General features: G+C 49.3%; 6 protein-coding genes, 1 long non-coding RNA gene and 2 other non-coding genes across 12 annotated transcripts; 5 read left to right on the top strand and 4 right to left on the bottom strand.

Moving 5' to 3' along the window:
- The first annotated feature begins 2,725 nt into the window (after positions 1-2,725).
- On the top strand, positions 2,726-16,269 carry Atn1 (atrophin 1). Of its 4 annotated transcripts, none has more exons than XM_036180624.1 (11): positions 2,726-2,913; positions 3,552-3,623; positions 9,106-9,281; positions 9,401-9,538; positions 9,662-9,775; positions 10,729-12,701; positions 12,878-13,100; positions 13,350-14,046; positions 14,952-15,095; positions 15,400-15,580; positions 15,706-16,194. In XM_036180624.1, the coding sequence occupies exons 3-11, from the start codon at positions 9,255-9,257 to the stop codon at positions 15,737-15,739; spliced, it is 3,531 nt and encodes a 1,176-aa protein (XP_036036517.1). In that variant the 5' UTR covers positions 2,726-2,913; positions 3,552-3,623; positions 9,106-9,254; the 3' UTR covers positions 15,740-16,194. The 4 variants fall into 4 exon arrangements, with proteins under 4 accessions (XP_036036517.1, XP_036036514.1, XP_036036515.1 ...); XM_036180621.1 differs by having other exon boundaries at positions 10,726-12,701; XM_036180622.1 differs by lacking the exon at positions 3,552-3,623 and having other exon boundaries at positions 10,726-12,701; positions 15,706-16,269.
- LOC118579401 lies at positions 7,560-10,227 on the bottom strand. Its single transcript, XR_004944469.1, has 2 exons — positions 9,133-10,227; positions 7,560-8,925 (listed from the first exon to the last, which is right to left on the bottom strand). It is a non-coding gene; the product is annotated as an uncharacterized LOC118579401 (long non-coding RNA).
- An 863-nt stretch (positions 16,270-17,132) lies between the features above and the next one.
- Positions 17,133-19,083, top strand: C3H12orf57 (chromosome 3 C12orf57 homolog). Its single transcript, XM_036181563.1, has 3 exons — positions 17,133-17,641; positions 17,849-18,025; positions 18,853-19,083. Exons 1-3 carry the CDS (start codon positions 17,590-17,592, stop codon positions 19,002-19,004), a joined length of 381 nt encoding a protein of 126 aa, XP_036037456.1. The 5' UTR covers positions 17,133-17,589; the 3' UTR covers positions 19,005-19,083.
- LOC118580957 lies at positions 17,327-17,388 on the top strand. The gene has a single exon (XR_004944607.1). It is a non-coding gene; the product is annotated as a U7 small nuclear RNA (small nuclear RNA).
- A 5,517-nt stretch (positions 19,084-24,600) lies between the features above and the next one.
- Ptpn6 (protein tyrosine phosphatase non-receptor type 6) lies at positions 24,601-37,344 on the top strand. The gene is made up of 16 exons (XM_036182930.1): positions 24,601-24,970; positions 25,057-25,179; positions 25,415-25,609; positions 28,652-28,841; positions 28,987-29,103; positions 29,197-29,310; positions 29,436-29,532; positions 29,859-29,938; positions 30,128-30,277; positions 32,102-32,233; positions 32,355-32,509; positions 35,978-36,045; positions 36,150-36,301; positions 36,397-36,488; positions 36,842-36,984; positions 37,158-37,344. The coding sequence occupies exons 1-15, from the start codon at positions 24,963-24,965 to the stop codon at positions 36,954-36,956; spliced, it is 1,788 nt and encodes a 595-aa protein (XP_036038823.1). The 5' UTR covers positions 24,601-24,962; the 3' UTR covers positions 36,957-36,984; positions 37,158-37,344.
- A 3,806-nt stretch (positions 37,345-41,150) lies between these two features.
- Phb2 (prohibitin 2) lies at positions 41,151-45,947 on the bottom strand. The gene is made up of 10 exons (XM_036180566.1): positions 45,644-45,947; positions 45,408-45,492; positions 45,039-45,118; positions 44,012-44,196; positions 43,225-43,354; positions 43,041-43,144; positions 42,551-42,628; positions 42,105-42,181; positions 41,666-41,671; positions 41,151-41,492 (listed from the first exon to the last, which is right to left on the bottom strand). The coding sequence occupies exons 1-10, from the start codon at positions 45,768-45,770 to the stop codon at positions 41,465-41,467; spliced, it is 900 nt and encodes a 299-aa protein (XP_036036459.1). The 5' UTR covers positions 45,771-45,947; the 3' UTR covers positions 41,151-41,464.
- LOC118580981 lies at positions 42,719-42,974 on the bottom strand. Its single transcript, XR_004944629.1, has one exon. It is a non-coding gene; the product is annotated as a small nucleolar RNA U89 (small nucleolar RNA).
- A 51-nt stretch (positions 45,948-45,998) lies between the features above and the next one.
- Positions 45,999-54,996, top strand: Emg1 (EMG1 N1-specific pseudouridine methyltransferase). The gene is made up of 6 exons (XM_036180567.1): positions 45,999-46,329; positions 51,949-52,050; positions 52,145-52,286; positions 52,608-52,666; positions 52,740-52,889; positions 53,221-54,996. The coding sequence occupies exons 1-6, from the start codon at positions 46,162-46,164 to the stop codon at positions 53,332-53,334; spliced, it is 735 nt and encodes a 244-aa protein (XP_036036460.1). The 5' UTR covers positions 45,999-46,161; the 3' UTR covers positions 53,335-54,996.
- Positions 51,971-71,742, bottom strand: Lpcat3 (lysophosphatidylcholine acyltransferase 3). Its single transcript, XM_036181953.1, has 13 exons — positions 71,704-71,742; positions 60,928-61,072; positions 58,932-59,038; positions 58,096-58,189; positions 57,846-57,883; positions 57,243-57,421; positions 56,447-56,555; positions 55,530-55,616; positions 55,264-55,430; positions 54,706-54,853; positions 54,474-54,632; positions 54,250-54,378; positions 51,971-54,074 (listed from the first exon to the last, which is right to left on the bottom strand). Exons 1-12 carry the CDS (start codon positions 71,740-71,742, stop codon positions 54,262-54,264), a joined length of 1,389 nt encoding a protein of 462 aa, XP_036037846.1. The 3' UTR covers positions 51,971-54,074; positions 54,250-54,261.
- Positions 71,743-126,051: the final 54,309 nt, after the last annotated feature.

Below are 126,051 nucleotides of genomic sequence, written 5' to 3'. Positions count from 1 at the left end.
TCTTTCTGCCCAGCTATTTTCAGTTCAAAGAACTTCTTGCCCTCTCTCCCTCCCTGTACCTCTTAATTTCTAGGTAACCATCTCAGCTTTCCCTTCTCCCCTAGCACCCCTTCATGTCTCCCACGGGGCGCACTTTTCTCTGTGATTGCTTTCTCAGAAACTCCCAGGCTGGCCGGGGCTATTGGAGCTGAAGCCACCTTGCCTAACTGTGTCTTCTCTTCCCCCACCCCAGCGAATTGTCTTTCTCTGACAGCACCCCCACCCCCTCCAGGTACTAGGTTGGATTGGGTTACAGCTAGCTCTGCTTCGGCCTCCAAGGCCCCTCTCTACTTTCCTTTTGTGCCGTTGCCTGGAGACCAGCGGATTGTGGGGGGCTGGGGCCAGAGAAGGAGCTGGGGTGAAGGATGGGGGTGGAGTGTATGCGTGATGCTCCCAGCAGCTAATCTATGAGCCTGGCCTTGGGTACCAGAGGAACTAGAATGGGTGGTGCTGGCTTCTTTTCCTAGTCTCACTCCTTGTTCTTACCTAGGCCTGTTTTTTTTTTTTTTTCTTTTAGATAAGTTACCATGTTAGTGTTTGCCTTAGTGGTTAAACAAGGAGGACCGCTCAGTCTAGAAGTGATTTGGAGAGGGCCTGGGCCAGGCCCAGTGGGAACTAAAGGAGAGAGAGGAAATGCTGGGAGAGAGGGAGGGAGGAGTCTCAGCAAAACTAGTCGGTGGACGAAGGAGCAGAGGGCACCCTGGAGCACAGAGAAGAAGCAACAGGGTATAAGAGGACAGGGAGCCGACCCGGGCTCTGGGAGGCCCTGCAAGGGGCCAGAAGATGGGCATGGGGGAAATGTGAGTCCCTGCAGAGGCAAGGGGTTTCAGGGTCGGGTGATGGTGGGGAGGATTCTTGCTCTGTTTCCCTAGTGCTTTGGAATCTTTAGAGCTTTTGGGCAAGTTCAAGAACTTGGCTGAATCTGGCCTAAGGAATGAGATCTTCTCCTTCCTTCCTTCCCTAAAGGCAGTCTGTCCATTCAGTGCCCCTACTCCACGCACCTGGTTTGCAGCTAGAGTGCCCCACAAATGCCCTACCACCACTCCAAATCTGGAGAACTACTAAGGGCTCCCAATCCAGACTCCAGCTCCAGCTCTTCCCATTTCCCAGCCCGCCTCCCTCCCTTTCTCTAGCCTTCCCAATTTCAGCTGCCAAAAATCACCCTGTCTCTAGTGTCCTTTGTCCTGAGAGATGTTGCTGCTTGGTGTGGGGCCAGACAGGGAGCCCAGAAGAAGGCACTGGTGGATTGATGGGGGTGCTGACTTCATGGCTGTAGCCTGGACATGACTGACACATTGACAGGAGGAGAGTTAGGGAGATCATGCTAGGGTCTGCCTCCATATTCCAATAATCATTGTAGGGAACCAGGGCACCTAGGGATGTGTCTAGGTCCTTTCCACTTGATCCCCTCCGTGACTCTGGCTGAAGATGCTGGTAGTGTGACTTCAAACAGACTTGAGAAAGAAAACGATTCCATTAGAAAATGAAGGGCCAACTGTGAAGTGCCGGTCCTCAGTCACCTCAATGCCAGGGCCTGCCGCCCCCGTTCCGTCACTTCTCCGCAGTGTTCTCCATCTTTAGCTCCCTCTTTTCCCATCACTGACCCTCTTGCCATGATGCCACAAAGACTAATTCATTCTCCTCCAATTTATTTGCCAAAGGAAACAGTTCTTAGTTCGACTGAAAGTCCCCACCCTCTGGTTTTATCAACCCACTCCAAACCCCAGTCTCCCTCTGGAATGGGCATCTGGTCCCACCTTGTAAAATCTCCTCTGAGACCTCTCCTGCCTTCGCCCCCACAAAGGTATCTCTGGACTTCCCTGCAGCTTCCCTCCATCACTCCCAAATTCTTGTGGTTTGCATTCTTTTCAACACCAACCACCCCTTAAACTCTTATCTCTTCCAGAAACACCATTCTCTTAGTAGGTCTTCATCTTTCCATCCTTTTCCGCCCAGGTCTCCAAACTTCCATCGTATTCTCTCCGAAACAGCCCCTAAACAACCTCCAGTCTAAGGCTCTGGTCCTTCCTCTCCATCTTTCCAATATAGCCCCATTATCCCAATCTCTACTTCAGGATCCCCCAAACTCCTCCCACTTCACCCCTGCCACAGCCCCTCGTCCCCAAACTTCTCCAGCCTCCCGGTGTCTGCCTTCACAGCCCCTCCCACCCAGCCCTCTCGCGCGGGGGCCCGCGAGCTCCCCACGCTCTGCGCCGCCAGGCCCTCTCCCTCGGCGCCCCGGCCGGCTTCGGCCGAACTCGCCCGGCGCCTCCCCTTCCCCGATCCTCCGCCCCCCGACTGCCGCGCGCTCCCTCCCTCGCGTCTCCTCCGGGCCCCTCTCTCCTCCGTTCCTCCGCGCTCCCTCCTTCTCCCTCTTCCTCCCTGCTCCCATCCCCCTCTCCCGAGCGCCCTCCCTCCGCCGTCCGCTTTCCTGTGCGAGTCGCCGGACGCGCCGCCCAGCCCGTCCGCCTGCCCGTCCGCAGCCCGGCGCCGGGCCGGGGCCTCGGGCCAGGACGCGTTTCTGGGCGGCTGGCCTCGGGGCGGGCTAGGGGCGCGCGGCACGAGCGGCGGGAGGGCCGGGGGCCGCGGGCCTCGCCGGGGCCGCGAGTGCGGGCGGAGGCGGGCGGCGCGGCGGGGGCGGGCGGCGCGTTCCGGGCGGGCGGGCGGGCGGGGAGCGCGAGAAGCCGATCGGGGCTGCGCGGGGAGCGAGGCATGGGGGCCGCCCTCCGGGGGGGCCGGGGCCGCCGCCGCCGCCGCCGAGGCGGCGACTGAAGCCGCGCAGCGAGGAGGGGCGGGAGTGGCCGCCGCCGTCCCCGGGAGGCGCCGGAGCCCGACTGCACTCGCAGCCAGCCAGCCGTCCCGAGCCGCTCGCAGGTAAGGTCCGCTGCCGCCCGCCCGGGCCGCCCCGTTTCGGGCCTCGGCTCCCCGCCCCCACCCCTCCCGGTCCCCCTCCCGCCGCCGCCTCCATTTGTTATTTTCCCGGTCGCGTTCCCTCACTGCGGGCACGGCCGGGCCCGAGGCTGGGGGTTCAGGGGGTGGGGCCGCCCGGAGGAGGGACGCGGGCCCGGGAGTCGCGAGCTCGGGAGGTGGGGGAGGAGGGTGTAGGGAGGAGGGCTGACGGGGCCGAGCTTCGCCAGGACCAGAGCCTAAAGGGGAGGAACGCCGAGGTGGAGACTTGGCGGAGGTAAAACGGGGGATGCCGTGCGGGTGGTTCGCGGAGAAGGCAGGACGGATTGGAGAGATGGCAGCGAGGTGGGGCGTGAAGGCTCCAGAAGCCCCGCAGGCCCAGAACCCGGGTTCCAGAACCCAGGGTTGCGGGTATTAGGAACAGAAGGGAATTGGGAACCTGGAAAGGGGTGTGGTAGATGGTAAGCACAGGATTGTAGCTGCAGAGAGGGGGATTGAACCTGGGGGAATGGGGAAGGACCAAGAGAGGCCCGTCTTTGAGAAGCCTGGGGTGGAAATGGGAAGGCCGCATCTTTTGTGACTCAGTTTTCTTTTCCCCACTCCAGGTCACCTCTGACCCTGTTTTCCTAATCCCAGACCTAGTTACTTCGTTGAAGGGGGCACTGAGGCTCGGCAGTGTGAGTCCTAACACTAAAAAGAAAGGCAGGATTAGATGGGAGGATTAGAAAGGTTGGGAGGTTGGGAAAGAAGACAGAATTGGGCAATCTTGTAGGCATTCCAGGGAATTGTGACCTCCACACTCATCCCCAGAGCTCTGGCTGCCCCACAGCTGGGCTCTATCTGGGAAGCCGTCAGTGATGCTCTGATCCCCGGGGTCTCCCTTTGTGCCTGGGGCAGGTTACCCTAAAGCTCCTTCCCTGAGGGTACTACTGTAAGAAGGTCGGAGTTGCTTTGGCAACTGAGGTGGAAATAGTGGCTGCCAGATGGACCCCTGGGATGGTCTCTTGGGGGGCACTTTTTTTCACCCATTTTGTTGCCATGGCTGTGATCCAGTGGGAAGTCCTTCCTATAGGTGGGGGTTCAGTATGTAGATTGGGCCTCAGCCTACAGCTATGTCCTAGGGACTCTTGGGAGGGGTTCTGGGGTATGTTTCTAGTGTTGCCCCAAGTAGGGGTTTCCTAAGGAGGTGCACCCCTTCTCTCCCAGCAGTCTGTTGGAACAGGTAGCCCTGTTGCTTGCAGCTCATTCTTGCAAGCCTCCTCCTGGGTATGGTGGGAAGATGAAAATACTGTTGTTCAACTATCTGGTCCTGGGCTGGGGCTAGCTCAGTGGTAATGTTATTTCCTAGTATGCATACATAGGCTCTGGGTTTGAGCTCCAGAGACAAAAATAAAAACCCAAGTTACCTCATCCTGGTCATTTCCGGCCTCTGCCACCCTTACGCCTTGTAAGTGGCTGATTCTTTGCACTACTTCATTTTCTTGGAGTCCTCTTTGGATTTCTCTTCTCTCTGTCAGTTCTCAGGGTGACCCCTTCATTCGACTGATCTTTGGCCTTACTTCCCTGAACTTAACAGAAATGGCATGGCTCTTCATGCCTGTCTCAGGTGTGGGTGGCCCAGGGGAGAGGGCTATGAAACAGCCTTGGGCAGAACAGGATGCTCTGGAACGGGAGCCGGGAGGCCAGGGTGTACTCTGGCTGTACCTCTGTGACCTTGGGCAAGTCACTTCTCGTCTTTGAGCTTCACCTTCGTTGTGTGATGAAATGGCCTCTGTGGCTCCTTCAACAGTCCTGGGTTCTAGCAAGACTTAGGCTACTGCATTGTTCTCTGCTGGTCTGGGCTGCATGGATAGTCAGTCATTTTCAGCTGGTGGTTAGGCAGGCAGGCTGATCTGGAATGGTGGAGACTCGTCAGTGATCCTGAAGTAAATGTACTCTGTCAGCTCTTCCCAGGGCATGTGACATGGCCATCTTCTGACACTGTCGTATTTGTTCCTTCATTTCTTCCTTGGGGAAAAGAATGACATGTATTTTTGTGTGTGCCCTGGTGCCCATGTGGAGGGCAGAGGGTAACTGGGTGTCTGTTCTCTTCTTCCACCATGTGGGTCCCATGCTTTGACTCAGGTCATTGGTTTGGTATTAATCTTTGTTTTTATTTTTTGAGATGGTCTTCCATAGCCCACGCTGGCTTGGCTGGAACTCACTACACAAGATGACCTTGAACTTGTGTTCTCCTTGCCTCTACCTCTGAAGTCCTGAGATTGCAGGCATGCGCCACACCCTGTTTTATGTGGTGTTGGAATCTAACCCAGGGCTTCATGCCTGCTAGATCAGTGCTTCTAACCACTGATCTGCATCTTTAACCCCTCGTAACTCCCTTTCCTCTGCTTACTTTGGGACTCTTTTCTGAGTTCCTGTTTCCCTGCCTTCTGAGTTTGTTCTTACTTGCTTTCCTTTTACAATAAGGCAGTGGGGGCAAATGGGTGCTCTTGTACACGGTAGATGCTCTGTGTTAGTTCGCAACAGCCTTCTAGGCAAGATGGCGTACCACTTGGTCGTTGGTATTAGAGTACCACTCAAGTTCAGACTTCGTGTATGACCCGACCTCAGTCTCCAGCTCTACCCCTTCCTCTGCCACACCTTATCCCAGGAATTATGCCCCGGTGATGCTGTCTTTCTCTTCCAAAGCTACTCATGGCAAATTTTTATCAGATTTCAGCTGATTAAAAAGGGTAAGAAAGGCACACAGTAATCGCTGTGTTCTTCAAGGAACGCCAGTATATTTTTGACCTTTTGGATCCTTTAAGAATCAAACTGACCTGGTAACAAGTTCTGTGATGAGAGGAGATGGGCGCCCTGTTCTAGGAGGGCTGATGGATGCCAGCCCCAGGTACTGTTCTTTGTTGTCATTGTTGTTCACATTTTTTTTCTCCTTTTCTTCTGTTCGGTGCTGTTCTTTGGACATTGGTTTATTCCCTTTCCTCTTTTTCACTTGTAGTTTTATTTTTTTGAGACATGATTTCATGGAACTGCCTGGCTTTGAACTTGCTATTTGCCGAGGGTGGTTGGTCCTCCTTCTTTCACCTTCCAAGTGATGGAATTACAGATGTGTGTCACCATGCCTGCTGGTAATGCATAGTATTTTAAAACCAATCCACAAAACAACTTAAAAAATGTGGTTATAGCTGTAGTTGAAGTAAACTGGCTCACTGGGCAAAGCATCAGTCAAAAGTTTAGACTTGGGGCTTTGTCTCATTTATTTTGTGCCCCTTAAGTATAAGTTACTGAGTTTCCTGGAAATGTTAGACTCACTCATTCCTTACTGCCTGCCTCAGTATGGTTCAGTGGGGTTGGGCAAAAGAGATTACTCTGTATTACTTGGAGAAAATACATGTAAACATGTCATTTACCTGCACCTCCCAACTTAGAATGGGTGGGTGAATTTAGTCTATTCTCACCGGGCTAACATCAGTTAACTCAAAGGACCTACCGAACCTGGGGTGTGCCTGTAATTCCAGCTCTTCAGACCTGACCTCAAAACAATAACCAAATGGAACTACTGACAGTCAGTTGGTTTAAAGGTCATTGACAACAGTACCCTTAGCTGGGTGAGGTGCTCGCTTACAAACCCAGTGCCGGGAACCTGAAACGGAAGGTTCCTGGGCTTAGTTTAAGGCTGGTGCAAGGTGCATCGTGTGACTCTGTCTCAAATAAGGACACAACAAACCCCATGTGTGTGTACATGACATCAGTAGAAAATATAAAAAGGAAAACTGTGACAGTAGCTTTTTTGCACTTAAAATGTTATAGGCTGGGCATAATGGCACACACTTTTAGTCCCAGCACTCAGGTGGCAGAGGCAAGCCGATCTCTGTGAGTTCAAGGATAGCCTAGTCTACAGTGAGACCCTGTCTCAGAGAAAAACACCGAAAGACAGAGAGATAGAGAGACAGACAAGAGAAACTGTCTGAAGAGATGGCTCAGGGGTTTAGAGCACTTGTGGCTCATGCCGAGGACTGAGGTTTTATTCTCAGCACCCACATAACAGGTCACACCCGCACTAACTCTAGTTCCAGGGTATCTGTTGTCCTTCTCTGACCTCCCCAGGGACCAGACACACACATGATCCGCATACCTACATTCAGGCAAAACGTTCACACATAGAAAATTAAATTTAAAAATTTTATGAGTAGTATTATGGAGTGGTTTGACTCTTAGCAAGAAACATAAATGAGGACAGGGACTAGAAATACGTACAGTCCAGTGTACTCTCCTGGCATGCCTGAGGCCCTGGGGTCAGTGTGCAGCACCAAGGAAGCCTGTGATCCCAGCCCCGGGGAGTGAAGGCTGGAGGACCAGGAGTTGAAGCACAGATGAAAATGTGTGGCTGTGGATGCACGGGTAGATGCCTACGTCCCTGTTTGTACTGCTAGATACAGGTGGGCAGGCTGCTCATGCCAAGTACAAGAACAGGCTTAAGAGTACTGGCTGCTCTTCCAGAGGACCTGGGTTCAATTCCCAGCACCCACATGGAAGCTCACAGCTGTCTGGAATTACAGCTCCAGGGTATCTGACACCCTCACACAGACATGAATACAGACAAAACACCAATGTACCTTAAAATAAAATTTAAAAAGTTTTGAGTTGGGCTGGTGAGATGCTCACTGAGCAGTGAGCCACAAAGCCTGACACCTGGGTTTGATCCCCAGGTTCCACATGGTGACAGGGAAGGCCGACTCAAGCTGTGCCCCCTGACCCCCCATCGTAGCATCTGCATACCCTCCCTCAGTCAGCCCAGCAGTGCATTCTTAGTCTGGTTCCTGTGAAAGCTTTGACTTTTAAGCACAGGAAACACCAATACAGCCTTCCCTTGATATCTGGGGGATTTTTTCCAGTACACTCCACAGACACCAAAATTAACACATACTCAAGTCCCTTGTTTGGAATGATGCTGTGTCTTTGTACCTGCACACACTCCTCCATATTTTTAAAATCACCTGTGGATCATGTATAGTAACCAGTTCCATGTAAATGTTTGATAAAGTCCACCTGTTCAAAGCCGAGGTTACGTGCCATGCGAAGGTGAGCAATGGTTGAACCAAAGCTGGAGAGGGACCTAGGTCTTGTGAAAGGTGCAACATTACAGCAGCTTGTGTCCACATAGCATGCTTGTAGATTGAGCCGGGGGTGTCAATGAAACAGATTCAAACTTCCTTTGGAACTTTCTGTAATTTTTCCTCCCAAACATTGTCAGTTCAGGTTGGCTGACTCTCTGGACAAAAGCCCTGTAAGTGGAAAAGGTCAACCACTAGAGGATGGATCCTTATGAGGCTGTCTAGAGTGTCTGAGTTTCGAAGATGCCTCCATTTGGGGTTGACTGGTGAGCCTGTGCTGCTCAGTACTGTAGAATGGGACAGTCTTCTACATTGTCTGATGTGAAACAAGATTGTTATCTGTTTGACTGATCTAGGCTTCTCAGAATTCTCTCCAACTTGTGAGGAGAGTTTAAAGGGCGAGCGTGTGAGTGTGGCCTTTGAAGTCAGGTTGCAGAGGGTTTGGTTCTGGCTTCGTCATTGGTTCTTCCCTGTGGAAGGTGGGGCAGCTCGCAGTCAGTCTTTGAGCCTCAGTTTCCTTACTTACTAATCCACTGTAGAGTGTGTTGATGTGCCAGGAAATTCTATGTAGAGGGCTTGACACGAAGATGCCCAGTAAACTAACACATCAGCCTTGTTTCTTTGTGAGGCTCTCGAATGAATGAATGAGCATACTTTTTTTTTTTTTTTTTTCCCGACAGGATTTTGTTGTCTAGTTCAGGCTATCCTTGAACATGTGATGCCCAAGCTATAGCTTTCTGAATGCTGGCACTATAGGCATCCACCACCATACCAGGCCACAGATACTCTTTAGGGCTTGTGAAGGGTAAAGTCCTGCTAAGTGTTAGGTTGGGGTTCGTAGGTTCATCTGAATTTTCTGCCTTCCCTGGAGATGAGAGAGAATATACTGTGAGGGTCTCCATCACTTAGCTGATGCAGCCTACGGCGTGAGCTGCAGTCTCTTGTGGTGTCTGTGCCCCTTGACTCTTAGGACCAGGCTTCTTACTCAGACAGACCCCTGCTGCTTCTGCTGCAATGTGAAAAGGCTGATGGTTTTTCCTAACAGATTTCTCTGAAAACACCCTGTGAGTACCTGGTGCCTACAGCTGCTTCCAGCTTCCCAGACCACGGCTGTGGGGAGCTTGGGGTGCAGCAAACAAGGTTCTGTATTCAGCTGCCCAGGCAGAGGAGAATGGGGTCCCCACAGCCTGAAGAATGAAGACACGACAGAATAAAGATTCGGTGAGTAGAAGCTTTAGCAAGCAGTACGGCGGGGCAGGGGCAGGGAAGCTGGGAGGAAGGGCCTACAGCGGAGAACAGAAACAGTGTAACCTAAAGTGCCACCTCCATCCTGCTCTCAGATGTCAATGAGGAGTGGACGGAAGAAAGAGGCCCCCGGGCCCCGGGAAGAGCTGAGATCAAGGGGCCGGGCCTCCCCTGGAGGGGTCAGCACATCCAGCAGTGATGGCAAAGCTGAGAAGTCCAGGCAAACAGCCAAGGTATTCCTCCTCTGGTCCCCACAGGGTGCACTGCAGCTGAAGGGGGTTTCGGGGGTGGAGGGCTTCAAGTTTGGCAGGGGCTTAGGAGACAGAAGACAAGCATGTTCTCTTTCTCTCTAACAGAAGGCCCGAGTAGAGGAAACCTCTACCCCAAAGGCCAACAAACAGGGCCGCAGTGAGGAGATCTCAGAGAGTGAAAGTGAGGAGACCAGTGCACCCAAAAAGACCAAAACTGAGGTGAGAGACCTTGTGACGACCGTGACCTTTCTGACTATGCTCTCTCAACTCCTCCTGTGCACCATTCCTGCTGTGATCTCCGCTGAGATCTAAAAGTCCTGGTTGGTGCTTGTGTGGAGTGGTCTCGTCTGTAATATGGTAGTCAGCTCCTGAGGCTTCAGTTAGAACAGCAAGTGACAAAGCAGGGCCACAGGGGACTGGAAGGGTAGGGAGGGTGTTATAGCCTATAGCCTCCGTTGTGGAAGGGACAAGGAAGTCTTAAGGAGGATGCAGGAATGGGACTGGCAGTGTAGCTCACTTGGTAGAGTGCTTGCCTAGTACAGAGTGCTAGCACTTAATAAAATCTAAAAACTGGGCACGATGGTGCACATCTCTCATCCTAGCATTCAGACAAGACAGGAGGATTAAAAAAATTCAAGGTCAGCCAGGTGGTGGTGGTGCTCACTTTTAAACCCAGCACTTGGGATGCAGAAGCAGGCAGATCTCTGAGTTCCAGGACAGCCAGGCAGGGCTACACAGAGAAACCCTGTCTCAAAAAAACAAGAAACAAAAAATTCAAGGTCATCCTGTGCTATGTGGTGAGTTGGAGGTTAGCCTGGGCTATATGAAACTGTTGTTAGAAAAGCAAGGAAGAAAGACAAGGAAACCAGGCATTTGGGGACAGCTAAAGGGACCAGAGATGAGAGTTGGACATGAGATGGCAAGAAGGGTCTGCAGTCGATTGTAAAGGGTCAGTGTTTGACATGGACACTTGAGAAGGACCAGGGTTTGACAAGGAAGGAAATAAGCTATTAGAAAGCAGCTGAGATGTGGGGGAGAGAGAAGCTAGATGACGGAAGCATCCCCAACACATTGTAGCACCCCAGTGCTGTGAGGAGCAAAGGGAGATAAGTTTGAATCCTGGGAAAACGGGAAGGAAAAGAGGAAAATTGAGCCCTCTTCCCTGACAGCAGGAACTCCCTCGACCACAGTCTCCCTCGGATCTGGACAGCTTGGATGGGCGCAGCATTAATGATGACGGCAGCAGTGACCCTAGGGATATAGATCAGGATAACAGAAGCACATCCCCCAGCATCTACAGCCCTGGGAGTGTGGAGAATGACTCCGATTCATCTTCTGGCCTGTCCCAGGGCTCAGCCCGCCCCTACCACCCACCTCCACTCTCTCCTCCTTCCCTGCCACCACCAGACAGCACTCCCCGACAGCCAGAGCCTGGCTTTGAACCCCATCCTTCTGTGACACCTGCTGGATATCATGCTCCAATGGAGCCACCCACATCTCGGTTATTCCAGGGCCCGCCTCCTGGAGCTCCTCCCCCACACCCACAGCTCTACCCTGGGAATGCTGGTGGAGGTGTTTTATCTGGACCCCCCATGGGTCCCAAAGGGGGAGCAGCTGCCTCTTCAGTGAGTGCCCCTAGTGGAGGCAAGCAGCATCCCCCACCCACTACCCCAATCCCAATCCCAAGCTCTGGGGCCACTGGTGCCCCTCCAACAAAGCCTCCCAATACTCCAGTGGGTGGTGGGAACTTACCTTCTGCTCCACCACCAGCCACTTTTCCCCATGTGACACCAAACCTGCCTCCTCCACCTGCCCTGAGACCCCTCAACAATGCCTCAGCCTCTCCTCCTGGAATGGGGGCTCAGCCAATCCCTGGGCATCTGCCCTCTCCCCATGCCATGGGTCAGGGCATGAGTGGACTTCCTCCTGGCCCAGAGAAGGGGCCAACTCTGGCTCCCTCACCCCACCCTTTGCCCCCAGCTTCTTCCTCCTCTGCCCCTGGGCCCCCAATGCGGTACCCATATTCATCCTCCAGTAGCTCTGGAGCAGCTTCTTCTAGCTCCTCCTCCTCCGCCCCTCAGTACCCAGCTTCCCAGGCTCTGCCCAGTTACCCTCATTCCTTCCCTCCACCAACAAGTATGTCTGTTGCTAATCAGCCACCCAAGTATACCCAGCCTTCTCTCCCATCCCAGGCCGTGTGGAGCCAGGGTCCTCCACCTCCTCCTCCCTATGGCCGCCTCTTGGCCAACAACACCCATCCAGGCCCTTACCCTCCTACTGGGGGCCAATCCGCAGCCCACCCACCTGCCCCTACACATCACCATCACCAGCAACAGCAGCAGCAGCAGCAACAACATCATCACGGAAACTCTGGGCCCCCTCCACCTGGAGCATATTCTCACCCCCTAGAGAGCAGTGGCTCCCATCATGCACACCCTTACAACATGTCACCCTCCCTGGGGTCTTTGAGGCCCTACCCATCAGGGCCAGCACACCTGCCTCCACCTCATGGCCAGGTGTCCTATAGCCAAGCAGGTCCCAATGGCCCCCCAGTTTCCTCTTCTTCCAACTCCTCCGGCTCTTCCTCTCAAGCCTCCTACTCATGCTCACACCCTTCCTCATCCCAGGGTCCCCAAGGGGCACCCTACCCCTTCCCACCAGTTCCTCCAGTCACCACCTCCTCAGCTACTCTCTCCACCGTCATTGCCACCGTGGCTTCCTCGCCAGCAGGCTACAAGACGGCCTCACCACCCGGGCCCCCCCAGTACGGCAAGAGAGCCCCGTCCCCGGGGTCCTACAAGACCGCCACCCCGCCTGGGTACAAGCCGGGGTCACCACCCTCCTTCAGAACAGGGACCCCGCCCGGCTTTCGAGGCGCCTCTCCGCCAGCGGGTCCAGGGACCTTCAAGCCGGGGTCGCCCACCGTGGGACCAGGGCCCCTGCCGCCGGCGGGGCCTTCCAGCCTGTCGTCTCTGCCTCCGCCACCCGCGGCCGCAGCTCCAGGGCCGCCCCTGGCTGCCGCGCAGATCAAACAGGAGCCGGCCGAAGAGTACGAGACCCCCGAGAGCCCGGTGCCCCCGGCCCGAAGCCCTTCGCCCCCTCCCAAGGTGGTGGACGTGCCCAGCCACGCCAGCCAGTCGGCCAGGTGAGCGGCCGCGGGCGGGGCGGGGGCGGGAGCCGGGGGCGGGAGCCGGGGGCGGGAGCCGGGGGGCGGCAGGGGCCTTGCGTCCACGGGCGCCGCGCCTTTCGGGTCGGGGGACACGAGCTGGGCGGCGCTGCTCTGGCCCTGGGGGCTCGAGCTCACGGCGCCGTGCCCGGCAGGTTCAACAAGCACCTGGACCGCGGCTTCAACTCGTGCGCGCGCAGCGACCTGTACTTCGTGCCGCTGGAGGGCTCCAAGCTGGCCAAGAAGCGCGCCGACCTGGTGGAGAAAGTGCGGCGCGAGGCCGAGCAGCGCGCGCGCGAAGAGAAGGAGCGCGAGCGCGAGCGGGAACGCGAGAAGGAGCGCGAGCGCGAGAAAGAGCGCGAGCTGGAGCGCAGTGTGGTGAGTGCGTCACAAGGTGCGCCGCGCGCCTCTCCCGCTCCCGGGCGTCGCCACTCCGGTCGCTTCGCCACCTGGCGGAGGGGAGGAGCCGCTGCAGCCCAGAGAGCGCAGGCTTCCAGGCAGGAGGAAAAGAAAGCTGGGAGTGGGGTGAGGCATTTTGGCTTTCCACCGCTCAGACAGTCGGGCAGCCCGGGGCCGGCAGCTTCCCGTAGCTGCAGTGCTGACCCCGCTGCTTTCTGTGTTCTGCAGAAGTTGGCCCAGGAGGGCCGTGCTCCGGTGGAGTGCCCGTCTCTGGGTCCAGTGCCCCATCGGCCTCCCTTTGAGCCTGGCAGCGCTGTGGCTACGGTGCCCCCTTACCTGGGTCCCGACACTCCAGCCCTGCGCACCCTCAGTGAATACGCCCGACCTCACGTCATGTCTCCTGGCAATCGCAACCACCCATTCTATGTGCCCTTGGGGGCCGTGGACCCGGGGCTTCTGGGTTACAATGTCCCAGCCCTGTACAGCAGCGACCCAGCTGCCCGAGAAAGGGAGCGGGAAGCCCGTGAACGTGACCTCCGTGACCGGCTCAAACCTGGCTTTGAGGTGAAGCCCAGTGAGCTGGAACCCCTACATGGGGTCCCCGGGCCAGGCCTGGATCCCTTCCCCCGACACGGGGGCCTGGCTCTACAGCCTGGGCCGCCTGGCCTGCATCCTTTCCCTTTTCATCCGAGCCTGGGGCCCCTGGAGCGAGAACGGCTAGCGCTGGCAGCTGGGCCAGCCCTGCGTCCTGATATGTCTTACGCCGAGCGGCTGGCAGCTGAAAGGCAACATGCAGAAAGGGTGGCGGCCCTGGGCAATGACCCGCTGGCCCGGCTGCAGATGCTCAACGTGACTCCCCATCATCACCAGCACTCCCACATCCACTCCCACCTTCACCTGCACCAGCAGGATGCCATCCATGCAGGTAAGTCGCCCCGTGTGCTTGCTTTGGACGGCGGCTCTGCCCTATCCCACAGCGCTCTTGCGCTCCCCTGTACAGAACTCCCTTTGGTCCGGCATCAGCCGACCTCTCATGAGATTGCTGTTGTCATCTTTGCTTCCTTGACTCTCCTTCCACACTGTCTACACCCTCTTCGTAGTCCAGCCTTCCACCCTTGATAACACACCGAGCTGGAGCCTTGTGAAGGATCGCCACTCCGTCTTCATCTTCTCTAAGCTCCTCACATGGCAGTGTTCTCGCTCCAAACCTCGTCTGTTGCATCTCCTTCCTTTATATCCAGGGGTCTTCTGTGTTTCTGCCCAGCTGTAGATTTAGAACCTTTTGCAAAAGTCCGTCTAAGTTTGGTTTGGGTGCCGTAGGCCATGAGCTTCCCTCACTGTTTCAATGTCGTGCTTGTCGCCCAGAACATGGCCTGATTGGCCGTAGACTCAGTCATTTGGAGTTGCTCGTTTCTTCTAGCCCTCCCCCTCCCCCTGGTTAGAGCTTGTATTTATTTGATTATTTATTAAGTGTACAAAACAACAGGCTTTGGGCATTTTCATCTGTTCATATTCATTCCGCCTCTTACATTTTTCCCTGTCTCATTTCTCAAACTTAAAAACTCAGTAGTTTTCTAAACTTCTTCTTCTCTTCAGAGTAATCTGTCCTTTCCCTTCCTCCTCAGCCCTCTCTGCTAGCTGTAGTCTATCTTCAGTCAAGCGTGTCTCTTCTCCAGCAGTTTCTTCTTCCATCTCTCTAGCTCTTTCCTCCTGGCTTCATTAAGCTTTGGATCCCTTGGGTCTGTCTTCACAGGCTAAATCCCTCCACCCCAATGCATGGTTGTCCCTGACCCTGCCTCCTGGTGACACCTTCCTTTCTCTGCCCTCCAGCCTCCGCCTCGGTGCACCCTCTCATTGACCCCCTGGCCTCAGGGTCTCACCTTACCCGGATCCCCTACCCAGCTGGGACCCTCCCTAACCCCCTTCTTCCTCACCCTCTGCACGAGAACGAAGTTCTTCGTCACCAGCTCTTTGGTAAGGATGGAGGATGGGTTGGAGAAGCCTAAGTGAGGGAAGGCCAGAGCAGAGGAAGTAGGGTGGTCGAGTGGGCCTAGAGGAGTTTGGAGAGAGGTGAGGAGCTGAGATGATGGAAACAGGCAGGCTGAGGTCCTTCTAAAAGAGACTCGAGCTCTAGGGCCAAGCCAAGAACTTGGACTCCTGGTCCCATTCCACCGTGGCAGGTGGTGTGACTCTACATCGTAGCCTTAGTTTCCACTGTCTGTGAAGTGGCTGAGTGCCCTAGCCGTCAGTCACCTGCTCCTGTCCTTTCTTGTCCTAGCTGCCCCTTACCGGGACCTGCCAGCCTCCCTTTCTGCTCCGATGTCTGCAGCTCATCAGCTGCAGGCCATGCATGCACAGTCCGCTGAGCTGCAGCGCTTGGCTCTGGAACAGCAACAGTGGCTGCATGCCCATCACCCACTGCACAGCGTGCCACTACCTGCCCAGGAAGACTACTACAGGTACGGCAGGTCGCCCCCAGGGCACAGGGGGAGGTGGGATGTGGGTCCCATACAACAGGATACCGGGCTTTTTGGGGGGACGCCCCTTTCTCAGTCTCATCTCTGACGCCTTGCCTCTTGTCTAGTCACCTGAAGAAGGAAAGTGACAAGCCGCTGTAGAACCTGCCATCCAGAGAGCATCCACTGCTCCTTCATCCAGACCTTGGAGGACTTCCCCAACCTTTTGACAACCCCCCCATCCCCACCCCCGAGCCGAGGAAAGGGTGCTGCCCACTTGCAGAGCTTCTGCAGCTGGGCGGAGGGAGGGAGGGAAGAAGGGACAGACAAGGTCAAGGCCCGGGGTTGTGTGCAGAGGTGGGGGTGGCAAGGGTGGGGACGGAAAGTGCACAGGATCTTGGACCAGGTCCCTCTTCCTCATCCCCTGCTTTTCTTCTCTAGACCCAATCCTTGGTGGCCACTGCTCCTCCCCTAAACCCGTTGGTGTGATTATCTCATCTGTTAGATGTGGCTGTTTTGCGTAGCATCGTGTGCTGCCCTGCCCCATCCCCACGTGTGCACCCCCTCGGCGATGTGTGCCCCTTGCCCGTCCCACATTAATAATTTATATATATAAATATCTATATGATGCTCTTTAAAAACATCCTGACCAAAACCAACCAAACAAAAACATCCTCACAGTTCCCCAGGAATATGTCTGTGACTTGTTTTTGGGGGGCTGTGGGTCTGGTGGGGTGGGTAGGGAGGGAGGTCTGATTGTCTTAGGGGAAGTGGGAAGGGGTGGGGTTGGGCAGGGCATTTCTTGATCGTGGATCCTCAGCTATGCTTATGGGGGTGCCTCGTGCCAGTCCTCTGGTCTCTCCCGGGATTGGGAAGGTAAGGCCTTCGAGAGCAAGGACAGGCCCCCAGTGAGCATGACCAACTCTAGGAAACTCCTCAGACCTTGCACCTCTGGCTCATCTAATGTGCCACCAGAAAGCTCCAAAAACAGTTCTGGAGCTCCGACTCTTCCGTAGCATAGTTTGATCGATGGTTTTGAAACAGTAGGCTAATAAGATTAGTATTGCTGATTTTTATTAAGATTTATTTTTATTATGTGTATGGGTTCCTGTCCGTGCCCATGAATGCGAGGGCCCGACAGAGGCCAGGGAGGGTGTTGGACCCCTGTAGCTTGAGTTACAGGCAGTTGAGAATTGCCAAGCAGGGTGAGCCTGGCACCCCTCTATATTTTAAATGAGCCATGGTCATGGAAACCCAGGCTGGCCTTGAACTTGTGGCCCTCCTACCTCTCAGCTTTTGTGCTAGTATCACAGAAGTGCAGTTCTATACCCTGGGACGTTCTGGATTACCCTTGCAGATTAAGGTGGGGATGGGTGACAAGAGCCTGTAGTAAGAATACAAGGCATCAGGCCACATCGCCTACCACTACACAAGGCCAATTACATCTGCTTTCGCACCAAGCTTTTATTATTGCGAAGCTTTTTTTGTTGTTCATAACAACTGAGCTGTGATTGGCTGTTTCCAGCCAATCAGCATTGAGTCATTTGCATAGCCCTCTCTCGAACGGCCACAAATTCAAGAAACGACTGATTTTAGTAGTCCTCTAGGATATTATTTACCGAATCGAGCAATGAAGCCGTGATTTGTTATGCGCATATTCATATGTGGGGAGGGAAAGGGCATGCTGATCTCACCCTCACCGAAAGTGGAGTTCGCGTCCTTCCCGGGCTCGCTGCAAAGGCGGCTCGGCAGTGTTACAGCTCTTTTAGAATTTGTCTAGCAGGTTTTCCGGCTTCCGTCGGAAAACCCCTCCCACTCCCCTCGGTTTCCAAGAACAGCTTCTGCCCGGGCCTGGCGGGCGGTGGGGCTTGTTCCCGCTGGGGTCCTCGCTCAGGCACTTCCGCCTCGTGCCCAGTAGCTTCCTTCCCTCCTCCTCTGGCCCGGCGGCTGCGGCAGGAGGCGGCTGGGGATCTCTCCAGGCTTTGCACTAGTCAAGTAGCGACAGGCCTTCCATGGCGTCCGCCGCGGCCCAGCCCGCCGCCCTGAGCGCGGAGCAGGCCAAGGGTGAGGAGCGCGGGCTGGGCCGGGCCGGGCCGGGCCGGGCCGGGCCGCCTTTACGGGGAGGGTGCTGTACCCGTTCCGGGGAGGGGAGGACGAGCTTATCGGGTTACGGGCCGCCTCGGTCCACTAACTCCCTGCCTCTTCCTTCCTCCGGGCCTGGCCGCCGTGCTCGTGCTCCGCGGACCTCTCTGGGATGCCTCGGGTTTGCAGTGGTCTTGGCGGAAGTGATCCAAGCGTTCTCGGCCCCAGAGAACGCCGTGCGCATGGACGAGGCTAGAGACAATGCCTGCAACGATATGGGCAAGATGCTGCAGTTCGTGCTGCCAGTAGCCACACAGATCCAGCAGGAGGTTATTAAAGCCTATGGCTTCAGTTGCGACGGGGAAGGTGGGTCCCACGCGGAAAGGCGGTGGGATGCGGTGGGGGTGGGGCTCGTGATCAGTGGCCCCCGAGTCGATCTGTTTCTCGCCACAGGGCGGCAGTCACATCAAACATTGGCACTCAGAGCCCAGGGCCTAGCTGAGCTCGCCCCCACCCCACCCCCACCCCACCCCCACCCCACCCCCGTTGAACCCAAGGCCTTAGTTAGGCAAGCTCTCCACCACTGAGCTCTCTTTGAGTCAGGGTCTCACTGAGGTGCCCAGGCTGGCCTTGAACCAAATTTGCCAGCCTTCTGAGTAGATGGTATTGAGTAGGCTTGAGTCACCAGGCCTAGCTCTAATCTGAACAGCGGCCTTCTGCACTTCCTGCTAGGCGTTTTGGTTAATAGGTTTGGTGCTGGGGATTGAGCTCTTTCTTCCCAAGGACATGTGTTCATGCCTAGCTAGGCCAACTCAATGAACAGCTAGCATGGTTCACCTGGCAGTGAAAACCGTCCTGCTTTAGGACTTTTTTTTTCTCTTTTGAGACAGTTTCTCTGTGTAGCCCTGGCTGTCCTGGAACTCACTCTGTAGCCCAGGTTGGCCTCGAACTCAGAGATCCACCTGCCTCTGCCTTTCAAGTGCTGGGATTATAGGTGTGTGCCACCATGCCTGGGTGCTTTAAGGACTCTTGAATATTGGATCCAGTTGTGCCTAGGGAAAGCTGGGTGGGGGTTGATTGAAGCCATGCAGGACAGCAGTGTGAATTATCTCTCAGCTTGTGTCTGTAAGGACCCCTCCCCTGCCTCCAGAGGCACACTGGCCTCCAGCAGGCGTCCTTGCTCCCTCTTTCAGGCGTCCTTAAGTTTGCCCGCCTAGTCAAGTCTTACGAAGCCCAGGATCCTGAGATTGCCAGCCTGTCCGGCAAGCTCAAGGCACTGTTCCTGCCGCCTATGACGCTGCCGCCCCATGCGCCAGCTTCCGGAAGCAGTGTGGCTGCCTCCTGAGATTTGTTCTTGTCTGTGTGCCACAGCTAGGGAAGAAGACCTCGTGTTCCAGGGAATAATAAATGCGCTTGTGACTAAACCTTGGTGTCATCCATTTGTAGTCCTGGCTACCCCCACTTGTTGCTACCCGACTGCCCCAGGCCTTCCTCTTCCTAGGTCCTTCCTGTCCTCCTTGCGGGGACCAACCCTGCTCTCAAGAGTCCCTTGCTTCTCAGAGTGTGGGAGGCCAGATGGGCCTCTTGGCATCCTGGGAGGTTTGTTCACAAAGGCCGAACTTCCTATGAGCAGAGGGTTCAAGGCTATTCTTTGGGCCCTCTGCTTTGCAGTGTCTGAGAGGTAGTCTGCTGGGGGCGGTTCCTTGGCCGGGGTTACTTCCTGGTCTTTGCCCCTGCCCGCCCTCCTGCTGCTCCGGCAGTGTGAGCCTCAGGTGAAGCCGAGGTGGCTCCTCCCCTTCCCAGAGAAGTAGGCCCTGGCAGGCCTCAAGCCTCTGGGGAATTGGATTTGGTGGGCGGTCTCGGCCAGCCCCGCCCCACCTGTCCTTCCCTCGGAGACTTGTAGGCCAGGGCCTTGGCCTCAGTGCCATAGGTTTGACAGACTGGAGAGGAGGAAGCGGCTGAGAAGCAGAATACTCCTCCTGAAGGTCCGGGTCTGGATCCCTGAACAGCTGTGCCACTCGGTTGGCCCCGCCCCCGTCGCCCTTTGCCGGTGACCCCCCCCCCTCCCGGGAGATGCTGTCCCGCGGGTAAGTACCCTGTGCCACCCGTGCCCTCGACTCCCGTTAGTCTGGGCGGACAGGCACCGTTCACTCTTCAACAAGCATGCCGCCATAAATAGTCTGTCACACCCACCATCACCCCCTGCCCAGGGTCAGCTTCCTGTCCCTGTGAACTCTCTCCTTCCCACAAGATTCAGGACTCTCAGGCTCCTTCGTATCCATCTGCCTCCTTTTCCTCCGCCCCAACCCCAGATGTTTATCTTTCCTCATTTTTGACCTCTGGCCTGTAGTCCTCTGCTTCTGCCTCCTGTCTGGGACCTGTCCCCACTGGGTAGTTCACATTACCTCAGACATGACAGTCTGAAGGCACATTGGAGAAAACTCTCCCACTCCTAGGCAGGCTCCCCTTACTTCTGGACCTTGGTTCTGTTGTGTCCCCACTGCTCCCCAAAGAGAGCAAACTTGGATGAATGGGGAGCATCCACAGTGGGCAGGAGCTGCTTCAGATGGTGGTAGATGAGCCTGTATGTGGCAGACGTGATCTCTGTTGAGAGAGCTGGCATTCCAGCCAGAGATGACAGAGTGAATAAAAGGTAATAATAAAAACAACCAGGACTGCTTCAGATAGTTGAAGTGTTAACACCCAGGAAAAGAAACAGTGTAAGGTGCTAGCAGGTGATGTATCCTGGGGACATACCTAGCTGAAGGCATCAGGGAGGGCTTCCTGATGAAGTGACATTTGATGAGAAATAGCAAGTGCAGAGCCAGAATAGGAAGTGTCCCCTCCTGAGGGGACCTGTGGGCAGCCTAGACTTTGGTGGGATTTGGATAGTGCAGGTGAAAACCCACGTGGAGAGTGCTGGTGACCTTGTGGGTGGGTTGTGCGACTTGCTTTTCATGCTCGTGTGAGCCTTTCTGTCTGCGCTCTCCCCCAGTGTAAGCCTTGTCCCTGTCAGCCCTGAGGGTGGCACTGACTCTGCCCACCTGGCTTGGCAAGGCATCTCCCAGTACAGAGCTTTTTCTTGATCCTTCAGCCTGGACTTGCAAGACCTCTGCCGCTGGGGTCCAGCCCCCTGAATATTTCAGCTCAGCTGCACTGATTGGCTTCCACTGAGCAACCCAAGTGCACGTCAGGCATGCCACTTCTGAGTCCTGGTCCATCTGCTGTGGGGATTGTGCCCCTTCCATCTCCCAGCATGCTTCACTGGACCAGTTGTCTGCTTTAAGGTTGCCGTAGCGGTGCGGTGGCAGACACCTCTCTGGCCACAGACAGCTTTGGACTTTTTCACCTTCCCACTCATCACTCACTTAAAGCTTGTGACTCTGGGCAAGTTACTTTAATTGTCTGAGTTTTTGTTTTTTGTTTCTAAAATTGGGATAGTAACAAGCAAACAGTGTTGTCGTGAAAATTGACCATAATACAATGTCTCAGCCGGGTATAGTGGTGTATGACCACACCAGGAGCTGAGGTAGGAGGAGCTCCAGTTTGAGGCTAGCCTGAACCACAGAGTAAGGTCCTGTCCAATAAAGAAATACTAAAATCAGAGAGTAGGGTTATGGTCAGTGGTGGAGTTTGAACCCTTTCACGGTAAGTAAATAAATGAATAAAATAGAGTGGAATAGAATAAAATAGTCACCTGCCAGTGTCCATAGGGGACTGATTCCAGGGCGACCAGAAGAAACCAAACTGTAAGATGCATTTGCATGTAAACTATACATGTACTAATGCATATTTTAAATCCTCTCCGAGTATTTACCTAATACAATGTAAATGCTATGCAAATCATTATACTGTATTATTGAGGAAATTATGGCAAGGAAAAAAGGTGTGTGCCTGTCCAGTAGAAGCATACTTTTTTGTCTATAGTTGGCTGACTCCACAGATGCAAAATCGGAAGACAGAATCCATTGTAAAATGTTAATGCTGATGATGAGGGCATGAAACCGGTCCACTTAGCAGTGAGTTACATAGGTCAGGATCACCACCAGGGGGCTGGCATGTGCCTTCACCCTTGGCCTTTTGTCCCAGGCTTTAGCCTCCTGAATGCTGGGGTTCTAGGCATGAGCCACCCCACCTGGTTGCTTTATTCACTTTTTAGGTCTCAATTTAGGAAATCTTGTTCAGCTCGTTCATTAGGTCAGAATACCAAGGCTCAGAGATGTCCAGTAGCTATATAAGATCTTGCCGCGTCTTGTCTTCAGTACCCAGGGCCTGTCTTCTTGAATCACCATTGATCGTGATGTCTTCTTTCATCCCTTGCTTCCCAGAGGAAGTTCTTTCTCTTCTAGATACCAGGCACTTGTGTTTAGGACTGTCAGCCTCCTTGAGCCTACTTAAAACAAAGACAAGATCCCTGCATCCTAGGTGGTCAAGGGCTCAAATGGGATGATTGTGTATGTTGTCCTAATGTTCTTCCAACTCCAGGGCCCTGGGCCTTGCTTCTTGGGGGATTGCCATTATTTATTTTCCTGCCAGAGGATAGCAGGGGTGACCCATAGTATTGGAGTGTCTTGTTTTCTGGCTTAACATTCTCTAGATAAACTTAAAGGGTCAGGAATATTAGGTGCCTAGTAAGCTCCTTCACACCAAGTGGGCTTAACTCTGGAATGAAGAGTCCTAGACCTGGTACAGCTGGTGTGGCGCTAAGCAGGTACCTGGAACTTCCTGTGTCCTTGTTGTGTTGGGGATCTGCCCCCAGCAAGGTATGTATGTGGATGGACACAGAGGATGGGGTACATGTAAGCTGTGTTTCTATACAAGGTCTGCCTGCATATATCTGTGTAATGCTTACTCGTCTGCATGCAGGGCAGGCCAGGAAGCATACACGGACCATGTCTGTGCACATGTATTCATGAGTTTTCTCACTAGATACTTCTCTGGGTTGGACTCTGATGGTTAGGATGGGATGGTTCCCCGTGCTGGAACCAACTTTGCATGTGGTCTTCCTGACTCTGGGGGTGAGCTGAGTCCATGGTGGTTCCAGATCTTTCATAGTGTAAATTCCCATGCTATTAGCAAGAAGAGAAAGGGAAGGGAGAGGTTGGCTAGGAGATACTTCATGTTCCCACAAATGATAAAATACTTGCCATAGAGGATTAATTTTGTTTTCTAAACAGGGTCTTGCTATGTAGCCCTGGCTGGCCTCAAGTCTTTATGAAGCCCAGGCTGGCTTCAAACTTGTACTTTCCTCTTGCCTCTGTCTCCCAAGTGCTGGAATTACAGGCGTGTGCCACTGCACCTAGCAAGACTGTGAAACCCAGGGCTTCCTGCATGCTAAGCAAGCGATTTACCCAGAGCTGTACTCTAGCCCTTGTTGGTTTTCATACTCTTTGATTTTTCCTGTTTTTTGAGATATAACATATATCCTACGAATAAATATTAAGCATACAACTAACTATACACTTACTCGTGACTTTACTGGGTCTGGGGCAGAAATGGATCCCAGGGCCTTATGGGTGCTACCACTGAGCTCCACCTCAAGCATCATATAGTTTTGGAAAAAGTGTAAGGGAGCCAGATGTGGTGGTGATGCCGATACTCCCCGCTCCTCGAGAGGCTGAGGCAGGAGGATTGCAAATTCAAGGCTATAGAGTGAGTTCCAGATTATCCTGGGCAACTTAGTGATACCCGGTCTCAAAATAAAAAATAAAAAGAGAACCGGGGATGTAGCTCAGTGATAGAGCATTTGCCTAGCATGTTTGAGGTCCTAGGACTGCAAAAATGTAAAAATGAATCAATGAATAAGAAGACATGGGGTGCAGGATTTGCCTCAGGGATTGGTTCTTCTTCTTCTTTTTTTTTTTTTTTAAAAAAATAGGGTCTTACTATATAGCACTGGCTGCCCTGGAACTCACTCTGTAGACCAGGCTGGTCTCAAACTCACAGAGATCCATCTGCCTCTGCCTCCCAAGTACTAAGATTAAAGGCGTGTGCCACCATGCATGGCTAGGGCCTGGGTTCTAATTCCAGTGTGGCAAAAATATCAAAACTAACCACTCACAACACCACAAACAACCCCCTTAAAGGATATAAGGGCCTCTGTCCCAGTCTGTTCTCCAGCAGCCTGAGTCCCACTTGAAGGAAAACACCAGCAGGAGTTACTTGAATCTTTTGTTGGGTGGATTGTTTTTCCTCTAGTCTTGGCTTCCTAGTGTTTGTACTTAAAAAAAAAAAAATTATATCGAGAATCACACACACAGGGCATCATAAGCCTTTGGGCTGAGAGTTCCTAAAAGCAACTATCCCTGTGAGCATCTGCCATTGTTGGGAGCTTGGCCACCAACCCTGGCCTCCGGGAGACGTGCACACACACACACACACACATACACACACACACACACACACACACACACACACACACACCTGCTCAGAGTCTACACAACTGATAATGCTGCAAGAGGAGGTTTTGTAGGAACCCCGCAGGGACAGTATCTCTTCTGGACTAGGAGTCTATTGGCTACTGTTCTTTGGGTCCTGAAGGCTGGCAGGCAGTATTTAGAAATCATTGGTTTTGAAATTAAACTATTTAGGTCTGAGTGATGCAATTTACTAAGTGTAAGGCCTAGGGCAATTCCTCAAACTTCTTGGCCTCAGTTTCCTCGTCTGTAAAGTGGGTTTAAAGATAGTGCCTGTGTAATGAGGCCGTGGTGAGGTGGTGAGGTGGTGAGGTGTAGCCCACAGGAGGCATGTAAATGACATTGTAGCAATGAGTCTGGCATGTGGCAACACTCCATTAAATGACAGTGTCAGTGTGCACCATCATTATTAGATTGTGCCAAAGAATACTGAGTAGAAGCATCTGGTGGAGGAGGAAGAGCCGACCTAGTGACCATGAGCATTCACACGTGTCAATTTTGGCCTGGAGGGGCGGAGGGGCGCACACACGTGTCCTTATCTCTTGAGTCATGAATGTTCAGGGCCATACATACTCGTTGCCTTTGATGGCAGACTGTGGGAAGTGGGCCCTCCCCCACCCTGCCACCCTTCTGCTTCTCTTCCCTTGCTCTGAAAAGAGAAGTACAAGTGAGTTCCCCCAAGGGGTCGGCCGCGCCCCTTCCTGTCTCCGCCCTACTGGCTGCCCCAGGCCAGTAGAGAGGTGGCCCCGTAGCAGGACAGCAGGTTGGAGTTGTAGGAGGCTTGGGCTCTGAGAGCCTTGCTTGAGGCTCAGCCCGAGAGTTTTCCACCTGTCCAGACAGGCTGTTCCCTCCACATTCTCAGCAGCCAATTCAGCAACAGCCCCAGGATGGTGAGGTAAGGGGCCTGGGACCCATGGGAGGTAGGAAGGAAGGGTGGCCTGGTGCCCAGGGGACATTACTTTACCACCCTGTGTACCTCAGGTGGTTTCATCGGGACCTTAGTGGGCCTGATGCGGAGATCCTGCTCAAGGGCCGGGGAGTCCCTGGAAGCTTCCTGGCTCGGCCCAGTCGCAAGAACCAGGGTGACTTCTCACTCTCAGTCAGGTAGGTGGCTGTCCCGCGATTTGGCAGCTCACAGTGTGGGTCCCCTGGCTTATGCTGCCGCCGCCTCATGCTGTATTGCTCCCCTCGTGTCCCTGCCTGTAGCCCGAGTGTGTCCGCATAACTATCCGTGTCCACCCCATTCCTGTATGCTTTTGCATTCGGCCCCTCAGCCTGCCCCCTTGCCCACTCTACTTCTGCTCCTGTCCCTGGGGCCTCACTCCCTGGTGCCTTGCAGGGTGGATGACCAGGTGACCCACATTCGGATCCAGAATTCGGGGGACTTCTATGATCTGTATGGAGGGGAAAAGTTTGCGACACTGACGGAGCTGGTAGAGTATTATACTCAGCAGCAGGGCATCCTTCAGGACCGAGACGGCACCATCATCCACCTCAAGTACCCCCTGAACTGCTCGGACCCCACAAGCGAGAGGTGAGGGGCATTGCAGGCTGGCCTTCTCCCTTGAGATAAGTGTAAAGGAGGTGAGCACCCAGTCCAGGTGACCTGCTCACAGTCCGTTTCTCATCCCTGATCTTCCACCCCTGTTCTAGCTCAGTGCTCTGAGCCCCTTCCCTCTATACCTGGTGACTCCCATGACTAACCCATCCCCTGTCCCCCCCAGGAGGCAAGAGAAGGGCTCTCCTTGCCTTTCTGCAGGGTTCCTGCTGCCTAGCAACCTAGTTCTGAGAGTGACAGTGAGGCCACTCCTTGTGGCTGGTGTTTCCCATCAGGTTGGCCCCATTGCTAGAAAGCTCTTCCTTCTATGGAACTCTGTTGCCTTCCCCCAGCTCAACACAGTCTGGGCCTCTTAGGTCCCCGTGTTAGTAAGGTCTTGGAGATCCACGGTTATGGCGATGATCAGGGCTTTATCTCAGCAACACAGTGAGGACGGGGCTGCAGAGCTTGGATGAAGCAAGGTCACTGATGTGGTCACAGGTAGAGGGGATAGAGGGCCCAGGCTTACCTGGCTCCAGTGTCCAGGATATCCCCCACTAGTGCTGCAAAGACATAGTCCCCATAACTGGGCTGGCTGTTCTCATGTGGTCTCCCCAAAGCATGTGCAAGGAGAAGGCACATAGATAGATGTCCCTCATTACACTTACATAACTTCTTAGTTGCACAGCACAGTGACTGACCACTCCTATAAAAGGGCAGTGGGATAACACTAGGGTGTTCTCGTGGACTTTTGGGGTCACACCAGCCTGTTCTGTGTTTATGTATTTACTGTGGAAATGATTCTGAACCTTGTACTCCCTGCGCCCCCGACTCCAGACTCTTTGCTGGGGCTTGAACCCAGGACCTTGTGCATGCTGAGCCAGTGCTTTGTCACTGAGCTACTTCCCAGCAGATTTTAGTCTTTTTTGAGATTCGTGCCTACAAATTTAGCTCAATATTTTTGTTCAAGTCACTGATTAAAACTTAGAACTGGAGGCCTAAGGTCTGTGGTCAGTTGGTAGAGTGCTTGCCTAGCATGCATTAAGCCTTGGGTTTGAACCCCTGCATTGCATAAACCTGGTGTGGTGGCATATGCCTGCAATCCCAGGCAGAGGCAGGAAGACCAGAAGTTCCAGTTCATCCTCAACTACATAGTAATTTTGAGGCCAGCCTGGGCTACATGAAACCCTGACTTAAAACACTAAAACATGCCGGGTGGTGGTGGCGCATGCCTGTAATCCCAGCACTCGGGAGGCAGAGGCAGGTGGATCTCTGTGAATTCGAGGCCAGCCTGGTCTACAGAGCGAGATCCAGGACAGGCAGAGCTACACAGAGAAACCCTGTCTCGGAAAAAAAAAAAAGAAAGAAAGAAAGAAAGAAGGAAGGAAAGAAAGAAAACACTAAAACAAACAAACAAACAAACAAACAAAAAAAGTAGAACTTGAAAGATTGGGGTAAGAGCCCCTGTGGTCCACCTCGGAGATCCCTTTCCAGCCGACATGAAGAGGCTGGTCTACATGCCCTTGAAGGCTTCCCTCTTCTGATGGGGTCAGAAAGAGAGGGACGCCTCATGCTGTCTCTCCTTCCCCTCCTACCTGCAGTGCTCAGGGTGGTTTGGCCTCTCACATCCTTTTGCCCTATCTTCCCTTGTTGCTGTCCCAAGCCAGGACCTGCTTTCTAGAGGAGACGGACTATGGAAGTGTAGCAGAGTTGTAGCTGGTGTCTTCACTGTGATAGGGGAGGATGGGTGTCCGGGGAACAGGCCAGGCCAGAGTGGGGAGAGCTGGTGTGCAGGGAAGCATGCCACACCACTGAGAGGGGGCTGTGGGTGACTCCAAGAGCGCAGGTTCATCCCTGCCCCCAGGGTGTGTGGAAGCCATGGCCCAATACTCCTTGTGTCTTTCTTTGCCCTGCCTCTTCTGGGAAATTTGCATTTGCCCCCTCAATGGTGAACTCTCTGCCTGTGGTCGGTTCACATTTGCATGGAGACTTCCTCATCCTGTCCCTGAGGGAAGGAGCTGAGCCCCTCACTGCTTGGGGGCCCTGGCTTATCCCTGAGGTAGGATGGGGTGGCCCAGGAGGCCTGAGTTGGGGTAGGAGCCTCTGAAGGGCCCTGAGCTATGGTGTCCCCTGGGCAGAGTTGAGAAGGGTCAGGGCTGAGCCCCGCTCCCCTTCCCGCCCCATCCTTGCGGTTGGAAAATGCTGCCCCCCCCCTCTGTCCCTGAGCTGAGGAAACCTCACAACCTCACTTCTCACTCTCTCCCCAGAAGGAGTTTTGTGTTTTTTCCATCACGTGGTTTCCTGTGAGGCTAGGCATTGTGGGGCTACAGTTTCCTCCTGGGAAGGGGTGCTTCACGGAAAGGTCCCTAGTTCTGCTTTCTGCCTCGGAGACCCCCGGAGTCCCCTTGTACCCTGCTACCCATTCCGTCACTTCGTCCTGGCTCTCTGGAGCCCTGAGACTACTCTTCTCTGTGGAGTGTGCGCCCCACACCCCTGAGGAGTTTTCCGTGGGTCCTGCCTGACTTGCGTCTCTTCTGGCACCCACTGCCTTCTGTGTCCATCAGCAGTTACTGCCCCCCCGCCCCAGTCCGAGTCTGTACTTCATGGGGCACTTCCTTTTGCCCATCCAAATATTCTGCTTGCCTGTTAATTGTAAACCATCGGAAGAGGCTCTGGGTTTTTGTTAGAACCCCTCCCCCCCCCAATCCTCCTTTCCTTCCTTCTTTCTCTCTTTATTTTGGTGCTGGAGATGGAACCCGGGGTCTTACATGTCCCACTGAGCTATAGCCTCGGTCTCCATGGTTTGAACTCTGTGGAGTTTTTCCTTAGGTGTCTAGGGCTAGGACCAGTGTGCCATGCTTAGCCTCTGTTTCCTTACTGTAAGGATTCTAGCTCTAAGCTTTAGCTTTTTCCTCTCAGCATTTTTGAGAGATAGTAATGGATCTAAATGCAGTGGTAGATCTGAAAGCTTGTAGCTCAGGCCTGACTGCCGTCAGTGCTCACTCTGGGGCCTGGCCGTCATCTCTTCAATATACCTAGGTGGTACCATGGTCACATGTCTGGAGGACAAGCAGAATCACTGCTGCAGGCCAAGGGCGAGCCCTGGACATTCCTTGTGCGGGAGAGTCTCAGCCAGCCTGGAGATTTCGTGCTGTCTGTGCTGAGTGACCAGCCCAAAGCGGGCCCAGGTTCCCCACTCAAGGTCACGCACATCAAGGTTATGTGTGAGGTAAGTCAGCTGGGCTGGGGGGGAAGGCCTCATGTCAGAACTTCATCGGGAGCTGTTGGGAAGGTCTTCTTGGCTTGGATTTAAGACTGGGAGTGCCAGGAGGGGGGCTTGGCCCTGAGGGGTGGCCTGACTTGGTGTCCTTCAGGGTGGACGCTATACTGTGGGTGGCTCCGAGACCTTTGACAGCCTCACAGACCTGGTGGAGCACTTCAAGAAGGCAGGGATCGAGGAGGCCTCAGGAGCCTTTGTCTACCTGCGGCAGGTGAGGGGCCAGCTGCTTCCCTCCCCCTGAGCCATTGCAGATGTGGGCTTCTGAGGTCTCTCAGCCACTGACTTCCTCCCCTCCCCCACCCAGCCTTACTATGCCACTCGGGTAAATGCAGCGGACATCGAGAGCCGGGTCTTGGAACTGAACAAGAAGCAGGAGGCAGAGGACACAGCCAAGGCCGGCTTCTGGGAAGAGTTTGAGGTGTGTGCCAGGGACGGTGGGGCTGGGATAGATGAGGCCACCTTGCCTCTGACATGGCTCTGACCTGTGATCTCTCCACCTGTGGATGTGCCCTGGGGCGGGGACTCAATTCTCTCACATTTCAGAGTCTGCAAAAGCAGGAGGTAAAAAACTTGCACCAGCGCCTGGAAGGCCAGCGACCGGAGAACAAGAGCAAGAACCGCTACAAGAACATTCTTCCCTGTGAGCACCACAGCTCTGCCCCCCATTGCCTGCCAGACTCCTACCACATCCCATTCTTTGCTCAGGGCCACCTCCCCACTGCCCAGCAGAGCTCTCCTCCCCCAGAAAGCCCCTTCACCTTCCAAGAGCCTCCCCACAGCTACCAGGCAATAATCCCTGCCCTGCCACCCTCCTGCTCATGAAGCCTCGGCCCCGCCCCAGACACATTTGTCCCTGCCTGTGGTCCTATCCTCTGTGAGTCTGGCTTTGGAGACAAGAACAGCTGTTAGCTTGGGAAGGGTCTTCCCCGGGTGTGGCTCTAGCTGATTCTTCTCTGCCCATGCCAGTTGACCACAGCCGAGTCATCCTGCAGGGACGGGACAGTAACATCCCTGGATCTGACTACATCAATGCTAATTACGTCAAGGTGAGTCGGGTGAGCCATGTGGGAACAGACACTGGTCTCTGAGAGGTCCCTGTGTCCTGGGACCCATTGGTACAATGCCTCTGGGAAAAGCTGGAGCTGGTATCTTGGGTAGAGGTGATGGTGGTATGGGCACATCCTATACCCAGGGATTCACAGGCCCGGGATGGGTCTCTCTGTGTTTGCATCTAGAACCAGCTGCTAGGTCCAGATGAGAACTCTAAGACCTACATCGCCAGCCAGGGCTGTCTGGAGGCCACAGTTAACGACTTCTGGCAGATGGTCTGGCAGGAGAACACCCGAATCATTGTCATGACCACCCGCGAGGTGGAGAAAGGCCGGGTAGGGCAAAGCCTCACCTTCTTGACCCTACTTTTTCCTCCCCAGCCCTTGTCCACCATCATGCACAAGTAAGATCAGAGGCTTGGGAGGTGGCTCAGAGGGCTGAATGTGCTTGCTGCCCAGCCTGACATCATGAGTTCAATCTCTGGGCCCCACACGGTAGGAGAGAGCTGACTTCTGCAACTTTCCCTCTGACTGCCACATGCTTGCTGTGGCACATGCGTCCCCATGCATGTACACTCACACAGACACAGACACACCTCAGTGACAAAGGCCCAGTGCCAGTTAGGAAACTGAAGCCTGAGATAAAGTCTCTACTGTACACTGTGACTCCTGGACACCCAACCCTCCTGAGCTCCAGATGCTCTGGGGTGATGATACAGCCCAGGGGCAGAGCATTTACTCAGTACAGGAACCCTGGGTTCGATCCTCAGCACCTCAGAAGTCTTTAATGTGTCCCAGGAAAAACATTCTTTTTTTTTTTTTTTTGGTGTTTTTGAGACAGGGTTTCTCTGTAGCGTTGGAGGCTGTCCTGGAACTCGCTTTGTAGACCAGGCTGGCCTCGAACTCACAGAGCTCCACCTGCCTCTGCCTCCCTAGTGCTGGGATTACAGGTGTGCGCCGCCGCCGCCACCACCACCACCACCACCACCACCACCACCACCACCACCACCACCACCGGGCTGAAAAACATTCTTTATACTTCTTCCTCATCCCCCATCTTGTCTGCCTCATACCTCTCTCAGTCAGCCCCTCCCAGCAGGCTCCCCCTTGCTCAGCTCTTTTGTGCAATGGGCAGTGTTCCTGTCAGAAGCGCATGGCATCCAGCTGCTCTCTCTGAAAACCCTTCTGTGGCTCCCAGTTGCTTCTAGGTTGAAGGGCTGTCCCTGCAAGACCCCCTGTCCTCACGTTTCTCTGTCATGCACCTTGCTCCTGCTGGTCTGGCTGTGTCAGGCTTCTGGCGGCGCTAGCTCTGTCTTTGCTAGCAGAGGACTCTCCTGGACCTCCACGCTTCACAGACTCCAGTTTGAAGTGCTCGGCTACTACCTCTGGGAGGCTACCCTGCATTGCTTCCCTGTGGGAGCCCTGTGGGAGATGGGCTCCTGCTCCTGAGACATGCTCTGTCTGCCTGTGTCTCCTGTCTGTGTATCACCCTGTGTCCTAGCACATGGATAGTGTCTGATTTGGTCTTCTGGGTCTTTAGTGCTAGGGAGGGAACTTCTGGCTTTGTCCATGCTAGGCACATGCGCTCTCGTTGAACTGTGTCCAGCATCTCTGCCTCTTACTTGAGTTTGAACCACAGCTCGATTGGTACAGCTTCAGTGGTCACTGATTGGATTATAAGGTTAGATGGTTGATCAGCCTGAGGCCAGATCCCAGGTCTGATTCTGAGTGGGCTCATTCATCTTTTAACAAACATCCAGGTCAGGGATGGGGAGAAGGCTCTGTTGTTAAGCATTTACCATGAAAGCATGAGGACTGGAGTTTGGGTCCTTGGAAACTCTTGTCCATTCTGGGTGAGCAGAGGGGCTTACCCACAGTTCCAGTTTTGGAAGGAGGATACAGGGGATCCCCCTAGCAAGTTGGCTAGCAAGACTTGCCATATTGGTGAGCTCTGGGTTTGATTGAGACACCCTGCCTCAATGAATAAGGCGGAAGAGTGATGAGGGATGACTCCAGTACTGTTCTTATGTTCTTATCTATACCCCACCATGTTTGTACCTATACACACGTACAAAGTAAATAAAACAACTTCCTATGCCTGGGGCCCGGAAAGCCCCAGTGCCCTCCTCTGTGCTTACCCCTTGCCTGTTCTCTTTTCAGAACAAATGTGTCCCGTACTGGCCAGAGGTGGGCACTCAGCGAGTCTATGGGCTCTACTCTGTGACCAACCGTGAAGAGCGTGATACAGCAGAATACAAACTCCGCACTTTACAGATCTCCCCACTGGACAATGTGAGTGTCCCCAGCCCCTGCACAGCCCAGGAGCCTCTCCTCTGACTGGTGCCCTAGTCTGGGTGGAAGGGACAAGGACATGGTGTGGAAGCAGCAGGCACTGACTGTGTCCTTGGCCTAGGGGGACCTGGTTCGGGAGATATGGCACTACCAGTACCTGAGCTGGCCTGACCATGGGGTCCCCAGCGAGCCTGGGGGTGTCCTCAGCTTCCTGGACCAGATCAACCATCAACAGGAACTTTTGCCTCACGCAGGGCCCATCATTGTGCATTGCAGGTGAGAGGCTAACACGGAGGGAGTGTAAAAAAAACAGCCCCTGGGGGCTACAGAGATGGCTCAGAGGACCTGGTTTGATTCCCAGCTCCTACAGAGTGATGTATATAACCTTCTATAACTCCAGTCCCGGGGGGTTCAACACCTTCGTATAACCTACAAGGGCACTGCATGCACATGGTGTAGCCATACATGCAGGCAAAACACCCACACACATACAGTTAAAATGACAGTCTCTGACAGTGAGCACTGCTGTCAGCAACATGGACGGGGACTTGCTCAACGCCTTCCCCGACCCCCAGCTTCTCCTGGGCCCCTCACTACTCCAGGTCTGTGGGCAGACCTGGTTGTGGGTGGACCTGGCTTGAAGCAGCCTCATTGTTGGCCCTTGGCCTGGTGTGCCTTCCTCAGAGGCCTCGCTAGTGAAGCCACCGAGTCCCCCCTGCCAGATCCAGAGAAAGGCGCTGCAGCTGGCCTGGTCGCCAGCAGTTAGCAGGGGAGACTGGCCGGAGGGTCTGGAAGAGTCCAGAAGGGTCCGGATCTGGCCCCTCTGCTTTCTTTCTTAGTCCTATTCAGCCAGCTCCTTTTGCCATTTATGGCTCTGTGGCTAGGGGAGAGGAAGTTGGCAGAGAGGTCAGTGTGGGGATGGAGGTCTTACAAATGAGCATCCCCAGGTGGCCGTGCCTTGGCTGGTGGGGTTCAGTGGGTAAGGGATCTTGGACAGAGGCCCCTTGCTGATCACCAGCTGTGTGATCTTGGGCAAGTGACTTAACTTCCCTGACTCTTGGGTTTCTTCTTCCTCTGCTCATTGCCGGGCTCGATGGTATAAACACCTATAGTCTAGCTGTTGGGAGACTGAGGCAGGGGGATCATGAGTTCTCGGCCATCTATCCTTCCTTCCTTTCTTCTTTCCTCCCTCCCTCCCTCCCTCCCTCCTTCCTTCCTTCCTTCCCTCCCTCCCTCTCTCCCTCCTTTCTTTCTTTCTTGACAGAGTTTCTCTGTGTAGCCCTGGCTGTCCTGGAACTCACTCTGTAGACCAGGCTGGCCTCGAACTCATAGGGATCTGCCTGGCCCTGCCTCCCAAGTGCTTTGATTAAAGGCATGCGCCACCACACTGGGCATAAGACCTTGTCTTTAAAAAAAAAAAAACCTTTCTGTGTGTATGTTTCTGTGTGTATGTGTATATCTGTGTGTGTGTGTGTGTGTATTTGTGTGTGTATGTATGCCTGTGTGTGTATATCTGTGTGTTTCTAGGTGTGTGTGTATATATATATATGTGTGTGTGTGTGTGTGTGTGTGTGTGTGTCTGTTTCTGTGTATGTATGTATGTATGTATCTGTGTGTCTGTGTATATCTGTGTGTGTGTGTGTGTATCTGTGTGTGTGTGTATCTGTGTGTCTGTGTATATCTGTGTGTGTGTGTGTCTATGTATATCTGTGTGTGTGTGTGTATCTCTGTGTCTGTGTATATCTGTGTGTGTGTATCTGTGTCTGTGTATATCTGTGTGTCTGTGTGTATCTGTGTGTGTGTGTATCTGTGTGTCTGTGTATATCTGTGTGTGTGTGTGTATCTGTGTGTGTGTATATATCTGTGTGTGTGTGTGTGTATCTGTGTATATGTGTGTGTGTGTGTGTGTGTGTGTGTGTGTGTGCACCATTGATGGGGAAACAGGAACTAGTTTTGTCTTCTTCCTCCTTTGTCCCTGTAACCTCAGACCTGTGGAAGCTTCAGAATTCCTCTTTCCCCCACTAACAACTGTCCTGCAACTGGGCTGGGGGTACCCTCATACTGTCTTGGGGGCCAAGCTCTGCAACTTGGGGACAGTTCATCCCCAAGAACTACCTCTCTGCTACCCCTCCCCCATGCACACACTTCTTGAAATCCCCATGGCCTTTATTTAGAAATTACAGGAAGGAAGTGGTATGGGGGGTTATTTTTGACAATCTGTGTTTGAAATTAGACAGCTCAACTTATGGTACCGGCCGCATGGATTGGGCTGTAGGCAGGTCTGGGGTCTGAATCATCTGTGTGCTCAGGGGGGAAGGTGGGGGTCTGGGGGGTGGCGGGCATAGGAAAAGGGAGGCCTGTTCCTGCACTTTCTCACTGCGTGTGTCCTGGGCCAGCCCTTACCTTTTGCTATGTCGGAAAAAAAGAGATGAAGTTCCACAGAGAGAAAGGCCAAATGCCTCTCTCTCTCTCTCTCTCTGTGTGTGTGTGTGTGTGTGTGTGTGTGTGTGTGTGTGTGTGTGTGTGGTGCTGGGATGGAGCCCCAGGGCCTTAAGCATGCTAAACACATGCTTTACCACTGAGGCACACCCTAAGCAAAATGTAACCATTTGTGTGTGTGTGGTGTGTGCATATGTGTGGAGGCCAGAGGTCATAGTGTTTTTATGGCTCTCTACCATACATTTATATGTATAAGTGCATGCGTGTGCGTGTGCATGTGTTTCACTTTATGTGACTTGGTGGCCTGGAACTTGCCAGGTAGACCAGGCTGGCCTGGAATTCACAGAGGTCCATTCCTGTCTGTCTCCTGAGTACTAGCATTAACACACCAGGCTCTCCATCTTATTTTTTGAGACAGAGTCTCTCACTGAACCTGGAGCTTATCACTTCAGTTAGGTTGACTGGCCAATGAGCTAACCTAACCTCCTGGTAATGGTTATATGACCACTCTACCTGGCCTTTTGGTGTGCACTGGAGATTTGATATCAGGTTCTCATGCTTGCTTGCATGATAGTTACTGAACCATCACACCCATCCCAAATGTAACTTTTGTGTGTGTGTGTGTGTGTGTGTGTGTGTGTGTGTGTGTGTGTGTCTTTCTATGTAGACCAGGCTGGTCTCCTGAGTGCAGGGATTAAAATCATGTGCCACCATATGCCTGGCTCCAAACTATATTTAACTTTTTTTTTTTTTTTTTTTTAGCTTTTTGAGACAGGGTTTCTCTGTGTAGCCTTGGCTGTCCTGGAACTAGCTCTGTAGGCCAGGTTGGCTTTGAACTCACAAACATCCGCCTGGCTCTGCCTCCTGAGTGCTGGGATTAAAGGCGTGCGCCACCACAGCCCAGCTCAAATGTCACCCTTGAAGGTTGGAATGGGGGAAGCCTCAGTTGCCCCAGGAGCAGGCCGGACAATAGCAGGGTGTGGAGTTGTTTCTCCAAGGGATGAGGATAGCCATCACTTGGGAGGAGTGGGAGCAGGAAGTGGGGAACAAATGCTGGGAAGGAGAGAAATGGTATCTGTACCCCCAAACAGGTACCTACCTGCTTGTGTCCAGCCTGTGACTGGGGCAGAAGGATGGGTGCAGAGGTGGGCATACACCCGCTCTGCTGGTCTAATGACCTGTACACATTACTAACCCTTGTGGCTGGAGCCTTATGTTCTTCACGCCTTGCCTAGTGCTGGGGTTAACCCCTGGACTCCCCATTTCCTGGGCTGGGCCTCTGATGGTGGTGCCTTCTCTCCGCAGTGCTGGCATCGGCCGAACAGGCACCATCATCGTCATTGACATGCTCATGGAGAGCATCTCCACCAAGGGTGAGGGCTCCTGGGGAACGGGGTGGGGGGTGTGGAAGAGGGTCAGGCAGTCACTTAGCCTTGGTCTTTGCCTACCCTGAAGTCCCACTACCACCCTTGTCCAGGGCTAGACTGTGACATTGACATTCAGAAGACCATCCAGATGGTACGGGCACAGCGCTCTGGCATGGTGCAGACGGAGGCACAGTACAAGTTCATTTATGTGGCCATTGCCCAGTTCATTGAAACAACCAAGAAGAAACTGGAGATCATACAAGTGTGTCCAGAGTGGGGCTGATGGGTGGTAGGGGAGAGTGGGCATCACCCAGTCCTGCTGGTACCACCATCCTCCCACCACACCTTTGCCCACAGTCCCGGAAGGGCCAGGAGTCGGAGTATGGGAATATCACCTACCCTCCTGCTATGAGGAGTGCCCACGCCAAGGCCTCCCGTACCTCCTCCAAGTGAGTGGTCCCGCTTGCCCTCCCAACATCTTCTCCCTTCTCCTGCCCAGCCTTAACTGACCTTTCTGGAGTGGACTAGTGTGGAGGTTGAAGAGACCCTGGTTCAAGGTCAACCTTCCTACTACCTATGTTCCTAAGTTTTTTTCTGAAGTGCCCACTGTGACTATGTGGGTCTGTGCCATGGACCAGCTGTGGACTCATGAGTGAGTGGTCTCTGTTCCTGGGAGCTTTGGGTCTAGTGAATGGACAGTGAGCAGGTTATCTTGCTTTCCTGGATTCACTTAGTGAGTCTGGAGGGCTGCTAGTAAGGGTCTGCACAGTCTCCAGATGTCTTCTCACCACCCCCTGCCCAGACACAAGGAGGAGGTGTATGAAAACGTGCATAGCAAGAACAAGAAGGAAGAGAAAGTGAAGAAGCAGAGGTCAGCAGACAAGGAGAAGAGCAAAGGTTCCGTCAAGAGGAAGTGAGCTGGGCATTCGTCTGCAGGTGGCCACGGTGAGGCCCCTTCTGCATGGTCTCTTCTCTCCCTACCCCCGTTTCCTCCACTCCAGCTCTGACATGCATGGGGTGGTCACAGTCTCACTCTGCCCTGCCAAGGTGTCCCTCGATCTTCTTGTGTCCCCTGCCCGGGCCCCAGATACCCTCTCACCCACTTCCTCTTTTTGCAGCGTCAGCCTTAGTCCCTGCAGAGGCCTCCCCTGGACAGATCAAGACCTCTGGCTCACACCGGACCCTAGGACCACTGCCATCCTCTTGTAATTTAAATGGCTGTGGTCCTCTGAACCTGTACATAGCCCAGCAAGCCCCCAGGCAAAGCAGACTTCTATTCTTGTAAATAAAGTCCCGCATCACTGTGTCTTGCCTCTGATTCTGTGTGCCCCATGTATCCAGGGACTCGGGGCAGGATGGGCTGTCCTGGGGTGTCATGTGGGACGGCAGAAAAGCACAACCTGTGGGTCTCATATCTGACCCGGTTCTGCTGCTTCATCCGACCCGGTTCTGGATGCCGCTTCACACAGCTAGATGCCTGTGGCATTTCTAGGGCTTAGAGTGCTCTGTGTTCTCCCTCTCTCATTCTTGCTGGGGATGGAACCTAGGTCTCCCATGTGCTTGGCAAGTGCTGCAGCCTTCTTACAGCAGAGGGTGATCCTGACTCAACTGCCCTCCTTGGCTTCCTAGCGAAGACATTGAGACAGTGAGTGCCAGTAACAATGGCCACTACTGCATTGCACACTGGCAACAGGTTCAGGCTCTACGTAAGAGACTATAGGACTCACTCATTTTAGGTACTTTAGTTTCTGCCTTGTTTCTTTATTTATTTTGTGGTACTGGGGCAAAGCTCAGAGCCTCCTCTCAGTAGCTCTCAGTCTGGGTACCTTTATTATCCTTATTTTACAGTGGGGAAAACAGGCACAGGGAGATCAGGTTAACTTGCTCAAGGCTACAGGACTACTGGCCTTGGGAGTCCATGCCCTCATTCCCTGCAGACTCAGCAGGTTCCGCCCTAGAAAGATTCTCCACACAACCAGCTGTTGATTGCTAGCTCCAACAACTAGGAAGATTTTTAGGAGGGACTGAGCTAGCCTAGCCGCCCCTGAGCACATGGGGGCATCCCATGGCTGGAGCCCTCACCTTCCTGGACACTGAAGAGCACTTGATTATTTTGTCCCTTCCTTTCCTTTTGTCTGGAGTCGGGATCTTTATATACAACTTGAATCTCCTGGTCAGTTGAGTGTGCCGGCCATACCTTGTGGGAAGTGCTGGCTCCCACATCGGCCTGACGGTCCTGCTGTGTCAGGGTCCTAGGGTAGTGCTGGGAGCAGTTGAGGGTGACAAGTTAGCTTAGCTTACAGGGATTTAGGAGATGTCTGGGAGACCAAGGCAGAATTAGTCCACACAAATAATTACAACGGGAAAGTCTGGAGAACAAAGAGGAGGGACGAGGGCCAGCTCTGGGATTGAACATGATAGCTCCCTGGAGCGATGGCCCTCCAGGGGGTGCATGGGTGGGGCCATCACCTGTGTGCCGCAGGGCCCCTCTCCCAGCAACACAGAAGCACGCAGAAGAAAGGCAGGTCCTATCCTTCTCACTGCCCTGGACTCATTCTTCGAGGGCCAACTGAGAAGAGGTTGCTCTGCTGAGGGGTAGGTTGTAAGCATCACCCCTCAAGGGTGTAGCAAATGTAGGGCTAGAGCAGGTCCTGGCCTTCCTCACTAGGTGGGGGCTGGGCCTTTTGGCGGGGACAGACACTCCAACATCAGGGTAAAACCAAAGATCCGGAGGGGCGCTCTGAGGCTAGGGGGATCCACAGGTACGGTGGGGCTTCCGTCCTTCCCAGTTCTCAACGGGTTGTCCAACTCCGGCTTAGCACTGGACAGGGACACAGACCAATGCCTGCCGAGCTGACCCCACACTGACCTCAGGGAGGATCTTCTGACTCGGCCCGAGGGCAGGCTTGGCGGCCTCGGAGGAGAGGGCTTTTAGCTTGGGGAAGGAGCCGCTGGAAGGGGATCCAAAGATGGCCTCTCCCTTTACTCCTCTAGAATCAGGGGAAGACTAGGCAGGAGAAGAAAGGCCGCCAGAAAGGGCGGGAGGCCTGGCAGGGTGGCCAGGCCTCAAGAGGAGGTGCCCAGGGCTGGTGCTGGGAGGGAAGGAGTTAAGGCGGAAGGCGGGCAGCCTATGGCAGGAGGACACACCTGTGCGCAGGGCAGCAGGCGGGCGGGGCCCAGGTGAGGCGCCAGAGCTGCCAGGCAGGTGAAGAAGGAAGAGGAAGAGCGGAGGCCAGGCTGGCTGTAGGCGCTTGAATCCGGGGCCTTGATACCCCTTCCTGTCTTCTGCACCACTGCGGGGATCAGGCGGGTCTGGCGCCAGGTAAAGGCCACCGATCACCGACCGGGCCCTGGGGCCGCGCTGGCAACTGTAGAGCGCAGGGAAGTGGTGCGTGTTGGGGGCAGCGACGGGCGGTGGAGTGGTAGGGGACTGGCTCTCAGGCGGACAGCAGAGGGCTAAGGGGGGCTGCTGAAGCTGGTTTTGGCTTCAGTGATGGGCAACTCAGGGTACGCCTGGTTTGGGCAGCAAGGCTCACCCGGAAGTGTCCCAAATGACGCGGAGGTGGGGGATGGGAACCTAGCTCTGTGGCTCCTCCACGGGGTGCTTGGGCTTAGCCAGGACTGATCTTGGAGATGGACTGGTTGGGTAGGGGCCTTCGTCTTACCCAGCAGTGTTTGGGTGCTGGATGGGAGTCTCTAATACTGCCGGGTAATGATGGAGGCCCCTGTCCGGTGTCAGCGGCGTCCACTGCTTCAGGCCCCGGGCCCCCATCCGGTAGCAAAGCCCTTCTTCCTCCCTCACGTACCCTGAAAGCCCCTTCTCCCGAGTTAGGGGTGCTGCAGAAACGGTTCTCCGTTGGCCGCTCGCCCACTGGAGGAACACAATGGCCCCAGCCCCTCCTCCAACCCGGTGTGATTTGTCATCTGGTAGATCCAGATCCTACCTGAAGCCGACTTCGGCCTTGGGATTGTCTCCGCACTCCAGAGGCCCCAAGCCAGCCAGCCAGCCAGCCAGCAGCGGCTTCGCTCCAGCAGTCCATCAGCTGAGGTCTGGTTTTCTGTTGGCCGGCTCTGGGTCCATCTTCCAGCACAGTGTTGGGTGATTGGAGTATGAAGCTCCTAACACTGTCTGGTAAAGATGGCCCCCGGGTCAGTTCCCTCAGCAGTGACCTTCTTGGCGCCTTGAAGACCATGGAGGCCACCAGATCAACAGCCTGACCTTTAACCTTCTGGATGGGGTGTGTATGTGTGAGTCACTTGGCAAAGGAGAACAATGGGAGAGACAAAATGGCTGCCCTCAGAGCAGCAGCACGATTTGGAAATACACTTGGTCCGTAGCTGTCCTTTCACCCTGGGAGCGTGAGTGTCAGTGGGAGACAAGGGATACTGATTCAGGCCCGCTGGCCTGTCCCTCTTCCTGGACCCCAGAGAGCCGAAGCTTTACGGCACCCTCCAGCCCACTCGAGGCTCACCCCTTCTCTTATTGCATTGTTCTATGGCTTCACATATTTGTCTACCCAGAAGGGAAAAAAGGCAGCAAGGTTCTAGTGAGCTACACGTATGAGCAATGGCTTAACTTTCCAGTACTTGACATGTAGCGTCTTCAAAATGAGGTACTATGTGGAAAACTAGGTCCTCGTTCAGTTGGGCTCCAGGGCTGGGGGTGGGGGGGATCACCTCCGTGGGGATAACCCTACACGCGAATAGCTCATGGTACCTGGTAACTGAGAAACAGGCACTAGTCCACTGGGCTTTGGAACACAGAGGCCCTCAGGAGGAACACACATGATCTCCCATAGCTACGCAGAAGCCGGTAACCAAGGAAGCAGCTCCCGTTGGGGTCATCAAATTTTTAGTTTGGCTCAGCAAAGCCACAGCTGCTCCAGCTTTAAAAGAGAGGTTATTAAACCAGCTGGATCATTTGGTAGACACGAAGGGCGCGGTGAAGGGTTTAGTTGGGCCTCTGGCTGAGGCCTGTTTTGGAGCCAGTAGGCTCTGAGGACCTAGCAGAGCGAAGCCGGAACTCCACAGGCCAGACTGCGTGTGCCATCTGCTGGCAGAGACCAGAGTGCAGCCTGTCTAACCCACTCAGATGCAAAACCTTGGCTGGCTTCAGTTTAATAAAAATTTTATTGAGAACTTCTGGGATGGTGGTTATCTCCCCCACTCAGGGGAAGGGACAACACCGGAGGAAGTCACTGAGAATCACACTGTCCCCCCTCCCTCAGGCCAATACAAGGAGGAAGAAAGTCCTCTGAAAGGGTTGGTCTTCAGTCTTCCTTAATCCAAGAGGACAAGTACAGAGGAATCCATCACATGATGCTTGGGTCAGGGTGGGGTGTGCTTGACCTCCCTAGCCGGCTCCTCAAAACTGGATGAGAAATGCACCCACTCCTCTGCTGGCGGAGCTCTTGAGGTCCACAACTCACTTCTTAGCCTTAATGAGGCTGTCACTGTATGCAGAACAAAGGGAAAACGTTCATATTATGATTATGGGGGACATACATGTGCAAACTATCTCCTCTTCCCAAATGAAGGTCTGATTGTGGGGGGGTGAGGTATAGAGACAGGTCCAGGGAGCAGGTGGCCCCCCCCAGGACTGTACAGCAAGGATGCAATCACTTACCTTCCCCTGCAGCCAGCACGGCACGGAGTCAACAGAAAACAGAAAAAGATAAATATGATTAGTCAGCTTCAGGCTCCAGCTGCTCTAGGCTTCTCTCCCCACCCCAGTGACGACTGCCCTTCTGGTCACTATTCCTGCCGTCCTGACACTTAATTACCAGGGAAGCAGCATCCAGGCTCTCAAGAACACGGAGCATCGTCGCTTATCACTCTTCACTTAAATATTTATAAATAAAGTGCCTTTTACACAAGAAATCCCAATTTGTTTCATAAAGTCAGCAGCCCTAGAGGATCTAGGATCTAACACAGGAACTGCCAACCAGACAGACACACCCACTTTTCTGACTGGTGTTCTCAGAGGAACTGTCAAGGGCCCCATGACTGTTGTAATGGATTCTGGGGCCCGAGGACCAAATGTAGATGCACACGGCATCTCTTACCGAGTAAAGCTTTCGTCCTGGAGATTCAGCACAAGGTTGTCAGCTGTTAGATAGATGCGGTTCTGTGACGTGGCGATCTACAGGACAGGGAACCATGTCTGTGTTAGGAGAGGGAGGCCTCAAGTCTCATCCCTGTGACTCAGTGGCCCACCCGGTGGAAGACACAGTAGTGAACAAGAGGCCCCTGCTCTAGTGCAAAGATCCAAGCAGTGAGAAGCCTTGGTGTCTGTCACACTTCTGTAACAGCCACAAACACAAAGCCCGGGAGAGTCACTGTGGGGGAGGAAGGGTCCCCAAGGGAGTTGCTCAAGTACAGACTCAAGTCAGGTTGTAATCCTACTGTGCGACTGTGTGTGTGTGTGTGCACGCGCGCGCGCTCGCATGTAACTGAATAGTCTCCATCTCAATGGGCAGCCCCGGGAGAGTGAGGCCTTCCTTCCTCTCACCGTCTTAGAGATGTTCTGGGCGGCCCGGATTTTTCGGAGCTTGATATAGCCGGGATTTTTGCTCAGTGCTTCTCCAAGGTAAGCAGACAGGGTTAAGGGTTCATCTAGGCCAGGCTATGATGTCTAACGCAACACCCATCTCCCTCGCCTCCTCAGAGTCCTCTGGGCTGTCAGATTCAAGGTTGTGCTCACATGGCTACTCACACTTTGGCTACCCCTGTGGGCCTCCCTGCAGGATGCTGCCAAGGACTGTGGCAGCAGCAGATGTGAAGGCAAGGCCAGCGGTGCTCTTGATCTGGCCTTACAGCGGGGAGTCATGCCTCAGGTACCCCCACCAAGATTTCAGATCTCACCAGTCACCCTCCCCACCCCTAGAAGCCAAGGGTCAGTAGGCAGTCACATTCGCCTTAGTCTCATCAATCAGCCCACGAGGGAGGGTGGAAACAGGGCGTCCCAGGGACCGGCCAAGCTCTCTGCAACAGAAGGATATCATCTTGGCAGCCTCGGCCTCCCCCTCGGCCTGCACGATCTTCTGCCGTTGTTCCTGCTTGGCTTTTTCCACCAAAAACTGGGCCCGCTGGGCTTCTTGCTGGGCTGCGGGGCGGTAAGAATTTAAGCACATGCAGCCCCTCCTCCAGCCCCGAAGCCCACTGATCCACTCCCCGGGGACTCACCCACTTGTTTGGCTTCTACAGCAGCTGTGTACTCTCGGCTAAAGCTCAGCTCGGTGATAGCCACATCGTCCAGAATGAGGCTGAAGTCCTTGGCACGCTCCGTCAGCTCTCTCCGGATCAACAGGGACACCTGGGGGCAAGGGTGGAGAGGGGGAGGGCGGGGTGGGGTGAGGGGGTTAGAGAACTGGAAGGAAGGTAGTATTGCTGTGACCATCTGGACACCAGAGCTCCTGAGCATGGGCAGCACACCCACCACTTAGGTCCTCAGACACTGATAGAAAGAACCTGGCTCAGCCACCGCCCCACGCCACACCGACTCCTCACCTCCCTCTTTCCCATGCAACATATATCTGCTTAGCTTCCTGCCAAGCCAGGAAAGAACGGCTTCAGAGATGTGGGTAAGACCATATCGAATTATTTTCTATGCTTCCTTCTTAACACTGACTGGTATCAGGTTCTGCAGTTGTTTCTCCTTATTTCCCAGAGTGACAATCGGTACAGCTTTCCCACGTCAAACTGGCTATGCAGCCAAGGATAACCCTAAACGTCGGATCCTCTTGCTGCTACCTCTGGAGTGCTGGGATTACAAACACGTGCCACACCTGGTTTAAATAATGCTTAGGATTAAACCTAGGGCTTGTGTGTGCTAGGCAAGCACTCACCAACTGAACTACAGCTCCACCCGCCTGCTCATATCCTTCTATTTCTACAAAATGCCCTTTTTAGGATCCAGGACCCTGGACCAAGGTGAGACAGGCTGCCAAGCAGACATCGAGAGGAATCAGACCTGGGCCCGTTGGGTAATCAGCTGTGAGGCATTGAACTTGGCCACCACACTCTTGAGCACCTCGTTGACAATGGACGGCAGTACCCGCTCCTCATAGTCTAGCCCTAAGCGCTGGTACATGCTGGGGAGCTCCTGGGCATTGGGTCGAGACAGCACCCGCAGGGAAATGTTCACCATCTGCAGGTCTGAGGGAGAAGCCAGTAGTGACTGGTTAAGGCCAAACAAATTACCCTCCTCCAAGCATTTTCTCCCAGGAGTGTCTCCCACCATGCCTAGCACTCCTGTACAAACTAGCACTCCTCGGGGGAGAAGTGACAATATGTCAACAAGGCAGATGTGACAACGGGAGACACCCTTGTTTACTGTGAAGTTGTCTTCTCTACAGGCCTTCTACTAGTACTGCTGACTCCTATTTTTTTGCTATTGGACTTGGTGCAACCAAGTTTGGGCACCACCACAACTATGGGTCTCCCCCCAGACTCTAAGGACTTGAGAACCAGAATTGTCCATTTTTTTTTTATTTCCAAGGCCTATGGCTTAGTGAATGAATAAACAACACACACCCAAAACAGCACAAGGAAGCACATCACTGTGGGCTACTTGCCTCTGGTGTGTACATGTGAATGAGGCGGGGGCCGGGGGAATCTCAAAGGCAGGGCTTCTAAGATTGGTCTACAAGGAAACGGCTAGTGAAGAGTGGGGACAGTTTCTCCAGAGCAAGGTGTACTGCAGATGTAATCAACAAGCCAACAGTAAAGGGCCTTAAAAAGGCTTGGATCTGGGGGGCGAGGAAGATCACAAAGACAGGCAGCTCTCTGACTCAGTTTTCGCTAGGCACAAAGTAACGTTCAAACGTGCAAGCACTCCAAGTGCTGGTACATACTGTTTTAAGCCACGAGGTGTGCTCTTTAGACGGCGCAGACACCAAGGTCTTAGAAACACTGCCATTTCTGGCGGCCTTGCCAGGCTCACTTTGTGTTTACTTGTGTCCCCACATGCCATGCAGCTCCCAATCGCCCATACTTACCTTTGGAACCTGTGGGGGAGGAGATTTTTCGGGGTCTGGCCCGAATGTCATAGATGATGGGGTACTGGAACCAGGGGATCCTGGAGAGGAGAGGTCAGGGACAGGAATTGGGAAGCTGCAGTTTCCCTGATTTTGACCAGTTTCCCTTCACCACTCGTCTTTGGGCCTGCTCCTCCCCACGACCACAGACAAGGAGACTCTCTTTTCCCTTTGGAGAACAGCCCTCTATGCACTGCTGGAGTTTCGGAGCACCTAGCGTCCTAGGAGCAGGGGTGAGGAAGGGAGAAAGCAGCACCGAATCCTGCTGTAAGTCTGGCTACAGCCGTCAAGGGTGAAGGGTCAGGGCCCGTTCGCTCCACCCGCCATTACCTAAAGTGAAGTCCTTCGGCCAGGATTGTGTCCTGTTGCACGCCGCCGATCCGGTTAAAGAAGATGGCTCTATGGCCACCTTCCACTGTGGAGAGAGGGGGGACCAATCAGCAGACCGCCGATCAAAGTATCGGTCGGTGCAGGTGGGACGGGGATGGGGGAGCAGGTAGGCGCGGACACCTCGGGGAGGCAGGCCGGTGGGGCTGGGGACCTGCCAGCGGAAGGAGGTTGCTCACCCGTGAACACGGACTCGCGGACGCCGTAGGCCACGGCCCCGGCCCCCAGCAGCAGCTTCAGCGCCGTGCCCATGCCCCGAGGCCCGGCGGGCAGGCGTCCCGCTAAGTCCTTTAAGTTCTGGGCCATGTCTGATCCTCCTGAAGGCGGCGGCACCGGTGGTCAGGAGGGGGTGCCCGCCAGCCTCTACCCCACTCCAGTTTACAGACCTCGCCCTGCACACGAGGATCGGGGGCCGCGGTACGCGCGGCAGAAAGGGCACCGGAAGTGCGCTCCCTCCTGAACCCTCCCCCTTTGCTCAGGCGGACCCGAACTTCGCGCATAGTAAAAGCGCATCCGGAAGTCCCGCCCCTTTGGGGGGCCTGCCCTCCTAGGGAGGCTTCGGTAGTTCGGGACTACAGGTATCGCCATTTCCACGCGCCCTCTTTCAAAATGGCGGCTAGAAGGAAGTTTGCAGTGAGGACGAACGCGAAGTTATAACTTTTAAGGACGTCAGCGCAACTTCCGGTCTGCTGGCAAGATGGCTGCGCCCAGAGGTGGTTTGCAACCTCGTGAACGGCGTTTTGCGGTGCAGGAGCAGGACTGGGATAACGCGCCGCCTAAGAGGCCCCGGCTTGGGGCAGGAAGCAAGAGCGGAGGCCGTAGGCTCATTGTGGTGCTGGAAGGGGCCAGTCTGGAGACAGTCAAGGTAGTTGGGAACAGAGTGTGGAGGTAGTGAATTGCTTGGTTAGATTCCATGGGGAAAAAAACTGAGCAGTGAAATTGGCTTTTGAAGGATGACCTGGTTTTGCGGGGTGTTGAAATCCTTGGTTGGCAATATTTTATTGTGTTCTTCAGCCCTCACACCCTTGCTTTTAGTTGATTTATCAAGGAGTCTTTGGTGTAAAATGTAAAGCATTATTTAGGTCTCCCACATCCCAGACTCATAACTCCCCCATCCTTTTTGTTTTGTTAAAAGGGTTCCTACTATCAACTCGTTCAGTATCTCTGCTTATCTTTAAGTGTCTGGATCAATTATTTAATAAGGCTTCGTCTTTTATTTTTTAACCTATTCATTTCTCTGAGTGAAATAAAATGAGCAGTGCCTGTCTTAACACTTCGTGCAGACACACCCCCACACACCCTTTAAAGATTTACTTTTGTTTTTTGAGATGGTATTTCTCTGTATCTTTGGAGCCTGTCCTGGAACTCACTTTGTAGACCAGGTTGGCCTTGAACTCACAGATCCGCCTGTCTGTGCCTCCCGAGTGCTGGGATAAAGGCAGGCTGAAAACCTGTTTTTTTTTTTTTTTACCCCTTCGATTTTCATTAAATGGTTGACTAATCAGATTTTTTTTTTTTTTTTTTACTTTCTTCAGTAATCGATATTTCCAGCCTAACTATAGGCTTTTATATATTCCTTCCAAAGTGACTGCCTATCATCATCACCATCATTTTTAAAAGATTTATTTATTTATGTGCATTGGTGTTTTGCCTGCATGTATGTCTGTGTGTGGATGCCAGATCCCCCGGAACTGGAGTTACAGGCAGTTGTGAGCTGCCATGTGGGTGCTGGGAATTGAACCTGCGTCCTCTGCAAGAGCAGCCAGCAGCCAGTTATTATTATATACAGGGTCTCACTGTGTGGCTCTGGCTGGCCTGAAACTCACAGAGATCTGCCTGCCTCTGCCTTATGAGTGCTGGTATTAAAGGCATATACCACTATACCCGGCTGCCTGGTAGTGTTAATTTTGAGGTTATCAGGCTAGCAATACCATAATAATGGTAATTTGCAAAACCTTCAGTATTTGAGAATGTGGATACACCCGACTGCCTGGGTTCTAGTCCTTCTGTATACCAGTTTTGTGACATAGGTAGGCAAATGAGTTCACTTAATTGCTCCTTGCCCCTGAGCTGAGGACTGAACCCAGGGCTCTACCACTGAGCTAAATTCCAAACCCAGAGTTCACTTAACTGTAATGGTTGGAAGGAGTAAAGGAGTTACTATTTATTTAGAATAATGTCTGGTACTTGAAATATATTACTTCAGGTTACTTACTGATAAGTCAAAATGGTTATGGCCAATTAAAATTCCTGGAGCAAGGCTGGAGAGGTGGCTCAGTGGTTAAGAGCACTGACTCTTACAGAGCACCTAAGTTTGGTTCCCAGCACCCACATTGTGGCTCCCAGTTATAACTCCAGGTCCAGGGGATCTGATGACCTCTTTGGCCTCTGAAGGCACTGTATCCATGTGATGTGCATACATACATACAGGCAAAACACCCAAACACATAAAATAAAAAAAACATATATAGCTGGGCATGGTGGTACATGCCTTTAATCCCAGCACTTGGGAGGCAGAGGTAGATAGATCTCTTAGTTCAAGACCAGCTAGGTCTGCATAGTGAGTTCCAGGCCAGCCGGGGCTATGTAGGACCTGTTTCAAAAAAAAGCAAACAAAAATATGTATTAAAAATATTCGGGCCAGGCGGTGGTGGCCCACGCCTTTAATCCCAGTGCTTGGGAGGCAGAGCCAGGTGGCTCTCTCTGAGTTCAGGGCCAGCCTGGGCTACAGAGTGAGTTCCAGGAAAGGCGAAAAGCTATACAGAGAAACCCTGTCTCAAAAACAGGGTTCAGTCCTCAGCTCAAAAAAAAAAAAAAAAAAATATTCGTAGAGTATATTCTAGAAGTATTTCAAGCACAAAGCCCTGGGTTCAGTCCTCAGCTCCAAAAAAAAAAAAAAAAATGTAGAGTATATTCTAGAAGTATTTCAAGTCAGGTTATCATCAGTGGTATTTCAAAGGTGACAGCTGAGTGAGATTTTCATCAGTCTGTATTATCTTGTTCTCCCCTTCAGTGCTGGGGATTGAACTCAGGGCTTTGGATATATGAAACAGGCATCCTCTCACTGAACTATATCCCAAGCTTCTTTTTTTCATTTTCATTTTGATGTATAGGGACTCACTTTGTTGCCAAGTTTAGTCTTTGATTCTGCAGCTCTGGTTGACCTTGAATTTGTGACCCTCCAGTTTCCTCCTGAGTGGTTGGGATGACAGGCTGCCTCATCGGGCCCAGGTGTACTGTTGTCTTTCCCAGCCCACCCCTGTTGTTCTGGCCACTCTTTCCATGTATTCTTACACTCTAGCCTCCTTTACGTTGTTGTTGTTTCTTCTTCCTCTTCCTCCTCCTCCTCTCCCTCCCCCTCCTTCTTCTTCAAGATAGGGTTTCTCTGTAGCTTTGGAGCCTGTCCTGGAACCAGGCTGGCCTCAAACTCACAGATATCTGCCTGCCTTCTGCCTCCCAAGTGCTGGGATTAAAGGCATTCCTTTAAGTTCTTTTAAAAACTATTTTATTGGGTGGTGGCACATGCCTTTAGTCCCAGCACTCAGGAGGCAGAGGCAGGAGGATCTCTGTGAGTTCAAGACCAGCCTGGGCTACAGAGTGAGTTCCAGGAAGGGATCCAAAGCTACACAGAGAAACCTTGTCTCAAAAAAACAAAACAAAGCCGGGCGGTGGTGGCGCATGCCTGTAATCCCAGCACTCGGGAGGCAGAGGCAGGTGGATCTCTGAGTTCGAGGCCAGCCTGGTCTACAAAGCGAGTTCCAGGACAGCCTCCAAAGGTACAGAGAAACCCTGTCTCGAAACAAACAAACAAAAAAACCTATTTTATGTGTGTGGGTGTTTGCCTGCATGTATGTCTGTGTGCCATGTGCATGTCTGATACCCGGAGAACCTAGAAGTTAGGTCCCCTGGAATTGGAGTTACAGATAGTTAGGAGCCATAATGTGGGATCTGGGAATGAGCCAGGTCCTCTGGAAGACCCAATGCTCCTAACTGCTGAGCCGTCTCTCCAGTCCTCCTTTAAGTTCTTTGAAAGCATTGAGTTCTTTTGTATCTTAAGGCCACTGAATGTTATTAACTGCACTCTCCTTAAGGTGGTCTTTGTATCCTTGCTACTTAGTTCATTGTTGTTTTGAGACAGGGTCTTAACAATATACTCTAGATCGGTCTAGAACTGACCATCCTTCTGCCTTTGCCTTAGGCTCCTGATGCTGGAATTGGAGGCACAGGCTACCATGTCTAGCTAATTATTGTTATTGCTGTTGCTTGTTGAGACAGGGTCTCACCCTCTCCCTCATGCTGGCCTGGCATCTGGTGGCCTCCCGAATGCTGGGATTACAGGTGTGAGCTCCCACAGCCCGTTTGTGATGTTGCTTCCTCTTTCTGGTGGTTGGACCTGCTACATCACAACTGGGCAGACGGCTTAGTTAGTGGGGTGCTTGCCACGCACACACGGGAACCTGAGTTCTAACCCCAGCACCTATGTAAAAAGCCCAGTCCATGCTGGGCTTACTCTTGCATGTCTTTAGTCACAGCACTCTGAGACTACAAAGCAAGTTCTAGGCCAGCCAAGGCTACAAAATAGAGAGACCCTGTCTCAAAAAAAAAAAAAAAAAGGAAGGAAAAAGGCCCAACTCAATTTGTAATCCTAGCGTTGGACAAACAGGTGAATCCTTAAGGCTTGATGGATGGCCAGCAGCCTAGCTGAATTAGTGAGCTGAGGTTCAGTAAGGAACACTGTCTCAGAGAAGAAGGATGGAGGAAGACACCAGGCATCAACCTCTGGCCTTCACATGTACATGTATCCTACACACACACACACACACACACAGAGTTTAGAGAGGCGGCAGTGGGATGCCTCCTATATACTTCTGTTGATCTACTAACAAATCATTTCTGTTCAGTAGCTTTTAGAGTCATGTGATTGTTTACTATGTTTCAGTGAGAGCAGACTGTAAGACTTCAAAATTCATCCTGATCTCTCTTAGTTTGTGGTTTTCAGACCAGTGCATACTCGTGTTTCCTAAACCATCATCACAATTGACTGTAAGTGAAACACTTTGATTTTTCCTTTCCTGGTTCATTAAAAGAAAACCTGGACCTGGAGAGATGGCTCAGTGGCTGAGCATTTGTTCTTACAGAAGATCTGACAGCTGACCAACATCTGTAATTCCAGTGCCAAGGGATCTGATGCCTTCCTTTGACCTCTACCGGCACCAGGCACGCACGTGGTGCATCTGTGTACATGCAGGCCAAACACCCACACATGTAAAACAAAACCTCGTCTTATCATCCTAATGGATTGAAATTGGACCATTTTCTTCTAGGATTAAGGATGTTCTAAGGACTCAGTTCTTGACCATCTGTTCTATTCTGACATTCTTTTGAAGATTTGTTTCTGTTTATGTGTATGCCTGTGTGAGCTTATGTGCACTACTTGTTCGGGTGCCTGAGCAGGTCAGTCAACCAGATCTCCTGGAGCAGGAGTAACAGGAAACTGTGAGCCACCATGTGGGTGCTGAGGACTGAACTCGGTCCTCTGCAAGAGCAAGTGTAGTGCTCTTATCACCAAGCCACCTCTCTGGTCCCTACTCTGTCAGGTTTTTTTTTTTTTTTTAAGATTTATGTGGGGCTGGAGAAATGAATGGCTCAGCAGTAAGAACACTGGTTCTTCTGAAAGACCAGATTCAATTCCCAGCACCCACATGGTGGATCACATTACCTGCAGTTCCAGGGGATCCAGTGCCTTTCAGCTTCCACTGGCACTGCATGCATGTGGTACACAGGTATACAGAGTTTTTCGAGACAGGGTTTCTCTGTGCAGCTTTGAGCCTTTCCTGGATCTCGCTCTGTAGACCAGGTTGGCCTCGTACTGAGAGATCCACCTGGCTCTGCCTCCCGAGTGCTGGGATTAAAGGCGTGAGCCACCACTGCCCGGCATGCCTCCCCATTTTTATTCCAACTTTTTCCTATGTTTTTATTTTGTGGTGCTGGGGATGAAATCAGGGCCCTGCTAGCCCTCTGCCACTGAGCTACACAGTCCACTTGTTTTTTTCTCAGTGGTTTGAGGCAGGGTCCTGCTATGTCCCAGGCTGGCATTTTCCTCAGCACATACATATTGCTTTGTTCATGAATTCCTGTCTGATTCTAGAACTTCTGTGACTTTGCCTGATAGCCATAGACCTTAAAAACTCAACATAGCGAGATCCAGGACAGGCACCAAAACTACATAGAGAAACCCTGTCTTGAAAAGAACAAAACAAACCAAAAAACTTGAATGTGGTGTGATCTGTGCCCCTCCTTTTTGGTTGTAAGGTAGTTGATTGTGTGTCTGTCTCTTAACAAATAAAGCTAAATGTGGCCATATGGCAGTCCCCTGAGAAGCTTTCTGGCTCGAGTGGGCTTGAACTTGTTCGGGAAGCACGCTCTGAGAACTACCAGGTAGATAACTGATTTCCCGTTGCTCTCATTGAGTTCTCTTCTTCAGGTAGGGAAAACTTACGAGCTACTCAACTGTGACAAGCACAAGTCCATGTTGTTGAAGAATGGACGGGACCCAGGGGAAGTCAGACCAGACATCGCCCACCAGGTAACTGGGGAGAGCTGATGACCCTCTGCTGTCTACAGAGGCAGCAAAAGCGGTTTTCTAGGCTTCACTGTGCCTTGCTGTCTCCCTTTCTCAGAGCTTACTGATGCTGATGGACAGCCCCCTGAACCGCGCTGGCTTGCTACAGGTTTATATACACACACAGAAGAATGTACTGATTGAAGTAAACCCCCAGACTCGGATTCCTAGGACCTTTGACCGCTTCTGTGGCCTCATGGGTGAGAAGCCTTAGGACTTAAGTTCTGAATGAAGTTGGCAAAGTGGAGAGGAAAGGGGGGAGTCACACCCTCAGTCCTTCAGCAGTGGGGGCTACTGCCAGGATAGGCCCCTGGCATTTTTCTACACCCATGGAAATTCAGCTCCCCTCTTCTCAGGTTTCTGTGGGAGGGATAAAGCCATGTGAGCTGGTCATCTTAGGCTACAGTGTGGATGGAAAGGACATCAGCTCAGTTTCCCCGAGGGTTCTGCACAGATCACTGGGCAGAAGAATGCGGTTTCTTCCCACTCCTGAACTTGTTTTTTTTTTTTTTCCTTCCTAGTTCAGCTTTTACACAAACTCAGTGTCCGAGCAGCTGATGGCCCTCAGAAGCTTTTGAAGGTAAGCTGGGGAAACCTGTTGGTAGGTTCTGGAGCTGGCTGTTTCTGGGGCTGACTTTGCTTTTTCTCTTTAGGTAATTAAGAATCCAGTGTCTGACCACTTCCCAGTTGGCTGTATGAAAATTGGCACTTCCTTTTCCATGTCAGACGTCAGTGATGTACGAGAGCTGGTGCCCAGTAGTGACCCAATTGTTTTCGTGGTGGGAGCCTTTGCCCATGGCAAGGTACAGTCTGGGCTCAGTCCTTAGGTTCTTCATGGAGCTGAAACTCAGTGCTGGATTCCATGAGCAGTTAGCATATTAAAACTCCTTGTCCTCACCAATCAGGAAGTACAGGGTATGAACAGAGCTAGAAAACACATGGCAGCTGCATTCCCGATCCAGCATGTGCTCTCTGAGGATCTGGCACGTCTCTAACAGATACAGCTAAAGCCTCCAGTTTCTGTCGAAGTTTGAATGGTACTGCTGTGGAGACGATAGTTCATTCGTGAGCTCTGCCCTCAGTCTGAACTTACTATAGGGTAAGAGTTGCCTGACCAGCCTCTTCTCTCCTCAGGTCAGTGTGGAGTACACAGAGAAGATGGTGTCCATCAGCAACTATCCACTGTCCGCCGCCCTCACCTGTGCCAAACTTACCACAGCCTTTGAAGAAGCCTGGGGCGTCGTTTGAGAACAGCGGAGCGTAGTTCTCAGACAGGACTCTTGGCATTGTCTGTTGACTCCTAAGGTGTTTGTTGGAAGATAATCTTCTGTACCAAGATGGCAGAGCTGGGAGCCAAGACTGTTTGTTTTTTGTTTTAACTATAAAGACTGTGCTTTTTTCTTTTTTGCAAACCTGATTGTTTTGAGGGTTCTTAAACTCAGCAGTACATGGTAGTGTAAACTGTCCCCCTTGGTGTCTGGTGTTCCGGACTTTGAAAGGAGTTCCTGATTTCCTAGGTTCTTGTGTTCTCAAAGAGACACCCTGAGGACCTCAGCTTCAGCAAGCACAGAGAACACGTATGAAAGAAAGCAGTCAGGATGCTAGCAGTGAAAAAAACTGAACAACAGAAGTGACTTTATCTGGTATAGTTCCAAGGTAGAAAAAGTGGAGCAGGCAGGGCCTTGTACCCTCCCTCCCCCCATGGGGGGGCGGCGGTATCGGCACATAGACAATCGTAGTAGATTGGCAGAGGAGAAACACAACAAGTTCCTGGCTAGAGGGAAGAGATAAGGCAACGTGCATGGGGGAGTCCAAAGGGGGTGCAGCCCCTCTGCTCCTCCCACAAGAGCTTCCCCTTTGGCCCGGTGAAGACTTGGCTGTAGCAGAGGCACAGCTGGGAGGGCACAGCTCCTGACATCTGCTCTGGGGTGAGGAGTGCTGTGAGAAGGGAGACAAGTAGTTTCTGCACCAGTCCAGCTCTCGGCCACCTAAAAGGCAAGGTGAGTGGTTAGAGGGTTGGCCAGAACGGCACCTGGCCCCTTCTTAGCAAGTGAAGCAGTATCCTACAGAGCACTCACTCCCTAGTGGGCAAGCCGTGTTCATCGAGAGTCTCCTGTACCGCATCTTACACCCGCCGCCGCCACCTGTAGATTGTTTACTTACCAGGGAAATGCACTATTCCCTTTTCTTCAACTTCTCTTTCCTTGGCACCATTGCTCTGTGAACGTAAGGCAGTATGAGCAGGAGGGTCAAGAAGAAGGTGTGTCCAAGGAAGTAGATGGATCTGTACACCTGTGGAGACAGGCCACAGACACGGTTGGGAGGGTGCTTATGCCTCACTGTTGCAGGTTTTGGTGACTGGCAGCCTTGTAATAGGTCTTTACTACCTTAAGCCATTTGTCCCACGTGAAGAGACAGAAGGCCGTCATGGAGTAACCCATGAAAAGCCAGTGGATGGTCTGTTGCACCAAGTAGTAGACGGGCTGCAGGGCAGTGATGGAAGCCAGGCTGCTCAGGGTGGGGCTCTCCCGAATGAGGCTGGCGGCCTGGGGAAGGAGGAGAGAGATCATCAGTCTTGTCCTCACCCCCAGCCCGTGTCCTACCACCCTTGAGTCATACCTGCTTTTCCACAATAACTATGAGGAACTCCATCTGGAAGCAAATCAGGTATCCCGAGTGTAGGCCGTGCCAGAGAGCCAAGAACAGCAAGGAGAGACCCTGTGAGAGTTCTTTATTTCCAAGAAACTTGAGGCGTTTGAAGATGTAACTAGAGAAGAGGGTGAGTAAGGATGAACCTCAGACTTGACTCCTGCTTCTGGGGCGCCGGGCCCCAGGAGTGGAGTGCTGACTGGCTCCCACTTGTGGCCACTGAGGGTACAGGAAGCAGTGCTAGAGGTGGGGGAACGCCGTCACCGTCACCGTTCAGACACAACAGACTCCATGCTTAGATGGGAGAATGTGGACCGACTGAGTGCCTGACACTGGGGGTGCCCGGTGCCAGTGATGGGCCGTCAGTGGACACTATATAAACAACAAGGAGGACATAAACCATGGCAAGGCCAGGATTTGCAGCCAAGGCTTCAGGCACTTTCACAGATTTTTGTGTGTATGTGTGTAAAAACATTCTGCCCTCCCATCCAGGGAGGAAGGAGCCCCGGCCCAGTCCTCAGTGCTTACCGGGCGACCCAGGCATTGGTGTTGGTGTTGAAGGAGGCGATGGTGCCATTGAAGCGAGGAGTTGTTTCAAAGAGCCACACCTTCATGTTGGCACAGGCGTCCCATTTTGCTTTCCCGTTCTCTTCAAAGCCATTAAAGCCCAGCCCCGACAAGATGCACACTCCTTCCTGGTGGGGTGGGGGACACTCAGGGTTCTGGCCACTCCACCCTCCCAGCCTCCCCCGCTCTTCCAGCTTGTCTAAATATGACTGATCTTTCCTACTTACTGTGACCAGCCAACAGGTGACGTACTTGTACAGCACAAATTTGCCCCAGACCAGCATATACATGCAGCGGAACCAGAAAGGGCGGTGCTTGAGGAGAGAGCACATGAGCATTAGGGCCAGCACAGTCCCCTAAATGTTATTTTCAAACTTGTGGCTGGCTTCTTTACTCCTGTCAATTCCTGATGCCTCATGTGCCCTGACAATATAGCACCACCTCTCTGTGACCAATCAGTCAAGCAGTCAAGAGACGCCCACCTCCATCTACCTCCTCCTCTACAAAGTCCAGGCATTTATGTGGTCAGTACAGGGGGACCTTGTATAACACAGTGTGTGTTAATTTTCTTTTTCTTTTTTTTTTTTTTGGTTTTCTGAGACAGGGTTTCTCTGTGTAGCTTTGCACCTTTCCTGGAACTCGCTATGTAGACCAGGCTGGTCTCGAACCTCTGCCTCCCGAGTGCTGGGATTAAAGGCATGCGCCACCACCGCCCCTAGCCCGTGTTAATTTTCAGAGCTAGCTACCCAGAATGCATATGGAACTGCTGTGAGCTCTTTAGGGGGACTAGAGCAAAAGCCAGTTTTCCCCTCCCTCTTGGAGCATGGACTCCCGACAAGCCCATAAGTCTGTCAGTTAAAAGAAAGTCGGCTGCAGAGCCCCCAGCTGCTGCACTCCAAGTGGCCTGGCATAAAGCGAGACAAACGCTGTTTTAGGGGAGCACTAACGCGCTCATGGCGCTGGCCTGGACCTATGAAGGTTTGTTCGTACAGCCGAAGGCCTGGGTGGCACGGATACCAACTCTCATAGTCCTAGAGCAAAATACAACACATATCTCTAGATGGCATGGCCTACTCTCATCTATGGGGTCCCTGCTTGTCCCTTTTTGTGAGGCAGTGGTCACGGTGTGCTGGCAGTCACTCACATCATAGTCTTCAGTGAGAAGATAGTCATCTGTGATGTGGGGGCTCAGCAGGGTGTAGCCCACCAGGTAGATGAGGCCCAGACTCAGGCGCTTGAGAGCAGGTATGGTGCTGGAAAGGAACAAGTGGGGTCACAGACGGCAGAGCCTCGCCCTTCACCCTCTGACCTGCAGTCACGGAAAGGAGCGTTTCAGGAGTGGCCACTGCAGGCAGTGGCAGCAGGATCCCTGTGCCTGGAGCTGTTTCCAGGAAGGACAGCTCTATCTGCTTGGCTATTTGCAAACCTGAGTTACAGGGGTGAGGGTAGGAGGGAGCAGTGTGGGGGAGGCTGGGGTTTAACCGTCAGAGCATGCTGCTGAGTTCAGAATCTCACCAGGCTTCTCAATGGGTGGAAACACTAAAAGACCCCATGTACAGAACTAGCAGTTTCCACCCCTGCTGAAACTCAGGGGGACAAGTTCCCCGAAGGAATTCCAGTGGTGTTTGCATGATCTCTCGTTAGGTATATCTATTTTGATACATTTTTGTACATTGCACAGGGTCTCCCTATGTGAGAGGAGGCTTTACAGGAAGGAGCATTCCTGGTGGGCAAAACCCCGAGGTATAAAAGTGAGTCCTTCCATTTACTTCAGGCTCAGCAAGAATGGCTGGGGAAGTCTGAGCTGAGGAGTGTGTAGACATGGTCCACGCGACACTCAGTGGGGCCAATGCGCTAAGGTTGGCCTTTAAGAAAGTCACTTCCGAAGTGACTGCATTGGTGGGATATCCAGAGAGGTCTTGATCAGGAGGGGCAATCACCTGTTTGGTATCTTCCCTGGCATGTCCGTCAGCTGCCCCTGCACCAGCTTCATGTAGTGGTTCATTGAGAACTGGGGCCCTACCAAGAAGGCTCCATAGAAGTAGGAGAAGCCAGCAACTTCCAGCAGGGAAGGGACACCCCGTATGGCATATTTCTGTTGCTCAGAGGACAGGGAATTCTGTGCCAAGAAGAGAATGCACGGTTCAGGACAGCCTTGAATCTCCCCCCAAGAGCCAGCCTGAGCGTTCCCAACCTGTGCCCACGGCCTGGAGTTCTTTAGTTCGGCTTCTCTTGGAGGTGGGGGTGGAAGACTTGCTTCGTGTGGAAAATGTGTGTTGGGGGGGTAGCTTAGTCAACAGTCGCCTGTGGCTGCTGTGACAAATGCCTTTTTGGCTTTGATCTCTGGACTTTATGTGAAAGCTGGATTCTGGACAAGTTACCCTGGTTGGTTCTTGCCCAGATAATATCTGAGAGATAGCTCCCAGGCTAGGGAGTGAGGCAAAGGTCCCACCCTGGTGGCAGGCCCAGGCTTTCGGTGACAGTAGCCTTTCTCCTTCCCTCTGGTTAATCCTTAGCCTCTTGGGCACAGAGTGGATACTTACCCTGTCTTTGCCTCCATCATAGTAGTCAATAGACAGACCTGAGCAAAGAGAGAAGGAAGGGGGAGAGCAGACGTGAGGATGTGGTCCCTGGATGAACGGTAGCCAGGAGCGTGACAAGAACATCGGGTGAGGATGTGGTCTGTGGACGGACTGCAGCCAGGAGCATGACGCGAACGTCGGTACAGTTTATTCGGGCGCAGTGGGGGAGGGGTCCAGCTGCAGAGGAGGAAGGCAGCACCCTTCCACTTACCAATGAGCTTCAGCGTCAGGACACAATGTGGCATTGTCCACTTGATATCGTAGTCCCCCGTGGCTGTGTAGTAATAGCCAGCAAGAAGGTAGGCCTAGAAGAGGGAAGTCTTACTCCACCATCACTCCACCTGCCTTCCTTTCCTCTCCTCACCCTCTTCTTTTGTTGTGTGTGTCTTCTTTCACCTCTAGCTCACAGTCCTCTGTCTTAGCCTTCCAAGCCTGTGTCACCGGGCCTGACTTCCTAGTTTTCCCCTCCGCTTGAACCCCGCCCCCCCCATTCCTTCACTTTTCCTTTCTTCTGGTCCCATCATTTAGAACATTTAAAAGTCCCCACAAGCCAGGCTTGCTGGTGCAGACCTACAATCCTGGCACTTGACAGAGACTGAAGCCAATTTGAGCTACAGAGTTTGAATCTGGCCTCGGTCACATAGTGAGAGCCACCTCGATAAATAAACAAATAAACCCTACAAATGTTTCTAACACTGCAGTGAGGGCTGACTTGTAAGGTCATAGACGAACATTTACATGCTTAGCTTCTTCAGCTCATTTGAAATTAGTTTTCTGCCTTGCCTTTGAGTAACTGCCCTCATGGTCAGCTGGGCTAGATCTGGTGAGAACCAAGAAAGCCTGATGGCACAGTCCCGAGGCCAGGCATGAGTTACTGCTACAACCTGCCTAGGCCCAGTGAGGAGCAGCCCGCCCACAGTCAGACTCTGTGCTGGGAGGAGGGATTACAGACGAGATCCCCCGGGTCACCAAGCTACCATGCCCTGCCTGGCCCCTCCCCACACCTGCTGGCAGATGTGACCCGAGCTGCCCGTGAGAGAAACGTACCATCTGGAAGCAAAAGGTAGTGAGAACCGCGGTGATGGTGCGGCCCATGAGTCGCAGGATGAGGAACTGAAGCAGGACACACAGCAAGGAGTGGTAGAACTGGTGGCCTGGGACGGAGGAGGGCGCAGCAGTTAGTGCCTTTGTCCCCTTCCTCCTGGGTTCCCAACCACAAAGAAAGAGAAAACACAACACCCCATAACCCACAGTAAGCAACACTGGAGTGGGGGTGGGGGTGTAGTTCAGTTGGTAGAGCGCCTGGCTAGCATCCAGGAAGCCCTGGGTTCAATCCCCAGCTGCACAGGACCAGACGTGGTGTTCCATGCCTGCAATCCAGTACGTGGGAAGTAGAGGCAGGAGGATCAGGATCTTCCCCCATATAGTTTAAGCTCCAGCCTGGGCTACATGAGACTGTCTCAAGTGTGGGTGTGCCTTGGTAAGTGCAGAGGTCAAAGGGCAACTAGAGGGAGTTGGTGATCTTCCCCCACCCTGTGAGGTCATCATGGGTTTTTTATCTGCTGAGCCATCCCACCAGCCCCTAAATAATGGTGACTTTATTATATTTATTTATTTATTTATTTATTTATTTATTTATTTATTTTTTTTTTTCAAGACAGGGTTTCTCTGTAGCTTTGGAGTCTGTCCTGGAACTCGCTTTGTAGTCCAGGCTGGCCTCGAACTCACAGAGATCCGCCTGCCTCTGCCTCCCCAGTGCTGGGATTACAGGTGTGCGCCACCACCGCCCAGCCCATTATTATAATTTTTGAGACAGGGTCTATGTAGCCCTGATTGGTCTGGAACTCACTATGTAGACCAAGCTGGCCCTTTGCCTCCTGAGTGCTGGGATCAAAGGTGCGCCACCACCGCCCAGCCCATTATTATAATTTTTGAGACAGGGTCTATGTAGCCCTGATTGGTCTGGAACTCACTATGTAGACCAAGCTGGCCCTTTGCCTCCTGAGTGCTGGGATCAAAGGTGCACCACAATGCCTAACACTAAATTTTCTTCTAACTGGTACATAAAAATGTAAACATTACCAAGTGATGTTTTGATATCGGTGGTGCTGAGGGTGATTTGAACTGTGGGGGCCTGGCTCAAGAGTTTTCAGAGGAGAAGAATTTTAGTGTACCTTATTTTGAATTACTTCCTATGCTGCTTTTCAAAACGTTTGAAAATTACTTATCCTATTTTCATTTATGTGTGTGCGCGCATGCAGTTAGGAGGCGCCAGGTCCCCTGGGGTTGGAGTTCCAAATGGTTTTTTTTTTGTTGTTGTTGTTGTTTTCGAGACAGGGCTTTCCTGTGTAGCTTTGCGCCTTTCCTGGAACTCACTTGGTAGCCCAGGTTGGCCTCGAACTCACAGAGATCCGCCTGGCTCTGCCTCCCAAGTGCTGGGATTAAAGGCGTGCACCACCAGCGCCCGGCCCAAATGGTTTTGAGCCACCTGACATGAGAGCTGGACTGAACTTGCAAATGTTCTTAACTGCTGTGACATAAATTATTTATTAGGGGCTGGAGAGCTGGCTCAGTGGTTAAGAACACTGACTGCTCTTCCAGGGGACCCGGGTTCAATCCCCAGCACCCACATGGCTGCTCGCAACTGTCTGTAACTCCAAGATCTGACATCCTCACATAGACCTACATGCAGGCAAAACATCAATGCGAATAAAATATATAAAAAATAACAATAATACGGGTTGGGGATTTAGCTCAGTGGTAGAGTGCTTGCCTAGCAAGCGCAAGGCCCTGGGTTTGGTCCTCTGCTCTGGAAAAAAAATAAAAATAAAGATAAATTATTTATCAGTAGGGGAATGTAAAAAGAAAAAGTAAACAACTAAGCCATGTTTCTATCCATTCAATCTCTCCTTTGCAGAGATGAAAAAACTCTAAGAACCAGAACTTCCTCGTCCACGAATTTCTCTCAATGGGGTTTTGTTCTGGTCCGCTCCTCTCTCGGTCTTTTCTCATGGCCGTGTCCCTGCTCAGTCCACTCACTTACCAAAGTTGAAATAGGCAATGGAGAGGCCTGTCAAAGCATGGAAGAGGTGGATGAGGTAGCTGTCTTTGTAGAAAAGGTAATGCCGATAAAAGAGAGCCAACGGGTAGCCTAGAAGGGAGAAAAATCGGAAAAGGGTTACTTGGACCTGGTGCCATGGAGGGAAAAAACACAGGATTAAGAAAACTATTATACACATTTAGAACTGCAAGTTTTTGTTTCTCTGTTTAGTCCTGGCTGTCCTGGAACTCACTCTAGACCAGGCTGGCCTTGAAGTCAAAGACCTACCTGCCTCTGCCTCCCAAGTGCTGAGATTAAAGACATGTACCACCACCGCCTGTCTAACTGCAGGTATTTTTTAACCGAGACAAAATAAAACTGAATCCATTTATATCTTCCAACTACTGAAGAAGCAGTGTAGTGGCCAACAACAATCTCAGCACTCAAGATGCTAAGGCAGGAGAATCTTAAAGTCTGAGGCCAGCCTGGGCTACATAGTGAGTACCTGGCAGGAAGGATCTCCCTCAGTTGCCTAGTGTGGTGGTTTGAATGGAAATGGCCCCTATAAGCCGGGTGTGGTGGCGCACACCTGTAATCCCAGCACTCAGGAGACAGACACAGGTGGACCTCTGAGTTCAAGGCCAGCCTGGTCTACAGAGTGAGTTCCAGGTCAGCCAGGGCTACATAGAAAAACCTTGTCTCAAAAAACCAAAAAGGAAAGAAATGGCCCCATGGTCATGGTGTCTCTTCACAGCAATAAACCCTAACTAAGTAAGAGAGAAGCTGGTGCTAAGATTGAGTACTGCCGTGATAGACCAGCCCATGCTTTATTTGGAGGAACATAGAACACTTGGGGACTTTGGACTAGGACAACTGGACACTTTTGTCAGGTGTAATGGGCCATCCTAGTAGGAACATGAAGACGGTGGTGAGGATCTGAACTGTGGGGGCCTGACTCAAGAGTTTTCAGAGGAGAATATTAGGATGTGGCCTAGACACTGTTCTTGTGATAGCTTGGCAAAGAATGTGGCTTTCTGCCCTTGCACAAACAAACAAACAAACAAACAAACAAAACCTGCCTGAGGATAAATTGAGATATGGATAAAGAACTTTGGCACCAAGATTTCAAAACAGCTTGGCACCGACTGGATCCTGTGGCTATTAGTGGCTAGTCTTATGCAGATCTACAATGAAAAGGAGCAAGACGAGCAAGGAAAAATACAAAATGTTAAATCCGTTGTTCACGGAGATAAACAGATGAAAGAAAAGCCTGATTCTACGTAGAATAAAGGGAGTGGTGGTCTCAGGGCAAGACTCCACCAAGCTAAGCTTCCAACTTGTGAGAAGGAATTAAAGAAAAGTTTAGAGCTGGGTGGAGTGGTAGAAACCTTTAATCCTAAGCACTCAGAAGGCAGAGGCAGGTGATTTCAGAGTTCAAGACCAGCTTGGTCTAAAGAGCAAGTTCCAGGATGGCCAAACTTAGGTAGTAAAGGAAACCACTGAAAACAGAAAACTGGTGAATATGTATTTGAATGAGGAGGCCATGTTCCAGCCCCGGCAAGCAGCAGCACTTAGCAGCTTCGGCCATGTGGTTCTGAGTTTAGAGCCAAGGATACAAGAAAGGGGTTATGGAATCCCCCCCTCTGTGACTAAGGAAAGCAGTTGAGGCCAGGCATATATCAGGGGTGTCCTTGCTTGGACACCCAGAGGGGCCATTTTATGAAGCTGTAAAGGTGAACCCTGCATTGCCTTGGAGACCCCAAGATGTCGGAGATGCCAGAATCATGGGACACCTGTTGAGGAGAGCTGTTACCAACGAGTGGAACCAGCCCAAGAGAAAGAAGTGTGTTGCAGTCAACAAAGCTGAAAGGAGTTGGAGACCTGAAGAGGGTTTTGACATCAGACCTGGAGTGTAGGGTTGGGAATTTGCCAGCTGGTTTTCAGTCTTGCTTTGGTCCAGTGTTTCCTCACTGTACTTCCTTTCCTTCCTTTTGGAATAGTAATGTACAGCCTGTGCCAATGTATGTTGGAAGTATGTGATCTGCTTTTTGATTTTATAGGGAATTACAGTTAAGAGATTGTCATGAGCTGGGCGGTGGTGGCGCACGCCTTTAATCCCAGCACTCAGGAGGCAGAACCAGGCGGAACTCTGTGAGTTCCACGCCAGCCTGGTCTACAGAGTGAGATCCAGGACAGGCACCAAAACTACACAGAGAAACCCTGTCTCGAAAAACAAAACAAAAGCAGAACCAAAAAAGTCTTTTTGTCCTGCCAGCCAGCCCCCAAATAATGACATAGAGACTTCTTATTAATTATGAAAGCTCAGCTTAGGCTTGTTCATAACTAGCTCTTATAACAACTCATATTTTTATTAATCTATGTTCTACTATGTGGAGTGACCTCTCTTCCATCTTGCACTTCCTGTTTCCTCTCCGTGTTTCCTGATGTCTCCTGTGTGCCTAGATTCCTCCTCCTCTTCCTTTCTCTTCTTCCCCAAGAAATCCTACCTATACCTCCTGCCTAGCTATTGGCTGTTCAGCTTTTTATTATACCAATCACAGCAGTATATTTTCACACAGTATACAAACATCCCACAACACCCCGGAAACCCTTAGGGAGTGGCACCATTGGGGGTATGGCCTTGTTAGAGTAGATGTGGTTTTGTTGCAGGAAGTATGTCACTGGGTATGGGCTTAGACTCTCAGATGTTCAAGTCAGGCCCAGTGTCTCTCTTTCTGCACCTGAAAATCTAGATGTAGAACTCTGGCTCCCTCTCCAGCACCATATCGGCCAGCATGCTGCCATGCTTCCTGCCATGACAATGCTGGGCTAAACCTCCAAACTGTAACCCAGTCCCAATGAGTCTTTTATAGGAGTTGCTGTGGTCATGACGTCTCTTCACAGCAATAGAAACCCTGAGACACCAAGCGTACATGAAGCTGTAGGTTTGATAACCAGTACCACATGGAACTAAACATGGTGGTACATACTTATAATTCCAACACTTGGGTGGTGCAATCAGGAGAATCAGAAGTCCAAGGCTACCCTCATAAACATACCAAATTTGAGGTCAGCCTGTGATACATGGGACCTTGTATCAAAACAACTATTGCTAAGAAATGTTCTCTTCCCTGAATAATAATGAAGACACAAGGGCTGGGCATGATGGCTCACATCTCCAATCCTTTCACCCGAGAGGCCAAGAAAAGAGATCTTGAGTTTGAGGCCAAACCAGCCTATGTAAAGAACCTGCATAAACAAATACAATGAACTCCAAAAAGAAGATGCCCAGTTATGCTCAGAAACATTATTTTACACATGTGATCTGTCTTGTGAGGACAGCATCCTCAGACTTCTGAGAAGATAAGATACAAGTGAACACCAAGCTATCTAGTGGGCTTGCTGAACTTTGGGCATCAACCAAGTTATAAAACTTGTTTTGGCCAGGCGGTGGTGGTGCACGCCTTTAATCCCAGCACTAGGGAGGCAGAGGCAGGCGGATCTCTGTGAGTTCGAGGCCAGCCTGGTCTACAGAGTGAGTCCCAGGAAAGGCGCAAAGCTACACAAAGAAACCCTGTCTCGAAAAACCAAACCAAACCAAACCAACCCAACAACAACAACAAAACCAAAACAAAGAAAAAACCAAAACCAAACAAACAAACAAAACTTGTTTGGGCACAGAAAAAAATGTCTTCCAAACTCCGCTCAGGATATGCTCCAAGGGCTATGAGCAAACTCTCTGGGGAGCTCCTAAAGGGCCATTGAATTCTATATAGCCAAGGGTTTCTCACTTAATCAGAGGGGTCAATACATTTGGTATTTAGGGACACCAAAGAGCATATCCTGGGCAGAATTTACCATTGGCAATATAGTTTGCTTTGAGTTTGTGATAACTGAATATTTTAAAGAATGTAAATCCAGAAAAAAAATGCTTAATTATGTTTTCTTCTCTTTCTTACTTCCTTCCTTTTTTCCTTTCTGTGACAGGGTTTCTCTGTGTAGCCCTGGCTGTCCTTGAATGCCCTCTGTAGAGCAGGCTGGCCTCAAATGCAGAGATCTGTCTGTCTCCTAAGTGCTGGGACTAAGGACATGTGACACCACCCCTGGCCTGTTTTTATTTGCAGTGTGAGAGACTGAACCTAGAGCCTCACTCATGCTCCAGAAGTACTCACCACTGAGTTCTACCCCAGGCCCCTTTTACACTTCACTGGGTTGAGATCTGGAAGCCTTAGCCCCCAGACTTGCTTCACCATCAGGTATCTGTTATAAGCAAATGGATTACCACACAGCTGTCTTTTTGTGTCTTTTGACAGTGTCTCTCTGGAGCTCTGGCTGTCCTGGAACTTGCTTTGTAGACCACATTGACCTCAAACTCACAGAGATCCACCTGCCTCTGACCCCTGGGTGCTGGGACTGAAGGTGGTGCCACCATGCCCAGTTCCTTGTAGCTGTCTTTATATAGCGTAGGCTGGCCTGGAACTCATGGCCCTTTGCCTGTTTCCTAAGTACTAAATTTACAGTCTTGTACCATCATGTCTGGCCAAAATTTTAACTTTTTAGTAATAGATTTATGTATATTTTATGACAGTAAATGACAAAATTGACTACTACCTACATGCATTTGTGTGTGTGTGTTCATGAAATTCCTTTTTCTTAGTTTTCTTTCAAATAAAAAATATGCACATAAGTGGACTGTACTGCTCAAATCTCCTGCAATGTGTCATGTGTTAGCTCTTATTAGTTCCACAAACACCACGATGATTACTGGTTTATTCACTCACTCCATAAATACTTATACAATGCTTCCTTTATGCCAGGTATTCTGTTTATGGAGCATATAATGGGAAGGGGTGGCATGCAATGCTTTCTTATTGGCTGAGATGGCATGGTACAGCATGACTAACTCAAGGGAGAGGCAGACACCTATGACACTTTCCAGTCAGATGATCAAGTGAAGAAACAAGATGGTCTCATGAACAGACATTGTGCAGGGAAGGAATAGGTCAGCAAGGAAGCACTGTAAGAGCCACAAATCAGAGCGGGGCCTGGCAGTACCATCTGCAGGCCCAGCACTCAGAGGCTGGGGGGGGGGGTGGGGGCAGAGTTTGAGGCCAGCCTAGACTATCTAAGACTCTGTCTCAAAGAAAAAAAGGGTGGGGTGGGGCTGAAAAGGGGATGCAGCTCAGGTGGTAGAGTGCTTGCCTAGCACGCATGCAGCCTTGGCCTTTATCCCCAGGACTATATAAACCAGACATGAGGAAACACACACCTAAAATCCTGGCATTGCGAGGTAGAGACAGGAGGATTGGGAGTTCAAGGACATTTCTGGCTATACAGCAATTGAGGCCAGTCTGTGCTGCATGAGAGTGTGCCTAAAAAAAAAATTCCAATACCTTAAACCTTTTACTTAAAAAATGTATGTATTATTGTATGTGTCTGTGTGTACACACACATATATGTGTATGATATGTATGGGTATGAGTGCCAAAGTGAGTGTGTGGAACAGATGGCAACTGCATGGAGCTAACTCTCTTCCACCATTACACAGGTTCTGGGGGCCGAATTCAGGTAAGAGGCTGCGTCCAGGAGACTCATAAATTGTCTGGGAGTGCTCATAAATTCTGGATAGTTAGAATTTACCTTTTTGAGTATTAAAACCTTTAACTATGTGAGATGCCCTGAAACTAAAGAGCATAGTGCATTGTTCTGCTTCCTAGAGTTGAAGTGATTTTTTTTGTGTGTGTTTTGTTTTTCAAGACAGGGTTTCTCTGTATAGCCCTTGCTGTCCTGGAACTTGCTTTACAGACCAAGCTGGCCTTGAACTCAGAGATCCATCTGCCTCTACCTCCTGAGTGCTAGGATTAAAGGCATGAACCACCACTGCCCAGCTATTTTCTTCTTTTTTAAAAATAGGGTCTCCAATATGGCCAGCTTTGGCAAGCATTAACGTAAGCCTAGGAACTGCAGCCATGAGGTTGGATTCTCCAGAAGGTAATGTATGGTAACTGCTTTTTCAAGTGTGTTTGAGAACGTGTCACCCAGACACCTAGGAGATTAAGGATAACACTGAAGATCACTATCTCCATTTAGTAACAGTAGCATGCCAGCTAAGAATTTTCATTCTCACAATCCTATTCAAGCTGGACTAGTACCTATTTCTCAGGAGTGGCTCTGTGCAACATTTTTTGGCCTCCTGAAATTCATTTAGCCCCCTTTGAAGATACCTTAAAATTTGTGAGCCTGAATGTAGCCATTATGAGACCATTAGTTCTGCTCCTTGTGAGCTGCCTGTTTTTTCTTTATGGTTCTTAGTTGTTCTTTTGCAGAGCAGTCAGCTTAAGTTGTGCTGGGATCAAGAAATAAAGGGCCTTGGGCTGGGGATTTAGCTCAGTGGTAGAGCACTTGCCTAGCAAGCGCAAGACCCTGGGTTCGATCCTCAGTTTAAAAAAAAAAAAAGAAGAATGGACCTCTGTGGTTCGTGTTCCTGGAGTTGTGTCCATGCCAGTGGATACCCACACACTCCAGAAGAGAATTTGACATCACTGCTGCCGTTGTTGCTGTTATAACAGTGACGACCACCGCTACTACTGTTCTGGGATTGCCATTTCATAACTGGTTACTAAGCTAGCACAGTGGAGACCCTGGCAGCAAAAGTAGCTACCACAGTTAATCTTTCATTCTATTGGGCATGACAAATTTAAATCAATAATTATATACATTTCAATTGGCTTTGAAAGTTATAAATTTACAAACTCAAGTTCCATTTGCTCTTGGGATACCATCTTACAAGGACTCCAGTTTGCAGTAAGGCTCGTTAAGGGAGGGAATGGCTCAGCTGCCTTTAGCATACCAGCTATGGGTGGGTTAAGACTTCTGTTGGTCTTTTCTGTGTCAAACACATAGATTGCAAGCCCAGTGCCACTTAGAGATCTTTGGCAACAGTCAACTCTGCAGCTCTCACACTATTGAGCCTGTATGATAATGAGTATTCAGAGACAGGTAATTCCTGGGGGGCACTCACCAACCTAAGACAGAACACCTGTGTGGCCTGGACAGGTGTCTCCATAATGGGTAAGGTGACCTGCTGACGTCCCATGCAACCTAAGTCAGAAGTTCATTTTTTAGTAAAAGGGGGGGGGGAACCTGTAGGTCCCTGGCCCCTGTTTTGGGTAACTGTTGCATTGTTTGCTGACCTTGATCTTGATACCCTCCCTATGTTAATTCCCTTCGAGATTCCACCCTCCTGAATGCTTAAGGGAAGCTCTTTGTCTGTGTATCCATATTGGGCGTTAACAGCTTAGATGCAAGATTGTAAAACATTAGAAGCGGGTGTGTGTGTGTGTGGAGGGGGATTTAGCTCAGTGGTAGAACGCTTGCTAGGCCCTGGGTTCGATCCTCAGTTCCAAAAAACAAAAAAAAAAAAAAACCAAAAAAACAAAAACAAAAAACAAAAAAACACATCAGAAGCGAACTTCTGCCCTCCAGGGTTCTCCCATTGTGCTGCAAGCCTGTATTTAAGACCTTCTCCCTCCTTCAATAAACGGCATTCGGCTTCAAAAAAAGGGGAGTGTGGGAGAAAGAAACTGAAGACAGCGATGTTCTAAAAAAGGAAGTGGTGATGGTGTCATGGGCCTATGAGGATGCTGGACTAAATAAAGTCTATCAAATTGTATACTATGTGAATTATCTGTCAATAAAGATCTTATAAAAAATAGAAATAGGGTCTCATGTATCCCAGGGTGCCTGAATTTGCTCTGTAGCTGAGGCTGGTCTTTAATTCCTAATCCTTCTGCCTCCACCTCCTGACTGCCAGGATTACAGGCTTGCACCACCAGGCCTTGGATCACACCCCAGGCTTCCTCCATGAAATCTCCCCAGCCCTAATTTAGTATTTCTTGATGATACAGGTCACTGCTACTTCACAGCACAGTCATGGTGACTTCCTGTCCTCTGGGGTGGGGAAGCTGCCTCAACTCTGAAGGACGTACCCTGCCCTGAATTCTGAGTTCTAGCTACCTCTTACAGTTTCTCTGTGCTTTCCCTTGCTATTCTGGGCTCAATAGTCACTTCTTGAGCTTTCGATGGGCCTGCCAAGAATAGTTCCTCTCCCTATTTCTAACTTCCCACGGGCTTTAGAAAGCATAATTTTATGAGACCAAGAAAAGATGCATGACAGGAACCATGTCTTGGGTGTGCTCTTGCACACTCAGCACACAGGCCTGGTAGCTTTGGTTCTGGCTGCTTCAGGGGACCTGTTTGTGACCTCCTGGTTTGGGAGGTTCGGAAGAGTCCCACACAGGTCAAGTACTGCTGCAGACTGGCAAGAAAATAAAAAGACCAGAGTAAGGGGGGTTACCAAGAACACAAGGCCACAAGAGAGGCCACAAGAGAAGGGGAAAGCCGGTGGGAAGCTGCCAAGGGAAGGAGGGGGATGAAGTGTGCTGGGGGAGTTGCTGTGACAACCCAGACCCATGGTGGGTATGTAAACACCAAACCTTGCTCTTGGCTGCCTCCCAACTCAGCAGGCTGTGGAGCCTGGCAGCTGGGTCATCCCTTCAGGGAGGTGCTGTTTTTAGGAAGAGTGGTGTCCTACAAGCTGTTTCTGAGTCTTAATTCCTTCTTAGGGACTGACTAGTGCTTGACACGGGCAAATGTCACCTATGGATCATCACAATCAGCAAAGCACCACAACACCTGTTTGCCCACCAGAGTCAGGCTGGGAAGGCTGTGTTCCTAAAAATTGAGCTGCAAGCAATTCTGTGAGTGATCAGGCTTCAGCACCACCTTGCTAAAATTCTAAAGATGGGCCCAGAGAATGACATTCTAGTGTGACAGGTCATTGTCTTTCATTTAATCTCACCAAACAGATTTGAACAACGTAGGCCCAGAGGGTTCTGAGAACCTCTGGTTACGCTGTCTTCCTCCTTTCTGATTGCAGAGGACGGTCTTGAGAGGAAGCTTGGGGACCTAATGTATGCCCTAGGTCAAAAGTCTCGCACCGTCCAAGACATGCTGTGTCCTGGATGGCAGGCTGCTGGGACAGGCTCAGTGTGGCTCTTTCCAGGGCTGCAGCTAGGCATGTGGACTAAGGGACAGCAGGTCAAGAGCCTAGTGAGGCTGAGTTCCCTAGTCACTGTGGTCTGTGCTTCTGACTGAGCTGTGTTTAGGACTAGGAATGTCACGGTCAATGTTAGTACTTACTGTGTAACACTTGTAGTTACTTATTAATCTAAAGTTGTGAGACTTGATTTGAAGAAAACAGAAGGGAATGGTCTTCATTAAAATCTGATCCATTTTGTCTCTCATCCCTCTGTTCTAGCCATTTATGAACTCTGCGGGAATATGATATGGCTCCGTCTGGTCAGTCAGTAGATCACATGACCCAGGTCAAGGAAAATAAGCTGTTTGTTAATTGAGAGGAAGAAGGTGGAATTCCTAGTGCTATGTGCTGCTGGGCCAGCTGCTGATTTCAGTTCTACAGAGCAACCCCCCCCCCCCCCCCGCCTCGCCCCCCGGCCATGCACCCCAGAGAGGGGCAATGGAACCTAGGGCCTCACACATGCTAGGCTGAATTAGCCCACACCCCACTGAAGACTTTACTCCTGGCTCGTAAAACATCCAAACTTATCCATTTTTGCTGTGTTGCCTTTGTGGAAACTCCTCTATGCTCACACAATTTAATAATGATTTTCATGCCAAACGTAGCCAGTCCTAACTTTTCCTATTTTGGTCCCATATCCCCTGGCTCCTCCCTGGATATTTTTAGTGTGATATTTCATACTATCTCAAATGTCGTCGTATAACTAAAGCTCATTTTCTACCTAAAACAGGCTTCTCTGATCTTCTTGGTTAATTAATAGTCACACACCCACATTCAAACACTTGGACTGGTCTCTAACTCTTGACTCTCTTTGGCTTCTGTATCTGCTCATCAAATCCTATTGACTGCTTTCCAAAGTGTCTCTCCATTATTATAACCACCTTTAAAAAAAAAAAAAAGATGATTTATTTTTGTGTTATACAGTGAGTGTTTTGCCTGCATGTACATATATGTGCTTGGTACTTGTGGAGGCCAGAGGAGGAATGTCAGATCCCTTGGAACTGGAGTTGCAGACACTTGAGAGCTTCTGGTTGGTACTGGAAACTTTTTTTGGGGGGGGGGGGGGGTGTTTCGAGACAGGGTTTCTGTGTGCTGCCCTGGAACTCACTCTGTAGACCAGGCTGACCTTGAACTCAGAGATCCACCTGCCTCTGGAATGCTGAGATTAAAGGCGTGCACCACCAACACTAGGCTGTTATTGGGAGTAGTAGGGTAGTGGTGCTGGGAACTCTGGGAACTGAACCTGGGTCCTCTGCAAGAGCAACAAGTGTCTTAACTGCTGATTCATCTCTCCAACCCTGTTTTTTTTTTTTTTGTTGTTGTTGTTGTGGTGGTGGTGGTGGTGGTGGTGTGTGTGTGTGCGCGCGCGCGCGTGCGTGCGCGCGTGTGTGTTGTATGTTCAGTCCAGGTCCTCTTATATCTCATCCTTAAGCCCTGGCAATGGCCTTCTACTGGTTACTGCTTGCAGCCACATAGCCCAGCAATACTACATCACAGAAAAACCTCCTTCAAAGTCTCAGAGACAGCTGAGCAAGGTGGCATACACCTTTCATCACACTCGAGAGGCAGGAGAGGGCCAATTGCTGTGAGTTCTAGGAAACACAGTGAAAGCCCCCATCTCAAAACAAACAAACAAAAACGGCAACAAAACAGAAACTCCCACAGCAAATGATGCAAACCTGAGGGATGCCAGTGGCTCTCAGCCACCTACTAGCCATCGCCTTAATTCTTAGCCTTCAGCATTGCTTATTTGTGGAGTATGGGGTTGAACCTAGGGTGTCTTTCTGCATGCCAGGCAACTATCTCTAGTCTCTTCTTTTACTTAAAAAAAAAACAAGTTGATTATTGTTACTTTAAAAAGTTTATTATTACTATTATCATATGTGTGTGTTGCATGTGTGCGCATGATGTGTGTGAGTGTGGACTCATGTGGAGGTCAAGGACAACTTTATAGGATTGGTTCTTTTCTTCCACCTTTATGTGGGCTCTGGGACTCAAGCTCAGGTCACAGGCTTAGGCTGCAAGTACCTTTACCTGCTAAGCCACTTTACCAGCTTTTGTTTAAAATAAAAAAAATATATAGAAAAAAAAATTGAGACAGGTTCTTACCAAGCAATCTAGACAGTCCTTAAACTTGTGATCCTCCTGCCTCAGCCTCCCAAGCAGCTGGGATTTCAGAGCTGTACCAAAGCCTCAGCCTCCCAAGCAGCTGGGATTTCAGAGCTGTACCAAAGCCTCATATCAAAATAACTAAATCAATCTCTCTCTCCCTCTCCCTCTCTCTCTCTCTCTCTCCATTTTGTTCTGGCTAGTTTTACGTCAACTTGATACAAGCTAGTCATTAGAGAGAAGGGAGCCTCAATTAATACCTCTATAAGATTAGGCTACAGGCAAGCCAATGTAAGATTTTCTTGTTTCTTTGTTTTGGTTTTTTGAGACAGGGTTTCTCTGTGTAGCAGCTCTGGCTGTCCTGGAACTTACTCTGTAGACCAGGCTGGTCTTGAACTCAGAGATTCGCCTGCCTCTGCCTCCCCAGTGTTGGAATAAAGACTTGCACCACCACCACCTGACTGTAGGGCATTTTCTTAATTTGAGACTGATGGGGAGGACCCAGCCCATTGTGGGTGCTGCCATCCCTTGGCTGGTAGTCCTGGGTTCTAGAAGCAGGCTGAACAAGCCATGGGGAGCAAGCCAGTAAGCCCCACCCCCACCCCATGACCTCCACACCAGTTCCTGCCGTTGCAGCTCCTGTCCTGACTTCCTTCAATCATGAACAGTGCTGTAGAAGTGTAAGCCAAATACACCCTGTCTTCTTCAGGTTGCTTTGGTCATGGTGTTTCATCACAGCAATGACAACCCTGGCTAGGACACACTATTTATTTAGATGTGTGTGTGGCGGCAGGGGTGGGGGTTGGTGGAGATGGGGTGGGGTGGTGGTGGTGGTGGTGGGTTTCATTTCCTCCTTCTACTATGTGGGTCTTGGGGACTAAAGCCAGGTGGTGGCAAGTGCCTTACCCACGGAGCCACCACACAGGCTCCAAAATCTCCGATTTAAGGGCTGTTTTCTTTTCTTAATGATTTATTTATCTAATGTGCATAGGTGTTTTGCCTACATGTATCCCCTGGAACTGGAATTACATACAGTTGTGAGCTGCCACTTGGGTGCTAAGAATTGAACCTGGGTCCTCTAGAAGAGCAGCCAGTGTTCTTAACCATTGAGCCATCTCTCCAGCCCCTTAACGGCTGTTTTCTAAACTACATTTCTAGCTAATGTCCTATGTCCCCAGTCCTCCCCTGCCCACCTCCTCTCCCACTTTCTGCTTTTGTTAAAACAGATCCGTCTGGTTTTACCCACACATGTTCTTGGTCCTTTGTGGCTGTATACCGGCCCTTGCCATTTCTTGTGTATGGAATAGCTCCTCTGAGAACCTCTACAAAGCAAAATCCTAGCCATTCTTCAAAACTCAGTTAAGTGTCTCCTTCAGACTGTAGTGAACTCAGGTCTCAGCCGGGCGGTGGTGGCGCACGCCTTTAATCCCTGCACTCAGGAGGCAGAGCCAGGCGGATCTCTGTGAGTTCGAGGCCAGCCTGGGCTACCAAGTGAGTTCCAGGAAAAGGCGCAAAGCTACACAGAGAAACCCTGTCTCGAAAAACAAAACAAAACAAAACAAAACAAAAAACAAACAAAACAGACTGTAGTGAACTCAGGTCTTGATGTATTATGGACTTAGGACTTAATTGTCTGGTGCACAGAACTAAGACTTTCATATGGCAAGTCACTACTGCCTGTCATACCTCACATCTTGTATTCTATGCCTTTGGATATCTGACAATGTGCTCTCCTTTGTACTTTCTGTAGATAAACTTTTTAAAGATGTATTTCCTGTGTATGAGTGCTTTGCTTGAATGTATGTATGTGCACCATGTGTTTACCTGGTGCCCACGAGTGCAGAAGAGGGTGTAGGATCCCTAGAACTGGAGTTAGGGCTGGGAGAGCAGTGAGGACACTGTACTGCTGAGCCAGCTCTCCAGCCCATACACTTTATACTTTGTGTGTTGGCCAACAGTTAGTGACCCTCAGTGGGGGCTTCGTCTGTTGTACCAGCTTCCTTTACACACTGGGGGTACTATAGTACCAGATGTGCACTAACTACAGCATCTGGCTTTACACAGGTTCCAGGGATGAAACTCAGCTTGTCAGGGTTGCTCAGCAAGGGCCTTTACCTTCAGAGTCATTCCCCACTCCCTTCTGTCAATTATAATATTCCTTTCCCCTTCCTTGGTACTGGAGTTTGACCCTCACAGATGCTAGGCAAGCATTCTAACACAGCTCTTATCATTATTGTGTTGAGTGTGCATGTGGGCACCTGAGCGCCACAGTGCTCATGAGAGGTCAAAGGTCAATTTTGTGGTACTGGTTCTCTCCTACCTTTACATAGGTTTTGAGGATGGAACTCAGGTTGTCAGCCTTGTGTGCAAAGGCCTTTTACTCTGAACCATCTAGCACCCAACAGCCCTGGACTTTTTTTTTTTTTTTTTTTAAAGACACATTCCACTCTGCTGCCCAGGCTGCCTTGGACTTAGGATCCTGTCGCCTCAGTCTCGGAGTCTCTGGGATTTCAAGTGTGTGTCATGCCCCACGTAACAGCATTGGCAGAAAAGCTGACACTAGTGTGAGACAGACTGACCCGAAACCTGTCCTGCTGTCCTGCTGCTTTCCTGTCACTTCAGGCTGTGTGGAGTCAGGCTTTTTGAGGTGCAATCTCATTAGTGGAATGGGCACCTACTGACCTCAGCTGGTTACACAGTCCAATCCCATCCCTATGCTGTTTGCCCATCAGAGGTCTTCTCTGGCTTAGACCCTCTCTTGGTTTTCACATCTGACACCTGCTTGCCGTCTGTGTTGGGGCCTGCCCAGGGGACAGCGCGGACCCACCGGGTGCAAGCTGAGCTGTTGCATAGTAAAAGTGCCCTCTTGGGCCTTCCTCATGTGTTTTATCTTATCCTTATTTTTTGACAGGGTCTCACGATGCAGCTTTGGCTATATAGCCCAGGCTGGCCTCAAACTCAGAGATGCACCCGCCTCTGCCTCCCGAGTGCTGGGATTAAAGGCGTGCGTCCCTGTCTGTGCCTGGCTCCTTCCACGTTTCAGACTGTAACCCACTCTTCTGTGTGCTCAGAACAAACCCCTGACATCATTCTTAGCTCCCTTCCCTTCTGTTCACAGTGGCACAGTCTGGAGGTCCTGCAAAGTGAACCCAGACTCTGCCCACTCCTTTCCCCGCTACGCTTCCCCCTAGTCAAGTCCCCGCTACGGTCACAGTCGCCTCCTGACTGGCGTCTCTGCGTTCTTCACTCCTGATGCTATTGCAGCACCCAGAAGATTCAATTCTGAGTCAGACAGTACAATCTTATGCTTGAAACCCTCTGGAGGCCAATCTCAGAGCAGAGGCTCGTGTCCACCCAGGACATGCAGTATCCCATCATCCTCTCTGCCCCACTTTCTCTGACTCATCTCTTCCCCTGGTCATCACCCGTCTGCCCTGGACATAAACTCCCTCTTCCTGGAATGTTCCAACAGGGCCTTAGAGTCTTCACAGTAAGAGCTCCCTGCATGGAATGAACTTCCCATAAGGCTCCTCAGCGCTTCAAATCCTTGGTAAAATGGCACTTGAACGGTGAGGTCTTCCTGACTGCCTTAACTAAAACTGTGGACACTCTCCGCCCTCCAGGCAGCCCAGCAGTGCGCAGGACTCCTCCATGCTGTCTTATCCCTTCTCACTCACTGATGTTTAGCACACAGTAGTTTATTTATCTATCAGCTTCTGAAGGCAGAGATTGTTGCCTACAGCACACTGGTCTCCGTCTACTGTGGACAATCATTACGCAGCCGTCACGTGGCTAGCACTGCATTAAGAGGAGTATGGCAGATTGTTAGAAACACTTCGCTTTTTTTTTTTTTTTTCAAGAGACATGGATGGTTACCAAAGAGAATATACATGTAATTTATGAAACACCAAAATTACCCATGAGACCAATCACCAATAAATAAATTCTGAAACAAAAATGTCCAGAACTAGTTACAGCATACATGAGGGTTTCTCTGTGTAGCCGTGGCTGCCCTTGATCCCACGAGAGATCCTCCTGGCTCTGCCCCCTGAGTGCTGGGATTAAAGGCGTGTGTGCCCCCCCTTTACTCTGATGGAGTTTGCAGCTTGCTCTTTAGAGATAAAAAGAAATGTCAGATATGATGCTCTGCGGCAAGTGCTGATGGTATGGAAGAGTCAATACTGTAGGGTTTAGAAGAGACCAATCATGCCAGAGTGAGGGTGAATGAGGCGCTTCCTCCAGGGAGGAAGAGGCAAAGACAAGGTACGAGGGAGGTGCACTGAATATGCATTCATACACTCACACAGACTCCCCAACATAAAAACGCCTTTAATCTCGGCAGAGGCAGGTGGATGGATCTCTGCGAGTTCGAGGCCAGCCTGGTCTACTGAGCGAGTTCTGGGACAGGCACCAGAACTATACAGAGAAACCCTGCCTCGAAAAACAAAACCAACCAACCAACCAACCAACCAACCAAATAAATAAATAATGTAGTCAGCGACGACAGTACAGGGAGTGGCCGGCCAGCTGGCCGTGGAACTGAGAACTCCACCCGGCCCAGGCAACACAGACAAGGAGGTGGCGAGGTTCTACGCTGAGGCCACGAGTGGAGCTGGGCCTCGCTGGGCCTGGATCCTGGTGTGAAGCCGTCTCTAGTGCTGACCTGGGTGCTCAACTAGTTCCATCACCTCTGACTCCTGGCGCTCCCTGACTGCTCAGCCTCCCAGCCTCCTTTAGCAGAGGGGCCTCTGAGAGCCAGTTTAAAGAAACCAGACTATCCACATTTAAAAACAGAAAGAAAATCTGGTGTAGAGTGTTTGTGTGGTGGTGTGCTGTGTGCTTGTGTGGTGCTCAGAGAAAAGCTCTCTGCTTTTACCTTTACTTGGCTTCCAGGCTTGCGCCCCAGGTGCCTTTATGTGCTGAGCCAGCCTGCCAGCCCTTTTATAAACTTAACCTTTATTCTTACTGTGTGAGGTCCCTGCTCTCTGAGGCAAAAGTAAAGCCAATTAAAACATCAACTAAACTGCTGTGATTCTGTTTGACAGACTGCATGGAAAACCAATCACCTTGACGAAATGTCAAAATAGGTCCGTTTCTTATTTTTGAGACAGAGTCTTGCTGTTTCGTTCAGGCTGGCCTGGAACTCTGTAGAGCTCAAACTTGTAATCCTCCTGCTCCAGCCTCCCAGTGCCAGGACTACAGGTATGCCTGGTCTTGACTTTGTTTTTCAGTTCTATTGAACAGAGCAATGCTCTCCCTTCTAAATCGTAGTTTAAGACGGCTAGCTGAGGCAGAGGGCTCCCACGAGCTTGTTACTTGGAGATACACACACACACACACACACACACACACACACACACACACACACACACGGTGCTGTTCCTGTTTGCTTTACTTGTGTGGTACCCTGGGATACTTTTTCAGTCCCAGGCAATCACAACACGCTTTTTCTTTTTGTGGTGCTTGGGACTGAATCCATGGCCTTGTGTGTGCTCCCCGGGTCTTCTAACAGCTCCAGCCTCCTCACTTTATTTTTTTTAAACAGGATCTCACTGTGTAGCCCTGGCTGTCTTGGAACTTACTTTGTAGACCAGGCTGGCATCGAACTCATAGAGGTCTGTTTGCCTCTGCCTCCCGAGTGCTCGGATTCAAGCCATGCGCCATGCGCCACCTGACAGGCAGCCCTTTTCTTTTAAAGGAGCGATCAGGAGAGAAATGGGGAAGGACAAACCCCACAGTGCAGACATAAGCACACCAGTTTTAGAGAGAGGCACAGACGGATGCTAAAAGCAGGGAACTGATTGCCTGTGAGTCCTGCGGGTCTCAGGGCCACCGAGGTTTGTACCTTTGATTGGAAGCTACTTATCTCAAGGTCCCAGGTCATATGACTTAGTCCTTAGGAAGATGGTGGTACCACTCAAAGTGACGAGGAGATTAGCTGGCTACCGTACACAGTATGGTTGGTGTTTGATAAAACCAGGAAGAAAGATAAACACAGAGATAAGACCATAAGAAAGGCAGACCAAAGGCTAAATGCCTGCAAATGCCTACATTTCAGGGAGGGAAGCCATAGAACCTGAGGGGGCGGGTCTCAGAAAAACAAGGAGTCAAACCAGGCTCCCACATATGTCAGAAGGAAGGCCATTTCAGATGGGAAAAAGAGTTTATTCATTTGGGGAGGTGGTGGCGCTCGCCTGTAATCCCAGCACTCGGAAGGCAGAGACAGGTGGATCTCTGTGAGTTCAAGGCCAACCTGGTCTACAGACTGACCACAGGCTTCAAAGCTACAGAGAAATCCTGTTTCAAAAAATTAAAAGACAAAACAAAATAAACCACACACACACACACACACACACACACACACACACACACACACACACACTCACACATAGAGTTTATTTACATCAAATGTTACAGGTACCACCCAGATGGCTCAGTGGGTAACCTGATGGCCTGAGTGGAATCCCACATGGTGGAAGGAGAGAACCATTTCCTACACGCTGTCCGCTGGGCTCCACATGTGAGCCACACCACTTGAGTATATTCATGTACACAACAATAATGAAAAAAGATGTAATGAAATTATAGAAACTGTGGGAGAATGTGTAAGTGTAGCTGCCCATAGAGGCTAGAGCTGGGAATTTATAAAGTTCTATTGCTTTTTTTGTTTTGAGGAAGGGTCTCATAAAGCCTTGGCTGGTTTCAAACTCACTAAGTAACTGTGTGGGGTCCTGGTCCTCCTTCTTCTAACTCCTGAAGGAAGGGAATACAAATATGAGGCACCAAGCTGGGCATGCTGGAGGTGGATCTCTCTGAGTTCTAGGCCAGCCTGATCGACATAGTGAGTTCAAGGACAGCCAGGGCTATGTGGAGAGACTCTGTCTCAAAAAAAAAAAAAAAAAAAATGAGGCGCCAGGTGGTGGTGCATGCCTTTAATCCCAGCACTTGGGAGGCAAGGCAGGCGGATCTCTGTGAGTTCGAGGCCAACCTGGTCTACAGAGTGAGTTCCAGGAAAGGCGCAAAGCTACAGAGAGAAACCCTGTCTCGAAAAACCAAAAAAAAAAAAAAAAAAAAAAAAAAAAAGAAGAAAGAAAAGGAAGAAAAGTGAGAAAGAAAGAAAGAAAGAAAAGAAAAGTGAGGCACCAAGCCTGGCTCTTCGGTTTACTTTTGTTATTGTGGACCACGGACTTTTAGGAGGGGCGTAGCCCAGCTCTGGATATGCTCAGAACAGTTCTTTTTGATCACCAGATTAAGCCTGCCCGATAGTCTGGGCAGGGTGCCACCATCCCTCGCACACCGGCAACCTTGTGTATCTTCCTCTGAGTCACAGATTCCTTGAAATGAAGAAACCCTAGAAATCATATACTCCAACCCTTCATTAGACAGATAAGAAACTGAGCCCCAAAGGGGATAACTGGTGTGCTGAATAGAGCAGGGCTCAAAGTAGAATCCACCGCACCCAACTTCATTCTGAAACTCTTGCCACATGCCTTGGGACTTAGCAGTGACCTCGGAGCTGTCATTAATAACTAACTGTTCCCTTTTCAAACTACAGCTATAGTCTCTGGTCTTCAGATAACAATCTGTACTCCAGCACTTGGTCACAGGCACATGCACACCCATTTTTATGCTTGCTTAACTCCGTTTTAAACATAAAAAAAAAAAATCTTATTTTAAGGTGGGTGCAGCGCTGGTGGCGCGTACCTGCAGTCCCAGCTAGTTGGGAAGCCCAGTGGTTTAGCCCAGGAATCAAGGCCAGCTTGGGCAACATACACAGTGCCACACAATCTCAAAACAGTCGCTTCACTTTAATGCAGCATGTAAGTAAGCACTTTCCTGTCCTTTGCTGGTCTAATTACAGGTACTCAATTCCCTCTCTACTCTATAATAATCCCCGGGGCTGAGTATCTCCAGCATCTTGATAACAGTGGCAAGGGCCGGAGGAAACCAGGACAAGCAGTCAAGCATCCTGGGGATGAAGAGGAGCAGATGGGAAAAGCAATGTCCAGAACAGCATCCTTGGCCTAACATCCAGATGTGGTACTTTCCTACAACAGTAATATACACAAGGGCTGACACAGTGTCACTGCCACCTCAGTATAAGAGTGACGGCAGACATTCAGACTGACTTTGAGACACAGAGACCCTACCCGCCTTCCCTGGGAAAGATAAATAACCCTCCTGTCGCTACTAATCAGGGCATTTGGTCACATTTTAATTCTCTGCAAACTGCTACACCGTGTGGTAGCAGTTTCCAGGCAGATTCTCTGGGCTCTAGAATCGGAGTGGTCCAGTCAAGATTCAGATCCACAGTCCAAGGAAGTCACTCACATTCTTTGTACTTTACCACATTCTGAACTACGGAAAGTACCAGCCATCTTGCAGATTAAAAGACCTGAGGTAGAGAGATGGCCCAGTGGAGAAAGGCCCTTATGGCAAGACTCGAGTTTGACCTGGTGACCCTAGTTTGATCAGGATGCACATAAAGGGGGTAGAACAGACTCCACAAAGTTGTCTTCTGATGTCCACATGAACGCCACGAACACCCCTACACTAATAACAAAGGAAAAAAAACTTGCGAAAGCATTATACACATATAGAAGCCTTTTATCTCAGCTTTTACATAGAAACTAAACTTTTTATACTTTCAGTTACAACACAAAACATATTTTGCTGAATGGAAATACTGAATGGAAAATTTCAAGAAAAAAACAAGTCCTAAAATTATACAGAATTCTGAGGAGTGTGACTAGATCTTACACTGACAGGAGCCTTCCAGCCTTTTATCTAGGGTGTCCATGCTGTATATGCTACCCACCTGTTAGTCACTTAACACTTGGCCATCACACAGGTAGATTCATGTTAGTGTCTGCATATGGGAGTGACCTTCACTTTACTTAATCATGACCCCAAAATGTGAGTGCTGTGATGCTGGCAGCTCAGACATGCCAGAGAAGCCTTAAACTGATCCCTAGTGAAAAGGCTGAAGTCTTTTTGTTTTGTTGTTTATTTATTTATCGAGGCTGAGTTTCATGCTGTAGCTCTGGCTAGTCTGGAATTCACTATGTAGCCAAGGCTGACTCAAACTCATGGCAGCAATCCTCCTGCCTCAGTCTCCCAAGTGCTAGGATTACAGCTATGAACCACCATGGCTGGCATAACAGTAATAGTGTAATAAGATGTATGTGTATGCATGTATGTATCCATCCTTTCTATGTGTCTACATGTATGACATAATTTTTACTATACTATGTGGCAGTTTGAATGTAACTGGCCCCCATAATCTCATAGGAAGTGTGTGGGTACGGCCTTGTTGGAGGAAGTGTGTCACTGTGGGGGCAGGCTTTGAGGTTTCCTATGCTCAGGATACCACCCAATGTCTCAGTCAACTTCCTGTTGCCTGCAAGATGTAGGACTCTCAGCTACCTCTCCATCACCATGTCTGCCTGCACACCACCATACTCCCCGCCATGATGATAATGTGCTGAACTCTGAAACTGTTAGCTAGCCACTCCAATTAAATGTTTTACTTTATAGGAGTTGCCATGGTCGTGGTGTTTCTTCACAGCAATAAAAACCCTAAATAAGACATAGTACAATCTTATAATTGCTCCTTTATTATTAATTATTACTGATGCTTACTGTACCTAATTTAGCAATAAAGCTTCATCATGGGTGTGTATGTATAGAAACTGTACATACAAGGTTTGGTGGGATTCACTCAGAGTCTTAGACGGAAACCCTATGGTTTAGTGGGAGAATATTATACTTTAAATAATGTTCAAATATTTCATATAAGCATATTTATACCCAACTTCTTAAAAACTAGGTAGTCTCGGCTGGGCGGTGGTAGCGCACGCCTTTAATCCCAGCACTCGGGAGGCAGAGGCAGGCAGATCTCTGTGAATTCAAGGCCAGCCTGGTCTACAAAGTGAGTTCCAGGAAAGGCGCAAAGCTACACAGAGAAACCCTGTCTCGAAAAACCAAGAATCAAACAAACAAAAAACCCACAACAAAACTGGGTAGTCTCTGGAACGTTTTTTCAGCTCCCAGGGGCTCACCTGATAGTCTTTTTTTTTTGGTCTGTTTTTTTTTGAGACAGGGTTTCTCTGTGTAGCTGTGGCTGTCCTGGAGCTTGCTCTGTAGACCAGGCTGGCCTTGAACTTACAGAAATTTGCTGCTCGGCCTCTCTCTCTCTCTCTCTCTTTTTTTTTAAAAGCCATTTCTGTTTCTTTTTCTTTCTTTCTTTCTTTTTTTTTTTTCCGAGACAGGGTTTCTCTGTGTAGCTTTGGAGCCTGTTCTGGAACTCGCTCTGTAGACCAGGCTGGCCTCGAACTCACAGAGATCCGCCTGCCTCTGCCTCCCGAGTGCTGGCATTAAAGGTGTGCACCACTGCTGTACAGCTTTTGTGCCCTTTTTTTGAGCTGAGGACCGAACCCAGGGCCTTGTGCTTGCTAGGCAAGCGCTCTACCACTGAGCTAAATCCCCAACCCTTTGTGCCCATTTTTGCTTATCAAGTTGTACAGGTTATTGCTCTCTCAGAGAAGTCCACCCAAGACCTTTCTCCTTTATTTATGGCCCTGGTTTCCAGGGGAGAGAAGTCCATTGCGGTCCCATCTGCTCTGCTCTGGGCTAGGACTGACTGCTCCAGGCCTGCTCGGTCTCTCTTCCCTGGGACTTGTTAACCACCTGGTCTCTCTCCAACCTTCCCTAACACTGCTTCCTTGCCATTACTTTTGTCAACATAAACAAGACAGGTGACCCGTCTTTGTTCAGCGGGTTTCTCAGCTAATCAAATAAGCCTGTGCTGCCCAGTTATGATGCTCCAGGAGAAAAAGCGTGAAGTGTCCAATCATTGGATTCTTACTCTCCTCTGTATGACTTTAATAGAAAATAGGAAGACCTTGTGGTAGTGGTACACGCCTTTAATCCCAGCACTAGGGAGGCTGAGGCAGGAGGATTTTAGGATAAGTCCAGGAGCTTGAGTTCTAGCAGAGTGTTTACCCACCATGCATAAAGCCGTGTGTGTGTGTGTGTGTGTGTGTGTGTGTGTGTGTGTGTGTGTGTTACAGTTCAGTTAGCAGAGTGTTTACCCACCATGCATAAAGCCCTGAGTGTGTGTGTGTGTTACAGTTCAGTTAGCAGAGTGTTTACCCACCATGCATAAAGCCCTGAGTGTGTGTGTGTGTGTTACAGTTCAGTTAGCAGTGTTTACCCACCATGCATAAAGCCCTGAGTGTGTGTGTGTGTTACAGTTCAGTTAGCAGTGTTTACCCACCATGCATAAAGCCCTGAGTTCAACCCCTGGCACTGCCTACGACAGTATGACAGTTCATGCCTGTGATTCTAGCACTCAAGTAATGGAGACAGTAGGAGCGGAGGTCAAGGCCAGCCTGGTCTACACAGTGAGCTCCAGAGCAGCCAGGGTACACAGAGAAACCCTGTCTCGAAAAACCAAAAAAAGAAAAAAAAAGAAAAAAAGAAAAAAGAAAAAACCACAAAAACACAAAAAACCCACCCAACAAGATCCTAAAATACCCATGGCATAAAAGGCTCTTCCTTCATCACCCATGACATTTATGGAGTACACAGAGGTTAGATATTTTATCTAATATTTTTTGTTCTATTAAGCACAAATACTGTCTCGTTCTTACTATACGAGCACATTCTATTATTATTAACTGTTTTCATTTTCTCACATCTTATATAGTAAGTTAAAGACAACAGAATAGCTCTTTCATCCCCTTTTCTACCATTGTTTTTTTTTATTTATTTTATTTCCTATGTATGGGCATTTTGCCTGCAAGTGTATTTATGTACCATGTGCATGCCTGGTGCTTGTGGAGGCCAGAAGAATGTACTGGATCCACTGGGACTAGAGTTACAGACAGGTAAATGAGTCACCATGTCAGTTCTGGAATTGAACGCAGGTCCTTTGGAAGAGCGGCCAGTGCTCTTAACCTCTGAGCCGTCTCTCCAGCCTCTCATTCCTTCTCTTTAAAAAGATATTTATTCTTGCTGGGCGGTGGTGGTGCACACCTTTAATCCCAGCACTTGAGAGGCAGAGCCAGGCGGATCTCAGTGAGTTCAAGGCCAGCCTGGTCTACAGAGCGAGATCCAGGACAGCCAGGGCTGTTATACAGAGAAACCCTGTCTCAAAAAACAAACAAAAAAAGTTATTTATTCTTTTACAGTTGCACTGGAGCAACATGCACGATCACGCACAACACACACAGGATATATTTTGATTGTATCCTCACACCCAGTATCCTATCTACTTCTTTTTCTTTCTTGTGGTTGAATGGTATTCATTGTATGAGTAAAATACTATTTATGAATTCATTGGTTGGTAGACCGACGGACTGTTTCCACTTCTTAGCTATTATAACTTATTTTGGTTTATGTGAAGAGATGTCTTCCACACTCTTGGGTCTACCCCTAGACCCACCGAACTGGTTCTCAGCCTGTAGCACAGGTAAGAATTACTTCAGGGACTTGTTTTTGCAGACTGTATGTTAGCAGTTTAACTTTCTGCAGACCATAGCAATTTACATTCCCACCAGCAGTGTAAACTGGTCCAACTTCTCCAAGTCCTTGTATCACATGCTCTGTTAGTTCTACATTGCTCAAGCTGGTCTCCATGGTTGTTTGCTTGTTTTTTTTTTTTAAATAAATTTTTATTTCTTAGCCCAGGCTGGCCTCGAACTCGTGATCCTCCTACCTCTGCCTCCTTCAGCAAATCCTACTGGCGTGCGCCACCAAAACTGGTGGCTTGTTTTGTCTTAGACAGTCTTGCAGTAGAGGCCAGGCTGGCTTCAGTCTCTCAATCCTTCTGCCTTGGGTTCCCCAGTTTGGGATTATAGAGGTGTAATATCTCATGCAGGAGTTAGAGCTGATTTGAATCTTTGCCCATTCTTGGTTTTGTTTTTTGTAGCTGAGGATCGAACCCAGGACCTTGTGTTTGCTAGGCAAACGCTCTACCACTGAGCTAAATCCCCAACCTGCCCATTCTTGCTCTGTAGCCCAGGCTGGCCTCGAACTCACAGAGTTCTGCTTCCCAAGTGCTGGGATTACAGGGGTGCACCACTACCACCCGGCGCCCATTCTTAAAAAATCTTTTTGAGGCAGTCTCATGTCCCCCAGGTTAACCTTGAACCTGGTATCTAGCTGAGGATGGCCATGAACCTGATCCTCCTACCTCTACCTCCCCATACTGGGATGATGTCAAATGCTGGGATTTATATGCACACGCCACCACACCTGCCTTTTTTTTTTTTTTTTTTTTTTTTGTGGACAGGGTTTTACCATGTACCCAAAGGCTGGGCTAGACTTGAGGTAATTCTCCTGGCTCAATTTCCTGAGTTCTGGGCTTTCAGATATATACCACCAGCTTGGCAACTCCCTTCTTTTGCCTTTTAGGGCACACGCTCTCACTCAGATTGGGGTAGCCCTGCTACTGCAGCCTCTTGAATGCTGGGATTACAAGTGTGAGCCACTACACCTGCAACACTGTCCATTCTTGAGTTCTAAGAGTATGTGCGTATATACTAGACACTTAGGGGCTGGAGAGATGGCTCAGGTTAAGAGCATTGGCTGCTCTTCCAGAGGTCCTGAGTTCAATTCCCAGCATCCACATGGTGGCTCACAACCATCTGTAATGAGATCTGGTGCCCTCTTTTGCCATACAGGTATATATGCAGGCAGAACATTGTATACATAATAAATAAATAATTAAAAATACTAGACACTTAGGAAATACAGAATTTGCAAATATTTTCTCCTATTTTGTGTGTTATTTTTTTCATTTTCATGACACTGCCCTTTGATCTAAAAGTTATTAATTTAGTTCATCAAAATAATTGCTGGCCACTCCAGTCAGAAATTACTTGCTCCTTTTTATATTAGCCTGTGAATTATTACTTGGTTTGGGAAGAAACTTAGAAAACATATTGAAAGTCTTTATTTTGGAATCAATTTAATAGCATTTTGATATAAACAAGAAGGTTGGGGATGTAGCTCAGTTGTTTGGTACAGGCAAGGCTCTGCATTCAATCCCCTACACCAAAAGGGTCTCAAACCTAAACCAAAACAACAAAGACCTCAGACTTGAAGCACCCTGAAGCGTCTTATGGATTTGGGGGCCCCCGGTGATCTTAGGGTCTTCGTGTTCTGAATAGAAAGTCAAGTACTGGCCCCTCTGCCGTACGATAGCAGAAACAAATGAAGGACAGACAAGTGACTTTTTTAAAAATAAATGCTTCTGGCTGAAAGTATAGTGCCTGCCTTCTCAGCATTCAGGAGGTCAGAGACAGGAGTGTGTTAGTGAGACTGAGGCTACCCTAAACCGGCCTGGGCTACAGAACAAAGCTGTCTCGAAACAACAAAAAGACAGAGGGACTAGGGGTGTGGCTGAGGCACAGAGCTTGTCCAGTTTGAGATCCTAGGTCTTATTCCTCAGGGTCACAAAACCAAAGTTAAACACTAGCTACCTAGGAGTTCCCGTTTGCTTTCAGTTCCTAGTTTTTCAGATGGGCAATCAATGACTAATTTAAAAATGGAATCAGTCAGGTTTGGTGATGCATGCCTATAGTCCCACCTACTTGGAAGACTGATGCACGAGGATCACATGCTTGAACATAGACTGGGCAAGACAGTAAGTTCCAGGTCAGCCTGGTAACTTAGCAAATATTGTCTCAAAACCCAAGTTCATTGGCGGGCGGTGGTGGCACACAACTTTAGTCCCAGCACTCAGGAAGCAGGCCAGGCGGATCTCTGAGTTAGAGGTTAGCCCAGTCTACAGAGTGAGTTCCAGTACAGCCAGGGGTATACGGAGAAACCCTGTCTCAAAAAAAAAAAAAAAAAAAAAAAAAAAAAAAAAAAAAAAACCTAAAAAAAACCATAAATAAATAATTAATCAAAGCAAATAAAGTGAGACAAACTGTCCTTTATCTAAAGAATGTGGATTAAAACCAAGAATGAGCATTTCTAGTGGCGATCATGGTCCAGTGCTTTGGGTCAGGTCCTGTGTCTATATTCCAACTTCAATTAGTCTTGTCCGATTTTGTCCAAGGTATATGCCAGGAGTGGTAAGTGGCACTATTCCAGTTGGCTTCTGCTTGCTGGCTTGGAAACAGTAGTTCCCTATTTATGGAGTGTAATCTAGAGTGGTGTCCAGTTGATCTGAGTTTAGAACTGCTGTCACAGCAAAGTGAAAACCTCAAGAGCTGGGAGGCATTCCCCACAGCTCCAAGTATGCCATTTCTCAGGACAGCATGCTAACAGAGATCCAACATAATACCAAGATTTGCATATGTGTATAAATCCTTTATTTTTATAGTGAATTCTTTATTACTTCTAAAAATTACTACCTTGCTTTATTTAAATTTTATGTAGCAGATAGGACCACATATGGGTTTGTTTTGAAACAGGGTCTCACTGTGTAGCCCTGGATAGCCTGGAACTCAATACATAGAACAGACTATCCTCAAATTCATATTAATCCTGGCTGCTATTGACTCCCAAGGTGTGTGTTACATCTCTACCCTCCCCCTTTCATTTTATGGTTTTCTTATGAAAATGCCATAGCAATATGAATATTTGGTAATGAAAACATCTTTAATTGATAAAAGCTTTTAAATCTTTTGTTTTTTTGAGATAGGGTCTCACTATGTAGCTCTGGCTGTCTTGGAATTCACTATTTAACCAGGCTAGCCTCTGCCTCCCAAGTTAAAGGTGTGGACCACAGGCCTGGCACAGGTTTTTTATTCTTAATTTAAATTTAGCAGGCAGAGTGAGACATTTAGTCTACTAAAGACTTTTCAAGCAAGGTGTTCAAACACACCTTTGATCCCCGCACTCTAGGGCAGAGTAAGGTTCTGAGTTCCAGGCTAGCCTGATCTACAGAGTGAGTTTCAGGAGAGCAAGGGCTACACAGAGAAACCCTGTCTGGAAAAACCAAAGCAAACCATACGAAAACAGCAACAACAGGCATTTCCTGTCGGGGCTGAAGAGATGGAGTGGTGGTTGAGAACCCCTGCTGCTCTTACAGAGGATCCAAGTTCAGTTCCCAGTGTCCACACAGAAGCTCACAACCACCCGGAACTCCAGTTCTAGAGGATCCCATGACCTCTGTGGGTACTTGCACACACACCTGTAAGCAGTTAGGGTTACTATTTCAGAGAAGGGATGATGATGAGATCAGGAGGTCAACAGACCCCAAGAGAAGGAACCAGTTCCTTTTTTGGCTAAAGGCCAGAACCGTCCTTCCGCCTCCCGGCAGCCTCTGCTTCGCCAGAGGCCAGACACGCCACAAGGATTGGGGACTCTGATTTGTGGTCTGACTCCTAGCTGATTTTAGGATACTGTTATAGAATATGTTTTTGAGATGTGTTACTTTTGTTCATGTTGCATCTCTTTAACTCTGAAGCTGTGTTACTCTGCCTGTCTAAAACACCTGATGGTCTAATAAAGAGCTGGCCAATAGCAAGGCAGGAGAAAGGGGCTGGCAGGCAGGGAGGATAAATGGAAGGAGAACTCTGGGAAGGGAGAATTGAAAAGGAGGGGCCAGAAAAGGAGGAGGACTCCAGGCATCAGCCACCCAGCTACAAAACCAGCAGGCTGGGGCTGGAGAGATGGCTCAGAGGTTAAGAGCACCGACTGCTCTTCCAGAGGTCCTGAGTTCAATTCCCAGCAATCACATGGTGGCTCACAACCATCTGTAATGAGATCTGGCGCCCTCTTCTGTATACATAATAAATAAATAGATCTCTGAAAAAAAAAAAAAAAAGAGCATTCAATCAATGCTCTTGTAGAGGACCTGAGTTCAGTTCCCAGCACCCACAAATTGCCTATAACTCCAGTTCCAAGGGGTCCAATGCCCTCAAACCACCAAGAACTCCTGAATTCATGTGATACATGGATATAAACACACCCATAAAATTAAAAAAAAAAAAAAAAAAAAAAAACAAACCAGCAAGCAACGGAGTAAGAGTAAGATTTACAGAAGTAAGAGAACAGGAAAAGCCCAGAGGCAGAAAGATAGACGGGATAATTTAAAGTTAAGGGAAGCTGTCTAGAAACTAAGCTAAGCTAAGGCCAGGCATTCATAATTAAGAATAAGCTTCTGTGTGTGATTTATTTGGGAGCTGGGTGGCCTCCCACAAAAGACCAAATACCACCATCATCAGGTTACTTCTTAAGGAGGGGGTGTTAACAGTAGCAATAGAGGTCCATTAAGTCAGGAGAGCAGAGGTTCTGGCCTGGGGAGACTCCCTGGAAATTGATAAGACTATCTTATTTGCTGGGTGTGGTGACACAGACCTTTAATCCCCGCATTCTGGAGCTAGAGGCAGGTGGATCTTTACGAATTCCAGACCAGCCAGGGCTACTTTGTGTCTCAAAAAAGACTTTATGTGTTAAGCCCAAACTAAAACCCGAGTATGATGATTTGGGCTTAATTGCCCACCTCTGACAAAGCTTCCCTCTAGCTATGATGCAATGATACACGTACCCGAAGCCTTTGTCATTAACAATTACTGTATTTGTGGTTCTTACACAGAACAGCTCATTCACGGTGCCCAGACCTCTTTCTTCGGACTGGTCTTTAAAGTGTGATTTGAATAGGAAGGAAGCGAGGCTGTGAAAACAGTACCCTTCAAGCCAGAAGAACCCCGCCGGCCAGAAATGACTTACTCTTCTCTGGTGTTTCTTTCACCGCACCTCTCTCGTTTTGAAAGCAGGGAGAGGAAACAACAAATACGACACTTTCTGAATAAACAGGTAACAGGCAAGGTGGAATGTCTCATGCTTGCTATCCCAGCTGAAGCTAAGGGGAGCTGAGTTCAAGGCCATCCTGGGCTACAACAGTGAGTTCCTGTTACAATACGAGACCCTGTCTCAAAACAACAAACAGATAAACTTTTATGGTCTCCAAGGAGCTATTACTGTTTCACAAGAGAACTCCTGTGCCTTAAAACTCCTGGTCTTGCCGGGCAGCGGTGGCACACACCTGTAATCCTAGCACTCGGGAGGCAGAGGCAGGTGGATCTCTGTGAGTTTGAGGCCAGCCTGGTCTGCAGAGCTAGTCTAGGAAAGGTGCAAAGCTACAGAGAAACCCTGTCTTGAAAAACCAAAAACCAAAACAAACAAACAAAAAACAAAAACAAAAAAAAACAACAAAAAACCCCCTCCTGGTCTTTGATTTAACTGCTTGGAGAACACACACACACACACACACACACACACACACACACACACACACACACACTTGTATTTTAAAACCCTCAGGCATGAGAAGAGACAACAGAACTGGTTCCCCCTAGCAGGTGCAACTGGGATCTAATTCTTGTTAAAGCCACAAGTCAATTTGTAATTGCATTAATAAATGCAATGTAAGTTATGAGTTGAGAGATGATTCCATAATCCAGGATTTGAAGAATGACAAGGCATGGCTTTGAGCTCAAGGCAAGCCTATAGGCCACATGAGTTCCAGGCCAAAGAGACCCTGCTTGATATATATATCGAGGTGGCTGACCTGACACCAAGAGCAAAAATGGCAGTTGGTCCCATGCCATGAGGAAGTTTTGTAACTGACCCTCTCAGCTGAAGTAACAATAATGTCTGCAACACTGATGAGCATGATCTTTTAACCAAATTCTTCTATAATGAGGATCTGAGGAGTGACAAGGCATGCTAGCCAGCGGGGAACCCTAAGCCATAAAGAATCCGATAGAGTAGTTTTGCCAAAGATCTTCATATACACTGACGTTTCAAAACGCTTGAGACAATCCAGACTTGTCAAGTATTATAAAATAGGTGATGAAATACTCTCAACAGCCATCTTTAAGCTCTAGGGCAGCAAGTGTGTCCTGAAGGCTTGTGAACAGGCAGATCACGGCAGGCGTGGTGAAAAGTCTGTGATTCCAGCACCTGGAGGCTGAGGCAAGCGGACTTTGAGTCCACAGCCACCTTGGGCTGAAGACAAGACCCAGTTTCAAACAACAATCCCAGATTACTCAACTGGGCCCGGTGGTGCAGGCCTGTGATATCAGATACTGCGGAGGCTGAGTGAGGCAAGAGAAGAAGGAATTCGAAGCCTTCCTAATGGTGTGAGTCTAGCCTCGTGCCTGTTAAGCAAGGCTGGCATCAAATAAAACAAAAAGCAAGAGGCAAACTAGGTGACAGGTGGCTGAGGCAGGTGGATTCCTGTGAGTCTGATGCCAGCCTGGGCTACCAGGTGGCTTCCAGGCCAGCCTGAGGTACAATGGGACATCTAATCGGCTCATACCATCAAGCAGTCCAGAGTCCGGTGTGGGAGCACATGCTGGCTTTAGCTTTCCCAGCACCTGGAAGGTGGAGGCTGGAGGACCAGGAGTTCAAGGTCATCCTTAGCCACTCACAAACAGATCTCAAGTCAGAAGCTTCAGATGCTGAGGAAATCTGTGGCTATGAATTAGCATAAAGTTCAGGTACACAAAAGTCATATGATCCACCTAGACTTTTCGAATATCGCAGGCCCCTGGAAGTCATTTAGGACACGCCCCTATTCTATAGCCCTGTAGGTCCTAGTCAGAAATCCCAGCTGTTAGCTGTTCCATCTCCTTAGCTTTGATGTCTTTAGGTCATGATTTAAATGCTACCCCCAGAAAGACTGCACTAACGATGGATTATTCCCTGAAGAACTAGCTGGTGACTCTGGTCCACCGGGAGCTAACCTGTGGGCCTCGTTTGGTTTTGATTTTTAAAGTCACTAACATTAATGACACAAATCCTGAGCCTCCAAGGAAAGAATTCCTACTCCTAACTGCAATTTTGAGCAGCCAGTCAAGAAAGCTCTGGCAATGGCCACGCCCACAGAACCCCATGCCAGGCAGAGTGGCCATCTGTTCCATTTGGCCAGCTCTGGATGCCGAGGTAGTCTATGTGCTGATTACACCTTGGTTAACCACAGAGTCAACAGAAAGGTTATGGAGGACACTGGTATTTTGCACCTCTACTGGCTCCACCCAATCCTGACATGATCATGAACATGGACTCCAACTGGAGAGGTGTGATCTTAAGTCACTCAGCCTTTCTGGCCCCCAGTTTCTAATCTGTACAAGGGAAATCATGACAGTGATGTAGTCATCTTAGGAGACTTGGCAGGTTTCAGAGAACTGCCTGAGGATCACTTAGGACTATGTCTGGTAAACAGCAAAGCCTTAATAAATGGCAGCTACAAAGCCCAGGGTGGTGGTGTTCACTTACAATCTCAGCACTGGGGAGATGGAGGTAGAAGGATCCAGGCCAGCCTGGGCTACCTGGGACACCATCTCACAAAATAAACAGGATAATAATGGTAGTTTCTCCTGTTGTTGATAAGGGGTATTGACATTAATTAACCTAAGGGATTAGATTCACTCCTATAAGCTTTCCTGAAGCAGCATTTCATACCTCCCCACCCCCCAGCACAAGCGGACTCCAGCCTGCTTGGTACTGAGGCTGATCCGGGGCCTCCTTCCTCCACCTCCTGGGTACTGGGATTCCTGGAGCACCACAGCTGGGTTATGCAGGGCTGGGGATCAAACCCAGGCCAGGCCTCACATCATCTGAGCCACAAATCCGCTCTGTCTGAATCTGCTGGACTTCTTTCCCTAATTCATGCTCAGGTTTTACAATTTCTTTGGAATTTAAATTAAATCTCAAACTAGATTGCAACCCGGCACTGACAGCACCCGACTTTCTTTTTCATCTCTGTGCCTGGCTATCTAGGTAGAAGATGAAAGTGGGATCCCGTCCGTCACTGTCTGGTATGCTGAGGATGGAACTGAAGACCTTATTTATGTGCCTTGGGCAGTACTGCTGCAGGACCATTGCTCTCCCATTGGGCTCCCAGTCCTTGTTTAGGGTCCCAGGCTGGCCAAGACTCATGATTGTTTGGAATGCTGGAATTACAGGTGTGCACCACCACACCCAGTCTTTTTTGAGGGGGGATTACTTTTTCCAGTTCATCTGTTTCCAAATCACTCATTCATACCTTCACTTAACCGGCAACTATTGATTACTACATTATAAACTCTGAGTACACTGTGGTGAACTAGTCGTATATATGACTGGAAGGATATTTCATTCAGCCTAAGAAAATGTAACAAGGGACATGACTCCAAATGTGAGTCAGGAAAGAACGCTCAGAGGAAGCAACAATTTGATGTGAGACCCAAAAGGTGGACAGGTGTGTCAAGTGAGTAACTGAGTAAAGAGCTTCCTGGGCAGTAGGGTCAGTGTGTACAGAGGCTGTGGGGAGTGGGGGGCAGGCAGGGCTTACTGCCTTCTCTGAAGAACTGAAGAGAGGCCACGTGGCTAACAGCTATGCACGTGTTTCAACAAGGCTGGAGGAACAGGCAGGGGCTCACCAGCCAGGCATGGAAGCCCCTGAATGGTGGTGCAGGGCAGGAGACGCACAGGATCGGATGACTCAGGCTGATTTTAGAGAGGAGACCAAAGGGGCAAGAGGAGAATTAGACAGCAGTCAGGAGGCTGCTTGGGGTGTGGGTGGGCAGTTTCTGATGACAGATGGTGATCGGAGAAGGAGATGAACTGGAGATGCAATTTGTTGGTTGCACTGATAGGAACTGGTGACTGGGGTGTGTACAGGGAGGTGACAAGGTGGAGTCTCTGGCTTGTGGCAACACCAGCTATGTAGATAAAAGTTCTTTCAGAATCCACCTTTCAAACAACTCTGCATTCCCCAAATCTCAGAGATGTGTTTCTTCCCTCAATGGATCCACCTGGCCTCCAAGTCATCTGGACCCAGATCACTGTCCCCATTCCTTACTCTCCCGCTTTCTAAGTCACTTTTGTACACCACCTTCCCAGTTATGGCTCCAGGCCAGCATTCCTCGTTCAAAAACCAAACATCAACAAAAATTCTGTTTTTGTTTTGGTGAGACAGTGTCATTCAGTAGCCCAGGCTGGCCTTGAATTAGTGGCGATCCTCCTGCATCAAGCTCCTAAGTGCTCACGTACTTCCTAAGTTTTACTATCTGAGCCTGAAGAAGAAATCTAACTCAATATCCAAAGTTCATTATTTATGAAATGTTCCATCTTTAAATCTCATAGTGCTTTGTACTTCTGGCACTTAGGTCTCTGCCTTTTACTGGGGTCCGGTCTCACGCCCTATCCTGACAGACCATAATGTCTGAGTGCACAGTTTTATTACACACACTGCTCCCATTGCCCCTGCCCTGTGGCATCAAGAACACTACTTGTCCATAACAGGTATATCTTGTTGAATTTATTAAAGAATTCATGTCATAAATTATGTTAAGGAATGATGAAACCCAAGTTGTTGAGGGGGAATGTTTCCCAGTAGCATCTGTCAGCACTAGGGCTCATAGCAAAATCCATCTTTAGCAACCTTGCAATCACACTTAACATGAATGTTCATATCAGTAGTCTTCTGGCTGTTCAAAGTACTCCATGACAGCACTCCACATAGCCTTACTTTTGCCTTATGTACTGAATGTTAAAATTACAAGGTGGTGAGGCAAGTTTGGTGGCACACACTTTTAATCCCAGCACTCCAGCCAGATGCAGGCAGATCTCCGTGAGTTAGGTCCTATCTGGTATACACAGTGAGTTTCAGATGAGTCAGGGCTACACAGTAACACTGTTTCAAAAACAAAAATGAGCCAGGCAGTGGTGGCCCACGCCTTTAATCCTAGCAGTAGGGGAGGCAGAACCAGGCGGATCTCTGTGAGTTCGAGGCCAGCCTGGGCTACAGAGTGAGATCCTGGACAGGCACCAAAGCTACACAGAGAAACCCTGTCTGGAAAAACCAACCAATCAAACAACAACAAAAAATTAAAACAACAACAAACCAAGCTGGAGGATGTAGCCCAGTGATAGAGTACTTGCTTAGTATGTGTGAAGTCCTGGGTTCAATTCCTAACACTCCCACCTTCCTCTCTGTAACTCGTTAACAGATCATGAGTTCAATGCAGGGGCACAAATGGTATGAAGAGAAGACAGTAAGGGCCAATGGTTTCCCGAAACTTGTTTCCAGCTACATTCATATACCATGGGAAGCATTATTTCACATCATAGGTCTTTAGCAAGGAGATCAGAAAGCCAGTGTTTTAATGTTCTTCAACCCACAGAGCTCAGGCAGAGGAAGCAGAAAACCGGGCTGGAGCTCAGTTCCCAACGCCTCACCACTGTTTTCTTTTTCTTAGTTTTTAAATCATTTATTTTTATTTTATATGCACTGGTATTTTTGCCTGCATGTATGTCTTTGTGAGGGTGTTGGATCTCCTGGAACTGGAGTTACAGACAGTTGTGAGCTGCCATGTGGTTGCTGGGAATTGAACTCAGGACCTCTGGAAGAACAGCCAGGGCTCTTCTTAACCTCTGAGCCATCTATCTCTTCAGCTCACCACTGTCTTCTTTAAGGCTAATTTTTATTATTTTTAATTCTGAGTACTTGTGTGTGGGAATGTGCAGGTGAATGTAGTTGCCGGCATAGGCCAGAGGTGGCAGATCCCCTAGAGCTGAAGTTACAGATGTGGGTGCTGGGAACTGAATTTGGGTCCTCTGGAATATCAGCAAGCATTCTTAACCTCTGACCTACCTCTCTAGCCCCATTTTGTTTGTTTTTATTTGATTCTTTGTGGCACAGTCCCATGCAGCCCATGTTGGGCTCAAACTTTCTGTGCAGAAAAGCATGGCCATGATGCCTCTGCCTCCATTCCCAAGTGCTGGAATTATAGCTTAATATTATAAGGGCCTGGTGGTGGTGGCACATAGCTTTCTTTAATCCCAGCCCTCAGGAGGCAGAGGCAGGTGAATCTATGTGAGTTCAGGGCTAGCCAGGTCTACAAAGCAAATCCCAAGTCAGCTAAGGCTACACAAAGAAACCCTGTCTCCAAAAACCAAAAACCAAACCCCAAACAACCAAGCAAAAACACCTCTATAAGGAAAATGTATTTACAGGAAAAAAATAATCTTCATGTACAGTCCAACTGTATCAATTTGTATTTGCATGTATATATTTAACCTATGCCTAGAAATACCATCATATATAGACACAAAGCTGGGCTGGGAATGCAGTGCAGTGGTACAGTACTTGTCTAGGAAGCATTAGAGCCAGGGTTGATATGAAAATGAGAAATCCTACCAATTACCAAAGGAAACAGTGTATGGACGATGGGAAGGGAGGCCCTGGGAATGGCAGAATGAAGCAGAATGAATACCTGGCAAGAAGACTTGGAAATGTGGTGATGTGCCAGGTACTTATTACTTTGATTACGTGTCATTATGACAGAAGATGAAAGAAGTGGGGTAGGACATGGAGATGACTTCCTAGTCAGCTTATTTTTGTGACAGCACATAGCAGCGCCTGGCAGTATTTGATGTCAGCATACAAATGTGGGTTCCAAGTCCTAATTCCAACCTTAGTTCCACTTAACAGGCCGAGCTGCTTGTCTTAGACTTTCAATACACAGTTGAGAAAGCAGCAGAGGGCCTCCTACCTAATGAATGTAAGCATTCTTAATTGCCAATCTTAGCTCCAATAAACTGGGTCAGAACAAGGTTCAAAGAGGAACCAGCTCCAAGCTGTGGTACATAAAGCCAGAGATGTGGGGTGCTGATAAATTTGGGTAATGTCTGAGTGACAATGGTTTAGGAAACCGCATAACTTAAGATCCCACCCACCTCTAGAATCTTAGGATCCTACCAAGGAAGAGGAAAAGCTTTATCAGAAGAAAAGAAGATCATCTTGGTGTGATATATAATAGGCAAATAACAATGGTATTAGCAGTGGTTGTTTAAATATGAATTAAAGCTCCTGCCATTATCTAGATTGGGTTAGCACCCTCTGGTGATATTATATGTCACTGTCTCTACTGACTCCTGGATAGATTCCAAATTTCTTTCTGAAATTTAACCCCCACTCCCCACCAGCCCAATCTTATTTCAAACTTTTTTTAAAGAGGGTCTCACACCATTAGCCCAGGTTCACAATTCTCTTGCCTCAGCACCAGAGTGCTGGGACCTATAGGCAGAAGCCACCACACCCAGTTTATCACAAACTTCCTACAGCGCCTATCTGTTAGCCCTCCACTCTTGCCCCGGCCACCTTTCACTGAGCGTTCCCTTAATTTTCTCTCAAGTTAAAGTTGTACAGCCTTCCCCAAAAGTTTCCACTACTCAAAAACCTACTGAAGCAAGCCTGTCATCTCTGATCTTGACTTATGAATTGTTGTAAGACTTTCCAGCTGTCCTCATTTCATACATAAGAAAATTAGATGCAAGGAGATTAAATGGCTTGCCTAGGGTCCCATCATTTGTGAGCAGTGACAAGGGTGGGCCAGATTCCTTTGACTTTAAAGTCAACGCTTTTTCATCATACCACGCTACCTCTGTGTATTAAAAACATCGAAGAACGTGGTTTTAAAAAAAGCCTATAAAATAGTTATAATACAGCTTGTCGTGACATAAATTCAGACACATCACATCTTTGAACCATATGAATAATAGTCACTTGGAACAAGCATGGAGTTTTTAAGGGTGGTATAGTCCTGTTTCCCAAGCCCACTATAGGAGCATATTCCAGAATAAATGACAGGTGGATGGCTAATGGGGAAAAACAGTATAGTATAAGAAAATATTCGAAACAGGACAGAAAAGAGATGAAAGTACAATCTACGCTGGCACATAGACTGAGAAGACGTATGGAATGTGGGGCTGAGGAGGCCCGTAGAGCTGAAATATCCTAAGTTCGAGGGCATATGCCTACTGTAAGAGGAGCGTACGATCGGGGCTGTTAATAACAGATAAGCAGTACTCATGGTCAGAGTCAAACTCTCGAGAGCCACAGATAGACCCAGGTCGCGGAGCCACGCTCCGGCATATCCATGACCGAGGGGCCAAAGGGCACACAACATGGGCCAAAGAGAATGGCAAGAGGTGCGGCACCCCCAGACTCGAGACAAGACTTGTGTCTTCCCCTCGATAGCTGGCTGGTGTGCTTGAGGACCTACACCCGCACTCCCAAAGCCCTCCTGGGTGGTTCGGGGCAGACTGGCAGGTCCCGTCCCCATTCTGCCAATTTCCCTGGGACTCCGCGAGGGGGCAGCGGCAGACAGGAGGGTCCTTACCCAGGAAGATGGAGATGATGAGCCGCAGCGCCTGTTCCGACGCGCCCAGGGACGACGCCAACTTGTTAAGGCTCAGATCCTCGACACCCGGCCACAGCCCCCGCATCTGCTCCAGAGCCTCTCCCACGTCCCCGTCCGCTGCAGACGCCATCTTAACTGCGGGCGCCCCCCGGGGACCCCCAGCTCCGCGCCCCGAATGTGGGCAGAACGCGGTGGCTTCACCCCCAATTCCGGCCGGGGGCCCGCCCACGGCGTGCGCATTGGCTGCGGGCCCGCCCAGTGCTTCTAGACCCAGCCGATTATTGGTCGAGCCAGCAAGGGGCGGGGCCGAGCGCAGCAAGGTAGGAAGAGGGCGGGGCCGAGCGTTTGTAAGGCAAAGGTGACTCCCGTGGGGAAGGGAAACGGGCCGGGGCGGCAGGGCGGGGCCTGTGATCGCCACCTCGCTGCTATTGGAGCAGCCGGGAGCGCGAGGCGCGGTGACTGTACAACTCGGTCCGGACGGCTCGCGGAAGGAGTGGGTCGGCCGGGTGTCCGGCCGGCTCGCTCGCTGCCTTCCCATTGGTTGAGACAGGAGCAGGCGAGAGTCGGGGCGGGGGGGTGCGGGGGCGTCACCAGACCGCGAGGTTACTCCCGGTCGCCGGCGCTGGGGTTACTGGGGCATGTAACGGAGAGGCGCGAATGCCTGCTGCCGCCTCGCGAGCGCCCCCTAACGGCGCCTCCTGGGGAGGGTCCTGCAGTTCCCAAGCCTTTCCCGAGGGGTCTCGGGGAGCCCAGGGGCCCAAGAACATTATTTGACCCTTTTATTCTACGTAGCCCGCTCCCGCACGGCTGCTTTTCGGTTGTTCGCGTCCTGGGGCTCGAACCCGGTTCGCGTGCATGCTTTCCCGCCCGAGCTCCAACCCTAGTCCTTATGCAGTTCCTTTCCTATAGTAAAACGCGACCTTCTCTCTGGAGGCAATGAAATTAGGATATGCCTATTTATATTAAAATAAGCCTATTTAACACTTGCTGTTTTAATTAACAATTAGCTTAGTTTTGGCACCGCTGGAGTAATGCATGTTCATGATGAAAGTTCAAACAGTAGAGGCCCCTGACTCAGAAAGTGTAAGTCCTTTTTCTCCTATGCAACTTTGCAATCTCGCTTCCCACCGATGACCCCAGGAAAAGTGACACTCGACGGGAGTCTGTAACAAAGGGATTCGCAGTTTCTTGTCCAAAGGAGTTCAGCTATGGCTTACACTTCCATAGCACTTTGTACTTTTTCCTAAAGCCCCTTCCTCGCCCCCGTTTGTATACTGGGAAGTTGAACCGAGGTTTTCACTTGCTAAAAAAGCATTGCACACTGCCTCCCAAGTGCTGGGATTACAGGCCTGCATCACCACCGCGCTGCTTGTTTGAATGTGTTTGTGCCTGCTTCTCTGTGTGTACGCTATATACATGCAGTGCCCAAGGAGGCCATAACAGGATGTTTGACCCTCAGAACTGAAGTTACACATGGTTTGTGGATGCTCAGAGCCAAACCTGGGTCTTTGCAAGAACAGCAAGTGTGCCTAACCACTGAGCCGTTTCTCCATTTCCATCCCCATCGGGCTTTGAACTTTGATTTTCCTGACACAGACACCCAAGGACTGCATATCTGAACTACTGGCCAGTTCTTCCATCACTGGATCCCATTTTGACATAGGAACGCTAGGATTACAGACGCAAGCCACCACATCTGGCTTTTTAATTTTATTATTATTTCTTTTAAGACAGAGTCTCACTGTGTAGAACTGGCTGGTGTGGAACTCCCTATGTAGACCAGGTTGGCCTTGCACTCAAAAAGTCTACCTGCTCCTGCCCCACCCCCCAACAAGTACTGGGATTAAAGGCACATGCTTGGGCAGGTGGTCCTGAATTACATAAGGCGGCAGGTTGAGTAAGCAATGGGGACTGAGTCAGTAAGCAGTGTCCTCCATGGCTCCTGCTTCTGTCTCAGGTTCCTGCCCTAACTTGAGTTCCTTCCTTCCGTAGTGAACTGTGATGCAGAAGTATAAGACAAATAAACCCTTCCTCCTCAAGCTGCTTTTGGTTATGGTAATTTTTATCACAGCAATAGGAACCCCAACTAAGACACCTATTAAAAAAAGCCTTTGATTTCAATTTTCTTATTATTAATACTAGTGAGTGGTGTACAGAGGAATTACATACTTTATAGAAAAGAAGAAATAACTGACGCCGGGTGGTGGTGGCGTATGCCTTTAATCCCAGCACGTGGGAGGCAGAGGGGTTCGAGGCCAGCCTGGGCTACAGAGTGAGTTCCAGGAAAGGTGTCAAAGCTACACAGAGAAACCCTGTCTCAAGAAGAGGAGGAGGAGGAGGAGGAGGAGGAGGAGGAGGAGGAGGAGGAAGGAAAGAAGAAGGACAAAGAGGAAGGAAGAAATAACTGTTAGACCTGAGAGTAGCTGCCACCACCCCTCCACCTGGTCTTTTCTCTTAGTCTTTCCAGCCTTGGCAGTTCCCTCTTTTGGATTCACCAGAATTTCCTTTTTCTCTGTAGACAGTAATATCCTCATTTTCCTAAAGCTGCTGGTGTGTGCAGTGGTATTCCAACTCTTCTAGTTCCCACATCACAGCGGATAAGCAGGGATGCAATTGGTGGCAATATTCAGGACATGGCAGCCTGGCCCTCTTTTGCCTCAAGTGTTCACTTTTCTCTGGAGACATGATCTCCACCTCTCCCAGAACTTTTTGGAAAACTCTGAGGAGCTGACTGAGCCTTCCGACTGCCGTTCCTTGAGCCTTCCCCTGGAGTTTGCACAAAGAATGCATAGGATGGCATTTTGGCTTCTTAGCATCTCCTTTGTCAATGTTTAGTCTTTTCCTCGGGCAGGAGTGGAGTCACCCAGTGTTTGGCTGGCTTTCACTCGTCCGCCACTGCCAGGTGGCGCTCAGTGTATTGAATGGCTGTGGAAGCAGGAACCTGGCACTATCTTTTTTGTTGGTTTTTCTTTTGAGACAAGGTTTCCTGATGTGTCCCAGGCTAGCCCATACTGCACTGGACACTCTTCTTTAACCAACAGGGAGAGTTTCTCTAGGACTTCAGCTTCCAAAGTTTTTTTAAAAAAAAGTTAACTAGGGGCTGGAGAGATGGTTGAGCAGTTGGGAGCGCTGGCTTGGTTTGATTTTCAGCACATACATGGTAACTCTAGTCCAGGGGGTCAGATGTCCTCTTCTGACCTCTGTGTGACATCAGACACACCAGTGGTACACAGACATACATGCAAGCAAAACTCCCATATACATAAAATAAAACAAAATAGCTTTTGAAAAAGTTAACTGGGATCTACTATAAAAATACATTGAAACAATAAATATGTGTACTACACACACACACACACACACACACACACACACACACATATATATTCAATACAAACTACCACATGTTCTCTGATCATTTCTATTCACATTCATTTAAAAAGTTGCTGAGTAAGACATACTAACTTAGTTACAATATTAGTAGTGATTCATGACACTCGGTTTACACTCTTTAAGGGAGAGAGGGAGAGAGAAAGAGATTGCTTATATGATCTTTTCCTTATAATTAAACACAGTCACTGAGAACTTACCAAGTCATATTTTGACCTTCAAAATACAAAGATGAGGTTTGGTGTGTTGACATATATCTGTAATTCTAACATTCAGGAGGCTGACACAGGAGGATTGCTGAGAGCTGGAAGTTCAATCCCTAGGGCCCATTGGTGGAAGGCGAGAACCGATTCCTGAAAGTGGTTCTCTGACCTCTACTATCTTTCTGACATTTCTTTTCACAAAGAAACAAAACCCTAAAGCTACAGTAGTAGAGTCCTTGCCTAACATGCGCAAGACCATGGGTTCCTTCTAAACACAGCAAAGAAAAAGAGAGAGAGAGAGAGAGAGAGAGAGAGAGAGAGAGAGAAAAGCAAGCATGCCACCATGCCTGGTTTTATGTGGTGCTGGAAAAAGAATCTAGGGCTTTATACATCCTGGGCTACATTCCTAATCCTATTTAACATTTTTTATTTTATTTTATTGAGACATGTTCTCATGTAACACAGGCTGACCTTGAACTTGATATGTAGCAAAGGCTGACCTTGGACTTCCAGTCCCCGGTCTCCATCTCCTTAGTGCTAGGATTACAGGTATGTCACACCTGGCTTGTGTGGTGCTGGGGATCAAACCCAAGACTTCGTGTGTACACGAAAGCACTCTACAAACTGAGCAACAATTCCAGGCTTGCGATCCCCACTTTCAGGATTTAGTCATCTCCAACAGGCCCAACCTGAGAAAGTCTCCTCTATAGCCCACACTGGCCTAGAACTCAATATACAGTGACCCAGAATGACCTTGAACTTCTGGTCCTCAGGCTTCCACTTCTGTTTTGTTTTTGTTTTTTGTTTTTCCAGAGCTGAGGACCAAACCCAGGGCCTTGTGCTTGCTAGGCAAGCGCTAAATCCCCAACCCTTTTTTTGTTTTGTTTTTGTTTTTGGTTTTTGGTTTTTCGAGACAGGGTTTCTCTGTGTAGTTTTGTGCCTTTCCTGGAACTCACTTGGTAGACCAGGCTGGCCTTGAACTCACAGAGATCCACCTTCCTCTGCCTCCCGAGTGCTGGGGTTACAGGCGTGCACCACCACCGCCAGGCGGCTTCCCCTTCTGGTGCTCATGCCCCCATGGAGTGCTAGGACAACAGGCCTGTAATACCATGCCTGGTCGGGGAAGACTGAACCCAGACCTTCCTGCATGCTAGGTGAGCACCCTATCAAATGAGCCACATTTTCAGCCTTCAACCTTTTCCTATGAACACACCGATCTTTAAGTTTCAACACCTGAGTCTTGGGGAGCACTTTAAACCATAGAAAGTCATCTCAACTGACCCTTGGGTTTCTGCCTGTTGTCATCTGCAGGGCCTTACATCCTGGAAGACCCTCCCCCTCCTCTGAAGTTACTGCCTCCTTCTTTTCCTCCTTATCATACTTCTGAAACACAATCTCCTGGACTGCTGTCCTCTTGTTTCCGTGTGTGTCCTTATAACTGCTGCGCTTCCGTGGTCAGGCCCGGTAATTCGTTCTGACCAATGACTGTAAGCAAGGTTGAAGTGTGTTGTTTCTAAGCCAGGATTATGGGAAGGGGTCAGTGTGCTTTCCAGTTTCTGCCTCCTCTCACCTTACAAAAGCCGCCTGGTCTGTGTAGCACGGCTGTAAGAGGGAGAAAGCCTGCAGCTGCCATCACACTTACCTTGCACCACAAATAAACCTTCATGCTACTGACACCCTGGAGTGCAAGGTTACTGCTTATATTACCTAATACAACTCTCTGTTTTTGTTTTGGGAGCAGAGCCTCATGGAGTTTAGGCTGGCTTCGAACTTACTGTGTAGCCCCGGATGGCCATGGACTCCTGCATCTGCCTCCCAAATGCTGGCATTACAAGTCGGAGCCACGACTCCTGGCATTAAAAACATTTTTCAAGACAGGGTCTTGCTCTAGAGTTCAGACTCACTGTGTAGACCGGCTGATCTCAAACTTGCAGCCATCCTTTTGCGTCAGCCTTTGAGTGATTAGAATATAGGCATGCAGCACCACGCTTCACTCCCCACTTCTCTATCTTTGTAAGAAGCGTGTGTGTGTGTGTGTGTGTGTGACTAGAGATGGAATCTAGATCCTTATACATACTATAGGGATGGGCTCTCCTCTAAGCAATATCTCAGCTCATTAAAATGATTATATTTCATACATTTGCATGTATGCTGGCATGCACGTGCATGCCCCAGCTCACAAATGGCGGGTCAGAGGACAACTTGCAGGTCTCAGTTCTCTTTCCCACCATGTGGGTCCCTGGGATCGAACTTGGGTTGTCAGGCTTGGCAGCAGTTGTCTTTACTTGTAGCCCCTACAAATTTCCTTGTAGGGTAAACTTCTAGATGTGAAATTAGTGAGCCCGCTTGGTGCCAATCCTGTGCAGTGTAAACCTGAGAGGCGTAGATACAGGTACCTACAGCAGCTAGGTTTCTAACCTCTCCTGGAATGAAAATGCATAGAGCCTAAATTAATCTATTTTGGCTTTTAAAGTTTAATAGCGCCAGATGCTTTATCAGAACATCCTAGGAGAGGAACCAGGGAAGTTCTCCTTGTCCAAGTATGGATTTACAGAAATCAGATGTGTTAGGGTTTCTATTGCTATGATAAAAAACAAAATGTAACAAAACCAAAACCAAAATAAAACAAAAACCACCATGACCAAAAGCAATGTGGGGAGGGAATTTCTTATTTTGGTTGACAAGTCCTGGCCATTGTCCATCGCAAAGGGAGTCAGGGCAGGGGCTGCTGCGGACGCCGTGGAGGGAGCTGCTCACTGGCTTGCCTCTCCTGGCTTGCTCAACCTGCTCTCTTAGAGCACCCAGGTCCACCTGCCCAAGAGTGGCATCACCTACAGAGATAGAGCTCTCTTCCCTTAATTAAGACAGTGCCCCAAAGACTGACCCACAGGCCACTCCGATGGAGGCTTTTTCTCAGCTGAGAATCCCTCTTCCTAAATGGCCCTAGCTTGTGACAAGTTGATCCAGTGGATACAGGAAGGAATGGAAAGAAACATCACCTTTGAGATTTCAGACAGAGAAAGTGTGGAAGCAGCCATTCCATTTTTATTTTTTAAATTTATTTATCTTTTATCTTATGAGCATTGGTGTTTTGCCTGTATGTATGTTTGTGTGAAGGTGTTGGATCCTGAAGTTACAGACAGTTGTAAGCCACCATGTGGTTGCTGGGAATTGACCTCCTATCCTCTGCCCTATTTTTTATTTTTCAAGAATTATTTTCATTTGTGTGTATGCCACATGTGTCAGGGAGGCCAGAAGAAGGCATTAGACCTCCTGCTGCTGAAGTGAGCACCTTTTTTCTTGTCTTTGATTAGCATATATTCATTATACATAATAGGTTTTGTTGTGACATTTTAATACATATATAAATATATATTTTGATCACATTTTCCTCTTAATTACTTTCTCTTGTTCTCTTCCTACTCCCACTGATCTTTATCCTTTCCTCAACCACTTCCTCTTCTTTCTTCCCTCCCTCCCTCCCTTCCTCCCTCCCTCCCTCCTTCCCTCCCTCCCTCCCTCCCTCTTTCCCTCCCTCCCTCTCTCCCTCCCTTCCTCCTTCCCTGTCTCCTTCCCTCCCTTACTTGAACCAATTGAACTCATTGGAGCATGGGTGAGGGATTATTTACAGGAGCCAGGGCAACTCACCAGTGGATCCACCACTGGGGAAAATGTCCTTCCTGTAGTTGGAGTTTTTCTGCCTGGCCCATAGTCAGGACAAATCTCTCTCATCCACCAGGCCCATAGACACTCAGACCCAACCAAGTAAACACACAGAAACTTACATTGTTTAAACTGCTTGGCCATTAGCTCAGGCCTACCATTGTCTAGCTCTTACTCTTATATTTAGCCCATTTCTATTAATCTATACTTTGCCATATGGCTCGTGGCTTACCAGTGCCTTATATCTTGTCATGGCAGCAGCTGGCAGTATCTCTCCCCTCAGCCTTCCTGTTCCCAGCATTCTCCTCTTCCTTGTCCCACCTACCCTTTCCTTCCTGCCTGGCTACTGGCCAATTAGCACTTTATTTATTTTAACCAATCAGAGCAACATATTTGACATACAGAACATCCCACAGCGTTTCTCCTTTTCTTTTTTTTTTTAAAGCAAGGTTTTAACTTTTATATAGTAAAATTTTAGATAATAAAACAATTGTCAAGCAAGAATTACAGTTACAATATTAAAAAAGATATCCTATCTATCTTATATTTGTGAATCTAAGGTTTTATATCTGGCTTATCTTTTATCATAACTGAGAAAATTATAACTAGTCTTTAACCATATCAAAGACCTCAGAAGGATATAATATTACCTGAGAACTGGGAGAAGGATGTAAGCATTTTTTGGGAATCTTGCAAGAGTAGACAGAGACAACTGGCAGCCTGGACAGTCACCTAATGTTCCTTTGTAAAGTTGGGGCATTTGTCTTCAGCCCACAGGGCTAGAGTCTCTCAGTCACTTTTCTCAGTGTCCTGTAGAATGTCTGGCAGTTTCCTCTGTGAAGCAGAAACCTGAAGGACCATTTTATCAAGAAAAGTTTAGTGGTCATCTTTCTATGAGTCCTGTATGTCCAGGTGATCAAGCAGTCCAGGCAAGAACAGTTTTTTGTCTAAATGGCTATTTTTGTCAAGGTAAGATATGAAGTGTCTTTAATGTCCATCCTCCTCTCTGAAGTAAATCGGTGCTGCCAGGAGCAGACATGTCTCACTGTCCAGAAAGTCTAAATTTTAAAAATATTTTAAATGCCATATTCTGTAGACCTTTGAAGTGTTTGAAGATTACCTATCTATCTGAAATATATCTATGTATACCTAGAAATCTTAACATGACTATAAGTTTGACTATCATAGAAGACTAATTGATCTGTATTTTTAATTATCCATTACAATTTAAATGAGTTGCATAAACATAATACCTCAGACGAGAGTAGAAGTATATATACAGTATAACAAAATTAACTTTAAGTTTATATCAATAGACTAAAATCTATACCAATGTAAGACATTTTAAACAAGTTTTTGTTCTTTAAAAGTAAGTTTATTAATCTACTCTTTCATCCTATTATATCTATACCATATCCCCTTTCCTTTTTTAGAAAGAGATCATATTTATAATCAACCTGATTTAAATAAAAATATTGGTTTTTCTCTGTCCCATATCAGAGCCCAGAAACTTTTTTTTTTTTTTTTTTAACTACCAAAGGCTAAATCTACCATGTAGCAGAGTAGTGTCGCTTGTAGATGCCTCATTCCTGCCACACTGCAGGTCAGACGCATATGCCAGGAACCCGCCATATTGGCTCAAATTGGCAGGCTGCTGCTAACTTGAGAGAGACAACTAGGAAGCTCTTTTTAGCTCTGTTTTAGAATCTTTTTTTTTTTTTTTTAGGTTTTAGGTGGAAATTCTTGCCCCACGTTGGGCGCCATTTGTAGTTAGAGTTTTCCTGCCTGGCCCATAGTCAGGACAAAGCTCTCTCACCCACCAGGCCCATAGACACTCAGACCCAACCAAGTAAACACACAGAAACTTATATTATTTAAACTGCTTGGCCATTAGCTCAGGCCTGCCATTGTCTAGCTCTTACTCTTATATTTAGCCCATTTCTATTAATCTATACTTTGCCACGTGGCTCGTGGCTTACCAGTGCCTTACATCTTGTCATGGCGGTGGCTGGCAGTATCTCTCCCCTCAGCCTTCCTGTTCCCAGCATTCTCCTCTTCCTTGTCCCACCTACTCTATCCTTCCTGCCTGGCTACTGGCCAATTAGCACTTTATTTATTTTAACCAATCAGAGCAACATATTTGACATACAGAACATCCCACAACACTCTCCCTTCCCCAGCACCTGTTAGCTACCACACCAGCCCCTCACTCTTCTATGACAGAACGCTGATGGGGTGGGGGGGGGGGGGGTGGATGGGGGGGCGACTTGTGCAGATTTTGTGTAGGTAGTAACAGCTGCTGAGAGCGAGCATGTAGTGGCCATGTCAGGCCAGGGAGCCGTCATCTTTTACGCTCACCCCTTTACTCTTATGTTCTTTCTGTCCTCTTTCCAGAGTTCCTTAGGCCTCGAAGGGATGTTCTGTTTCAGGATGAACATTCTTGAGAAGGGAGTGGCTATCAGGCTGGGCATGATCCCACACAAGTAGTATAAGTGGTTGGGAGACTGAGGCAGAAGGATAGCTTTGCCTTCCAGACCAGCCTGGGCTTCAGAATACCAAGAACAACAAAGGCGCAGCTCTCCATGGGGACAGAAGGACTTTGTTCCAACCCCTTCGGTCCTGTTCCGTGGTTCACCTATAAGGTCGGCCATCCGCTGCAATACTTTCAAACATGTTGGGACATATGGCCCACCTGGGACAGCAGCTTCCAAAACAGCCCAGGCCTGCTGCAGAGATGTTTCTTCTTTTAGGCCCTACTGAAATCTGGCAGCTTTTGTCTGATATAGGGTCTTTCTGTGCAGCCCTGCCTGGCCTGTTACTCCCTTTGCAGCCCTGGCTGGCCTCGAACTCAAGGCCATGCTCTGTCTCAGCCTCCTGAGTGCTGGGGCTACAGGTATACTCTACTATGATTGACTTAAAACTGGGAGCTTCAGGGATGAGGATGGACTTAAATTAATAGCCAGCCAGGGCTGCATAGCAAGACCTCAAAATCCAAACCCCAATCCAAACAAATGATTTATTGAAGTAGAAGGCCCCTGAAGTTTGGACAGACATACTGCTCACCCACATGGTATTTATATCCAAGAAGAGTTGCCACTTCCTGGGTCTGGAGAGATGACTCAGGAGTTAAGAACCACATATTGCTCTTGCAGAGGACCTGGGTTTGGTTCCCAGCACCCACATGGTAGTTCATAGCCATCTGCAATTCCAGTTTCAGAGAGTCTGATGCCCTCTTTTGGCCTCTGTGAGCATCAGGCATGCATGTAACACACATGGAGTCACACAGGCAAACACTCTGAACCACAACATAAAAATAAATCTTAAAAAAGAGAAGAGGGCCGGGCGGTGGTGGTGCACGCCTTTAATCCCAGTACTCGGGAGGCGGAGCCAGGCAGATCTCTGTGAGTTCGATGCCAGCCTGGGCTACCAAGTGAATTCCAGGAAAGGCACAAAGTTACACAGAGAAACCCTGTCTCGAAAAACAAAACAAAACAAAAAAAGAAAGAAAGAGAAGAGTTGCTACTTCTTGCCTGTGAAGTCCGGTCATCACAATGTCACTCATGTCACAGGGCAATGGCATGTGGAAAGGACAGGAAGTTGGGGTCCTGATAGCTGACTGTGACAGAGGGCTGGAGAGTTGGCGTAGTTCTAATCTAAGACAGTGAAAGCGTGTTGAAGACCTTGTCAGCTGAAATCATAACAGCCCCTGAATTCTGGGGATCTCTTTCTCACTTTTCCTTGGTAGATCCATGGTGGGAGGGCATGGGAAGACTCATGGCAGAGCATGGTGGTGCATGTCTGCAGTCCCAGAACTCAGGAGACATAGGTAGGTGTGTTGGTTAATGCAGCGCTCATGGCGGCCATGCCAACGGAGGAGAGTGCTGGAGGAAAGGAGGAGAGTGCTGGAGGAAAGTCACGAGCCATGGTTACCTTTCTAGAGCTTTATTGAGAGAGAGAAGGAGAGAGGGAGAGAGGGAGAAGGAGAGAGGGAGGGAGAGAGAAAGATAGAGAGACAGAGAAGCAGAGAGACTGCACAGAGGGAAGAGAGTGGAAAGAGAAAAGGGAGACACACAGAGGGCCTGCCCGCTTTTTAGGCTGGGCTGCGTCCTAGGCTGATGATGTAATTAAGGACAGAACCCTTACAAGGTGGCTTCCAGCAAGTTCAAGGCCAGCTTGGTCTACATAGGATAGTGAGTTACCAGGACTACCTTGTCACAATTTTTTATTTCAAGACAGAGTCTCTCTGTGTAGTCCTGGCTGTCCTGGAACTCACTCTGTAGACCACACTGTCCTCAAACTCACAAGAGATCTGCCTGAAGCGCTGGGATTAAAGGCCTGCACCATCACACCCGGATTCACAATTTTTAAAAAAAGCAGTATGCTGGGATTCCCTTCATAAATTGGTTTCTCACACTATTTTTTTTTTTTTTTTTTTTTTTTTTTTTTTTGTTTTTTCGAGACAGGGTTTCTCTGTAGCTTTGGAGCCTGTCCTGGACTAGCTCTGTAGACCAGGCTGGCCTCGAACTCACAGAGATCCACCTGCCTCTGCCTCCCAAGTGCCGGGATTACAGGCGTGCGCCACCACCGCCCGGTTGTTTCTCACACTATTGATGAAAGGGTGAAGGATATGTGTTCTGGATTTTTCCAGTGTAGGCAAATAAGTTCTAAGTGACAATCCTTCTAAAATCCCAATATCCCTCGGCCTATGAATCCCTTCCTGTACATTAAGCTGAAGGCAGGTCTGCAAGGTCTAATTCACTCACCGAGAGTCACGGGGTTTGCTCCATGTTTCATTTAACTGTCGGGGTAGCCAACACCCTGTGGCATGAAGTGTACTCCTGTTGAGACTACGCCAATAAGCGTGGCTTGGTCCCCTCTTTATGTTTCTTTTGCTGTTAATCTAAACTCTCAGTATCTATTTCTACTTACGTAGCTAAGAGTTCTGCTTCTACAAATTAGACAACAAGCAATTCCTCCCTTTATTTTTGAAGCAGAGCCACACTCTGTTGTCCATTTGGCCGAGCAGTCCTCCCAGCTTAGCTTCCTGGGTTGCTAGGATTCCAGGCCCGGCTTCAAGCACTTCTTTCGGAGTGCAGTGCGTCTCCTCTTGGGTTACACTTTGGGCTATGCCCTGTAGGGCTGCTGGACCCCGATTATATAGATTTAGACACAGAGGAGTGGTCGGGTGAGTCCTGAGGAGCTGTGTGTTGTTTTGCTCACCAACTGCTTTGGGAGGACATTTCCTTGAGTAAGGCAACAGACAGACATATTTGTGTCTTTACAGGATGTCACAATATATTGGTTAACACTAAATTCACAAGTTACTTTGGTTTGGTTGGCTGTCATTGGCCAAGTAGTCCCAATTTTCCTTGATAGATAACTACTGACCAGCTACAGTTACTTTTATTTCAATCTAAAGGCTGGACATGGTGGCCCACACCTTTAATCCAAGCACTCAGGAGAAAAGAGGCAGATGGATCTCTGTGAGGTCAGGGCCAGCCTGCTCTATACAGTGAGTTCCAGTACAGCCAGGGCTGTGTAGATAAAGCAAAGTTGAGGGGATGGGGGAGGGCAGGCCTTCCAGAGTCCTTTCATATATGTAAGTCACAGAATGGTTCCTAAAGGTGGGGCTGGGGTGGAGCTCAATTGGTAGAGTGTTTGCTTAGTATTCAAGAAGCCCTGGGTCAGATTTCCCTGCCGTATGCCCATATCCCAGTACTTGGAAGGTGAAGGCTAGGATTACAAGTTCAATGTCATCTGCTGCTACACAGTGAGTTCCCTGCTAACTTGGAGTATATGAGACCCGGTATAAAGGAAGGAAGGAAGGAAGGAAGGAAGGAAGGAAGGAAGGAAGGAAGGAAGGAAGGGAGGGAGGAAGGAAGGAAGGAAGGGAAAGAGTGGAAAGAAAGGAAGGAAGAAGGAAGATAACAGGTTCTTTAGGGTCATTGCCATCAGAATGTTAGGTGCCCTTTTCTTTATGAGAGCCAAATGAAGGTGTGGTATAGTGTGTTTGATCAATTCTCTGGTCTGGTTTTCTTGATATGATTTTAATATGCTCACATGGTTCCAGTTTGATAAGGAGGGCTGAGTAACTAGTTCAGTCAGCAAAATGATTGCTGCATAAGCGTAAGGACTTGAGTTCAGATCTCCAGCACCCATGTAAAAGAATAGGTATGGTGGTGCACATCTTTTTTTCTTCCCAAGACAGGGTGTGTGTGTGTGTGTGTGTGTGTGTGTGTGTGTGTATGTGTGTGTGTAGTCTTGTCCTGGAACTCGCTCTGTAGACCAGGCTGGCTTTGAACTCACAAAGATCCACCTGCCTCTGCCTTTCAAATGCTGGGATTAAAGGTGTGTGCCACCACTGCCCAGCTGTAGTATACCTCTTTAATTCCAGTACTGGTGAGATGGAGAAAGGAAGATCCCAGGAACTTGCTGGACAGCCAGTCTGGCCAAACCAGTGAGCTCCAGGCTCAATGAGAGTCCCTTTCTCAAAAGCAAACTGCCACCACTATCACCGCCATTACCACCCCCCCAACCAAAACCCAACCAGCCACCACCACCACCACCACCACCACTACCACCACCACCACCACTGCCTAAAACCAAAACCAAAAACCAACCAACCAATGATCAAACAAACAAAAAAGGTAGAAATTGATAGAGAAATGCTGTGGATATCGCTCTGTGTAAATAAAGTTCTGATTGGCCAGTGGCCAGGCAGGAAGTATAGGCGGGACAAGAGAGAAGAGAATTCTGGGAAGTAGAAGGTTGGAGAGAGACCCCACCAGCCGCCGCCATGAGAAGCAGCATGTAAAGACACTGGTAAGCCACAAGCCATGTGGCAAAGTATAGACTAACAGAAATGGGTTAATTTAAGATAGAAGAAGTAGATAACAAGAAGCCTGCCACGGCCATACAGTTTGTAAGCAATATAAGTTTCTGTGTGTTTACTTGGTTGGGTCTGAGCAACTGTGGGACTGGCGGGTAAGAGATTTGTCATGACTGGACCAGGCAGGAAAACTCTTAACTACAGAGAAAAATACCTGAAATCGACTTCTGACCTTCCTACGCATGAGCACACCCATGCCTGAGCACTTGTGCGCGCACCCCCCCCCCCCCCAATCTCTACCCTAGTAATTCAACAGGAATTTCAGTGGTTGGTGATGAGATGGCACACTGTTGGTGTTGCTGAAGCCAAGCCTCCAGTCTGCAGGGTCTCAGCTGAGCATCAGGGTTGAGTCAAGCTGCAGAGACAAGCAAAGAATGAGTCCAGAGGACAAACAACTGAGCAGATGGACAGATGGATGGATGGAGATTTGTGTAGGTCTTGTTAACAGTGGGGACAACTGAACCGAAGCCTGTGGGATAGTCACTTCTCTGCCTGTTGGTCCCTTAATTCCTACATTGGTTGGGTGGTCAGATGACAGGTCCTTTAGGATCATTGCCATCACAGTGTTAGTGTCCTTTTCTTTACAGGAGCCAGACAAGGGTGTGGCACTCCTTTTAGGTCTGGTGTGTTTGATCAGTTCTCCGGCCTGTTTTTCTTTCTTTCTCTCTTTCTCTCTCCCTTCCTTCCTTCCTTCCTTCCTTCCTTCCTTCCTTCCTCTCTTTCTCTCTTTCCTTCCTTCCTTCCTTCCTTCCTTCCTTCCTTCCTTTCTTCCTTTCTTTCTTTCTTTCTTTCTTTCTTTCTTTCTTTCTTTCTTTTCCCCAGGAGAATCTTGCTGCCTGCCTGACTAACAGCCAGAGTGTTTCTTTCTTTTTTTTTGCCAGAGCTGAGGACCAAACCCAGGGCCTTGCGCCGCTCTACCACTGAACTAAATCCCCAACCCCCAGAGTGTTTCTTTATTGATAACAGAATTCAGTAAGTAGGGATACATTCATGATGTTTCAAAACATAGGTCATATCATTTTTGTTTTTGGACATATTTTTCACTTCCTCTTGTTCATCTTTTAGTCATCATTGATAAACTATGACAGAACAGAGTTATCTTTTCCAATCATTTTTCCTCAAGTTTGGACATCATTAATAAACAGATTATTTTTACTTATTAATCCCATAACCCAAATTAAAAAAAAAAACAAATACAAAACAAAACTCCAAGCCAGCCCAGGCAAATTGCCATTGTCCTAAGCAGTGCATTATTAACTCTTTTGTTGTTGTTTGTGTTTTTGAGACAGGGTTTCTCTGTGTAGCTTTGGAGCCTGTCCTGGAATTTGCTCTGTAGACCAGGCTGGCCTCGAACTCACAGAGATCTGCCTAGCTCTGCCTCCCGAGTGCTGGGATTAAAGGCAGTGCCACCACTACCCTCCGGCCTGGTTTTTCTTTACATGATATAATATGCTCATATGGCCCCATTGACTTTGATAAATAAGCTTGTGGAGTAGTACCTTTTTTTTTTTTTTCTGAGACAGGGTTTCTCTATAGCTTTGGAGCCTGCCCTGGACTAGCTCTGCAGACTAGGCTGGCCTCGAACTCACAGAGATCCACCTGCCTCTGCCTCCCGAGTGCTGGGATTACAGACGTGTGCCACCACTGCCTGGCGTAGTACTGTTTTTTACTCCGAGGATGAACTTATCAGTGTGTGGCTCATGGGTGGTACTGGGCAGGTGGTGATGTCTACATGCACAGCCAGATGCAGAGTTAGCCTGCTTCTGCATTTGCACTCAAAATGAAGTCCAACCCTGCTTATACAGTGCATCCCCTGCCCCTAGAGAGAGACAACCAGAAAAGCCACTGCTTTAGACAATGTGAATGACTTAGCTGGGGCACAGCTTGATCTCAACAGTGGGGTAATCCTGTAGGTGTGGGAAGGAAGTCTGGGATGGAGAGGATACTTCTGGACCAGTGTAATGGCTTCATAGGTAAAGGCTCCTGCTTTGAGGCCTGACTGAATTCAATCTCTGGAAGCCACGTGGTGGAAAAGGAGAGCCAGACTCCTGCAAGCTGTCCTCTGACCTCCACACATGCGCACACACATGCAGAGTGTAACTTAAAACCAAGAGCGTGATTCTACCTCCCCTAAAGACGGACATGCCTCTTTCACAGGTGAAGATGTTCCATCAGAATTTGGGGGATTGATGTCTCTGATTGACCAATATAAAGAGTGGAATCCTGTTATTTCCCAGGCAAGCTCTTCAGTTTAAGAAAAGACGTCAGGACACCGGAAGTTCAAGTGTGTTAACTCAGCCAATTACAGACTGAAATTAGATTTAAACAATGCTGGACCGGAATGCCCTTTATGGCACACACAGGCATTTTCAGGTTATTTGTGGAGTTCAGGGCAGGTGGGTGCAGGGTGGCCCTTTCCCATCCAGATTTGGAAGTAACAAAGAGTCTGCTCGCTATACACTGTACTGGCTGTGGGGATCAGAGCCCCAGCCATATTCAAGGGAAGAGAGAAGAGAAACCCCATGTCTCCAAAAGAGGAGCTTCAGGGCATGGGGGTCATATCACCAACATGATCTGTCTCTTTTTCTCAAGCGTAGACCTATTATCCCAGCTAACTTAGGAGGCTGAGGCAGGAGGATTGCAAGTTCAAGGCCTACCCAGGAACCTTAGTGTGGCACTATCTCAAATAACAAGAAGTAAAAGAGGACAGGGGACTTGGAGACAGCTCGGTGGGTAAAGCACTTGTCATACAAGACTTTGAACCAGAGTTCAATCTCCAGAACCCATGTAAACATGGAAGGGCAGGGCTGACTCCTCAAAGTTGTCTTCAGATCTCCACATACACACTGTGGCCCAGTATGGCCTGTCAAACACACACACACACACACACACACACACACACACACACACACCACACACCACACCACACACTAATAATAAAATGTTGAAAAATACACTACAGGGCCTTGGACCTGCTTCAGCTGAATGTACCAGACCCTGCTGCCTTACCTTGTGGGAGGTGGGAATAGGAGGTGAGTTGGAGGGGAAGGCTGGGGTGGTGGGAGGAGGGAAGAGAGGAGGATCTGTGGTTGGTATGTAAAATGAATAAAAAATTTCTTAATTAAAAAAATAGCTCAGTAAGATAGCATTTGTCTAGCCTGTTTAAAACTCTAGGTTCATCAAGACTGTGGTGGCGCACTCCTTTGATTCCAGTACTCAGGAGGCAGAGGCAGGTGCATCTCTGTGAGTTTGAGGTCAGCCTGGTCTACAGAGCGAGTTCCAGGACAGCCAGGGCAGTTACACAGAGAAACCCTGTCCTGAAAAGCAAGCAAACAAGAAAGCAAACAAACAAACAAAGTAAAACAAAAAAAAACGAAACAATAACAACAATAAAAAAAACCTCTAGGTCCAACCCATAGTACAACCTGTCCATCCCCAAACAAAACAAAACAAACAAAAACCTCCCAAAAGAACAACAAAACAAATCAAAACCTGGGTGTGTGAGTTCAAGGCCAGCTTGGCTTCAGTGAGTTCCTGGACATCTGCTGCAGAATATGACCTGGTCTCAAGAAAAGGAATGAAAAACAAAAACCAAAACAAACAAACAGGGTTGGGGATTTAGCTCAGCGCTAGAGCGCTTGCCTAGCAAGCACAGGCCCTGGGTTCGATCCTCAGCTCTGGCAAAAACAAAACAAAACAAAACCCCAAAAAACAACAACAAAAACTGCTGGATGTGGTGGCACACATCTGTAATCCAGCATTCAAGAGGCTGAGATGGGAGACTCACCATAGAATTTGAGGCTAGCCTGGGCTACAAGTGAGATCCTGTCTCAAAACAACAAATCCTCCAACAAAAATCAAACCCCCACCTAGCCTAAATAAACAAATAAATAAATAAATAAATAAATAAATAAATAAATAAATAAATAAATAAATAAAGCAAACAAGCAAGCAGCTACGTGTGTGATCTTCCTTTGTACACTCAAAAGAAAAAGTTGCCAGCAAAAAAGACAAACCAATTTGTTCAATTTTGGAAGCAAGCCAAGTGCTTCCTTCTTCAGAAGATAAATTGAGAAACTAATCACACATAGACAGAGAAATAAGAGCCACTGGGTTATCAATTGAACTTCCACACAATTTTCTTGTCCTTTCTTCCACTAGAAAGCAAGTTTCTTTTCTTTCTGGAAATTTATTTAGCTTTTTGAGACAGGGTCTCACTGTGTAGTCCGTTTGGCTCTATCTTGCCTCCACAGTGCTGGAATTACCGGCATGCCACATTACATCTGGATTGGAAGGCAAGTTTCTCCAGAGTGCAGGAACTCTTATTTGTGTTTGAAAGCTTACTATAGAGTAAGCATTCCGTGTATGTTTGTTCATCCTGTGGAGCAGGCCTATAATCCTAGCTACTCAGGAGGCTGGGACAGGAGAATTACAAGTTCATGGCCAGCCTGGCAACTTCAAGAAAAACTGTTCAAAAAAACACAATTAGGGTAGGGTCCTGAGATGTCTCTGCAGTTAGGGTCACTCTCTATTCTTGCAGAGGACCTGAATTCAGTTCCCAGCACTCAGGGCAGGCAGCTCACAGTTGCATGTAATTCCAGCTCCAAGACATTGGACATCCTCTTCTGGCCTCCATAGGCATATGCACACATGTGGTATGCACACAGACACACATACATACACATAAGCTAAAAGAAAAACCTTTTAAATTAATTAACTGAAGAATGGATTAAGAAAATGTAGTACATATACACAATGGAGTACTACTCAGCAGAGAAAAACAATGACAGCATGAAATTTGCAGGCAAATGGATGGAACTAGAAAATATCATCCTGAGTGAGGTAACCCAAACCCAGAAGGACAAACATGGTATGTATTCACTCATAAGTGGATTCTAGATATAAAGCAAAGAACAATCAGACTGCAACCCACAGAACCAGGGAGGCTACCTAGCAGGGGGGACCCTAGGATGACTGTGGTTTACAATAAGTTTTGGTTTTACTCAATCACTGGGCAAGCCTCAGTGAAACATTTCACTATTAGGATAAGAATTTATACTGTATCAAGCTGATGATAGAAAAAAAATAATTCATTAATTTTAACTTTTTTATTTCTCTCTCTCTCTCTCTCTCTCTCTCTCTCTCTCTCTCAGTGTGTATGGATGTGTAAGATATGTGTGAGGGTCAGAGGACAGACTATGGGAGTTAGTTCTCTCCTTCTATTATGTAGGTCCTGGGGATTGAACTCAGGTCATCAGGCTTGGAAGTAAGCAGCTTCACCTGATGAGCTCACTAGTCCTATACAAAAAAATCTTAAAAACAAAACAAAACAATAACCTACTACTAACAAGAGGGCTAGGGAGGTGCTCAGTAGTAGAATGTTTGCATAGCACACCCCAGGTTCAATTGGAACAAAAACCGATAAGAACCATATTTGTTAGATGAGCGAATTATGATGACATATTAGCCGTTTCTGTTTTCCTTTTTTTTTTTTTTTTAATGGTCCTAGGGATTGAGGCCAGGGCCTTGGGCATGCCAGGGAAAGTTCCTACCCATCATGCTATATTCCCCATCCCGGAAGTGACAATAAGCAGTCAGTAGAGAGAAGATTCTGTTTGCAGTAGTAAAACATGGAGAAGCTGGGTGGGGTGGCACACGCCTTTAATCCCAGCACTCGGGAGGCAGAGGCAGTCGGATCTCTGTGAGTTCAAGACCAGCCTGATCTACAGAGAGAGTTCCAGGACAGGCTCCAAAAATTACACAGAAAAACCCTGTCTCGAAAAACTAAAAATACAAAACAAAACAAAACCACCTTTGGAGAAACTGCTATCTGTGGTCTGACTCTGAGGACAGCAGAGTTTGACCTTCTGTTGAAATGATGGCCATTCCAAGTCCCCCCACCCCCCCTTTTTTTTCTTTTGGTGTTTCGAGACAGGGTTTCTCTGTAGCTTTGGAGGCTGTCCTGGAACTAGCTTTGTAGACCAGGCTGGCCTCGAACTCACAGAGATCCACCTGCCTCTGCCTCCCGAGTACTGGGATTACAGGCGTGCGCCACCACTGCCCGGCTTCCAAGTCCCTTTTTTAAAACTTAAATTCTTTGGGGTGTTGGTGAAGGTGGGGAACCAACTATGCAAGATAAGCAACTTATAATGGGGAGAGATTTATTTTGGCTCATGGTCTCATAGATTGCAGCCCACAGCCACTTCCTCCTGTTGTTTCAGACCTGTGCCAGCACAGCACATAATGGCTACAGTGTGTGGTGCTAGAGGCCGCTCAGTCTGCTGGGAGCAAAGAAAGGAAGAGCATGGCCCCGTGATCTAACGTCCTCTCCCAAGATTCGAAAGGCTCCTAATACCTCTCGGGAGTGCCAGGGGCTGGTGGCCAAGCCTGGAACAGGTGTGACTGTTTTTCTCACTGACAACGTTTCTTTTTAGAACTTACCTCCTGCGAGATATCACATGAGCAACGGAGTACCTGGAGTATCCAGCTTGAATTGGTGAGGGCATGGCTTAGGTAGGGAGTGCCAGGATGGCAAATTTCATTCTATACACAGAACCAAGGAGGAAATTGTAGAAGGTCTGACCTTGGATTCAAGTGACTTGTCATCAGCTTGAGCGTGGAAAATTCTCCAAATTCCTGGACTCGTTTCAAGGTTACCGAGTTATTAGAGGTGAGTTTGCTGGTGTTGCCAGTAACTTAAGGTTGTTAGGATTGGCTATTGAAATTAAAAAGTATCAGAGAGACCAGTGTGATGACTCACAAGTGGAGGCAGGAGTGTTAGGAGTTCGAGGCCAGCCTTTGCTGCTTGGTGAGTTTGAAGTTAGCCTGGAATACATGTGACCCTGTCTCAGAGCAAAAACAAAAGTTCCTGTTTGATGACTTTTTGTATCAAAACCAACCTGAGGGCAAAGAGGGCCCCACCAGGAGGAAAATGCTTTAAAGCAGAGTGATTTTGTGAGTCAGTGGTGGGAGCCATGATAGATGCATATCCGAAAATGCTAGGAGAGATTCCAGGAGTCTGGAGAAATGGCTCAGCCGCTAAAAGCACTGGTTTTTCTTCCAGAGGATCCAGGTTCAAGTCCCAGGACCCAGACCCAGCAGCCACAAGAAGTTCACAATTGTCTGGAACTCCAGTCCCGGGGGATCTGATGCCCCCTTCTGGCATCTTCACGCACTGCATGCACATGGTGCCTAGACAGACATGCAGGCAGAACTATACGTAAATAAAAATGAAGATTGAAAAAAAAAAAGTCTGTATTCTTTTGTGGAAGATGCTCTATGAGGCAGCGTTCACCAGCCAACCCATTGGGGTTCTGGAAGCTTGGGCTCCAAGGGAAAATAGAAACTAAAAGTTCCACACAAGAGTGGCAGTGGGGGCAGGGACGGACAGAGCGGGAGGCACAGCAGCTCCCCGAGGAAAAGAATTCAAAACAGCACGAAACAGAGACGGAGCTTTAAAAAGTTTTTTTTAATTTTATTATTTTTTAAAAAGACCATCTTGGTTATACAGAGAAACCCTATCTTGAAAAGCCAAAAAACAAACCAAACAAAAACAAACAAACACCCTGGCGCTGGAGGCGCACACCTTTAATCCCAGCACTCGGGAGGCAGAGGCAGGCGGATCTCTGTGAGTTCAAGGCCAGCCTAGGCTACAGAGTGAGTTCTAAGGGTAGCCAGGGCTACATAGAGAAACCCTGTCTTGAAAACAACAACAATCCCCCTGCCCCCACAAAAAATTATATATTTTTCAAACATAGATTTTTCTTTTTTCTCCTTTTCTTTTTTTCTTTTGGCTTTTCGAGACAGGGTTTCTCTGTGTAGCTTTGCGCCTTTCCCGGAACTCACTCTGTAGACCAGGCTGGCCTTGAACTCACAGAGATCCGTTTGCCTCTACCTCCAGAGTGCTGGGATTAAAGGTGTGCGCCCCCACTGCCTGGCTAAACATAGATTTTTAAGTGCAAGATGCAGTGGGGAGGAAAAGGCACACTGAGCGCATGCGCGTGGGCTTCTCGAAGAAGAGACACAGTCGAGCGTCTGTACCTGCTGCCTGTGCTGTTTTGGTGGATAAGGACCTTAAATGAGGTGCAGGGTTGCTAAGGACCACAAATGAGATCATAGGGTGGTTCCTACGCACTGGATAGGATGGGGGCATATATGGTAAAGCCCTAGGTCACAAGGGCTGCAAGGGGAAGCTGAGATGGTCTTTAAGGTTTTTAAAAAATTTTTTATTTTTTAATGTCTTCATTTTTAACACTAGATGGCTGCCTCGTGGCAGGAATATGCTTCCGGCTGTGAGGGACAATGGGCAAGTGCTCGACTCCAGGATTTGTAGGTGGCGAAACCCAGCACAGCAACGGGACAGGAACACACTCTTCTCTGTTCTCGTAGCTCTCAAATGAAGAGGATGCTTGCCTCTCAAGTGGGTGGGGCAGAGAGGGGGTGGCTGAAGTGCCTACCTGTGGAGCTCAGGGGCCGAGGAAGGCCTCACAGCTGAAACAGCCATTGCTGTCCCCGACCTGCCGACCTGCCGGAAGATTCTCCACCTCTCTCCTTGTCATCCTCTCCCCGGGTGGTCCTCACTGTGGGAGCTCTGTGCCCATGACGTCCCCATCCCTCTCTTTCCCATGTGAAGACCCTCCGAGTGGTTCTCATCTATGGCTTGCTCTCTGTTCTTGGCCTCTGCCTGGGACATGGGCAGGAACATCCCAGCTCTTCATTATTGGGCTTTCCCAGGATTTTGAGCACCTTAACATCAGCAGGTTCAGGACCCCCATCCCTCCCCACACTGGCTGTACAGGATCTTGTCATCACCTAGGCTGAGTAGTGTCCAATGGCCCCCCCCCCAGAACTGCGTCTGTTGGAGAGATGGACAGGGGATTCCGGGCTTTTGTGGGGTTCTGTGCTACAGCTGAGTCAGCCTTCGACTTGGCTGGAGTGGACCCTACTGCAGGCTTGACAGCAGGCTTAGAGATGGAGTGCCCTGCTTGTTTCTTCACATGAAGATCCTTTTTGGGACGATGGCCAGTAGCCAAAGGACAGTGTGCTAATGGCGGGACCCATTTCTGTTTAAATATGAAGAGTTCCTGCCAGGTTGGGACTAGTTAAAATATTTTCTTTTATTTCTTTCTTTTTAGACAAGGTCTTACTATACAGCTCTGGCTGGCCTGGAACTTGTTATGCAGACCAGACTCTCCTCAGACCCCCAGAGATCTGCCTGCCTCTGCTTCCCAAGTGGTGGGGTTAAAAGCATGGCCATTCCCAGCTTAAGCTATTCTTTTCAAAGTTAATTAATGTCCTTATTAGTACTATGTATGTGCATGTCCCTGTGTGAGTTTATGTGTACCATATGTGTGAAGGAGCCCTCAGAGGCCAGAGAAAGGCATTGTAGCCTTTGATTTTTTTTTTTTTTTTCAGAGCTGAGGACCGAACCCAGGGCCTTGCACTTGCTAAGCAAGTGCTCTACCACTGAGCTAAATCCCCAACCCCCATTGTAGCCTTTGAATAAGAGTTACAGGAGATTGTCAGCCACCATGTGGGTGCTGGGAACTGAACCCTGGTCCTTTTGAAGAGCAGGCAGTGCTCTTAACCTCTTAGCCATCTCTCCAGTCCCAAGGTATTCTTACTGTAAAAAAAGATTTGGAGTTGCTTGAGGTTCCCAGAAATATACCTGGTGGAGAAATGAGGTCATGCTTTAAGGTTGTATAGGCTTAGACCTAAAAGCAAGGTTCCTAGACTGGCATGGTGGCACACAGCACTTGGGAGGTAGAAGCAGGCAGTCTCTAAGGGTTCAAGGTCAGCCTGGACTACACAGAAAGTTCTAGGTCAGCCAGGGCTACAGTGTGAGACCCAGTTGCAAAGAAGAAGAGGAGGAAAAAGAAGAGGAAAGGGTAGGGAGGAAGAGGAAGGAGGGGCAGGGAGGAGAAGGAAGAACATGGTTCATTGCCATTCAAAAATTTTTTAACATTTATTTATTTTATGTGTATGAATGTTTTGCCTGTGTGTGTGTATGTGCACCATATGCATGCCTGATGCCCACAGAGGCCAGAAGAGGGCGTCAAATCCCCTGGAACCAGAGTTACATGGAAGATTGTGAGCCACCATGTGGGTTTCTCTGTGTAGTTTTGTGTCTTTCCTGGAACTCGCTTTGGAGACCAGGCTGGCCTCAAACTCACAGAGATCCAAACTCTGCCTCCAGAGTGCTGGGATTAAAGGCGTGCGCCACCACTGCCTGGCAACAGGAGCTCTTAACTGCTGAGCCATCTCTCTATCCCCCATTGCTATTGGATTATAAAATGTTTATATGTAGAATCTTGTGGTGAATGAAAACGGCCCCATAGGCTCATATGTTTGAATGCTTGGTCCCCAGTTAGTGGTACTGTTTCAGAGGATTAGGACAGGTGGCCTTTTTGAAGGAGGTGCATCACTGGAGGTAGGCTTTGAGGTTTCAAAAGCCCACACCAGACCCAGTCTCTCTCTTTCTGCCTGCTGCCTGTGGATCAGGATGTAAAGCTCTCAGGTACTGCTCCAGTGCCATGCCTGTCTGCTTCCCACAGTGGTGTTCATGAACTAACTCTCTAAAATTGTAAACAAGTCCCCAATGAAATGTCTCTTTTATATGAGTTGCTTTGGCCATGTTATCTCTTCACAACAAGAGAACAGAGGCTGGACAAATCTCTGTCAGCAACTGTCACAACGGATGCTAATTGTGCAAGAATTGTTAATTCTTAGGGGTCAGGAAGTTTCACTAGATTCTTGGGAGGCTAGGGTTTCCTCTTTCTTCCCATATTCCCATAATTTCTTCTGTTTCTATCTTACCCATTTCTTCTAATTGTGCTTAAATTCATAGGACGTGGATTCTGAAGAGTTGACATAAACCTTCTAGTATCAAGGTAATGTTTCCAGAGAAACATTAGAGTTATTTGTTTGTTTGTTTGTTTTTTGGATCTTTAATCTTTTAAAGATTTATTTATTTTTATTTTATATGTATAGATTTATTGCCTGCAAGTGTGTCTGTGAACCATGTGCACGCAGTGCCCGAGAAGAGGAGAAGAGGGTGTTTGTTCCCTGGAACTGGAGTTACAGATGGTTGTGAGCCACCATGTGGAGGGTGAGAATCAAACCTGGGAGGAGCAGCCAGTGCTCTTAACCTCTGAGCCATCTCTTAGGTCCTTGTTAATAAAAGAATTTAGAAATGGACTCAGAAGGAAGCTTGCGGGTAATTTCATCAGAGAAATTTTGTTTGAGAGAAAAACAAGGCAGGCAAGCATAAAGCCTGGCAGCTTCTGGGAGGTGCGAGAGGGGAGACATGGGAAAGAGCCAGGCCTTTTAAGTCAGGGTGCTGTGGATATCTGCATGCTGTGAATGTGTTGCTCTGATTGGTTAATAAATAAAGTGCTGATTGGCCAGTAGCCAGGCAGGAAGTATAGGCAGGACAAAGAGAGAGGAGAATTCTGGGAACAGGAGGGCTGAGTCAGGAGATGCTGCCAGCCGCTGGCCACCATGAGAAGTAAGATGTAAAGTACCGGTAAGCCACGAGCTACGTTAATTTAAGATATAAGAACTAGACAGTAAGAAGCCTGAGACATAAGTCCAAACAGTTTAAATAATATAGGCATCTGTGTGTTTATTTGGATCTGAGAAGCTGCGGGCCCAAGTGGGACTGGAGAAAACTCCAACTACATCAGGGTCCAGGAAAGCTGGCATGTTGAGCAATAGAGGTCATTGAGCAGCTGCATGCCCAGGGGGGCTGTGGTACTTTGAATAAGAACAGACCCCATAGACTCATATATTTGAATACTTGCTTGCTAGCTGGTGAAACTGTCTGGGAAGGATTAGGAGGTGTAGTCTTCCTGGAGGAAGTGTGCCACTGGGGATGGGCTTTGAACTTTCATACACCTTCCCCAGGTAACGCTTTCTGCCTTGTGGTTGTGTCTCAAGATGTGAGCTCTCAGCTACTGCTCCAGGGCCATGGCGGCCTGCCTGCAGCCATGCTCTCCACCGTGATGGTCATGGACTCTGACCCTCTGAACTGCAAGCCCTAAATAAACTCTTTCTTCTATAAGTTGCCTTGGTCATGGTGTCTTATCACAGCCTAGAAAAGTAGCCGAGACAGGAGTCTTCAGAAAAAGTGGAAATATCCAGAAGGTCATGGAAAAAGATAATTTATTAATGCAGGGAAAGGCACTCCCAAGCATAGTGTGGGCTAGTGAGCTGAGGACAAAGTCCAAAACAAACAAACAAAACTACACAATACAACCCTATTTTTTTTTGTTTTTTGTTTTTATAAAGCATTTGACCGTGTGTATGTGTGACTTTATAAAATAACTTGTGGGCTTTTCTTATGCATGTTCTGTTAGTTACACAGAGCCCAGGGGTGAGGATGGACTTCTTGTCTTTCTCTTATTTGCTGTGAGCTGCTGACATGAGTGCTGGGAACCAAACTTGGGTCCTTTGGAAGAGCAAGACACTCTTAACCATTGAGCAGTGTCTCCAGCCCATGGCTCATTTTATTTTTATTTATGTGTATGTGCTCAAGTGTATGAGTGCCACCGGAATATACGATCTCCTGGAGCTGGGGTGACAGGCAGTTCTGAGCCACCCAGTGTGGTGCTGGGGATTGAACCCTGGTCATCAGCAAGAGCAGCAGGCACTCTTTAGTTTGTCTCCCACATCTCTTCCTGTTTGTTTGTAAGACAGGGTCACCGTGTGTAAATACTTCCTGTGTAGACCAGACTGGCCAGAGCTGGTGATCCTCTTGCCTGTGCCTTGCAACAGTCGGGCTTACACCACAGTCAGGTTCCCCTTCACTGATGAGCTGATGCTCTGTCTTGTCATTTGTTCTATGATTCCAGAAGGAAAAAGGACCCTGCTTGGGGCAAAACCTGGTAACACCAAACTTGAGCTTGCCCTATAACTCCAGGTCTAGCTCTGGGTAACTGGGGGTAAGTCATGTGCACAGATACCTTGCTTCATCTGGTCCACATGAGAAAGAAGTGGAGAGCAGTGTGTGCAGATCTTGATAGTGGGCTGTTATCTCAGCCCTTGGGTGGGTGCAGTACTACTGCTCAGCCTTTGTAAAATGATGCATCTGACCCAGGGGACACAGTTTGGTGACTCTGGGTTGTAGCTCATTAGTAGGTGGACTTGTAATGGACTTTTTCTTTTTCCTCCTCCTTCTCTCTCTCCCACCTCCCTCCTTCCCCATCCCTTCCTCCTTCCCTTTAGTGATCCCAGGTAGAGGCTGATCTCAACTGACTATGTGAGGGAAGACTGGCCTTGAACTTCTGATAGCACCTGGCTTCACTTCCTGAGTACTGGGATCACAGCTGTGCATCAAACTGAACAAGAAACAAATTTTATGTAGCACTAGCTGGCCTGATACTGTCTACGGAGCCCAGGGTGGACTCAAATTCTCAGCAGTCCAGCTGCCACCTTGCCTAGCTTTGAAAGGGTATTTTTAGGGCAAAGAAAATGCAAGAGCCCATGCCGTCTACGGTCTAGGAGTAAGCTGTTATTCAACCACAAAACTTGCCTGGAAGGCAGGATAAGAATAAGGAGCTGCACCTATTTTTTAAATTTAAAAACATGAATTGCATTTGTGTTGTCTCAGAGGATAAC

Source organism: Onychomys torridus, chromosome 3, assembly GCF_903995425.1.
Source record: "Onychomys torridus chromosome 3, mOncTor1.1, whole genome shotgun sequence".
NCBI lineage: Eukaryota > Metazoa > Chordata > Mammalia > Rodentia > Cricetidae > Onychomys > Onychomys torridus.
The sequence above is the reverse complement of the archived record's forward strand: the minus strand, read 5'-3'. Positions and strand labels throughout refer to the sequence as shown.

Excerpts from the sequence above, each read along its gene's own strand:
- Atn1 (XM_036180622.1), top strand. The coding sequence starts at position 9,255 with ATGAAGACACGACAGAATAAAGATTCG. Across the intron at positions 9,282-9,400 it reads CACGACAGAATAAAGATTCG|ATGTCAATGAGGAGTGGACG; the intron begins GTGAGTAGAAGC and ends TCCTGCTCTCAG. Across the intron at positions 15,581-15,705 it reads GCCCAGGAAGACTACTACAG|TCACCTGAAGAAGGAAAGTG; the intron begins GTACGGCAGGTC and ends CCTCTTGTCTAG.
- C3H12orf57 (XM_036181563.1), top strand. The coding sequence starts at position 17,590 with ATGGCGTCCGCCGCGGCCCAGCCCGCCGCCCTGAGCGCGGAGCAGGCC. Across the intron at positions 17,642-17,848 it reads GAGCGCGGAGCAGGCCAAGG|TGGTCTTGGCGGAAGTGATC; the intron begins GTGAGGAGCGCG and ends TCGGGTTTGCAG. Across the intron at positions 18,026-18,852 it reads CTTCAGTTGCGACGGGGAAG|GCGTCCTTAAGTTTGCCCGC; the intron begins GTGGGTCCCACG and ends TCCCTCTTTCAG.
- Ptpn6 (XM_036182930.1), top strand. Across the intron at positions 25,610-28,651 it reads TCGGACCCCACAAGCGAGAG|GTGGTACCATGGTCACATGT; the intron begins GTGAGGGGCATT and ends CAATATACCTAG. Across the intron at positions 36,302-36,396 it reads AGAAACTGGAGATCATACAA|TCCCGGAAGGGCCAGGAGTC; the intron begins GTGTGTCCAGAG and ends CTTTGCCCACAG.
- Phb2 (XM_036180566.1), bottom strand. The coding sequence starts at position 45,770 with ATGGCCCAGAACTTAAAGGACTTAGCGGGACGCCTGCCCGCCGGGCCT. Across the intron at positions 45,493-45,643 it reads CCGCGAGTCCGTGTTCACGG|TGGAAGGTGGCCATAGAGCC; the intron begins GTGAGCAACCTC and ends CTCTCTCCACAG. Across the intron at positions 45,119-45,407 it reads GCCGAAGGACTTCACTTTAG|GATCCCCTGGTTCCAGTACC; the intron begins GTAATGGCGGGT and ends TCTCCTCTCCAG.
- Emg1 (XM_036180567.1), top strand. The coding sequence starts at position 46,162 with ATGGCTGCGCCCAGAGGTGGTTTGCAACCTCGTGAACGGCGTTTTGCG. Across the intron at positions 52,287-52,607 it reads CCGCTTCTGTGGCCTCATGG|TTCAGCTTTTACACAAACTC; the intron begins GTGAGAAGCCTT and ends TTTCCTTCCTAG. Across the intron at positions 52,890-53,220 it reads GAGCCTTTGCCCATGGCAAG|GTCAGTGTGGAGTACACAGA; the intron begins GTACAGTCTGGG and ends TTCTCTCCTCAG.
- Lpcat3 (XM_036181953.1), bottom strand. The coding sequence starts at position 71,742 with ATGGCTAGTAGGTGGCTGAGAGCCACTGGCATCCCTCAG. Across the intron at positions 61,073-71,703 it reads GAGCCACTGGCATCCCTCAG|GTCCAAGTAACCCTTTTCCG; the intron begins GTTTGCATCATT and ends CCATGGCACCAG. Across the intron at positions 54,379-54,473 it reads CGTGGGACAAATGGCTTAAG|GTGTACAGATCCATCTACTT; the intron begins GTAGTAAAGACC and ends CTGTCTCCACAG.